At 40.0% G+C, this 144,179-nt stretch overlaps 5 protein-coding genes across 5 annotated transcripts; 3 read left to right on the plus strand and 2 right to left on the minus strand.

The window, feature by feature from the left end:
* Window positions 1-27,366: 27,366 nt before the first annotated feature.
* hscb (HscB mitochondrial iron-sulfur cluster cochaperone) lies at window positions 27,367-33,206 on the minus strand. The gene is made up of 6 exons (XM_083912671.1): window positions 32,752-33,206; window positions 32,540-32,636; window positions 28,957-29,046; window positions 28,634-28,778; window positions 27,663-27,710; window positions 27,367-27,517 (listed from the first exon to the last, which is right to left on the minus strand). Exons 1-6 carry the CDS (start codon window positions 33,126-33,128, stop codon window positions 27,423-27,425), a joined length of 852 nt encoding a protein of 283 aa, XP_083768797.1. The 5' UTR covers window positions 33,129-33,206; the 3' UTR covers window positions 27,367-27,422.
* A 107-nt stretch (window positions 33,207-33,313) lies between these two features.
* lrrc8ab (leucine rich repeat containing 8 VRAC subunit Ab) lies at window positions 33,314-40,027 on the plus strand. Its single transcript, XM_083912088.1, has 4 exons — window positions 33,314-33,416; window positions 34,474-34,599; window positions 36,547-38,665; window positions 38,846-40,027. The coding sequence occupies exons 3-4, from the start codon at window positions 36,554-36,556 to the stop codon at window positions 39,119-39,121; spliced, it is 2,388 nt and encodes a 795-aa protein (XP_083768214.1). The 5' UTR covers window positions 33,314-33,416; window positions 34,474-34,599; window positions 36,547-36,553; the 3' UTR covers window positions 39,122-40,027.
* Window positions 40,028-43,640: 3,613 nt separating this feature from the next.
* ppil3 (peptidylprolyl isomerase (cyclophilin)-like 3) lies at window positions 43,641-46,388 on the plus strand. Its single transcript, XM_083912318.1, has 6 exons — window positions 43,641-43,688; window positions 43,954-44,028; window positions 45,079-45,172; window positions 45,265-45,332; window positions 45,455-45,573; window positions 45,733-46,388. The coding sequence occupies exons 1-6, from the start codon at window positions 43,686-43,688 to the stop codon at window positions 45,857-45,859; spliced, it is 486 nt and encodes a 161-aa protein (XP_083768444.1). The 5' UTR covers window positions 43,641-43,685; the 3' UTR covers window positions 45,860-46,388.
* Window positions 46,389-47,121: 733 nt separating this feature from the next.
* LOC310945763 (3-oxoacyl-[acyl-carrier-protein] reductase FabG) lies at window positions 47,122-50,359 on the plus strand. Its single transcript, XM_083911969.1, has 8 exons — window positions 47,122-47,190; window positions 47,265-47,435; window positions 48,631-48,809; window positions 49,513-49,606; window positions 49,685-49,754; window positions 49,841-49,877; window positions 49,979-50,042; window positions 50,158-50,359. The coding sequence occupies exons 1-8, from the start codon at window positions 47,167-47,169 to the stop codon at window positions 50,314-50,316; spliced, it is 798 nt and encodes a 265-aa protein (XP_083768095.1). The 5' UTR covers window positions 47,122-47,166; the 3' UTR covers window positions 50,317-50,359.
* A 379-nt stretch (window positions 50,360-50,738) lies between these two features.
* col27a1b (collagen, type XXVII, alpha 1b) lies at window positions 50,739-119,827 on the minus strand (the record flags this gene model as incomplete). The annotated part of the gene is made up of 61 exons (XM_083911736.1): window positions 50,739-52,182; window positions 53,010-53,228; window positions 53,943-54,052; window positions 54,141-54,309; window positions 54,511-54,576; window positions 54,700-54,726; window positions 55,647-55,682; window positions 55,837-55,854; window positions 56,374-56,409; window positions 56,511-56,564; window positions 56,730-56,792; window positions 59,150-59,203; window positions 59,297-59,404; window positions 60,546-60,653; window positions 60,743-60,850; window positions 60,964-61,017; window positions 61,145-61,198; window positions 61,313-61,366; window positions 62,114-62,167; window positions 62,256-62,312; window positions 63,345-63,398; window positions 65,392-65,445; window positions 65,583-65,690; window positions 65,943-65,996; window positions 66,095-66,202; window positions 69,911-69,964; window positions 70,228-70,281; window positions 71,000-71,053; window positions 71,143-71,196; window positions 71,851-71,904; window positions 72,094-72,138; window positions 73,636-73,680; window positions 74,078-74,131; window positions 77,593-77,646; window positions 78,876-78,929; window positions 79,139-79,192; window positions 79,579-79,632; window positions 79,787-79,831; window positions 80,059-80,112; window positions 81,096-81,140; window positions 81,229-81,282; window positions 81,366-81,419; window positions 81,552-81,605; window positions 82,758-82,811; window positions 83,183-83,236; window positions 83,413-83,457; window positions 83,745-83,798; window positions 84,052-84,096; window positions 84,986-85,039; window positions 86,884-86,928; window positions 88,113-88,166; window positions 89,112-89,156; window positions 90,921-90,974; window positions 93,636-93,680; window positions 100,718-100,771; window positions 100,868-100,921; window positions 103,857-103,910; window positions 109,207-109,260; window positions 112,299-113,617; window positions 118,075-118,139; window positions 119,775-119,827. 61 exons carry the CDS (start codon window positions 119,825-119,827, stop codon window positions 52,036-52,038), a joined length of 5,112 nt encoding a protein of 1,703 aa, XP_083767862.1. The 3' UTR covers window positions 50,739-52,035.
* Window positions 119,828-144,179: the final 24,352 nt, after the last annotated feature.

The raw sequence follows: 144,179 nt of genomic DNA on the forward strand, positions 1-144,179 counted from the left end.
TAACATGATTAAACTGTATAAACTGTGTGAAAATAACAGATCTGAACGTATGAGAATCATGTCTTCACCAAAATCCTCTTTTTTTCAAACAGAGCAGCCAGCTTAAACATGCTCTATGTGTCTATGCTTTTTCCTTTCTTCTCTCTAACTCAGCCTCTTTCTCCATCCCCACAATCTCATCCCTCTGCTTTATCTCCTCTTTCCCCTAAATCTCTCTCTCTCCCAGCTTGTTTTGCTGTTCCCCACTATTCGAGCCTGCTCTCTTTCCATCCTTCTGTCTTTCTTACGTCCCTTTTCCTCCTCTGTCTCCTCCCCTTTCTCTTTACCTCTTCAGTCTCTCTCTCCCTCGATCCCTCCCTCTTTAAGTCTTAAACAAAAATCCTAGCTCCCATCTTATCTCCAGCCTCCATGTAGCGATGCCAACCATGACCAAAAAACAGTGAGGACTTACATTTCCTTGGCAGGCTGCCATCTTCTCTGCCTCTCTCCTTCCCCACGGCTTCGGCGGGGTCATGTATCCGCCTGCCAGCAAGTGGAGAATTGCAGGAGGGATTAAAAAAACTAAAAACAGGCAAAGGGTCTGCTTTACTTCGCCTTGAGTTAGCCGATTAGCACCTTCAACACCTTATCTCTTCAGAAAATATGCAGTTGGTTCTGCTATCACACGTGTGAACGTGTCTGTATACAGCATGTGAAGATTTTTTATAGAAATGGAAAACTGACCTGAGGACAGATTCCAAAAAAGTATTTCATGTTACCCTCAAGAGTTCTTCAATATAGCACTAGAACTTTATAAAAAAAAAACAGATCTTATGTGTAGCAATGCTTATAATATGCCATATGCCCAGAGTAACTGGTTAATGAACTAGTCTGTATCAGTGGATTAATCAGACAAACCCAATAGCAGAAGTATATATGTTGCCTAATAACTTCAAAAAGAGTCCGTCTCAGTCTGTATCTGAAGCAGGGGTTTTCTCAAAATGAAACTGTTTGTGCTAAATGTCATTTAACCACATCTGAAGGCAAAAGGGTTTCTACTTTTAAGACCCTGCTGTCATAGAGCAGCACACACCTTTCACAGATTCAACTTTAAGAGAAACACAACCAGCATCATGCTGTTGTGGCCAACCCTGTAACTGGTGATCAGACATTGCTCTATTGGGGCTAAAAACTATTTTGGAACAAGAAAGTTTTAATTTAGTTTAAGAAATGCGTACAAAAGCACTTACCACCGATTGTACAGTAGTTTGCTGACTGTTTCCTGCAACAAGACACATTCCCACCATCTTTTTGTCCAGCTACAATGAATTGAAGCTGCCTTCGAGTGCGGTTGAACAAAGACATTACAAAAACAGAATTATTGAGAAAAATTGAGTCTACTTGTACTACATTGGGGAGTTAAAAGTTCACAACAGGATGTCACACTAATGGACCATTTAGGTGACACCTGACCTGACCCTGTAATGATTTGCTGCAGGGCCTGATCTCAGTTTCAGATGATGTTTGACCATTCAACAAGCACTTTGGTATAGTGACACCTTTGACAGTGCCTGGAGCTAAATGCTAACCTTAGCATGCTAAGATCTGAAAAGCTGTTCTAGCTAGCACAGCTGAGGTTGATGAGAATGCCATCAGTTTTGTTTTTGAGTTCATCCAATATTTTGCTCAACACCAAAAATGTTAACCTTATGGTTGTTCTAGAGGAAAAGTCAGAGAATCACAGTAGTCAGGAGGAATTATCATCTGGGACAATTATGCACAAATATCAGCACAATCCAGTATTTCTTTAGTTCAGTCTGGACCAATCAACCAACATCCCCATCCCTAGAGCAAGGTCGCTAACCTGGCCAAAATGAAAAGCTAATTGAAAAAATCTAATTTAAAAGAAAAAAGAATAGCCAAAAATGAGAACATTTGCATGTCTTTATTTAACTGTTATAGATATATGTTATAGATAGATATATAGAGATAGATATATGTTATAGATAATAAAATATATATTATATTTTACATAATATAAAATGGTAACTAGTTGGTAGACGTTTGCAACACTTTCCCGGCAGTAGCCATATTAGTTCCCCTGACTTTTCATAAATTAAGAAACTCCTGGGTACTCCCAAATCCTACCAAAAAGTAGGATTCTGGATTCTAATCATCTTCTAAATCCGCCAGTTAGAAGCTCCTATTTTTCTAAAAAAAACTAAAAGCTAACACAAAGCCTCTTAGTTCTGACGATGGCTCATAAAGTGAAAAAACTTGTTAAGAGTATGGAGGAGGATTCTTATGAAGCTTTAGAGGGCATTTTTAAGCAAATGTCTACAGGAACCAGAGACGAGAGCAAAAACTTTAAACTGCAAGTTAAAGATGCCACTAGAGATGTACTTGGGTTACTTTGTCACTGTAGTAATCCTATTTTGTCATGAACATGATTTATGAGTCAGGTTCACCTGTGTGCAAGCCAGCAAATGAACAGTAATGGATACATGATGCATCCTGCTGTTATGATGTGGGAGGTCACTGATGGGACACATTTGCATCACCACTAGCCTGCTTTCATTTAACAACCTTGTTTATGTATTTAATTTACTATGTTTGAGAAGGATGTTCACTACTTTCCAAATATTTAATCATACTAAATATTTGATGAAGAAGGATTTTCATTTGTGGTGGAATCACCAATTCAATATAGACTTGTGTTCTAGTGGATTCATGAATGACTGGTGGAGGTGTGAAAAGACTTCTTGATCAACAGAGACTGAAAAAGAACAAAATACCTTCTCGCTTAGATTAAGACACTTGAGTCACTGTGAAAACATTCCCAATTCACTCTTACACACCTTGCTCTGATTTTCTTTTTTTCAAAGTAATGTTGTGAGCTCCTTGCAAGTTTCTCATAATGTTCACAAAATTACCCCCAGAAACCCTAGCCATATTCACAACAGTGAGGACCATTTTTCATGTTATGTTTGGAAAGCCTCAAAATTTGCTGCATGTGCCCTCAAGCTCCATGGTTGGCTGATGTGATCGATGTGTATCGTGACTCATGATAGATATATGAAGTTAGTCCCTGTCTAAAGTCGATATTTTATTATGAATAATTCTTTGCATGGGAAATCGTCCTCAAACAAAACAAAAAAAAGTTATGAATGGAGAAAGCAAAATGAATCGTTACCACGGTGGACTGTGGGAAAACGTTGGATGATATAGTGACAGATATTCATTCCAAGCCACAGACAGATACACTGCAGTATTTGAAAACCATGTTTTTTGGTGGTGGCGAAATAATGCAGTGTGCCGATGTGAGCTATCAGTGCCACGACTCAAGGCAATCAAATGTCTCTTCCTCAGCAGCACTGCAACACACGGCCAGTACCTTTTCCTGTCCGTTTGTAGCAGAACATAATTATGACACCCACGCGTTCACATTATTGCTACCCAGCTTTCTATTCTACCCAAACATTGTGAGCCTCAGCATAATAAATAATAAACAAAACTGGGAGAAAAAGAAGAAGCATTCAAAAAACAAACCATATTTGCAATGGAAATGATGAATAATTGAATCTGGGAGGCATACGCACAGATGCAGACACAGACGTGCTTGCTTGCACACACATTCACATGAACACATGCTCCACAAACACACACACACTGGGAAATAGTCATCTGGGTCTCCAGTGCCATCTAGAGTTGGCTTGCAGAAATGTGCATTAAAAAAATGCTAATATTTGGATTATGATTTATGAGGTTCTGCAGTCATGGTGGCTCAAGGCAAGAAAGGAGTTAGCACGCTTTCACCAAGTTCATATGTTTGTCTTCCCTAAGCTCAAAGACATGCATTTGCCATTAAGCGACAGTCACTCACATTATGAATATGAGTGATTGTTGGTTGAAATATCACACTGATTTCATCCTGAAAAGAAAGAGGCACATACAGAAAAGTAAATTAATATCTATTTTGGGCTGGATAACATCAAAGCTTATTATTGGGGAAATTAAGATTTTATTTTTGCACTTACAGTGAGTGCTTGTGTTATTTGCTCAGCCTCAGCTGTGGCCCAGCAAACAGGAGAGGGCTCGCTGAACGCCACCATGCACCGGTTGCTGTGTCTGGCAGCTGTGTGGTCTCCCTCATATGTTCTCCGCAATAATGAGTAGATATGTCATTCTTCCGGCTGGGAGCTCCTGACAAAGTGAGGAAGCCATGCGTGAAGTTTTATCAGCTTGTCGACACCAGCGGAGTGATTATCCCTTTGTGCATCACTGTTGTTACATGGATTGACTTTTTCTGCATTTTTTGAGGATGTTAACAGCTTCCAACACCATCAGTTTACACTGTATGGGTCTCACTTCTCTGTGCAAAAAAACTCTCTCTCTCTCCTGAATGTGTGTGTCTAATCAAAAGCTGTTTTGTCTGGTAGTGACCTATTTTATATCAGACTGTACTTCAAATGGTATTTCATTGTTACAATACAATACAGATCAAATTTTTATTTTTGTATTCCCTGTAACAGTTAAATATAAAACTGTCATAGTTCAAGTATGCAAGTACAAATAATTGAGTATTTGCATTTTATCTACTAAGTCCATTACCATTAGGCTACTTGCGTAACATTTTAAATACAAAACATATGATCACCAAATATGCATTTATATTGTAAAAAAAAAAACAGTAATATACTGTATGCATTACATAATCAGCTCCACTTTGACATGGAACCTCTGCATTGCTTCTAATATAATATAAAACTTTTAAAAGCACGGTTCAGCATAATGACCACTTTTACTTGATACTTGACTATTTGCTGTACTTTTAATGCATTCAAGTACATATTGAATGCAGCACTTAACTTGTGGAGTATCTTTACAATGCACTGTGGTACCTATCTACCACAGTTATTTTCTGCAACCAAGAGTCAATAGGTGCATGTAGGGGCACACACAAACTTTAAGAAACAGCCATCATACTGTATTTGACAACCTTTTTCTTTATGGGTGCTGGCGCAGGAACACACAACATAAGCAGCTGTTCTTTCCACCGCTATAGACGTTAATGTTGAGTTTTCCATTGGCAGCACTTCAGATGCCATTGGCAGAAGCTGTGCTCTACATGGCACCACTCCAGAGGCTTTCCATCCCTTGCCATTTAGTGTCTCTGCCTGCACTCGCAGGTCGGGGTCATTTTTCCCCTCACAAGAGATCGACTACGCTTGGTAAGAGTAGAAGGTACAGCAGCGCAATTTTAGTTAGTTATAAAAAAAATCACTGATGCTGTGCTTTGGATGCTCTCTAGTATTTTTTGATCCTTTTCCTTGCACAGTAGAGTTGAAACTGAAAAAGAGCAGCCAATACTGAGAGGTTGAATAGAAACTTTTAATTGGCTACACAGAGCACAGCTTTGTTTTGTTGTTCCCCCCTCAAATTCCATTTGTCAGAAGTGCAGAGCACTGTAATAGGGAGGCAGCACCTGAAACTAATACTTACTGTAAACACTGATGACAGGATTTACAGAGGGGTGGTCACCTTCCAGGACCATCCATCTGATTTCAGGGTGTAAGCTCACTACCATACAATACTAGAGCTATCATTCATTCAAATTGTGAACCGGCACATATGTGAAAATGACAGGGGATATGTAACGGCTAAATGTTTTCAGGAAGCTGACCCAAAATATCTGCACAGGCAGTGTTCCAGCGTAACGTTCACTTTGATATGTTTTATTCATTCGCCTTGACTCCAGAGAGGAGAGGCGATGTTGGGAATCACACCATGTTTCCAATCAAGGACAGCCTTGCCTCATTTACTTATCATTATTCAAATGAGATTGATTTGCTTCCCCACCCCTGCTCCTAGTTTTAGTGTAAAACAGTTGACAGCAGAGGGATTTGTATCGTACCCCACTCTACAGGATCGCAGCTGAATGGTCCCCAAGATCCTAACAGTAAGCTCATGAATACTGAATTAGTGTTTTATTTTCTCTGCCTCTCTTGATTCTATTCACTGTCATGAAAGAAACAAAATCCACTTGAAAAGGAGACGTTTTGGATCATTTGCATGCAAGCTCGGCCCAGTAATGGAATGAAATATGACACACCAATTTAATTACTGAAGAATTGTCTCGCCTCACAGTATATAAATATTGATTCAGGCCTCTCACTCTCTCCTCGGATTCCCTTTCACTTTTCCTTCTGCTGCCTCTATATTTCTCATAAAGTATTCCCCATCTCTTCTTTCTAAAACACACTCTCTCTCTCTCTCTCTCTCTCTCATCTCTCTCTCTCTCTCTCTTCTCTCTCTCTCTCTCTCTCTCTCTCTCTCTCTCTCTCTCTCTCTCTCTCTCTCTCTCTCTCTCTCTCTCTCTCTCTCTCTCTCTCTCTCTCTCTCTCTCTCTCTCCCTGTGACACACACTCGGAGCTGCTGATTCCTCCTCAATGTCCATCCACCTCTGATCTCCCTTCCCTAGCTGCCCACTCCCCAGTCTGCACATTCCTTATTCTGCTAGCATCAGGTGATGCATGTCATGTTGTAGGGACAAAGACTGGCAAAGGAGCAACGAATATGAGATTCTGCCCTGGGTGCTTTTTTGCTCCAGTGTGATGATAGTAGTGCTCTCTATGCATGCCTGCACTCTCACCGTTAACAGCCCCTGAAATTACACACTATTTCCATAGCAATAGGCTTTATAGAAGGAAAATGGTTCCCCGAGGGGGCCCCGGCCACGCCTTTACATTGCGGGAGTGAGCAGGGAGAGGGAAGATATGCAGCATGTACGGAAGCACAGAGGAGTAGTAGGAGGGGTAATTTTCCCCCAGGCATCTACCATGTGGACTTCTATAAACTCTTTGGCCACACTGCTTCTCCTCAAGTGTTTGATGGGTCAGCCTCACAGCGAACCTCAGCTCTCCATGGGAGAGGTACCAGCCCTGAGATGCAGCTGATTGTGAATTCATTGGCTATGTTGTGGCAGCGTGCTCGGCCAGACACTTTCATGAGCAGGCAGAAGAAGGAGGTAGAAAATGTTGGTTAAAGTCAAACAAAAAGAAAGGACACAAGGAATTAAACACATTGAGCTTAAGATGCCCTTTTAAGCATTTAAATGGAGAAGATCAGAGAGTGGTGCTCTTAGCTCCTTGGAAAAAAAGATGCAGCATCCGTAAAAGCCCAGGCGTTTTGTAAACAACAGATCCTTCCTCTCAAGGACTAAGTGTTTCTCGTGTTTTCACAGAGCTCTTAACAGGCTGAATGCCTAACAGGGGTGTCCAAACAAGAAATGGATAATAGAATCCTGGTTGGAGGGTTTTTATCCATGAAAAGTGAAGCATCAACATCCTCACAACAGCTTTTGTATTATTTATGTTTAAGTCACACACGAGACAGACATGCACATTTTGATATGTTTTAATGAAGCCTAAAAACAATTAAGAAGATGGATCTGTAAGTGTTTGTGCACCCCGTCTGCCTCAGACACACAGAGATGGTATATGGGCCATTAGGGCGCCTGCCTTTCAGAAAGCCTGCACTTTCAACCCACTCGCTTTCTTCCTCACAGGGTCATGAAAACATCCATTTCCTAATGGCTCACTCATGTGAATCCTTGCAATGTAGCCGAAAGACATGGTGACAGAGCTGCTCGGGCTGACGCATCATTAACACTGTGTAGCTGGAGCAAAAGGGAAGGCAGAGACATGACCTGCCGGCAGATTAATCCACCACACAATGAAGTTAAGGTCAATGCTGCCACCACGGACACCAGCAAAATACAGCAGTAATCACCAATGCCGAGAGGCAGCCAGAAAAAAAATGGGACTAAACTTTTTGGTTGTGAAATAAAACTGTGTTTGGAATGCAAGAGGTGTGAAAACAGAGAAGAACGTTAAGGGAAAGCAAATTTTTTTCTGTGATTAAACATCTCAGTCTGCAGGGATCTCACACCAGCAATGATTATGTGGCAACTGCAGCCTCTGATTTTTGTCTCTGTGCAGCTTACAAGGTCATGTGTTGAAATGTCGTGTTTGTTCTTTCAATTAGCTTTTTGTAAATCTGTGAGTGTCATTTTTACATGAAAAATGAATTTAAGGGAGAGATCAGAACTTTAGGAGGCAAATCGGATCAATCACAGAAGTACTTGCAGTCCAATTAAAAAAGCACTTGTTTCAGTTTATGCCTATTAAAGTCCTGGTAGTAGTAATATTTGTTTGCAGTGCTACAACTCAATTAAACAAAAGAGAGTTTTACTCAGCCAGTGACAATGTCACAGAAAAGACTTTCAGCTCACAGCAAAACAGAGCAACTCATTAGAGACTACCAACTATCCCTTAAAGGGGGCAATAACTATGGTTTTTACTGCCCCATAGCACAAAACGACCATAATATATCTGCAGCAGGTTGATAGGGTTATGCTTTAAAAACTCATTTTCTGTCTCATACTATATTTTAAAGCAAAGCTTTAAAGTCCACTGGCATTGAACACATTATATCGAGGTTTATTCTTTATTGCAGCTGTCAATGACAAACTACTCTTTATATTAGTTATTGTACAATTTTCAATGGTTGACTTCTTCATGTGAAGTTTCTTTGGTATCTCTGCTTTAATTACCTTACACCTTATGTCTTTTGGGAAAATATGATTTAATAATTGTTGGTCTATTCTAGTCAACAGTCCCTACAGAGTTTGAGATGGGTTTAGGGTGTGGTGTGCTGCAGAAATTTGTCAGTGATGCCGTAACTCCTACTGCTCAACTCATCTCCAGGGGTGGATTTAAGTCATCAAGTAATAAATGCACCATTTAAGTTCTTAAGCAGCTTTTGGGGGTTGAAGAAAATTCATGTTTGAGATACAGAAGGAAATCAATCAAAGTTCTATCAACCCACAACTGTGCTAGTAACTCTTTTTTTGCATGTGCAAGCACAGATCGAAATAGTTTTTTTTTTTTTACAGATGTTGCCCTTGACCAGAAATCTAATCCATTTGTTTTTGTAAGGAAATGTTCAAACAGATTGGGCACAAAAGCTTTTGTGGCTTCACTCTTAAAAACAACCACATGAACTCTTTGCTGGCCAGCGATTAGTCAGACCATTAGAAATGTTTGGGTCCCTGTGCATCTACTGCACTCTATTGTGTTAGCTGTTGCAGAATGTAAAACCCAAATAAAGGCAATTACGTGAAAATTGAGCGTGTGTAATTGTGCAATAAAATTGAGGGTCTCTGCCCATTAGCAGTGAGAGGATGCTAATTTATGTGCTTTCCATACATGTGAAGGTCCACTAGGATGAAATTAATAAAGATATACTTGAGCAATTCAATTTTAATAGAGCGAAGGTGGGTGCTTGCATCATTTTGTTTACAGTCCCAGAAGAGCTGGGAGAGCAGAGAGCAAACATTTTGAGTCCATAAACTGAAACAAATTCAATTCTCTTGCATCTCACATTGAGACATAGGGGACTCCTAACCTTGATGAATATTTATTTTTTTTCTATTCAGATGTTTTGGCGAACTTGGTGCACTACAACTTGCCCTGGACACAAAATTCAGAAAATGAGTAGACCTGATAAAGAGAGAAACAAACAGTATTTTAATATGCATTCTGATTATGCAAAACTGGACAACTTGCAGGTGGAATGACCAACCTTTATAGTAATTTTGTACACATAGGAAATAAATGTATTCATTCCCAAACTTTGACATGGCATCCCGACCTTCACCTTTGGGGGAAAGTTTTCTTCAGAGTCAAAGTAACCAAAGCTTCAATTTATTGGAATCCTTGTTAAATGCTGTGAAGTTGACAGCTAGTTTTCCCGAGGTCAACCCAAATAGTCAAATTTTGCAGGTCTAGCAGGTTTTCACACCTGGACAAACCAACTTACTATCTCCATCCCTTAAAATACACGTGGGCAGTAGGCAGAAAATATGTTTTGGCTAGCAAGCCATGAAAGCTTGTCTGGGACATAATGAAGCAGGCAACATCCTTAAGCTTCCAGTTACCAGTGCAGAGCATTTCTCTCTATCTGAGCAGCATGTTGTCCCACGCAGGCCAATGTCAACTCAGCTGTTACATCTGCCCAGGCTCTCCAAATCTCCTCCTTAATTCCTCCAGCAGGCCGCTGGAATCAGCCAAGGGCACATGTCAAAGAGGGAAAAGCAGGTGGCAGCCTTGCAGCTAACTCTTCATACATTTTAAAAAAAGTTACCAGGCTGAAAATAAAACCTTTTCTGTAATTCCTTTATTATAAAGTGTTCTGTAGTGTATAGCAGGTCGCCATCATTGATTTTAATGGTTACTGCCTATCTGTGCAAGAATGATATGCTTGTATTTGCTCTGTCAGGGGAATAACCAGTGTAAGAAAGTACATCTATGAGTGGAGCATGGAAGAGATTTCAGGGAGAGCTGTGAAGATAAGTATAATGGCTGTAATATTATACTAATCCAATTACAGCTATTCCATTACATTAAATTACAAAATTTCACTTTAATAAGGTATTACCATGGGAGGGGTCACGGTGCAGCTGGGTTTCCATGGCTACAGTAAAAAAAATCTACAGTTAAATGAAATATAGAGTGGAATAAAAACACCCACGCACACTACACAGCTTCAAGACTTCAAAATATTTCCCCCGTCAACTGGCAAGTATTTGTCAGGCAGAGAAAACAGATCAGACAAACAGACCCAAAGTATGAGTTCATATAATTGATGGAAATATGAAGGAGGATATTTGTCTAAACAGACACATAGGAAATATCATATCAATATGTGCTAATATTTCAGGTAAGATGAGAAAAATTAGCACATATTTTTTTTCTTTTAGATGATCTGGTGGAGGGAGGGCTGCAGAGAAAAGATAGATGGGGAAAGATCCATACTGAGGTGGGAAACATACGCAGAATGAGTCCATCTGCTGGGGAAAATCATGTTTCCTATGACCTGTACAGGCAAAAAACATCTCTGCTCACATAAGAACCAATGGAAACACACAGACAAACGAGTCAGATACCTGGACCGTAAACACAAGGATCAGCTTTATTTTCTTTATTCCAGTTCCAAAACAACACTACCACATTGCTCTTTGAGACCAATTATATTAGACAGTGTAAGGTTATTACATTATTAATTTTGACAAGTTGCCCCAAGAGGGTTTATTTTTTTATTCTTATTTGTTGTTTCTGTATATTTTTTGGTATTTTGGACTGTAATTGTGGTCAAAAACATTTTTTAATTCCGGATACCAATTAAATGAAGTAATGTTTGCAATTTTTCATCTCGACATATGGCTGAATTAAAATAATAACACCAGTTATCCTCAAATTAAGATTCCAGTGTTTCCCACTCATAGATTCAGTTGTGTGGAAGATAACGGTCATTAATTTCCATTTTGCTTGGTGAAAGGGGGGGTTGTGTGGAAATCTGTGGAAAAGACAATACCAAGCGACGCAGGACTGCATTCTGAGCTGTCAAATGAAAAAGAATAAGATACCCTGAGAGGGTTGTTTACCTCTCAGGCAAACCATTCGAGAAGTCTTGAAGTAAACATCAAGTTTGTCCAAAAAACAAATCAAGTGTGTGTTGAGGGTTGGCAATATGGGAAAGGACACCTGCTGAATGAACTTTTTTTTTTCTACTGCAGATTTGACAAAATATTATGATGTCTTCTCTTTCCGGCTGAATCGTTTTTGGATGCATGCTGGAATGAACTTTGTAAGTTTGAGATGTGTCAACAGTTTTGCTTAAGCAGCATGAAGCTGATCTAAAGACACAGTGAGCCAGCACTGGCAAACAAGTACTGATAGTACTGTTCCATAACGAGCCTGAAATCAGCTGCAACTTCCTGACAACACACAGCAAACATCACACGCTAATGCTGACACCTCAGCATACCCATCCTCACTTAAACAATGATTTTAAAAATATCATCAGATTTAGGAGTATGCCATTACATGCATTGTCTTTTTTTTTTTTTTACACAAGCCTAATCACTGTTAAGATTGAGGGCCACGGAATTACAGGATACAAGCATCATCAATCTGTCACTGTGTCTGAACTCATGCTCTCCTGGCAGAGATTCGGGCAGTGAATTAATCAAAGGAACCGTTATTGCCAAATTACTGACATGGGTTCAAAGATAAATGTCTCCTGGCTGACGCCAACTGACAGCCCCAAGAGTGATTAATTTCTCTCCACTCTGGTGATTGGCAAGAGACTCAAGCTGAGGATGGTGCATCATAATCGTGCTGTGCATCATCTCATGTCGAGTCTGGATTACAGCACCAATCCCTATTACTTGGCTGGGGCAGTGGTGAGGTGGACAGCATATTCTAGCTGCGTGAAGCCTAAGGGTCAATGCCAGCACTTTCTCAAAGGCCTCAATTTGAGCTTGTGACAGAACTGAGGTATGGGATTCCTGTCTTGTCAAATGCAATAAGAAAAGCAATGCTGAGGAAAAAAAGCCCAAGGTTTTCTTATTTGCAGCTGGAGCTTCATATAACACACAAAGTCAACAGCCGCTGTGGGCAATAATGCAGTCGTGTTTTCATAGCATGGAAAGACAGCACTGCATGAGATCCACCTGGATATTAGCATGTGGTTGAATGTGACTCCCCTGCATAACGTCCACTTTGTAATGCACATTCAATACAATATGATATCTTAAGAAATCCAGACATAATTTTAAACACACTGTTCAGAAATATTCAACTGCTGAGAAATAAAAAACAAATATATTCTCACGTTTTCATCTGTGCCTGTTAGCCTAAACACCCCTATCAGTCTTGATATCACTCCTGTGGAGAGAAGCAAGATCAATCAAATCCATTCTCTGGGTTTTGTGTTTATCACGCTTTAAAGTTGCAGCAGGGGATTGCGTTGTCATAGAAACAGCTGTAGTAGAAAAAGGTTAGCTTGTTGTTGAACTTGGTAGGATGCATGGAGTAACGAGAGTCATCATTATGTGAGATATCAGCAGCACAAGCGAAGAACGGACTGCTTCTTTTGTTTGCTTAAAAAGCAAGGCCTCACAAATTAATGTGCACCTGCCTGCAAATCATCTTCCTCCTGTGGGAAAATCGGCATTGAGTCGAAGCAATATACTGCCACAGGTGCAGGGATTCAGCTGAAATCCTGCATAGTAATAAATCTCAATGATAGAATTTTGTTTTCAGAGCTCAGAATTGGTTTGTACTTGCACCACAATGCAATCATCTTGTCTGGCCTTCCTTCAGAAATGAATTCTGTCTGGCCCACCCGCAGTAAAGCTGAGGCATGGTGTGATATCTCTTTACTTGAAGATTACACATTAGCATTCACACCAACTGGTGAGCTTATTGAGCATCCCCATACTGCTTACAATCTCTAAGGCGTTAGGCAGTTTGTAACCAATGTTTGCACTTCGATTCAATCTTACAAAGATGTTACAGAGATCTGTGATCTGTGTAGAGTCATTTTCACACATGGCAATCGCATTATTGTCTGGTGCATTTATCCAGGTAGGGGAGGACATTTTGTACTTTTGTACAAAACCATCTCTGGGTCTTGTTTGTGTATGAGCTCCATGTAGTGAATTTAGAGTTTGGATTTTTGGGGAGTTAAAGCTGCTGTAATCATCATTTTGATAACAACTGATCAAAAAATTCTGTGAAAGGGGTTGCTCATAGTGACGAACCCACGAAGAATTATCACTCAAATCAGGTTTCCTTACAGAGCGTTTAAGTCTTCCAGTACATTGTTTTGTTTTACAGCCTGCACTTTGAATTGTCATTAATGTCATTTTCCAACATGCTCTCATCCCAACTACTCACATATGGACGCTTGTTCAGGACCCCTCGGCGTCACTCCACTATGGTCTCTGTTTTTAAACATGTGGAACTTGTGGTTAATGTGAATTCAAGCAAAACTACTTATTCATGTTTAGGCAACCGAATCACTTGGTTAGGTTTAGGAAAAGATTGTGGTTTGTGTTAAAATAAGTAAGTTTGTTACGTACCTTGCGTGTACTGTAGGCAAAACAAGGCAAACAAACACATAGAACATATAAAAGATTCCTGTGAATATTCTCATTCGTCCAGGTCATCGTTATCCCCAAAGCAATTTCAGTCAAAAGCAACCGGACTTGGTTATTTGTCCAGATAGTTGGACCAGTCCCAGCCTGGTCAGTTGCATACATGAACTGAGGAAGCCTCCTGGATGGGAGGTGAACGTCTTCCTAGACCAGGGGTAGGCAATTCCGGTCCTGGAGAGCCACTGTCCTGCATGTTTTAGGTTTCTCCCTACCCTAACACACCTGAGTCTAACAATAATCAAACTGTGACAAGCTTCAGCTGCTTGATAATGAGCAAATCATTAGAATCAGGTGTGTTAGAGCAGAGAGAAACCTAAAACATGCAGGACAGTGGTACTCCAGGACCGGAATTGCCTACCCCTGTCCTAGACAAATAACCAAGTCCATTTGCTTTTGACTGAAATTGCATTGGGGATATAAAATATGTAAAACAAAAAAAGGTAATTTAAAACGTATATAAGATCATTTCAGTTACAGAAGTTACAGTGCAGTTTACTGAAAAGCAGCAGCAAACAGAAAATGCTTCAGTCTTGATTTAAATGAACTAAGAGTAGCAGCTGTTTGTTCTAGATATATGGCCCATAGAAGCTGAACACTGCCTCTCCATGTTTAGTTCTGACTCTGGGGGCAAAGGCAGACCTGTTCCAGACGATCTGAGAGGTCAGGACGGTTTGTAGCTGAGCAGATGATCTGAAATGTATTTTGGTCCTAAACCATTCAGTGCTTTGTAAACCAACAGAAGTATTATGAAATCAATACTTTGACAGTCAGGAAGCCAGTGTAAAAATCTGAGGACTGGAGTGATATGATCTACTTTTGTGGTCTTAGTGAGGACTCAAGCAGCAGCGTTCTGAATTAACTGCAGCTGTCTGATGGACTTTTTAGGAAGACCTGTGAAGCCACTGTTACAGTAGTCGAGCCTGCGGAAGATAAATGCATGGACAAGTTTGTCTGCTGACACATCAGTCCTTCAATCCTTGATATATTATTTAGATGATAGTAGGCTGACTATGTAATTGTTGTAATGTGTCTGTTGAAGTTCAGGTCTGAGTCCATGACTACACCTAAGTTTCGGGCTTGGTTCGTGGTTTTTAGCGTTGTAGTTTGAAGCTGGGTGCTAACTATGGATCGTTCTTCCTTGGCTCTAAAAACAATCATTTCAGTTTTTTCTTTGTTTAATTCGAGAAAATTCATCCAATCATTGATCTGCTCAGGCAGATGCACTGAAATATAGTTGCCTGGTGATATAGTTATGTAAATTTGTGTGTTGTCTGTATAGCTATGGTAACATATTGTAGGAGCCCTTTTTGAGCTCTTCCTCCCTTTGCCCCCGCCTGGCAATTGGCTCAGACACCCCGAGTTATAATGGGAGGATCCGCTAAAGTGCATTTCAGAACACTACTCTTTAATAAGGAAATCCCTCAGGTTTGGAAATCAACAACTCTGCAGAGGCTACAAGTGACCCCTGAATGAACTGAAAGGACTGTATAGACTGTTTCTTCCAAGGATACAGGGCGACCCACAGTTGAAGGACTGGATAGTGACAATGTATTCCCCCAACTATATGTTTCCAAAGCAATGGCCCATAAGTGTATTCAACTGTTAGTTAAATCTTTGAAGAACTAACTAATTTCTCAAAGACATTCTCATAAGTATTTTATCGTATCTGAGTTAGTTTAGTATTTGTGTTCATGATTATATCTTTGTCTCAAAAAGTTCTTCGTATGTCTTTGATTCTGTGTTTTTAAGTAAATGCTACTTTTTCCCTCGGTAAGGCTGTCTGTCACCCTTTCTAGTGAATGGGGTTGAAATTATGTTATTGTTAAAACGCTGGATATAGGCGGGGCCCCCACAATTTGCACGGATTAAGTTCGTTCCGCCCCTTTGACACACCTCTGGGGACATCTTTAATAAAAACAACGACCCTAATAAAATTGCCTCGTCCTCTTCTCTTCTCTCTCTTCGCTGCCATTGCTCTTACGTTAACTCGCTCTTGTTTTGTTTCTTTGTTTGCTACTAAAGTGTTTTTACCTTTTTATTAATCGACACTTTATCATGCTATTTATAGTCTTTTATGTCAATTTTTCTCTTCTTTTTGTAACCATTTTTGTAACACTGCCAATAGATACTGCATTGTCCGGCCAGCAAACAGTATTAAATTTGCACAAGACAAAAACAACCAGAACCGCGAGCCAGAACCTTTTTGACCACCCAAAAGACCAGACTTGAGACAAAAGCCACCTGAAGGGGCCCTGAGTCACTGTGAGCCGGGGAGCTACAGAAGGTCCAGAGCTTCAACGTTGACCCAGTCCACACCCGAACTGCTGAGCCCGACACAACACCTAACCTTCGGTGATCCAAGGACCCCCCCGGCTGCTCCATCCACTGTGAGACACCTAGGCAACTGTAAACGAACTCATCGGCAGAAGTAAGGATTACCTTTTTAATACTGCTTCTGGTTAAATGTTGGTGGTTAATTAAGTCTGACCCAAATTCTGTTTGAGAAGTAGAGCCAGTTTGGGCCATCAGTAATGTATAAACCAGCCCGTTAGGTTAGCATTTCAGGCCGTCTTAAGCTTTGCTGTATTATCCTTATCATTTAGTCAAATACATGTGTATACTCTTATGTCCTTGTGTGAGTTTTCCCTTCTGTGCAGAGTTTGATGGTCACTGTTACGGTACAAACTAACGAAGTCCTATCTAATAAAGGCTTGAAAAACTGCCAAGAAAAAAAAAAAAACTTCAACAGGTATTAAATCTCACCAGTTTAATAAACATCCTGAAATTCGGCGTGGTGCCCTTTTCTACTGAGGTAAGTAAATCCTTAAATTTGATTAGTCAAGTTAATTCATAATTGATTCAGTGATTAATCTATTTAAGTCATAATACATGCAGTATCCAGTGCCAGTGGCAGCAGGTAGATTAAATAGAAGAGGTACCAGAATGGAGCCTTGGGGAACTCTGCATGTAATTTTTTGCCCGCTCAGATTATAGACACTAAGTAGTCCCTGTCCTTCAAGTAGGATTCAAACCGTTTTAATGCTGTGCCAGAAAGTCCCACCCAGTTTTCCAGACGGTCCAGTTATGTGTCCTTATCGACTGTGTTGAATGCAGCACTAAGTAATACTAATAATACCAAGACTGGAATTTTGACATTGAAGACCTTAAAAAGAGCTGTTTCAGTGTTGTTGTGTGGTCTGAATCCCGACTGGAAAACATCAAAACCGCTATTCAGTAACATAAAGTTGTTCAGCTGCTTAAAATCGTTTTTTTCAATGATTTTAATGAGAAATGGGAGGTTTGATATAGATCTATAATTGTTGAAAAGGTCTTTTTGTAAATATCGAAGCAGCAGGAGGAGGATTTCAAATGTTGTATAATGTCCTCCAAGGTCTTATGGTTAATCACATGAAATTGTGCTTACTCCAGGTAGGGAATGAGTCCTTACCCCAAGTGAAGGAGTTCAAGTACCTTGGGATCATGTTCACGAGTGAGGGTACGATGGAGCGTGAGTTTGGCCAGAAAATCGGAGCAGCGGGGCGGTGTTGCAGTCGCTTTACCGCACCGAAAAGAGAGCTGAGCCGGAAGGCAAAGCTCTCAATCTACCGGTCAATCTTCGTTCCTACCCTCACCTGTGGTCATGAAAGCTGGGTCATGACCGAAAGAACGAGGTCGCGGGTACAAGTGGCCAAAATGGGTTTTCTCAGGAGGGTGGCTGGAGTCTCCCTTAGAGATAAGGGGAGAAGTTCAGCCATCCGTGAGGAACTCGGAGTAGAGCCGCTGCTCCTTTGTGTTGAAAGGAGCCAGTTGAGGTGGTTTGGGCATCTAGTAAGGATGCCCCCTGGGCCCCTCCCTAGGGAGGTGTTCCAGGCACGTCCAGCTGGGAGGAGGCCTCGGGGAAGACCCAGGACTAGGTGGAGAGATTATATCTCCACACTGGCCTGGGAACGCCTTGGGATCCCCCAGTTAGAGCTGGTTAATGTGGCCCGGGAAAGGGACGTTTGGGGTCCCCTGCTAAAGCTGCTGCCCCCGCGACCCGACCCCGAATAAGCGGTTGAAGATGAGATGAGAGATGAGATGAGTATTTGAGTTAGTTATATGTGGACACATGGACAGCACATGTCCTGCACCTGATGTGGAGGCACTGACTGTTTTTTTAATTTTGTCATTGAAGAAGGAGGCAAATTCATTGCAGGCTCTGGTAGGAAGCAGTTCAGGGGCTATTGACACAGGAGGGTTTGTTAGCCTGTTGACAGTAGAAAACAAGGCATGTGCATCATTATTGTTTTTTGCAATTATGTCTGAGAAGAAGGGTTGTCTTGCATTTCTCAGTTTCAAGTTGTACATTTTCAGTCTTTCTTTATAGATGTCATAGTGAACTTGGAGATTTGTTTCAGCCACCTGCTTTCAGCTGTCTCTTTTTTCTGTTCTTACCAGTGTGGCATTTCTCCATGGAGGCTTTCCAGGGACCAATTTCACCTTAGCGGGTGCAATGGTATCAATAGTATTTGAAATTTCCACACTGAAATTATCAAGAAGCTCATTTACTGAGACCCAGGGGAGGGTTGGTGTGGAGGAGAAATCCTGGATAAATGTTCCACAGGGGTTTTCTGTGCTATTACGTTTTGTGATTACTTTTCTTTGAACATCACTCTGCACAAAGATAGCACTCTCAAAGAAAACACAGGCATGATCAGATAGAGCAATATCAATCACAACAACCTGAGAAATGCTAACACCCTTGGACATGACTAAGTCTAGAGTGTGACCTTTGTTGTGTGTGGGTCCGTCACATGCTGAGTCAGTCCATACTTATCAATGACACAATACAATTCTTTAGACACCTTTATCATGAAGTTTGTCAACATGGATGTTAAAATCACCAACAATAACTACACAGTCAAAGTCAATAAAGATTATAGACAGTGGTTCGTAAAAAGGTTGCACAGTATCTGTAGACATTTAGAAATATAACTCTGGAAGGAGAATTCAACTTAAAAGCAACATATTCAATGAAAGCAAAGTTTCCATAAGATATCTGCTTGCATTGTAGGGAATCATTCAATAAGAACAACAGCACTGTTATCTTGTTTAACCAGGTTTCAGCTAAAAATAAACAATCAAGACTGTGCCTGATAATAAAATCATTGATTAAAAATGTTTTCCTGCCAAAGACCTGATATTTAATGAAGCTAGATTTAGTGTGTTAATTTCATTGTCTGCCCCATGTTTTGGGACTGGCTGGGGCTGACAAGGAATGGATGCTAAATTTGATAAATTTGCAAGTTTGTCAGTGAGGCGGGTGTTGGGGACTCTTTCTCTCCTTTCTTTCTCTCCTCGCTGATGTCTGTCATGGTCGAGGTTCTCTTTAGGCATGGGCTGAGGCATTCTTTTGGCGTCCTTATGTTTTGATTCCTCCTTTCCTATGTCCTTGGCAGAGGGAACAGATGTTTCCCACAGGAGATAAAATCGATTTGACATGAAAAGCCTTATTCCTATCCTGTTTGGGTATAATCAATTTGCTTTAAAAAGGTGTCTGCGATCCCCTAAAAAAATGTAATTTCTCAATAAAAAGAACTGAGTGGACATGTGTTGTTCAGACATCTGACTGTGTTTAGTAGATCAATAAAGTCATGCTTCAGCATTTGACCCTATGTGCAATATAATGCGTTTCACCGTTTCTCATATCTTTCACGGCAGAGTCACCCACAATCAGAGTTTTAGGCCCAGTCATTCGTTTTCTCTGTGGCCTTCTGCTTTCTGAGCTTCTTTTAGCTCCTACCTTGTTGTGAGCAGATGAAAAATGATTCAGGTCATTAGATGGGGATCCAGGATCCTGCAGCAGGGAAAGAAATCTGCTCTCCAGTTGTACACAGTTTTGTCGGGGACTTTTGTTGGCAGCTGTCCGTGGCTCTGTCCTGCTAGGAGCAGGGGTTGATGAGGCGCTATGCCGGGATGGTAGCAGCCGGTCGCATCACAAATCTCAATACGCCGGGCTCTGCCTGTTAATCTCCCTCGCATTCCCCAGGGAGATAATTTACTCTTAGGCTTAGCACCAGGAGAGTTCCAGCGATGACTTACTGTGTATTTATTACCTTGTACACAGTCCTCCTGTTTCTTTGCAGTGCTAACTAGCCGTGTGTTAGCATTATCTTGTCCGCTGTTTTGAGTCCATGGTAAAGTTATATCATTCCCACATTGTCGATTCACTTCCACATTTACTTCTAACCTGTGGATTTTGGTTTCCAGTACTGAAATCGTCTGTAGAAGTTTATGGTAGTCCTCTGCAGAGAAGGGAGGTATCTTGCTGCTAATTAACTTTGGCTCCGTCTCACTGCAGGCATGTGCTTTTGGTAGGCCAAGGTTGAGCAGTACTAAGGTTGCAAAAATATTTAATTATGGCAGTAGTCTGCAATCTACAAAAAGTGTGTAGTCCCAGTGATTTATAAGTATTCACGAGCCGCTGCTCGTAATTTATCATAGAAGAAAAGCAAGAATATCAGCAGAGAATTGCAAGCAGAGGCGAGAGCAGAGAGAAAAGCATCTTCAGGAGGACCACAGTCTCCTGGGTAAAGGTCCTGCATGGATTTGACCCATCCACCACCCCGAGCTCTACCCTAAACAGACTTTGTTCACACACACTTCTGGAGCACTTGCTCTGAGCATCTAATATTTGTTGCAGATGGGTTTGAAAGCCCAGTGCGTCTCATAAAGACGCTAAAGGCCGCCTTGTGTGTCGGTATCAGACGCCGAGGGGTGTGACAAAGCGTAATATGAAAAGGAATGACAACAGTCTGAATTTTCAGCCATAGAAGGCAGCTGATTTTATGTTAAAAAAATCTCTTAAAATCTTTAAGACAAAAACCTATAGTTTCGTCCGTCGGAATGAAAGTTTGTGCTTGGTGCGGGGTTTAGATTACCATTCTCACAGAGACAAAAAGATGCAGTGCAGAGTGCAGAGAGTACTTATGTCAGTTTTCAGAGCTTTGTAAAAGTTTTAGCCTTAAGCCATTTGAGAGCCCCGATGTCCTAGTGAAATCAGAGTGAAATCTAGTGATTCAATGCTGTGCATGATATTCACATGGGATGAGAAACAAACGGACCAGATCTGAACCGTGGACAATGTGATTGCTGTGAGATAGGCAGCAGGGTTTGTCTGCAGCACAGAAGAGGAGATAAGGTGAGGAGAGCAATCCCACCAGAGGCTAGTGGTTTCAGCTGAAAGTGAATGGCTGATCTGTGTTTCCACATGCACACCCCTTGTTTTAAAGTCCTGGTTCTTCGCCTTCAAAGGCTTCCCAAATTCAAGAACCACAAAGGAGCCTTTTGAAGCAATATCTCCTGGTGTTTGAATGGGACAGCTGAGCACCCACAATTCCCTCTTAACTGGCAGATTCACTCACAGCCTGCTGCTTCACAGAAGCTCAAGTAAAACTGGACCCCTCTTTTTCCATGGGGATTATACTCCTCAGAACTGGGAAGATGTTGTAAACATTTGACAGTTGTCTTTTCTTGGTCATTTGACTTTGTAGATGCACATTTGCATTCAACAGGTCTCCTATTTTTGCATAGACATACCTCAAAGGAAAAAATTGTCAGGTGTCAAATATGGAATATCAAAACTTAGCTCAGTTTGTTTGTAGTTTCCTGTACAATCACTGGAATACAATGATTGGTTTCAAGGGGGGGAAAGGACCGGAGCACACTGATATTTCAGCCTCTAATAGTGCAAATTGACTAAGGTTTTGGCACTACTGCATCTTCAACAGAGTTAAACAGAGCAAAAGCAAGGCACACACTTATGTAGTGAACCTACAACAGGTGAGCAATCCTCATAGGATAATTGGTTGAACAGCATTTCAAATCTATTGGATGGTGAATTCACAAGTGGGAGTTACCATTGCCAGTGGCCAAAATGTTGCACCCCCATGCACCACAATCATATCAGGAAAAAATAAAACACGAATATCTCTCTGAGTTACAAATATAAAAAGTACACAATAAAAAAAGTACTGCATCCATCATGTGCAAAAGATTACAAAAAACTAATTTGGTTCTTCATTTAAGCTAAAGGGCTCAACTGTTTTAAAAGTATGCATTTTGGTAGTGAGTTGATCATACTGTAAGGATTCTTCTATTCCAACTTCAATGACCCTGCAGAGCCATAATTAGCCTCCATGTTTTCTGTTCAGATATGCACATTTTTAAAGTTGTTTGAGTTTGTCCAACATGAACCTGACAACAAGGACACCACAAAGTCAGAATGTAGTGCTGCTGCAGTTTATGAAGGAATTTAAGGTGTATTTTCTACCAGTACATGAATGTGTTAAAGTATGCCTATTTGGTGTCTGATGAGATAGAACATTGTGCACAGGGACCAAAGCAAAAAAAAGCTTTTGGTTGATTGAGCAGCCAGTACAGTGTTAAATGGTTTTCTAGTGTCAGAATGAAGCTGTCTTTCTCTCAGATTGCAGACGTTTAAATGTGATCAAGGGAGGCACTGAGCTGATGCCATTCATAGATGCATCCCTTTTGAGGAGATTCAAGTGATGAAGGATTATGTTTTTGACTATGTGGGCAGAGAAGAATATTCTGTGGAAAAGGTGACCCATGAGTGCGCTCCTTTTACTTTAGGCTGCTCATAGCTGTAGTTTGTTGGTTTTTTTCTCCACCAAAAGAAATTCCTTGTCATTATCTAGGACCCTCTGATATATAGTGTGGGATCTGGGGAATAAAAATGTTTTAACCTTTTCCTAAAGGTGTTGACATTATCAACTCACTGCTCTGCAAAGAAGCGTATTGAATCCATACTCTTAACAGTTTGGCTTAAATTAATTAATTGAATTTGTCCGGTTTCCTTGAATCTGTACTTTTACTTATTGTGTTGTGTATCTTTTTTCATTTGTAACTTGAAGAATCTGTTCCTGGTATAATTGTGCTGCATGGGCGTGGTATATTGACGCTGTCAATAGCAAATCCCACTTGTGAATTCACCATCCAATAGATTTGAAACCAATTATCCGATGATAATTGCTCACCTGCTGTTGGTTGACTATATATGTGTTTGCCTTGTTTTAGTTCTGTTTGACTCTGATGAAAACACAGAAGTGTTGAGCGTTAGCCTGTTTGCACTATTACAAGCTGAAAATGAATCGTGTGCTCTGGTGCTTTCTTTTCCCTTGGAAGTTCTCTGTCCTTGAGCCGAAAGGCTTGTGATTCAGCCGCATGCTTCTGGAAGATGTGTTGGGAACCCTGTTTAAGAAAGTTAGTTTGAAAACCTTGCCATCATTAAAAAGTCAGTAAAGAAAGTTTGAGTTATATTAGTGGCCCAATTATTAGGAATGTATGCCAGAGAATAATATATTGATAAGCAACACAGGCTTTTGCACAGTTGTAATTATTTGCTGGATCTAGTATGAACCAGTGGCACACTGGGCAATTCTGACTCATCTGAAATATGAAAAGAGATTACTAAAAAAAAACTGCCACTTTTCTGTAAATCCTGGAATATACACTAACATGATGTGGGCTACTAGACACGATTGCTACACAACAACAAATTTATTTGATTGGTGCAGTGTACCAGATCAAATCCTATATAATTTGGAGGAATACATGTGACAAGAGGTTCAGGGATAAGGCAATTGATAAGGGGATTACTTGACAACTGCTTTTGGGTGGGCAGCTTTTTATGAGAAGTCAAAGGGATTTGAAGATACGGCAGCTCTCGATTCCTGCACAAACATGTGTGCACAAACACACAAACATGCCATATCAAATGCACTGGCTTTCACCTCATATTGCTGAGGAGAGCAGAGTTTCCCCCAGAAAATCTCTCAGCAGGGTTGATATCGAAAGCTTAGAGCAACGGTTCGCCTGCTGTAGTGAGGATCACCTCTGGGAATTCTCCCCACAAACATGTAGCTGAGAAGAAAGGCGGTTATTGTCAAAATGTGTTCTGATTTGACTAATAATTACATTAAATCAGCAAAAAAAATAAAACAATTTGGCGTGCTTGAGATATCACAATGATTGTTTTAATGAACTGATCCCCCATTAAAGTTGGAGATAAGATGTTAACATTAAGCATAAAATGGAGACGATATTCAGAGAAAATGGATGAATGCTTACGTACGTGTTTAGAAAATGTAAATATAGTTGTTGTTTTATGCTGCCAGCTTCTATTTTCCAATCCTCTCACTGTTTAACGTCACATTAGCAGACATATGCAGACATGCCAGGTGTTGTGTTGTTGTCACTAATACTGTAGCAGATTTTACTGCGCTCTTGATCTTTGAGAAGATTGTCACATTCTTTTGTCTGCACAAATCAGTGTCACCATGCAATGTGTGGTTTCAGACAGCAAAAGAAAAGCAAAAGACGCACACTCAAAACTAAGCAAATAAATGGCATGAGTCAAAAAATCGGAGAGCACTTTTCAGGTTGCAAAGTAGGCTGTAGTTCAGGAGCTTTGTGGGGAGGCAAAGTAACAGCTTGGGGGAAAAAAATGACAGCATACAAACACGGATTAAGGGCGGGAAGAAAACCTAATAGTGGTAGATTATAATGGCATTACTACCCGGTGAGATACAAGTACACACAGCATGCTTGAGGTATCTGTGGGATGATGGGACTGACACTCAACGGCTGAGTCACACAGCAGCCAAGCAGAGGGGTGAGGATCATAAAGACTGCTGCTCGACTGTGAGGTAAAAAGAGCTCAGCTTCATTGACTCATCCTCCACCGGTTTAGACTTTTGTAAATCAGGCCTTTCATTGGCTACTGTTGGTATCAATAGTTGACATTTCTATATAGTTCAGTGGTGTTAATACTATATCATCATAAGGATTTTTTCCATTAGGTTTCTGTCAAGAGTATTGCAATCGTACTTTAGTGGCCCACCAACATTTCAGCCTTAATGTGATTAAGGAAACATTATGATTAAGACATGGGTCACAAGAACACGTTAATCTTATTATGATATTTACGGTAAAGCTATATGGAAATGATTAATACTGCAATTATGACATGCACTATTAGTCACGTTGTTGGAGGCTTATTTAGACACTTTAATCCAGGTAAGGTTCCTCTCCAGTGATTTTCATAGTTGCAACATTTGCACAATATGCCTAGAATGATTAGATTTTTCACAGGCATGGTGATATGCAGTCATGAATTTAGTCTCAATTTGGATTGCAAAAAACAACATCCCTAATATAAAGGAAGGATTTGTGATGGTATAAAAATTGAAATGCAAAATCTGTCTCACTAATTACATAATTTCAAATCAGGAAGGAATAGTTTGAAATCCAGGGAAACACGCTTATTCACTTTTATTGCAGAGTTATATGAGAAGTACTACTCTCCTAGCTCTCAATTAAAGGGACTATACTCAACATTCAGAGCATTAAAGCAATTCTTACCTTTCTTGTATGCCTCACAGCAATTCCCTCCAAAGTCCCACTTCCTAGCAAATTCGGGGGAGATTGACCTGCAGCCTGAGCGGCGCAAGTGAAACGGACCGACGGACGATAGGCAGGAAGTTCAGCAAATAATTTTATTCAGTCGGAATAAAATGATTGGTCAGACTTTTATCAGAATGTATGAAAATTGAATATTGATGAATTTCAACACCTGGTGGATTTCTTTTACATTTTAGTGTGCCATACCCTTATTAGGAGCATTTTAAGATTACAAAAGAAAAGTGTAAAAATGCTAGCAGTTACTGCAAAGAAAGAGTATCAGCACATAATAACCCTATGTGAAACTGAGCTAATCTTGTTAGCTTGGGATAGAACGATGCTAGCTTTTCCATCCGTTTCTAGTCTTTATGCTAAGCTGAGTGGTATCAAACTTCTCATATAACTCTCAATAAGAAACTGAAAAAGCTAGTTACACAAAATATCTCACTAGTGCAATAATTGACATTATCTATTAGGAATTCTATTAACTGGGTCATACAGACAGAATGTTTGAAGAAAACCAGTGAACCATGACCAGTGCATGGTGGTCGCATGTAGCTAGTTCATTTTCCCATCCAAGTCAATTTCACAGCCCAGCTAGGGGGAGTTTTTTCCCTTTTGTCTCTTTCAAACTCAATTTGAAAGAGTTCTGGGAGACAGCAGTGGCCTCAGAGTTGGTTGATCACATTTTCTCATTAATTCAAAGGTGCCATAGATGCCTTCCGATTACAACATGAATAATAAATAGGCCTGTTAGTCTCCTTGTGGTGGGAGAAGCCTTGTTTAATTCGATGTCTATCCATGTGTATTAAGGAAACTGCTTATCAACAGTAAAACAGAGAAACACCCTCAGACACATGACATTGTTGTTCCAGACTTAATAAACAACCAGTCAGGATGTGTTACAGCAGGGTGTTTCATCAGGGTGTGGGGCACAGAAAGAAAACGTGTCCGTGTAAAACCACTATTACAAATCAAATGGTTTAGTTGGAGACGCTAGTGTCTCAAATTACATTTTTATATGAAATGTTATCTGATGGTTCCCTTTCTGCCATCAGATTCAGTGACACACACCCTTATTCAGTGTGATTGCTCCTGTATCAGTTTCTCGGATCAAAAGCCTTCATGTGACTGGAGCTCCAATTTGCAAAGTAATTACTGAGTATGGCTCTACTATGTAGAAAAAACAACATAAATCAGGGAGAAAATGGAGGAATTTACATTCTAATGCACCTATATCAGTGTGCTGCAGGCATAGGTGTACTGGGTCAATGTACATCAATTTATGAGCTAGAGCTATACACAGATCATAGAACTTTGACTCATCCAGTAATCGCCATTCATTGGGGTATTCCTGATTATCATCGCATTAATGCTACATGTGAGGCCACCATAAATAATTCAATAGCTTGTCTACCCAAATAACGTATATCCTTCTGGTCTCATATCCAGTTTGTACAACATGTACTGCTGCTCTGCATGATTGTCAAGGTGTTATGTCTCCACCTAAAGGTACCCTGAGGAACTGAATGAGAGTCCCAGTTGTGTGTGTGAGTCCCACATGACAAAAATGCTGAACTGATAGGCAGGATAATCATATAAACACTCTGAGCAGCACATTTAATCAGAGTCAATTAAAGATCTCTGTCATATTTAATGATACATTAGGTACAAGTGGATATGATTAGGCTTGTGAAATTAGTGGAATATGGTATGCACCCAGTTACAACTTCACATACGTAGTTTTTTTAATTAAAAAAAGAAGCAGATTAAGTACAAATTAGCATTAATCCAGTTTGTATTATGCATAACAAGTGGTTTTATTATTCAGTTTGAACAATAGATGTACACTTTGTGTGCTTCTGTACAATACTTAATAAAGTAGCTAAAATTATTGAAAAAATAAAGGGGAAAATTACATGAATTCCGAAAGCTTTTCCTTCACTTTGTCTTCAATGTTTGCATGGTATTTCATTTGGGCAAGAAGGGCTTTGGCGGCTTGGAGCTCTCCTGATGATAAAAAAAATGCAAAAAGAAGTTCAATGACTGAGTCACTCAGCAACTTAAATGAAAGCTTCAGCATAGATTACAAAACAAGCAAAGGAATGAGTCGGAGGGACAGAAAATAGTTCAGGGCACCAGCTGAAGATAATACCTTTCAGAAGGGCAGCGTCTATAGCCTCTGTCAATGCTGCCAGTTTCCCTGCAAGTGAGGAGGAGAAAAGTCCCGGTTCTGCATGTGTTAACAAGACATCATGGCACATATGGTGCTTTTTTATAGAGGTGCAAAAGCACACTCGAGTTGAATAAACCACATTTGAAAAAAATCAAAGACATAATGCGCAACATCTGGCCTATGGATACAATAAAACGTTTAAGATTTTTAGTTTATAAAACGGGGAAACAAATTGAGCAACCTTAACCTTGTTGTATACTGCATATCGACGGTAGGCATTTACGTCCATTCTGTAAAGTCATATTATAAGATTTTCATGAAGTCATATCCCATTTTTTTTACTATTCATGGTTTCCATTTTTTATGCATTAGCCACTGAGTGATTGTAAAATGTTTACATATGCATACCAACAATTTGAGTCTGTTTGGTTGAACTGTAAACAGATTCCCCTGTCGCTCTAGGAGTGCTGGAGGTAATACTAAACCGCACTTGCTGTTACCATGGTAATCACAGGTACCGACAGTGTGTCATAATGGCAAAATGTGGTCCTGGAGACATCTATCCGTGACCAGACTACGATGGCATCACAACCATGCAAGATACAGCCATAAAACGTTACAAGTGTAGTTGAGGTGTTCAAAAATAAAAGCTTGAAAAGTTTGAAAATGGGTTTGATCTGAGCAAGGGGGCCAGTATTAGGGGAGCAGATAGTAGGGAAGGCGTCATGGCTGGTCTGATATCATTAGAACATAGTCTCTATTTTATTATATTCATTCATTACAGTAACTTTTTTAAGCCTTGAGAGGTAAAACTAGTCAAAATTTTTAAATGGCTGCATAGCTAATGTGTCAGCACCAAATGTCCACCTGTGCTAATTCATGATCAACACTCAGCTTGAATCACTCAACCGGGCTTTCACTCAATAAATTGATTAAGCATACTTATTTACCTTTAGTGTCTTGGCCGATCTTATTGGCTTCCTCTGGAGTCTGGGCTTCATCGAGGGCCTCATTGATCTCCATCAGCTCCATTAGAAACTCAGAATCAGCCTCAGAGTCAGTGCCCTCTTCTATATGCATCCCCTTCAGCTCCAGCTGAAACATAGGATGGAAGTTCATCAAACTCAACTGCTTTGAATCCATACTTTGAATCCATACTTTTGACTGGCAGATGGTGAAGATGTTTCTCTAGAACAAGCGATCAGACAGACAGGGCTTGCAGTTATGAAAATAAACTATTCATTAGAAGTTAAGTCAGGGATTTCAAACTCACCATATAAAGACCACGACTCAAAGGCTTAAGCAGAGTCTGATATGCTTTGTTCACAAGAGCCGAGTGACTTTCTGAATACTGCTGTTCTTTCTGTAAAAGAGGGTTCTGTTAAGTTTGCTTTCAGTGAGGTTCAATCCATATTTGTTCACTAAAGACAGGAAGGAAAGTCTGTATTATTGCTTTTTAACGGACAAACTGCATTCAGAACAACACATATTCACACAATCCAGAGTTACACACCAAATTGGCACAAAAATGAATTAAATCTATTAGCTATTTTAAACCTTGTTTCCCCAATCTATACCAATGTCATTTTTCAAACACCAACTCCTTGGTGATATTGACAATTAGGTGCATGACATACAGCTCCTCTTTAGTAGTTGAGCAGTTTGGGACCCTTCAAGGGATCCAGATGCAAGTTTGACACGACAGGTGTGGAAACAAGTCAGGGAGAAAAAAAAACTGGAAATGGTTAGCAGATCCAAGTACACTTTGCAGCTATCAGGTCTGTCAGCTCCTGTGAAAATCAATAGTCTCAAGCTCTGGCCCATGGGCCTATCGTTTGGAGCTGTTTTTGTAACCAGTGCAGTAGATGGCTGCCTTGTAGTCTTGTATAAATAATGAGTTTTCTATATATGATGAAGACTCCTGAGGCTAGAAGATGTCTAATTAAGAAAAAATGGCCAGAGGTGCTGATAAATAAAACAGAGTCAGTACAATATTAGACAGGTTGTGTGTGGAGAAACCATTTAGGCTTCCTCTCCTCAGACATTCTGCTGAATATGAGTAAAGCTTTTATATTGCATCATGACAACATTCTGCATTGTGCTTTTGCACCTGCGTGTACAGAATAAATTACGTGCTAAGCAACACACCACCTCTCCTCCTTGTACTCATAATGCTTATTCTTCTAAACTGCCAGGCAATTTTTTAATGATCTACGAGGGGGAAACTGGATAATGTGAAAATGTAGTCAACCGTTTATCACTGCAGAGTAACCTATAAACACATTTAACTTGAGACCACTCAGATGCATTTGGAAAAGTAATTTCTTTCAATGACAATTTTAAAGCTGCATTTGTCAAGGTTTTTATGTAAAATATAGGCCCACCTGTCTGATCGTCAGCTTAATTGTGCTTTGGGCTGGATTTGATTAACAAGGTCAACCCTATTTTCCTCACAAGACTCTGGTGTTAGAAAGGTATACTTTGTAAGAAGTGACAAATCAAGAGTGAAGAGGAGTCCTACAGTGAATGCTCCGACAAACGACAAGTGGAAAAATCACAATAAGACCTTGTCTTTTCCCTTTAGTGTCTTTCAGAACGTCACCGTGAGTTTTCTGTGTGCTTTTTTATTGATAGCATTTTATGTCTTAAAGTGATACTTGAAGCAGTAGCGGCTGAGATATGCTGACTTTTAAGGTGTTTTCACATCTACAGTTGGTTTGCTCTGGTCCGAATCAGTTGATCAGTTTTTAAACTTTTTTTTACCCTTGGTTCGGTTTCTTTTCACGCAGAAAAAAAAATCCAAGTGAATCAAATTGCATTACCACAAACAGGAACGCAAATGACACAAGAAGGTCCTGTGTTCTGGGGTAGTGCATATTTCTGTATTATTTCTGTAGTTATTTCATATTTCTATGCAATTCTCTGGTTAGCTGCTACTGCTACTACACAAGTTGCTACAGTTTGGCATGCTCTGCTGCTTCACAGATTGCAAAGCACACCTGGCTACAGGTGGCTACAAACTTGCAGAGTACACCTGATCGTACCATAGTGCGTTTAATCAAAACCGCCTTGTTGTTTATGTCTGCAGCATAGATTATACATAAATATGGACGGCTTGAAGACTCCTCAAAAGTGAAGCTAAAGCATCTTGATTGCCCCCTGGTGGCTCGCTGATGTATAGGTCATAAGTCCCGCCCCCTTGTTGTTAGCGGATGGGACATGGACCAAATTAAAAAGTCACGTCAAATACATTTTTCCCAAACATGGATTGTGTCAAAAGGTAATTTTATCACGCTGATGTTTGTTCAAGTGTTCCTGTATGTTTGGTTTGAGTTAGTTATTTGGTGCTATAAAAACAGGGGGGAACGTCATGATTGACAGCCGTGATCAACTCATGATTGGACGCGTGGTTATATACAGTCGGTGGTACGCACACAAAAGCAATTGCTGTGTTCACACCTGCCCAAACAAACCGCACCATGAGAGAAAACGCTCCAAGCAGGTGTGAAAACACCCTTAGTCCCTAGTTTGTGTCAAGCTCTGAAAACACTGCATCCTCTATTTCCGTTGATGAAACTTATTAGTCATTAAACCCTCACGGTAAATGCCCATGACTTAAAACTTCACTCCCCAGTTTGTAACACAGGCTTTCTGTTAGAAATGGGTGGTCTCGTAGCCCATGCGGAAACAACCCTGATGACATCAGTTAGATAAGCATATTTTTTTCTCATACATTATACAACATTTTTCACAAATGATTTTTGATTATAAATTGGATATCTTTGGGTAGTTGACTGTCGAACATTTAAAACCTACAGTGCTGGGAAATTATAATGGGCATTTTATTATTTCTGGCTTTTTATAAATAAAATGATAAATCTCCTAAGGAAATATTAAAGGGGATTAATCACCAATCAAAAGTAATTTGTTCTGCCCTGTATTCGACTATGCTTTGAAGTTATTTGTTGAGCTTTTTATAGATCCACTCTAGCAGAAGTTATGAAATACATGAAGAATAGAAAGGTATCCACATGATAAACAGTGACCTTTCTTTTGACTAACTTGTCCTTACTCATTTAACCTCGAATGACTTTACCATACTAAAAAACTTACTATAAATTTGTTTCGCAAACTTTATTTGTCCTACATCTTCAGACTTTCATGCTTGTGCTTTTTTAGTGTTTTTTTTTTAGTACACTCGTATGGATCTTTAGTCCTAATTCATTCTTTATTATTGAACTGCATTTCATTTACCCTTATTTTTTTCTTAGATTTTTAAAGTTACAATGTACATTATTTTGTAATAGACCTTTTTAACAGTATGCTTCATGGCATGTCATAGCAGTGCAAGCGCATGTGTAATAAGGAGTTAGGTAAACCACTTCCAGGATCCTGTTAATGTGCATGTTGGATTACTGAATGGCCACCTAGGAGCCATCATTAATGTCATTAGATACACCTGTACTTTTCCTGATACAAGTCAAAATAGCATTGATCATACCATCAATCTTAAAATAAAAAAAATGTTTGTTCTCCACTCATTCATTTCTACAATATATATCTTTCTTTTTTACAAGTTTTCCACTCAGTTTTGACTTCTTGAACTCGCTTGTCCTGCCTTGACCTTGTTCGCCTGGAAGCTAAATATAGGGAAAGCTGCCTTATAACGGCCTCAATGGCAACATCTTAACAAACCCATCTTTCTACTTTGGGCAGAATTATCCCCTTGACCATATCACAATGAATCATTCTAACGGAACAAAAATGCAGTCAAGTGTCTAATAGATAGGACAGCCTCAGCAGACTCATGAACCATGTTAAACTGATCTCTATTCCCCTTACACCCCCCTGCCTACCACAGATTTCTGGCTGAAGTTGTCTGGATGTAGAGACCGCTGGAGCTGCAAGTATCTTTTCTGCAGCTTTTGTGTGTCCAGTGTGAATGTGTAGTCACTGAAAAGAGGCAACACATGGTGATATGAAATGTCACCAGCCTGAAACAGGCTGGCTTGATGAAAAAAAAAAAGTCCAGGAGAAAGATTATGACAAATGAGACAAAGATACTCACCAATCCATAATGTTAAAGTAGGATGTCCCTTCTTCAGGAGGCTGGATTACTTTGCATGACATGCAGAAGAATGCAGGTGTTTTGTCAAGAGGCTGTTTGCACTTCCAGCAGTTCAGTTTCACTTGACCTGTACAGTAATTCCTGTGTGAACTGACTTGATTACTGTGGTAAATTAGCTTTATTTTTTGCTTTCCCAGTGCTTTGAGGTTCATGTTGCTCTTCTCCCCTGTGTCCTTCTTGGAGAAGCTGGGACGCGTGCAGTGTGCTGATGAACATGTAACAATGTCATAAACAGACTGCCGGTTCGTCTTCAGGCTGTTTGGGAGCAGTAAAGCCCGGGATGAGCACACAACCCGCAGCGAGTTCAATGACAACATTTCCTAAGTACACTATTTAGAGCTGTAGCGAGATTGGGCAAAACATAAAAATCTTCTCCTGACTGTCAAAACATAAACACCTCCTTTCCAGAAAGAGGGAGGAAGAGAGTTCTTCTTTTATGTTTGTAGAACAAAAAAAAAGCACCACACTGCCATCAGTCGTCTCGGCGGTGTAAAGCAGAGAACAGTCTCGGAGGAGATGCTGGAAGAAAACAACAGCTAACGCAATTTGATAGCAACTCTTGATATTAAAGTAACGTTGGATTTGACCGCAGCGCAGGAAACGTAGTAAGTCGAACATCATGGCATAGTTTTAATAACATGTTAGCATTGTAGCACTGTGCTATTAACTTACAAGATATAAACTTCGGATGAACCGGTGGGTTAGCTCTCTAGCTAACACTAGCCTAGCTCAGTTCGCTAACGTTTTTAAACCGCACCAAATGTTCTCGTTTTGTGGTCGGCTGTCTATAAATGAGCGTGTTGTTATGACATTGTTTGTGTCGCTGTGACATTATGTAGTGGTCCGTAGAAAAATAAATCACCCTGCTTTAGTCAACTTTCTGTTGAGAAGTACTGTGCTCAGCTAACCTACCTAGCCACATGACAAAGACATGCTAACGTTATGAGCTTTGTGGGTGATGGATAAGTAGGTGCATCCATCTAAACTTACATGTTTCTGACAACACAAATAATATGTGTCACGGTATTACGTCCTAACAGTTTAATAAGGGGATTATTAGGCCTGGATTCACACATAGTTTATAAAGTATTGCTGTTTGAACATAACTTGGATCAGTACTTTACGCATGCAGGTAACTTTCTTTACGCATGTCACTCCCAATTCAATTGTATTTATAGTGCCAAATCATAACAAAAGTTATCTCAAGACACTTTACATAAAGAGTAGGTCTCGACCACACTCAATTACTTATTTAGGATTTACAGAGACTCAACAATTCCCCCATGAGCAGCAGCAAGTCGCACTATATATACTACTACTGTTAATAATACAAATATCTATGTACAGTATTTATCAGGCATCTTGTTCACACAGTGGCAACAAAAACCTTCCTTTTAAAAGGCAGGTATGTCAAACAGACCCAGCTCTGTGGTGGACAGCCATCTGTCTTGAGAGAGATAGACACACAGACCCAGAGATGCAATCGACCACATAATTAACTAACTGTAATAATATATATAGTAATGTGAATATGACTAACAAGTTATGGACGTTTATATACTAGAATTATACGAATAGTAGTAATACTGTGAGTAAAGGTGAACTCCCAACTATGTTAGAAAACAGCTGGAACCACATGTCTTTTCCCGTTTTTCTTTTCAGGTCTTCATTTTAACCCCATAGCAATGAGAGAGACAATGGTCCATGAAGAGTTTTGGATACACAGAGAGTGGCTTGTCCACCCGGGTCATCATCAGGCACTGGAGCACAGATAACACCTCCAAACTGGTGAATATCTTTACTTAATGACTTGGCTTGTTGTTGTTGTTGCTGCTGCTGCTACATCATTTACCAAATACGAGGTTACAGTACTGGAATGGTTATATGTGTGCAAAAATGTCTCTGAACTGGGGCCAGTGTAAATATGCTTATTTGGCCATGGATCAGGCTTGGGCGTCTTGACTCCTCGCCTTTATTTTTCCTAACAAAGTACAAGCTCTGATGAATGCCAACTCCAGACTCTTGTTGTGTATGTGTAGGTGGGGTTTTTTGGGAAGGTGGGGGTGCAAAAGGTGACAGTGGAGTATTCCAGAGAGACACTGGTTGGAGACAGCAGCTTTTATAAGGTAAACAGGATCTTCTCCTGAAGGTCGAGGGAGGTGCTTCTCAAGGCCCCCACAGACAATACTCTGGGTATTATTAAAGGAAATGGCTAAGAATAGCGAGCAGGGGAGCGAGGTGGCTCCTCTGGCCGCTGTGTTGTTTGGGTTGAACAAGCCAAAACGGAACATCATCTTTAGAAGAGTGACTTCTCAAGCTTACACGCTGGGTGTGTCACATTCACACAAGGCTAGAGGTTGATATGGAGGGCGTTATCTGGCTCTGATGTTCAGCAGCGGCAGAGGAGTAGTTGTGGATCGCTCTTGGCTGTTTACGGATGGAGTTATTGGTTTTATTGCTTTACAGTTCAGACCTGTAAGTACAACAGATTTTCAAGTTTATTAAGAACACTTTTTGTCTGTCCTTACAGACATTATGTTGTAAATATAAGTGTTTTTTTTCTTTTTAAGTCTGGTTATATTCCATACCAGCATCTTGGAGTACTATCTTAAATAATATCTAGTTTGACATGTGAAGATGGGATACTGCATGATATAAGATGTATTCCTAATAAGGATTGGGCAATATGGGGGGGAGAAATCCCCTAACATGGTTTTATGTAATTGTATTTCACAATATCTTGATGCATACATACATTTTTGGAACATATTTCTAATTGCTAATTGATCAAATAACCACATAGAAATATTATATTGGTAGTGATGCATCTATACAGTAGCCTGGATCAGCACTGTTACTGACACGTATGATATTGGCCAGTAGTCTGACCTCCTTTACTAACTACAATTAGCAATTAGCACAACAACCACTGTTGTTGTGTAATAATGCAATTTGAAATACATTTTTGAAGGTTTTCTCATATAATAAACACCCTCCTTAGTATCATAATACTTTAAATCAGTTTGAAGCACTTACTTTTGATTTCACAATGAGCAACCGAAAATAAAAAGTTCACTCAATGCATCCTTGCTAATTAGAGTGCCCCCTCCCAATGAATATAAAGTGAACAGATTTTTCTTGATTAAGCCAATATGAACTGATTGTTCTGTTAATGTAATCATTCAGTATATGTATTGCCTTCATACACGGTCAGTGCAGCTGCCTGTGTGATATTTGATAATTTTTTTTATCTTCAAGGGGTCAAGCCATTAGATTTGTAGGAACAAAATTAAAATGCAGACAAATAGACTTTAGGCTGTATTTTATTGATGGATGGTTTGCCATTTGGCCGCAACATTTGAAATACCATGTCCAGTATGATTCCCCTTTGAAAGCAAGATAAATTGTGTCTGTTTAACAGTAGTTAACTCAATAATATGGTAGCCCACTCAGTAAAGTCAATCAGATAATTCTTGTCAACAAACATGAATCTCAATTTCCTTACTATTGGCAGCCTTCAAAGTAGCTGTCTGGAATGTTCTGATGCATGACCTTGTTAGTTAGCATTGTGATATTGATTTTTAGGCTTGGCATTGTGTCGAAGCTGTTCAGGCATTACAGAGAAGGAGCTTTTTCTTTGTAATTTTGAAAAATGTATGTTTGACAAGGCTGTATAGTTCTCTATATCACTGTACTCTGTTATAAACATGTCCTCCACTCTTTTATTTGCCACAGATAAACCATGATCCCCATCACTGAGCTGCGGTACTTTGTGGACACACAGCCGGCATACCGCATCCTGAAGCCATGGTGGGATGTGTTCACCGACTACATCTCCATTGTTATGCTTATGATTTCTGTGTTTGGGGGGACACTGCAGGTCACCCAGGACAAGATGATCTGCCTGCCCTGCAAATGGGTGGTCAATCAGACCTGCAAGAAGAACTTCAACTCTACCCTCGCTGCATCATTGTTCTTGGAGCCCAAAGGGATCCAGTATGATCTGGACCGCCACCAGTACAACTATGTGGATGCTGTGTGCTATGAGAATAGATTGCACTGGTTTGCCAAGTATTTTCCTTATCTAGTATTACTTCACACCCTTATTTTCCTAGCTTGCAGCAACTTTTGGTTTAAGTTCCCACGGACTAGTTCCAAACTAGAGCACTTTGTATCCATCTTGCTGAAATGCTTTGACTCCCCATGGACAACTAGGGCACTGTCCGAGACGGTGGTTGAAGAGAGTGACCCAAAACCAATGAAAATGAACGGCTCAATGGACCACAAGGAGTCTGTTATCAGTGAGGATGTTGAAGCAAGTGTTCCTATGCTCCAAAAGGCTAAGACACGCTTTGAGCAGGGCATTGTAGATAGAACAGAAACAGGGGTTTTGGACAAGAAAGAGGGCGAACAGGCAAAAGCCCTGTTTGAAAAAGTCAAGAAGTTCCGTATACACGTTGAAGAAGGAGATATTGTGTATAGACTGTACATCCGTCAGACTATCATCAAAGTAGTCAAGTTTATTTTGATAATCTGCTACACAGGGTATTATGTGCACGATATTAAATTCAGTGTTGACTGTTCGGTGAATATTGAGAGCCTGACAGGTTACAGCGTGTACCGTTGTGCTCACCCATTGGCTACACTTTTTAAAATCTTAGCCTGTTTTTACATTAGCTTAGTAGTGGTGTATGGTTTGATCTGCATGTACACACTTTGCTGGATGCTTCGGCGCTCTCTAAAGAAGTACTCCTTTGAGTCGATACGGGAAGAGAGCAGCTACAGTGACATACCCGATGTAAAGAATGACTTTGCATTTATGATGCACATGATAGATCAGTATGACCCTCTGTACTCTAAACGCTTCGCTGTGTTCCTGTCAGAAGTAAGCGAAAATAAGCTGAGGCAGCTTAACCTCAACAATGAGTGGACACTGGACAAACTCAGGCAAAGGATTACCAAGAACTCTCAGGAGAAGTTGGAGTTGCACCTTTTCATGCTGAGTGGCATTCCAGACACAGTGTTTGACTTGATGGAACTGGAGGTTCTTAAATTGGAGCTTATCCCCGATGTCACCATCCCGCCGATCATCGCCCAGCTGGTCAACTTGCGAGAGATGTGGCTTTACCACACACCAGCCAAAATCGAAGCTCCTGCATTGGCTTTTTTGCGTGAGAACTTGAAGTCTCTGCACATCAAGTTCACTGACATCAAAGAGATTCCCTTATGGATCTACAGTTTAAAGAATCTCAGTGAGCTTCATCTGACAGGGAATCTCAGTGCGGAGAACAACCGTTACATTGTCATTGATGGGCTCCGGGAGCTCAAGAGGCTCAAAGTTCTTCGACTGAAGAGCAATCTCACCAAGCTACCTCAGGTGGTGACTGATGTGGGCATGCACCTCCAGAAGCTTTCGGTCAATAATGAAGGCACCAAGCTGATGGTGCTCAACAGCCTAAAGAAGATGGTGAACCTGACTGAGCTGGAGCTCATTCGCTGTGATCTGGAACGCATACCGCACTCTATCTTCAGCTTGCACAACTTGCAGGAGATTGATTTGAAAGACAACAACCTAAAGACCATTGAAGAGATTATCAGCTTCCAGCACCTTCATCGGCTGGTCTGCCTTAAGCTCTGGTACAACCAGATTGCCTACATTCCCATCCAGATTGGCACACTGACCAACCTTGAGAAATTGTACCTGAACAGAAACAAGATTGAGAAGATCCCCAGCCAGTTGTTTTATTGTCGCAAGCTGCGCTTCCTGGACCTGAGCCATAACAACTTAACCTATATCCCTACAGACATTGGCTTCCTCCAGAACCTTCAGTACCTGGCAGTTACAGCCAACAGGGTAAATACTTGAATAATCTGTTTTGAAAAAAAAAAAAAGTCATCTTTGTTGATTGTAAGTTGGAATGTTTTGTCCTTTGTTTTTGTTTTTTTAACTATTTGTTTGCCGCTGAAAAATGTTACAACTTCTAATATCTCTTTCTTTTTCCCATCACAACACCCTGCCCACCCTCAAATAAAGATTGAGAGCCTGCCTAATGAGCTGTTCCAGTGCAAGAAGCTTCGTACTTTGAACTTGGGGAACAATTGCCTGCAGTCTCTGCCATCGCGGTTTGGAGAGCTGACCGGGCTGACACAGCTAGAGCTGAGAGGAAACCGTCTGGAGTGTCTGCCTGTGGAGCTGGGCGAGTGCCGACAGCTAAAGAGAACCGGTCTCGTGGTGGAAGAGGACCTCTTCAACACCCTGCCCACGGAGGTCAAGGAACAGTTATGGAAAGTTGACAAAGAACAGGCTTGAACAGGTCTGTGGCTGTGATTGAAAATGGATACCGACCAACTGTCCCTGACACCGGATGAATTTCTGTACTGTCCCAGGGCTTGTCAAAGCAGGCAGTTAGTCCTGCTGCAGTGTACTGCCAGTAAGGTTGGGTATCAAGAACCAGGGCCAGGTTGGCGGAATCAAAATACAGAGGGGCTTCTGGTTATTCTCTTAATTCTGATCAGTGCAGTTGGTTTTCCCTCCTTCACAAACAACTTCTCAGGCCTTTCCATTAAACCCATGTAATGATGCATTTTTTATTAATAGTGTAGCAGTGCTACAGTTGTGCTTCTCAGTCAAGGTGGAGAAGTATGCAAAACGGTGGGCCAACTGTGCTAAAGACAGAAAAAAAAACTTTTAAAGTCTCCACTGTGCACAATTTCCACAACATCAGATTATTGTCAAATCAAGATATAATACACTATGAAAAGAATATTTCATGTATTGTTAGCTTTAAAAATGAGAGGGAGGTTATCTGCCTTTAAACATGCAGCCATTCATTATAAAATCATGACAGACTAGAGGCTGCAACTTTTTTATTTGATGTGATGAGGAAAGATTTTGCAGATGTTCACTTGGAATATTTGACAAATCAACAAATATATATGGAATTATGACACCAATCACAAGCTAGCAACCCTGTAAGTTTGAGTGAGAATAGGGACTACTTCATGGTTTTTAACTCTCCATCTGTTGTCTAGCACAGACCAGACCTCAATTGTAAGTCATGTGGTCATGTTTTTTTTTCCACTGTAGATGGATTACTATGGCCCTCAAATACCTTCATCATGTGCGCTTGGTTTGAAATTGATTGGAATATCATACACATAAAATCTCACAATCGAATAACAGAGTTCTGTCAAGATAGTTTATGGATTCTAAGATCCTTGGGTCTAAAAAGGTGTAGGAGGAAGGGAGGGGAGAGGTCATTGAGGAGACTGTTAGTAGTGCAAGTGCTGTGGAGACGGATGAGTTGTTTGGTTGCCTTGAGTCTTGGTAGCAGTACACCACATGGTATTAGACCAGAGAGAGCGATCCTTATATGGAGCCAGTTTGGCAGAGTGGAGGAGTTGATGGCCTCTTTCTTGGGAAATATGCCGGTTTGACCTAGTGCTTGAGGAAAAGCAATTATTCTACTGAATGCTACTTAGTGGACACATTAAGGAAGCATCTTATCCGCAAGCAGATACCCAACTCTTACTGCCAGTACATTATTCAGTGGGAATCGAGCAATATCTGTTTAATGGTCATGCTGCATCCACATAATGAATTGCACAAAACAAAATGAACAAATTAAGGAAAATTCTGAAAAGGTTTTGAATGAGAGTCATGTATACGTCAAAAATAATTCAAATTAAGTTCAAACATGATATTGACATATAAATGAACCCTTCAAGTCATATATTTGGAACAAGTCCAAATGCTTACAGTACCTTGGCCTTGTGTTGATTTCAGTTTATTCTAACATTTTAGGATTAATATGAAGTGTCTACCTTGATAGGGTAGTTATTCTGCACTATACTGCATTAGTCAAAATATGGTGCAATGTTCAGTGTAGATGTCCACTTGTGCGTGAGATTACAGCCATATTTAATTTAAACTATTTAAATTGCTATATTGGATTCATTAAGGCAAAGTGAATATGTCATTTATGGAGTGTTTTATGTGAAAGAGCAATGCAATAAGGTCCAAAATGGCCATTTTTGAAAGTGAAATTTGAAATTTGAGCTTTGGCTTTAAAAAGCGTTAACCTTTTAAAAAACAAACTACATTTGTAATGTATGTTTGTCATTGGCAAGAAAGGTTTAGAGGACATTTTTTTAATGAGTCATAGCTTTCAGGACGGATGCCTTAAGTTTAATTAACCCCTCTGTTATGTACCATTTCAGTTATTTTTACTGTGGCATCTGTGGAGGTGAAAACAAATTATTGTTTTCTTGACCGGTAATCAATTTGGGCAAATAAAATATGTATATGGTGTCTCAAATGTGATAAATGAGACATTTTTTCCTGTTGTAACCTCACCTTGTCACATTGGCTATGCTAATTTTATTTCTACTCGGGTCAACTGCTCTAGAGTATAAATTAATATTTAAGGTTTAGATTTTTATTTTATGAATTATTAAAGTGACAGGCCCGATTTCTTTGTTTGTGTTTTTGTTTTTTGTGTGACAGACACACCTTATGGAAACCACCTCGGTGACATCTTGTACTTTTTTTCTACTAAATTGGGCTATGGGAAAGTTATAATTTTGACTTGTCACCTCACAGCAAGCAGGTCCTAGGTTTACAATCACCGGGCAGCAAAATGTTGTCTTATTTTTTGTGTGTCGTGTCATTTTATTGTTTTATTCATAGCTGTGGTTTCCTGTCATTAATGGGCCTCCATACTTTTAATGACAGGTCATCTTATTGCTGTCATTTTTTTCTCTGGTGTGTTGTTAAATACTTTCTGCCTCAAAGGGACTTTTCCACACTTGTGTTTTGCCACAGTAGCACCATGCTAAATAGGTGGAGTCCAAAATCAGTTCACAGCCCTGACACAGCGCAACACACAATAGGGTCTCTTTTGTTTACCATGACAAAAAAAAACAGTTTGTATTCTGATAAACCAAACTGCAAAGAAACAGTAGCAATAAACAGTACAGTAACTGGGTTGAAAGGCAAAGGAATAGTTTAAGCTATGTACATTGATTTCAGTAACATGTTTAACTATGCTATATTGTGCAATATTGCCTTCATTTAAACTATGTAAAGGTTACTAGCTGTGTAGTTTTCTAATGTGCATGGGCATTGTTTTTGTCACGTTTATAAGGTGATGGTGTGAATTCCAAGTTAGTAGAGAAAGGTTTTTGGTCCCAGAGAATGCTTTTGCACTGTAGCACCTCTCTCACAAGTTACATTTAGGTAAATGCAAATAATACACAATATACAAGTCTTGTGTACGACACATGTTTTGTATGTATTCAGTATGGGAAGGTTCAACTGAATGCCTGCCAGCCAAGAGATTAAAATGGTATTAGATATGTTTTTTTTTTTTAGAGCTACTAAATAAATCATTTACGAAGTCCCAACTGGAGCATTGTAAATGGCTTGCAGAACACCTCAGCATTGCACCACAGATTAAGACAATCAACAATTCTCATTAAGACTGATGGCAAATGTAGACTGTTTCAGTGAGCACTGTAAATTGCCAGTACATTAAAACGGCACTGTGGGTGTTGCTAGTAAAGTGGTGTCAGTGAGTAGATGAGTTTTTTTAATCTCATAGTTGTAGTTTCTTTTTGTTCAGTGTTCTCCCCCTTTTTTATAATTTTTACTAATTTTATTTGTTTCATTTTTAAAGCTATTAGTATTATTACAATACAACTAAATTTCTCAGGAAACCAGCTAGTACTCACTTCTTTTTGAGTTGCCTATTTTTTTATTGCACCTGGTATTTTTTTTAAATTAATTTAAACAATTGTTTTATACAGTTGCAGTTTTATATGCATTTCTATACATTCTTTTCTAGTATGGTGTATTTAATATTGGCTGCTGGTTTAAAACAAACTTTGTTTTTGAAAGAAACCACTTGTTTAACATTGATTTTGTGTTTTCCTTAATGACCATGTTAAAATTGAGCTGTATTGTTTTGAAATGATTGTGTTTTCGTTGTGATAAGCGCAGATGAAGTGTATGTGAGAGTGTTAATCTGTGTATGTGTGTCCGCATGATGTTCATCTTTGTTCTTTCTCTTAAAAATCATTATTTTTGGGTACAAAATAATTTTTTTCAAATCAAACCATAGGTAATGTCCAAAAATCATGTTTTCTTGCAGTTATTGGTTGCCAAACGTTTTTATTTAATAAGGAAATAATCAACGCATCAGTATTGACATGAATGGCGTCAAGTGAGTGAGTATTCTGTTTGAAATGTGGCCCTTCCCCTGCACACCATCCACTACAGATAAAATAAAATAAACTTGGTTGACCTAATTTGTCTTTGTTGGGTACGTTTTTGAATGTTGTGAATGCCTCAGTTGTATTTTGATGTTGGGTACAGAATATCTTAATTGCCCAGCCCTGTGTTGGGGATCATGCACTAAAGCACAAAATCAACTGACATGTTGAGGGCTTTAAGGCACATCCTGCTGTACCACTTGATGTTGAGATCCCTGTATCAAAATGTAGTTTTATCTCAGGTCTGTGCCTCTATGTTGCATGTTCTAAGAATAACATGTTAAATGAAATAACCCAATAACAGATCTGGTAAAAAGGAAAACGGTGCATTTCACAGAGGGCCCAGATGTTTTTGTCCAGGGGGCCCCGAAATGTAAGTTGTCTGCACACTGCATGGTTCTTGTCGGTTCCGTTTAACAAGTCTAAAGTTAAACCTTAATTTAAATATGTAAATTACCATGTAAGTAAGTCAATAAAATTTGCCATGTGTGCGCCCTTTTTAAGTGATCGTAAATTCCTTGCGGAACCATTCATTGCCTGGGCTATTGCACGGACACGGACATGTTTCTCCCACACACTAGTTCAAAGACGCGACGTTTGAAATGGTAAGTCTCCTGGTGAAGATTTCCACTAGATATTCTGCCAACCTGAAAATATCAAAACAAGTAAAGAAAGTGTGAAATAATGAGGTGTTTTAACACGTAAACGGCTGCCAGGAGTTAGTCCGGAAATGTCCTTTTTATAATGAGAACGTGCTTATTTAAATACAGTCGGGCTAACAGGCTAAACTACGTAGCAAACAAATGAAATGCTACTCCTGTGTCTCTTAAATGTTAATGGTTGTGTGTTTGTCTTGTGTAAATGTTACAGGCTGTTACCCTTCAAACAGATCTTGGAGAAATCAAAATTGAATTGTTTTGTGAGCGGGCACCGAAAACATGTGAGGTGAGTCAACTCACTCATGAACACAATAACTTGAGACCTGCCAAAGATACGTTCATGTGTTCAGGTTTAGTCTTGTATTAGAAATGCCACAGTCGGCGGAAGTGTAAGCACAACCCCTATCATACGGCACACCGTGCACAAAACGGCACAACCCTTTGTTGTTTTAACTGGTAAATTGTATATACTTTGTTATATCTGTTACAGTATCTTTTTACTTGTTATATGGTAACTTTACTGTTTATGTTTTGGACTACAGTTCTTTACGTGTTGTTTATTGAACACCAAGGCAAATTCCTTGTGGTAAAAACGTACTCGGCAATAAACACCTTTCTGATTCTGAAGTTGTACTCAGATATTTTACTCAAGTAAAAGTAGCAATACCACAGTGTAGATATACTCATCAAAACTAATACAAAGTGCAAACCTATTGGCTTCAAAATATAGTTAAAGTAACAAAAAAACAACTAATTATGCAGACCTGCCCATTTTAGAATAATGTACATTATTTTATTGGATTGTAATTATAGATGTGCAAGTGTTACTAATTTTGCAACTGGCAAAGGTGGGGCTAATTGTAATAGTTGTGTATACAGGCAGATGGTGTATTCATTGCAAATGCATCATCGTTTATTTGTTGATTATATTCTGTGTTAATAATCCGACTGTAAAGTAGGAAGTAACTAAAGCTGTCAAAATGTCAAAAAAAATCTAAATGTAGCAGAGTGAAGAGTACAATATTTGCTTTCAAAATGTAGTAGAGTAGATGTATAAAGTAACATAAAATGGAAATTCTCAACTACAAGCACCACAAAGTTGTATTTAAGTACAATAGGTGAGTAAATGTACTTCTCTGTTCCATCACTGCAGTCTCTTTGATATTCATTGTTCTTATTTTATTACAGATATTATAACAATGTTCATGTTTTAATAGAAAATACAGTATAATGCAGACACCCTTTGGGATAATAATGCTACATAACTGTTCTCCAACAAAGTCAAGGAACATATCTAAACTTTTTTTTAATTTATTTTTATTTTTACTGTTTATAGAACTTTCTTGCTTTGTGTGCCAGTGGGTTCTACAACGGCTGTGTCTTCCACCGCAACATTAAAGGTTTCATGGTTCAAACTGGAGATCCTACAGGTATTGGATTGCTGTTGTTCATCTGCGGCATTTCAAGGCTGAGATGTCAGAATTCACATCCTCACTTCCTGTATTTTTATGAATCCATTCAGGCACAGGCAAAGGAGGAACAAGTATTTGGGGTCGCAAATTTGAAGATGAGTACAGTGAGCACCTAAAAGTGAGTGGGACCTACTAACTCCAGCTTGTTTACCTTTGTCAGGGAGTAGTGTTACCTTACATTTCATCAGGGGTCAGTCTTTAACTTTGTAACTTGTTCTTCTGCTTTTGATTTTATTTCAGCATAATGTAAGAGGAGTGGTCTCAATGGCAAACAATGGCCCCAACACAAATGGCTCCCAGTTTTTCTTCACATATGCTAAACAGCCCCATCTGGACATGAAGTACACAGTGTTTGGAAAGTACGTATCTTTTTTACAGATAAAGTGGTGGTATTTGAGATGGATGTCATGGTTGTTGAAAATTGTTTGGACAGCCGGTTAGAGTGTGTTTGACAGTTACTGATTGACTCACATGTAATCTATAATTGCTGCTGACCTCTTACTCTCTCTAACATGTAGGATTATCGATGGCCTGGAGACACTGGATGAACTGGAGAAACTGCCTGTCAATGAAAAGACGTTCAGACCACTGACGGAAACACGGATAAAAGATGTGACCATTCATGCCAACCCTTTCGCTGGATAAATGGCGTTCTCTTCAAAAATGCAAACAGGCCTTTTAACAATCAAACTTGGATTCTGATATTTCTAAGAAGCCCATCAACACAGTGTATAGTAGCTTGCCAAAGTTAAAATGGATAACTTTTCAGAGGCAATAATTTAGAGAGAAAGCCTAAAGATATCAATCATTAACAGGACACTGACTCTGAAACTTTAAAAGGCTGAGTCTTCTTAACATGATTACATGTTTATGCCAGAATTTTCAGATAAACATGATCCAGAATGTAAAAGTAAATTGGGTGAAAAAATACCTTAAATGCCAGATTTTTGCATCCTAAAGCAACATTCAGTGGTTATGCTTTCTCTAATTTCTAGCTAGGTATAATTTTTAAGAAAATGTTTGCATCCCCCTCTAGACCCACCATGATGTGACAAACCGTTTATAATGAAGAATTTTAGATTATTCTTCAGTTAATCTTCATACAGTCACAAGTCAGTCCAAAAAGAAAACATGTTCATGTTTAGAACTGCCAAACATTCAGATCCTTTTTTTTCCCTCGATGGCTATGTAAATACATTTTCGATGTTTTGTACTAAATAAAACTTTTATAATGAATATATTATTTTTGATCATTATTGAATTCTCTTCAAATGTCAACGCATCAGAAGACAAGATGCTGAAGGCTTTTTCTCACATTTTCTTTATTGCACATACGTTTATATGCAAGACCACAATACATTTTAGATTGTCCATTTGTGTTATATGCATCATATTATAATTGTCTAAATGGATTTTTTTTGTTTTGTTTTTTCACATTTGTTTTTTTGGATAAGATGGAGCAACATTGTTTGAATGAATAAAGCAACGTTGGCTTGGTTCCTGACCATTTCTATCTTGTGCATATGGGAGTTTACCAAAAATTACAAATGGATGCACAGCAAGCTATTTTCAATCTTGAAATCGGTGCAGACAGATGTCTTTCCTCCACAGAGATGGGTCTGTCTGAAGTTCCTGCCTGTTATAGTGAAGGTTTTCGTTGCCACCGTACTCTACGGGGGAATTGTTGGGTCTATGTAAATCATAAATTAGTCATAGAGTGTGGTCTTTACCTAGTTTGTCCTGCGGTAACTTTTGTTATGATTTGGCACAGTAAATAAAATCGAATTGAGTTGAATTGAATCTTATCCACTTGAATTAATACGCTGGAGGCCAAGTTGGTGGAAGAGTGTCCAGTATGTCATATATGAACTACAAATAGGGGAGCACCTTCTACGTCATCACTAGTGGACAAAGTCTCGCTGTTGCACTATACATGTGAACACCACACAGCCATGGCCTCAGACGATGTGTTTAAGGTAAGTTTGCTTCCGTGTATGTGGTGTAGCGCAGTGTCCGTGCATGTTATTGTATCACTGTGTGTGTGTTCCAGGTGTCGTCCCTGAAGGGGAAAGTGGCCCTGATAACGGGGGCCAGCTCGGGCATCGGGGCGGGCACGAGCGTCCTGTTCGCCAAACTCGGAGCTCTGCTTGCTCTCAACGGCCGTGACGTGGAAAACCTCAAAAAAGTAGCGAGGCAGTGCACCGACAGTGGAGCTGCCGAGGTATTTTTTTTATATATATATATCAGCAGAAATAGATATTCATACAAATAAGACCAGTGTGCAAATTATCCAGAAAGAAAGAGAGAGATAACACATTTAAACATAAATAAACAATGACAATAGTCACAAAAGGTCAACCAGAAAACCGTTCATCAAAATATGTCAGTGTGCACTCACCTTTCCTGTTCGTTATTGGGGCCACATGACTCCATGTACACATTGAATTCACGGATTTAGAGAAGTTTGCCTTGTCAATATGTCATTTACCAAATGCAATATTTGTCATGTGACTTAAAGTTGTGTTGCTACATCCAAATCCCGTGACCATATCTTTACACTCACGTTATGTGCGTTGCATAAAGTGTTGACAGAAACTACTGTTTCAAAGTTTCGTTGAATTGAGCTCAATGTGGAACAGGACAAGTCTGAATATGAAGAGATTAAGATTCTACACTTTTAATTTCTAATTTTTTTTAATAGACTTAAGTGGCATCTGCTAAATTGCTTGGGGATACAGGTCAAAATTGAGCCCCAGTGCATTGTGGGATGAGCTTATTTTGAGCATGTTCTTTTAATGTAGGCATATTTAGATACATTATACATTAGGGTAAAATTAAATTAATTTATTTTAATGTCAAATGGGCATATGCAGCATGGTTGTAAATATATGTAAATTATATAAAGTGGATATTTTTGACCCTGACATGCAAATGATCTAACTTTATCATCCAAACATAACTGCCTTTAACAAAATGATTTCTTCAGTATTGCATGAATAAGATTTTAAAATCTGTGCAAAAATGCCTTTAAAGTAGGGCTGGATGATATGGCCGAAACCTTCTGTCTCCATAATGATATGTAGCACAGTAAAGCATGTTTACTGGTAATTTAGTAAATAAATCATCCATACGAAATAACCACATGGTAAAGCCTGATCCTGTGTGAATTTAAAACATAACAAATGAAAATTACTGTGTGCAAACATATAAACTCAAAATATTTCACATCAGATTTTCTGAGAAGTTTAATTTAGTATGTGCTTGTTATTATTTAAATGACATCATTTTGTATCTGAATATATTATTTCCTGACGATACGATTCCTTTGAAAGAAGGTAAACGATCATAATGAATCCTCGCTCAGCCCTGCTATAAAGTCAGACCATGATAAAACATTGAGTGTCTGTGTGTATTAGCCTTTGCTTGTTCCTGGAGACCTGACTGATGAGGAAACGGTGAAGAAGACAGTGGAGCAAACTATCGCTCACTTCGGCCGGCTGGATGTCCTTGTTAACAGTGCTGGTATCCTGGCCATGGGCAGCATAGAGACAACAGACCTGCCTCAGTATGACAGGATCATGAACATCAATGTCAGGTAGACTTTCAAACACCTGACATCATAGATACATATTAGTGCTGGCTGCTGACTCTACAGTAGTACAGAGTGTGTAGTTGTCTGCATTTGTCAAATGAGATGGGTGTAAAATGTAGCGTTCAGTTAGAAGTTGGCTAAAGCGATGGCTTTAGAAATGGGATAGATAAATATGGTTTAAGGTTTTTTTTTATTTTCAGCACCTGAACAAAATTGAAAAGGATATTATTTAAATATTAGAGGTCATTTGATGGAAATGATGCACCACAACAGCTGAATTGTATTAATTTTCTTAGTAAGGCAGGTGTCAGATATTTTTGCTGGCTCTTTATTTCACTTAATTTTTATTTTTTAAAGAAAGAAAGCTGAGGTTGGCCAGACCATCATTGCGACTTGTTTATACTAAGAAAGTGAAATGTAAGCATGAAGGAGATGATTTCATAGGTATGTTATAGCCACAGACTGCACCTCACTTAAATCAAATGTCCACATATTTCACTATAGAGGTCACAATGTCATAAATTGAGCAGGAACACTGACACTGAGCAGCTAATCTAAATGTGTGGATATAAGCGTGATACAGCTGTTCTCAGGCTGCTGAATCCCATCACAGATGTTGGGATGCAATTGTCCTTTACAGCCTCGAGAACACAAGACTAAAAGTTACTCCCACTAGCTTGCTCCACTAACCTTGGTCCCATTCCAGATCTGTATACCACCTCACTCAGCTCTGTGTGCCCCACCTGATCGAGACCAAAGGCTCCATCGTCAATGTTTCAAGTGTCAATGGTCAGAGATCAGTGAGTATTAAGCAGCCTACATGTCTCTGTTATTTTTACTGTCTTTCAGAGCTGTAACAAACTGTTTTCTCACTGTAGTTCCCCGGTGTGCTGGCCTACTGCATGTCAAAGTCTGCCATTGACCAGTTCACACGTTGTATAGCACTAGGTGAGTGAGACTTTTTATCTCCTTATGCTGTATGTTCATCTTTATCTATAGTTATATATGAAAACACATTTTACATTTTCTTTCAGAGCTGGCATCAAAGCAAGTCAGAGTGAACTCTGTTTGGTAAGTGTTTTACTGTGTGCATTGTCATGGTGTTTTAGTAGCAAGGAATGAAATTTGCGATGCAGCATATCTTGTATCCTTGCTCTGTTGGATCTCTTCAGCCCTGGTGTGATCGTCACAGAAGTCCACAAGAGAGCAGGGCTGAATGAGGATCAGTATGCCCAGGTAAAACATTATTTCAACACTGTATGAAACAGATGTATTCCTTCATGGTGGCATCGGATCCCACAGTCAGCAGTGTCTCAAAGGAACTGTGTCCGTCAATCTTTTTCACCACCAGTTTCTTGCCAAGTGTAAGCAGACCCATGCCCTCGGCCGACCAGGGGAGGTGGAGGAAGTAGCCCAGAGCATCGCCTTCCTGGCATCTGATGCTGCCAGCTTCATTACAGGAGTCAACCTACCTATTGATGGGGGCCGTCATGCCATGTGCCCAAGATAAGATCCTGTATGTTATTATACACACGTTTGCTAATGTAGTGCTTTCAACTTCCAAGTCTCACTGTGTTTTTGTATCTAAAATCCTCCCGTGGTTGCCATTTAAACTCATCAGGTGGTGGGGTTGATAGGAAATAAAAACAAGGCAATACTTCAAGGACGCAATTTTTCTCCAAGTTTACATGGTGAGAGCTGTCAGAGCTTGACAGTTCCAGGTGTGAAAGAAAAAGAAGGAAGCTTAAACGCACTAGCACAAGCAGGCAGTTTAAATGCATTTTATTTTCTCACTTTGTTTTCTTTGATGAAAAAAGAATGAAAGCTGCTTATCATTAAGGTTTCAGACTTTTATTGAATTACCTTTTGAGTCATTAGACTTCATTCACGCAGCATAAAATGCCTGTACAAACCAAACACTGTAAGCTTCTGTACCGGGGTAGTGTTGTGTTGTATACTCCTCTGAGTTTAGAGATTGGTGGGACCAACCATCATTGCTGCACCTTTGAGTGACATTGCATAAAAAGTAAATAATAAGGATGGTAAAGTCCTAAAACACAGTTGATTGTCTAGAACAGTTTGCTTAGAAAAACACGTACAGACTGTAGAATCTTTAAAGCTCCAAGTGTGACATATAATGTGAAGTTGATGCCTGGTTTTGAACTGGAAAGCTAATCAGAATTTAAATAAAATTTAAATAGAAATCCACTGTAGATAATAAAGGTTACATAATTAGACATTTACATTTTGACAGATAAAAAAAACGTAACTTATAGTGTCAGACTCAGTGTCAGACAGTACAAAGAATAATGAAAATGTAAAAATTCTACCTTGAAAATATAATTTAATGAATTTGGCCTGCATGTATATTTTACAATCTTCCCTTTCTTGTAAAGTACAGATATAACTTTGCTGAGAGCTGAAAAGAGTTTATTATACGGGTGTCATCTGTTGCAGCACCGAGTGTCACCTCTATCATCCCAGATTAGGTCTGGTAACATCTTGTTTGCTGCGAGATGAGGTGCAGTACGAGGTAGCATCTTGACACACTTTTCTCGGTTCACACTGTGGAAAGCTTATATCCATTTTAGCATGGACAGTACCACACAGCAGTTGTTTGTGTAAGGATATATATGTAAATGCGGGGTCGCTCAGCACTAGACAGTTTTAGAGGCTCAAAAAGACTTACCTGGAGACAGTGCGCCTGTGTGTCTGAGGCACACGGTATACCTGAATGAGTGATATGAAGTTGATACTGTATATGCCTAAAGGCTGTGAAACAATAACTCTTGCACTTTATATTACAATATACAGTACATATACATGTATAAATAATACTTAAACATTAAAATAGGAAGTATTGCATTTGCAGATGTAACTGTTCCATATTTCTGTACATATCTCTTGTGAATGTTTTTTTGCTAAATCAGACCGTGAAGAAAATATGATACAACATGGTCTGAGAGATGACAGAATGAGACGTTCATATTAATTCCTTCCAAACGGGGCTTTCAGGTCTTGTATAACACAAACAAGTCTCTGAAAAAGAAGCCTATCATTGTTTTCCATAGGCTGATTAGTGCTCAAAGTCTTTCCTCTGGATTTACACTAGGCCTTCTTTCTCTGGCGCCCCCTCCTGTTTATGCAGTCCAAGCATATTTTGCGGAAAGAAAATGGAGGTCTGTTGTTCTGGAAACCACAGAAGCATTAGTATCCCCCCCTCAGGGCCCTATAAGAAGCACACGGGTCCAACCTCGAGGTGATAGCGTGCACCAGGTTCTGTGGTCGGCAGGTTGAACACATCCACGATGGGGAGTAAGTTCGGGTCCTGGGTCTGGAAGATGAAGTGGGTCTCATGCCAGCGGCCATCTTTGATCTGAAGGTGAAGGCTGTATTACTTCAATTATGTGATGATAGGCAGGTTTTGAGATCTTTCGCTGAGATGTCTGCCTCTACCCCAAATACAGTAGAGGTGAATATGGAATTTGCTCTGCGCTGCTAAAACTAAGATTTACATTTTGTTACATTATCTTTCTGCATTGTCCCAGTTACTCTGAACCAAGCAGACATCACTGTTTTGTGAAACTACTTTGTACCAAAAACCCAGAGATTGAGGTCTGTGGATTAGTCAAAGTAACAGGGACACCGCTGTGTGCACGTCAAACTAAATTCTATTCGCCTATACTGTATTGGGTTGGAGGCAGTAATATTAGAAACAGATGCTTTAAAACCAGGACAAATAAAACCAAAGCTATCTGCATGGTTAGATACCAGAACCACAAGAGATAAATGAGAAAAACATGTTTTGTAGTATGAAGCTAGCACAAGAAGGTGATTAGCTAAGCTTAGCATAAAGTCTAGAAGAAACGGTTACAGCACTTAACTCCCTGGAAAAAACACAAGTTATTCTTACATTTGACATTTTTGTTGTGTACAAATCAAACAAATAAGCTGCTAAATGTGAATAAGTGGTGGTAGGCAGTTTTTTTTTAGACATCTAACAGAGCCAGGTTATTTATTTCTCCTTGCTTCCAGTCTATGTACTAAGCTAAAGCTAAAACTTAAAGGTTCCCTTTGGAGTTTTTGGCCTCTAGTAGCATTATAGAGTGGCATTTCTATGTGTGGGTCCTTTAAGGATGTGTATATTTTTGATCAAGACACATGCATAGAAGTTCTACTTGTCCATGCCAGAAAAGAGCGTACCCAGCAGTCGTCCCTGGGTATGAGCGGCTCCAGGAGGTCGCCTGCCTGAATCTTCTCCCCAGTCCAGGCCTTGAAGCTCACAGCCTTGGATGAAGGTTGCAGGGAGGGTCCTGCTGCCCACACGGGTGTGTTGAGGCAGTGAACTGTGATGTGCTGCACAGCCTCATTGCTCAAAAGGTGGATGAAGTTCATTTGGATACGACCCACTCCTATCTCCATCTATGAATTAAGAATTTGTTTCTCAAATGGTCATTATTTAGAAAATTGTTATATGGTAACAGACTCCAGTTGTGTAATTCAATCCCAGCATGCGCCTTCAAGAATTATTTTCTTTCCCCATTATTTCATTTACAGTTTATGCAGATATTGAGTCTGTCTGCAGTCTCTTGTGCATGAATTATAACTCCAAAAGAATAAAAGGAGAGATTAGGATGCTAGTGGTTTACTTGCCAACTGAGCATGCCTTTGATTTACTTAAAAGAAACACACATCCCTGTGCGCAATCCGATGGGTGCTGGATCAAAAAAAATATGACTGAAACAAATAAATCTGCACAACAAATAGCTCCTGTTAAAAAGGATTTTACATTACACAGAATAAAGAAAATATTTGTTGTGAGGAGCCAACAGAACTGAATGTGAAGCCTTAAGATTAAAAATAAAAATAAGATTCATTGCAAGAATTAACCATCAAAAAAAGAGCTGCAGTTTATAATGCAGAGCCAAAAACATGAACTGTGGACCTTAATTTATAACATGAACATCATTAAATTCCAAGCTTCTCTACTTGAGAGATTCTTTGGAACATTGTCCACATACACACAAGCCATCATGGATTTGATATTCAGCCACTATCTGCAAAACAAGCTCCACAACTGACCGTGTGTTAATCTAAAGAATATGACTGATGGCTAAATATAGAAATGATTCAAACCTTGGATACTGTCACAGGTTTCAGGCAAGTCTGTCCCCCACCAGTGAAGTTGCACATCACCTCAATAGTGTCTGCAGCACAGCCGAGGTTTGGGTCGATCCAGTAAGTGCCTTTCAAAGAGGATGAAACTACTCTTGATGAACAAGGATAAAATGGATATGTGTGCAGCAATGACTTAGCGGTTTAACGTCTCCTCACCGTCGTTCATCCTCTGTTCACAGTTGTAGAGGTCTCTGCAGATTCGTGCAGGGTTGTCACGGGTTCCCAGCGGGTTCTTGAGACTCTGGATCAGAGTGCTGAGATGCTGCAAGGTCTTGAAGATCTCTGTGCCCTGGTCTAACATGGGCAGGTCCATGCTCTGGTAGCTCTGCTTTTTGACATAAATATTGGCATGATTGAAATGTTCTATTGCATTTAATATCTTTTATTAGATCAGATAAGTTTTTGGCAGACTTTAGTTGGATCTCTAACTTGTTCAGACTCATAATCCAGATTTATAATACCCATTAGGACCCCAACAATCAACAGTGATTCCTTCACAATAAGCGTGGTTTCCCTTAAAACTAACCTCTGGCCTCAGTGCAGCATGAGAATCGATGATGATTTGAAAAGCGGCACCAAGAGCCTCATTTCTCTACAAAAGAAGACAGCAAGGCTATACGGTAAACACAACCAGTCATTTTTACTTTTCAGTTTGCACTAGAACATTTCATCATTTCCAAAACCCTGACTAGACAACAAACACAAACATACTTACAAGTGAGAGGGTTGCACTGGGAAGACCCTGAAAACCAAACAGAAGCCTGTGTTTTATGCACCATGGATACTGAAAAGCTTTTGTTGTTTTTCTCGTTGGCACTTTTGTAACATCTGCCACTCAGCTTGTTTTTATTCAGAAAAAAGTTTGGTAAAACCTCATCTCCACTGTTGGTGGTGGGTAACATCCTTATCCAATATGCAGATATGCAGAGATACAATTATGAATGCACAGTAAATGTGGCCTGTCAAATGCGGAGAAGAGCCGCTGGCTAACATCTATTTCAATCAGATCACAGTGGAAAACAAGTAGAACCTCAAATGAAAGGATTCCCTGTATGTCTGTCTTGATTTTATCATCATTCGATGACTTCACGCTTGGTGGCTGTGTCGCTGAGGACCCAAGGAAGTGCAGTGTTGATTGCGAGATCTTGAGATTTGCTTGAATGGGCACTGCACTAGTTCTCTAATAAACAGATTTGATATGCTCACAGTTTAAATAGGCTGAACATACACAAATTAGTTTTTCTACTTCAAATGATTTTCCATCAGACTAGTTGCTGCATTCACAGCTGAGTAAAGCTGCTTTCATTTTCAATATTACTTTGGCATATGAGTTACGAAAACACTTTTTTTGGCATAAGTACATTTTAACTTATGTATGTACACAGTAGAGTTAAAACTAAAAGACTGAAAATCAATCAGTGTGCTCCACTCTTTATTTCCCCAATGAAATTTGTTCTCCTTGATCTTGATTTCTGGAAATGCTTGAAGAACCCCTTTTAACTGAGCATAATTCTCATTGGTGCATCTTTACATGTGTTTGGACACTCAAATCTAGACTTATCTTGCAATGGGATCACACCAGCCGTGATGCCAAATTAGGCCAGGGGCGTAACGTGGTGGGACAAAGCCTCCCAAATTGAAATTCAAAAATGAAAAACTTACTGGTGGTCCAGGTGGTCCACGAGGTCCACGGAATCCCTGAAAAATTGCATCACAACATTAGCCTTGAAACTCTTTAGAGCTTGGCCTTTATAGAAGATGATAAAGTAGTGCATTCATTTCTTGGAGTACTGGGCAGACAAGGACCGTGCAAAGAATAATGATTAAGCTACAGAGGTGAATAATTACTCACCTTTGGTCCTTGCAACCCCTGTTAGAGATCAAAGAAAAAGTGAGTGGACAATCCCACAATAATAGAATTAGTTTGAGAGCAGACTGTATAATATCCTAACAGTGTAACGTCCTCTTTGTGCTACCAATTGCATAGGCACGCTTTATCTGCTGTGTGCTGAATTGCCCTCATGCTTTGTTGCAGTCCTACACTCTGAAATCGTATTCCTATGCAGCAAATCCTGTTTTCACACAGCAAACTCATACAGGGATGTTGGCGTTCTGGGAGTGAGCTTGTGAAATATATGCCTGTGTATGAGTGCTCAACAAACCTCTTAAAAAGCTTGAGATGAGCATGCATCCAACATTTATCACCCTGACAGGAATTCCACAGCAGCTAAGTGTCACTGTGAATGTAACAACAAACAGTGGAGCACAATAGGAAATGAAAATTGCTGAGGGCAAAGGAGGCTGAGTGGTGTGCCGCCTCCATACTAAGTATCCTATTCTGTGCTCACAGTACAGACAGAAAAGGATTCATCAAAACAGCGCCACGCACCGTCTCCCCCCGACTTCCTTTGTCACCCTGGGGTCCCTGATGAAGAGAAAGGAGACAGAGGATCACTCCATCAGTGCCAAATAGCAGAGAGAAGTCACATAAAGCTTGGCAGAGGGGATAAAATATTAGGTACATACAGGATGACCGCTGGGGCCGATGATGCCAATGGGGCCCAAAGCTCCCTCCATCCCCTGGAAAGCAGAGGCATGTTAGTCACTGACGACACATATGATGGAGCATCCGATAGACCATTGCTTATTTTTCATGGAAAGTGTGCAGTATGTGAGAGTTATGTGCACTGGTATTGGCTGAAATACCGCACCAAGTTACCAAACTCCCATTAATCTTCATCTTACCAATAAACCACGTGGTCCTTTTGGTCCCTGTATCCCTGCTGGGCCCATGTCTCCCAGAGGTCCCTAGAAAGACAAATATTTGTCATTTTTAACGGTGCAGATGCGGTGAGTTTAAAGGTTAAACCAGTGTTGAATAATCAATGACCTTTGTTGGCCTCTATTGGGAACAAGCAGGATTTGTGACAATGACAAATTTCTCTGCAGTAAGCTAGTGGCAACCACCATGTTGCATGCTAAAACAGCTGAGATGTCCTCTAATGGCCAGTCCAAGAAAATCTACTCCAAGACTAGGTGCCAAAGACGAACAGTCTGTACTCTATACTGATAATAATTATCAGACTATACTATTTTTGGGGTTGGTATACCGAATCTAAGAGTCCTTTCCCATTTTGTACTTAAAGTATATAGAATAATTTGATTGATGTAAGTTAAAATCCAACTTTGCCAAATAAACTTCCTAAGGAAAAGCGATTTAAATACATTATTTATATTCAGAGGTGTTTCTGAAGTGATCCTACTTTGCAGCATTTGCAATTTATTTTTATTGATTGCAGCTGTGAACTGGTTCTCTATTTCCTGTTTGCATTACAGTGTTGATTAAAAGCACACTTTTATAAATAAAGTGGATTTAGTACAGTATGCATACAGACTGTTACCATGTGCGTTTTTTTGACTGTCATTAATTTTGTCAAAAGTATACACATAGTGCAGACTCAAAACTTGCTTAATAGCACATGCAGTATGGAATTGGGGCACAGTTTCAGATTGTATATATAATTACTTTGTTCCAAGGCTTCAGGTGTCCTGCAACTGACCGTGATCATTATTGATTCAAAATGTATTCTTTTTTTTCATTTTATTATATATTAAAGTGTGCTTTACTGAGAGCAGTCTCCAGCTGTCACTCTCAGGGAGATGATCCCCACTTACTCATTCCTCCACACCTCCAAGATTCCCCCTGGGGCCTGTTCCATAAAGCATGCTAAGAATTGTGGGGCTTAAAGTCAAAAAACTGGTGTGATCAAATCAGTCATTTGAAGCTCATGCAGTCAGACTAGTCAGACTAATTTGAGACAGGCTAAGTAGTCAAGATAATTGCGGGTGCTGTTCAGCTGTTGTCACCCACTACACGCCTACATACATCTACTTTTTTGACAGTTGTTTTGCATGTAGGTTATTAACTAATACATTTATAAATATGGTTTCTTATCAGGAAAATAGAAGACAGAGGAATAGGCCTCTGGATTTAGATACTAGCTACATTTCTTATCTATACAATTTTTATTTTTTTTAGCTATTATAATTCTATTGGTGTAATTCAAACACTTGGTATCACAAACCATATAATTTAACACGTATGCAAGTCTATATCTTGTGAAGGAATTTATTTATTTAGATATATAACGCTTATTTAACCGAAAGGATGCAAGTTAAAGCCAAAGCTTATATACCCCTACTCCTTTTAACTTAAAAACATATACTCATTAATACAAAAGGATCAGATCAAAGACAGTTGAATCTAATCAGTAATCTTAAATTTCTGATCACAACAATATACAGGATGGTGCACAGCGCATAACCCAAAATAGTACAAAATCATTAAACTTAATTTTCCATACTCTAACAAGAAATTATGAAAGTCTTTTAAAGCCGACCAGAGTACAGCATAATGTAATATTTTCAGGACAATTATTCCAGATGTTAACCCTTCTAACGGAATGACAGTGACTTTTTACAGTAGTTCAAGTTATAATTTATCATGGTATAATTTACTTAATTATTTATTTAAGTTGAGAGAAACTAGTGTACATTACTTAATTTCGCCTCTTATTTAGAATAAGGTCAACATTGTTCAGTATCACTCCAGGACTTAACATGTTTGAACTCTTGTGTCTGATTACTTTAATTACCCTTACTCACTGCTTCTGAGTGAGAACAAGTAAACTCCACTGAACACTAACACATAGCTCATCTGCTTCACACTCCTGTTCCCACTCCCACAGTAGGAAGATATCCAAGGATCACCTTTGGGGTTTTTAAATTAAAGAGTGAGACTCCAGGAAAGCCTGCTCTGTTTCCTCAGCTGGCAATAATCTATAGTGCAGCAATGTTGTTAAGTAAGGCAGACTTATGGGGTAGCAGATGTCATCCTGGGGCATGTTACAGTAATATATAACAGCTTTCGTATCAATTATCAATATGATGTAATTTACCTCCAGACGATATTCAAACTTCACAAAAGGACTTTTACAAAAGGTGAGTTAAGCCCAGAAATTACTTTTAGGGAGCACTACATCATCATCTGTCTGGCCTAAGAGATGAGAGCTTTGCTCCGACTGGAAGAGTGAAACTTCATCGTCTCATTGACCTGAAGACACTCATCATTTTGATTGTGAATGGAGCTTGATGGGTGCACATACCTGTGGTCCAAACAGACCGTACACCCCTGGCAATCCTTGTTCACCAGTATCCCCCTGATAAACAGAGAAAAGTATGTAATCTCCATCACAGAGAAAGCAAAAAAAGTTGTTATGTAAAGTAAATATATTTGACCAATCCATGCTCACTGGTTGCCCTTTAGATCCCTGGTCTCCTTGTTTTCCTGGCAATCCCATCACGCCAATAGAGCCTTTTTTTCCCGATGCGCCAGTTGGTCCTGGAAGACCCCTCTCCCCCTTGAGAATACACATTAACACATGCACATCCTCCTCATATACCACCCAGTAACCTCTGAATAGACACCCAGACAAACAGTATAAGCCACCAGTGCAGCGAAAAACTTGTAGTCGTGGACACTTACATTACAATTACATTAAGTGGGGCACCTAACCACTGCCAATAACTGAACGTGGATTTGAACTGTGCTGGGCTGGTGCCCTTTCCCCTCCATCACTACGGTGCCGTTTAAAAATCAGTTCCGATGGTTAATTATCCCAAGATGTAGTAGAACCAAACTACAGTTTACCTCATAACAAACTGTCCAAATCCCAAAAACGTTTGCACTTAGATCCTGTTTGGATTTGTTTTGGCACCTCGCCCCCCCAAAGAGGTTTAAGCCAGAGCCAAAGGAAAAGGACCAGCATCAAAATTATTGAGATTTGAGAATAAAAACATCAACTCAAATAGTCTCCACGTGTTTAACAGCAATTTATCAAACAACTCTTGAAAAAGCAGAACATAAAGTTAAATACAACGTCTTTGACTTCCAGCACTCAACTCCCCTCTCATCCACAGCCGCTATATTTTGCACTGTCGTGCGCCCCCCCCCAGGGCCTAATCTGTGCCAGGAAAAATCCTGAGTTCACATACATATGACCAAATAACAATGAAACTTAATTCCCTAACCATGTGCAGTGAGGTGAAAATTGCCTTATGTCAACCCATGAAGCCACTCTGTGTTTCTCACAGTCAGTATGTAAATTTAATGTCATATTGGCAAGGCCATGCAAATGAAGACTGCGCCAACTCATTAATATTTGCGAGACTAACTTCCTAAAATGATTGCAGGGAAAATCAGGTCTTTAGAGATACGGTGTAAAGACTTTGTGCAGGGTTTGGCATTTGAGATCAGAAAACACTCACACAACATAAAGGCAGCGCGTTGGCACCAAGGGAGGCAACCCTGGCAGATTAAAGCTAAGTTGGCAACTTTTATACTGGCAATAAAATTAGCCGCATTGTGATGTATAAACAAAAGCTGGTTTGATAGCTTAACATTAACTTCTTTGTGAATAAGGTCAAAACTTTGCAATCTAAGCTCAAGCTAGTAAAATGAAGGGGAAAAAAGTGATACAAATTGTCACCCATTATTCTCACCTTCGGTCCGAAGAAGCCTTGACTTCCAGGAAGCCCTGTCACACCAGTTGTACCCTGCTGACCAGGTTTGCCAGGTGAGCCCACTTCTCCATCTTCTCCTTGCTCCCCCTAAACCCAGAAGATGGTTGGGGAACAATAATCGGAACTGCTTTTCTTTTCTTTCATTTAAAAAGGTACACCTCTGATGGCGTCCTCACCTTGACTCCTTTGGCTCCATTTTTACCAGGCAGTCCATCAATGCCAGGCAGGCCCTCAAGTCCCTCCCTCCCCACAACTCCTAGTGGACCAAGATGACCCTCTGGACCCTTCCAAACAACAATTGGAAATGTTTATGTCAAAGCTTGCATTGGTTTTAAATAGTTACATGTGGCTCGACTCTGAATGTCTGGTTGTAAGAGAATAAATGACTCCAACTCACCGGTAGTCCTCTTGTCCCAGATGCGCCTCTCGCCCCTGATTTTCCTTTCTGTCCCTGGAGCATAAATAGTTCTACAGTTCTGACAGGGTTGCATGGCAGAAAATACAGTCCAATAATAATGCGTGAAGCGTGAGGTTTCTCATATAAAGTATAATCATGGCACTATTATTTACATCCTTACTTGGTCACCTTTGGATCCTTTCAGCCCTGGTTGTCCCTTTGGCCCATGATGTCCCTAAAATCAACATTTCTGTTTGATTTGAAGTACACTGATTGTGTTTGGACAGCTTGACACAGTGTCTATATATAAGAGTTAATATAGTCTAGTAGACATAAATAAGATACTTACAGGAAGCCCTGGGGCACCAGCTTCGCCTCTCTTTCCATCAAGACCAATTTGACCCTGGAAAACATAATTTTCTGTATTTTAATGTTCAGAACATCACTTAAACTAATTGACATTATGAACTGTTTCCCTCTGAGGGGTTACAGGTCGACCCAGACACACACATCCAGCTTTTTTACACAAGCAATTTGCAAATTAAATCAGAAAAACTTGAAGCACTGTCATTAATAATCTACTCTTACATACCTGGACACTTATCTTCTTCTTTTTTGTGCCATAACTTTATCCACCACTTAGGTGCAATAATTTAATCTTACTGCTCATTTCTGTCATTTACAGTCATACATATTTTCTCTTATACATTTCCTCTACTTGTAACTTACCTTATTTAACTTTCTGTGAATTTTATTTGACCTGTATTCTTAATTCTACCCCATATGTATTTAGCTAAGAGTTTATTGTTTGTCCTATACTGTATTTTTTTATACCTTCCTTGTGTTTTTATAAGATGCTGGAAATTCAATTTCCTTGCAGGAGTCATCCCAAAGGATCAATATAGAGAAATCTAAGTCTAAGTCTGTCCACCCGTGCTGCAACGCACCTGTACTTTACCTAAACCATGTACAATGTATTTTACTATTTATTCTAGTTTGAACTATCTATAGTCAATTTGTGTCTTTTTGTCTTTGCACCATAGATTTTTAATTTTGTTGTATGCACTTACAATGACAAAGTCAATTCTGATTCTGACCTAAAGATAAATGCAAACAATGTGTTATTTTTTTTTTTTTTTACTTCACTTACAATGTGTCCGGAGTCCCCTGGCTCTCCTCTCTCTCCTCTGTTTCCAGGAGGACCCTGGGTTCACACAAAAACAAATTCATTAAACAATCCAGGCATCCAGAACAAACGACACAGGAAAAAGGGGTACATGTAAGAAACTCACTCTGTCACCTTGGGGACCTGACGGACCTTCTACCTTGCTGTCGTCTCCCTGTTCACCCTAGAGGAGCAATATAGACAGAGACAAACAACCGCAATCAATGGATTTTCCCTCAAATCTAATGGTCTGTGTGAAATCAATGCATGTTTTGTTTGAAAGAGTACAACAATGGAAACTAACTGGCTGCTCTCTTTTATGAATGGCAAATCATTACATGCGCTATTACCCACAATGATTCAATTTCACGTAAATGGAGCCAATGTCTGTTCCAGGGTCTTTATGGGATTCATTAAACAATAGCCACGGTTGTGTGTATGATTTTAATGGTCATGTGTGGTGCACGTGTCTAATGAAATTAAAGAAAGAAAAAAAAAAAAGAAAAGCCCAACAGGCATCTAAAAGTATGAGAATAATTAGTGATGGCCCAGGGCTGAGCAGAACTGACACTTTATTGGATGAAAGGAGTCTATTGTAGCATCAGTGCTTTTGATATAACTGTGATACAGATCTGCAGTTATCGGCAGCATGTTTTAGTGCCAGGGTTACTGTATCTGGCTCTCTCAACTAACAATCCTCCGTTTTGCAACGGCCCGTGTGATAGCATGATACTGATTTAATTTGAAAACAAGCTCAGCCATTATTTCGTGGATATTGGCTAAGAGAAAATAACAACCATCAACATCCAGATGGCTCCTGCCCAGGGACTAAAAAAAATACAAATTAGCATTTCACTAAACTCTAGTGCAGTGCGTTCTATTGTGTGTTGCTCCTGTCAAATAAACACAAATTATGTTGCTAATATCTCCAAAATTAAGAGCAGACCAGGTGCTTGGCTAATTTTATACGTTTGACAGCACTGAGTTAATTGGATGTGTCCTAGTTCATATAATTGGTATAATTAGGTATGACTTTAGAAATATTGCAAGGACAACAAGACAGACGGAGGAAGCACTAATTAGGGACACAACTGAAGTACCAATGTAGCACAACCATTACAGGCCTCCAGGGCTCATTAGACACAATCAAAGTTCAGACGGTTATTAGGGACAGCAGATAAAATAAATGTTATGTGTTAATGTTAATGTTATGTACCTTTTCACCTTTTGGCCCAGGAGGTCCCAGGGGGCCCTGTGGTCCCATGTGACCCTGTGACAAGAAAAAGAGATTCTGACTTTAACCTCCAAAAGTTCATTCCCAGTTTGCTGTATGATTAACTGTGTTGTAATGCAAAATTATGTCATGTAACATGAAGTCGAGGTAGAGACTCAAAGCATACTGAGAACGCAACAATGACAAACATCACTTGACGTCAATGCATTTTTGTCATTCATCACTCAAGCTAAATAAATTAAATAATAAATCATTTAAATCATTTCTCCCTGGGGTTATTAAAGTATTTTCGATTCTGAAGCTGTGGTTATGTGCGTCAACAATTTTTCATTCGTTTTTCGTTTCATTTTTTCATTACACTGCAGTCTTCAATATGCGATTTCTGACCCCTAGTGTTATCCTGAATCTGTTATGTGCATACACAGGTGATGACCAGTGATATTGTTATTTTTAACGCTTTGCAAATTCGAAAAACACAGGTGCAAAAGCCACACAATCACAACCGAGGTGAGGATCAGCAGATGCTGACAAAAAAACTGTCAGGGGAGAAAATGTGGAAAATGTATTGAATGAAGCTTTAAATAAATTTAAAGTTGCTATATCTTTTTTTCGAATTTGCAAAGCATTTGTTCATGCAGTTCATTAACACTTCTCAGCCAGAAGAGAGGTACATTTAGCTAGCTGCACAATGTCTCCGTGTATGGCCTCCATATAACAGAACAAGTTTTTTTCGTGTCTAATTTCTGCCCTCTAGTGGTTATCTGTAAGACATTTTTTTAATATTATTGTATAACAATGCAATAATGCACACAATGCCATTAATCAAGATAATATGTAATATTTCACCCTGGTTTATACCCTTTAAATAGCAAAGAATCATGAGACGTAAAAGTTAGGTCAGTGATTTGACCTGCGCTACATAGAAAAAATAATTAACCATGACTACACATCAGATAAGAGGATTCCCTTTGCTGTGGAGTGAAGTGGAAGAACAAAACACCAGCAAATGAGATTCAGCCTGTGATCCATCAAGACCCAAACAATACAAGCACAGTATCTACTTTCAAGTCAACAGCATCATTCAATAATGTTCGTTATGAAATACACACCGAGATGAAACACCTTTCAAAAATCAATACAGGCGTTTGGGTTGTGGGAGGAAAAAGTGCTCAGCATTTCTTGGTGAAAAATGTAGAACACACACACTAGACAGATTTACTGAATACAGCTGCTACTTTTCCACATTATGTTATCAGGTAATGTGCCTTATCAACAAGGCAACCTACTTGTCTTTAGGCTACGTTCACACTGCAGTTACAAGTGACCTGAATCAAATGTTTCCGCTCATATGTGACCCATATCTGATTTGCTTCTGACAGTGTGAATAGCACAAGTCGCATTGAACTTGACATTTTCGAATCAGAATCAGGCCACTTTTAAATGTGCTACTGAATCGGACACATATCTGTTTTTTTTTTTATGTGACCGCAATCTGAATAGCCAGATTGCATTTAATGCAAGTTTGACGTCGTTCTGACCTGCGAGGAACTGTTTTCTAAATGAATGGCAAATGGAGTTGATTGAAAGAAAAAAAGTGTACTACAGGCGGGAGCCAGGAACAGAATAAAATAAAACATGGAGGACAGCAGTGGAGGGATAGTGAAGTGATATCACCCGCTCACAAATTTGCCGCCACACGTTTTTAGTATTAAGCCATTAAGTCCTACAATACTGGTTGCCGTTGCCATGTGCACTTCTGTGAACACACCGTTGTGGTGTGATGTCATCAATGAGGCTACATTTAAAGACGTAATGTGACCAGCCAAACAAAAAATGGGATTTAGGCGATAAATTGTGCATTAAGATCTGCAGTGTGAACATAGCCAAAGTCACACACCCCATATCCTATTGTGTATACACTACTACGTGGCATGAAACTCTTTTTATACACTGTTTGTTACATTTTTGAATAGACAGTGGATTAAAGACTTTCATAACATTACATGCATTATTCCATCACTGTGTTTACCTCATATCCTGCTGTGCCTGGATCTCCTTGTTGGCCCATTCTTCCTGGAGCACCCTGGGAAAATATATATTAATATACACACATATATATATATATATATATATATATATATATATATATATATATATATACTGTATATTGGGCCTACATCCACTAACACAAGTCCTCCAAACTATCTGTGGATGTCTTACCACTGGTCCGATGGTGCCTCTTGCTCCCTTCTGTCCGACAAACCCCATCTCTCCCTTCTCACCGGTTGGCCCAGTCTCACCCAGGTGACCTTGGTGACCCTTGCTCCCCTGGAGAGAGTCCATCAATAAGCAACTATGCAGTGAGAGTACAAACTCCCCCAAACAGTACCAGAGTAGTTTGACAACTCAAACATTTAATACTGAAAGTCTATTTGACAAGCACTTCCAACGTCATGCTTCTGGAGGTTACTGACCTCTTACGGTTTGTTTACCACTACAGTAAAGAACCAGAGAGGGAAAATCGAAAGACATCCCCGAACGGAAGATGTATTTAGACCCCAAGCAAGTAACCTCACAAACCTTTTGTCCTGGTTTTCCTCTTTCACCAATTTTGCCAGGTTTACCCTCCTGACCCTGACAGAAGAAAATCAAACAGGGTTGTAAGTGGGCAAAAAGAGCTGCCTTTTTAAAGGAGATGAATTATATTTGGAGTTTGCTAAGGAGACACTAACCCTTACACCGACCAATCCGTGAGGTCCAGGAGGTCCTTCCTTTCCTTTGAGACCGATTTCCCCCCTGTCTCCTTTAGCGCCTTCTTGACCAGCATCTCCCTTGTCACCCTGTAAAGAGATGTACAAGACAAGTGAAAAAGATGATCACACAACTGCCTTACCAGAGACAGGATTTTAGCCTGTTGTAGTTTGAAAACATGTGAATAAACTCGAGACGATCTTGCAATTTGGATCACACCAGCCACATGACAGTTATCGTGTCAGGGTCGTAAAGTGGCTGGGCAATGGCCGCTTCCCTACTTCCTACCCCGATACTTCCGGCACTCCTGATTAGACCATACCCATCCTTAAGCTCAGCCTTCATTTTGATTGAAATTTCATGACTGTATCTTGTAGTTATCTGGGCCAGGGCCGCAAAGTGGAGGGCCCCTTCCCTACTTCCGGCCTACATGCTTGTATCACATCCATTTTCAAACATGACCTTTATTTGGATTTTAGCTACACACCTGTAAAGTTTCATGTATCTTGCAGTGATAAAATTTGTCTACAGACAGGCAGACAGACATATTAATACCTAGAGAAATACTCAAAACTGCCTCCGTGTTAGTCACAGTCTCCAGGACCACATTTTGCCATGCTGACACATTCACACAAGGACTCACACAATGAAAACAATACCAGCATTGCTGTTACGGGTGGTTACACACCTGTTAAGTTTCATGGCTGTACCTTGCACAGTTGCAACACTAACATGGTAACAAAAACTGGCTGCAGAAGGCCAGAGAGACATATAAACACCTGGTAAAATACTTCAAACCACCCCTGCGGTCCTTCCTGCTACAGAAGTTGTCTCCAGGACCAGGTCATTGCAACATCTGGAGGGCCACCACGACAAAGCAGCAAAGCTCGGTCACCCCTATTCTTGGATTTTGACATCAGAAATGTCAGTAAGGCTTGAGCTTATGATTGCAAAGTCCTGCCTGAAGTGTATTAAGAGTCTAGCAATCTGAGCAGCAGCAGGTTATAAATGGAATCTATTTATTACAGTATTCACACCACAAAGAAATTTAACCAGGGCAGAGGAGATTTGAGCTCAGTGGCAGCTTAGGCATGTAAACAGAGTTACAGTAGTAGCAGACAGAATGCCACAAAAGCATGACTACCAGTAATTTATTAGTGATACACAACAGGCTGTAATTTGTAAATATTTCTAAGATGGAAAAAAAAACATGTCACAGTGACTTGACATGTTGTTGACGGTGCATCACTTGTGGCCTGAAAGTGGGCCAAGGCTCAGCTGTACATTCGATGCTACATTATCAGAACCTATCATGAGGCAGTTGGCAACCAACCTTTCATAACAGACAAGCAGTTTTGTAGACAGCTAACATGCCCAACTGACTTTAGTTTGAGGAAACAGAAGGAGCAAAGCCTGTCTGTGTAACAAGAGCAGGAAACAACAAGGCTAATGGTCTGTCCAAGTGGAAATATGTGAATAAAAAAACAAGACAGGATGAAAACCAGCGCAGCGTGGTCCCACCTACTGAATATTCTAGTGAACAGCGTGAAGTCTACAGCACACAGACGAACCCAAAGTTCGGTCTTCTGTTAAGATATGGTTTTAGTTTTGACTTCACATTAAAATTTATTCTGCTGTATTTCAAGTTCTGTATCCAAAAACTGTTTCCACCTTGTTTCATTTATTCTCCTCCTGTCTTCCCATTTCATAGCCAACCCAAATATGGCATCTCTCTGAAGCAACTGGTATTGCAGGTATACAGTAGAGGCTTTTGCTATTTGGTAAGACTCACTTGATGCTGATGAGACTTAGGTATTGAATTTGCTAGAATGAGGCAGTCAAAATGATGTTAGAATCATCTGATTATGAGCTGAATTTCTTAACAGCACAAGCTGCAAATCCTCTTTGAGCCGTTTTCCATCCAGGAGCTTCACTCCAAGTAGTTTACTCTCTGGACTAACAGAACACTGCAGTGTTTCCCATACATAGACCAATGTGTGGTGCTCCGCCACAGAATCAACACCTAGCACCACAAATTGATTCCAGGGTTGTTGTTTTTTCAACGCGATATTGAAATGTAAATATTGTTCCATTTATTCATCTTCGCATAGCACTCTTTCTCCCTGTCATTCTTATTCACAGAGAGAGAGAGAGAGAGAGAGAGAGAGAGAGAGAGAGAGAGAGAGAGAGAGAGACAGAGACAGAGAGAGCGAGACATGCACCTCACTGCAGCCTGCGTGTGTGCTTGCTTATAGTCTGCGGTGTGTGCGCAGAGTCTCAATCTAACTTCTGGTTGGTTCTGAAATCTGAGCTAAGGATGTAACGATGCATTTTGAGACAAGATGAAAAAAAAGAAAAAAGAAAAATGAATGAATGAAAATGAATAGATGCTGCTATCTACTTGGTCTTTTTTTCAGAGGTTCTAACTCAGTTTTGTCTATAGGAAGTGAAAGAAGTTGTGGATCTTCATCCACTGATTTCCTGTCCTATGCGCTGTTAGTGACACAGGCTGGCAGCGGTGCGGAGCAAGTTATTACGCAGCTCATATCAGGAATAGCTCAGTGAGCTACAGAGGCTCGTCTGTGTTAGTGAAGGTGAAGAGAGACGGCAGATGAACTTAGAGAAGACAGCTGTGAACAGAATGGTATTCATCATGTGTACAAAGAATATAAATAACCTGTTCTCTGTGCTCATGTAAACACCATCTCCTGAATATGATCATAAGCCTGATAAACTGGATATTCCTGTCCATGTTAATGCACTCATTTGTGAATGTGCAGAGATCTCAGCTTCTGAAAATATAGATATGCTGACATTCCTTAAAAAACATAGCATAACGCAGAAGATGGTGTTATACTGTGCAAAGTGTGCAGTACATGTTGGTTTTATGTTGTAAGGATGTGACTAGTAAGGAGCGTTTGCATGAAAGAGACATCGCTTGCTTAAAAGGTGTAATTAAAATACACTCATTATTGTTTAACAGGCTTTTGATTTTATTCTGGCAAGTGAACATGACATTAGGGTAATTAGAATATGACCTGTACTTGCCCTATGGGTATGGCTTCTGAAACCTTAGTGTCAACCCCTGCTTTAAAGAATTAAGATTGAGCTGAATAATTATAAAACGTCAGTCTCCCTTCCCTGCAGAACTGTGAATTTCAGAGAGTGTCATTGTTCTATCAGAGTCTGTAAAGGGGAGAAAAGGTCTCCTTACAGCTCTGCACCACACATTGCTACCTGGTCTGTGAGAAACACTGAACAGGTCGTGTACATCACACTGCTGAACAGACTCTCATGTTGATTCTATTCATATCCTCGGTGTTCTCTGCACTTACATTTTACCACCTTCTCTAAGCCATTGTTTGTGGGTCTGTCAGCTATACTTCCAACAGTGTGGCTCTGCTGAATAGGCAAGATTTATGTGCTTTCCATCTTTTTTTTCTGTCACAGTACTTGCCAGAGCTCTTAAAATAGCCCTGCTATCTGTTTTCACTAAGCATCCACACAATGAAGCTCCAACTGTACAAAATCTCACTTACAATAGTCGCCCTAATTACAAAAAGATGCTACGGTAAACCGGAGAGCTCACTGGGTTCACAGACATATAGGAATCAAGAGAGAATGAAATCTGTGTGTAAGTTATTGACAGCAATTTGATTACCCGCAAAGTCTTGAAGCAATGTTTTTCCATTTACTGTGGGCCGTTACATTAAAGAACACTCTGCTTTTTTGAAGTGATGAATAAATCAAATTTGATGTCACAGTATGTCTTTAATTTTTGGTGTTTTTTAACTTGCCTTGGCCCCATCAGGTCCACTTTGTCCAGCCTCCCCATCAATGCCTGGCTGGCCCTGATACACAAATCATAAAAGAATTAATGGTTGCAATATGTTTTAGTGTTACAAGGACGGATAAAAAATATATTCAAAAACAGATGTGTAGCAAGACATTTATCGGCAAAACTGTTTGAGGTCATTATGAAAACAGATTTTCCATTTGATTTACTCTGTGCTGCAAATTACTACTACTACTACTACTACTTTTAAATACAATATTAAAATATGTGCACTTTAACTCATTAACACTTTACAAAAAGAAAACATGGGATACTTACTCTCTGGCCAATCAAACCCAGCTCCCCAGTGTTGCCAGGTAGACCAATGGCACCCTGTCAGGAAAACACACATAACGCCTATGTCACTTGTTTTTTCGGACATTTTGAGAAGGGAAACCAATATTTGCAAACACATTCATTATACTCACATTCCTAGTTTTATGATTCTTCATATGATTTCACTTAGAAATGAAGGTATCTTGATAGGCAGGTAGCTGCTTACTTATCACTCTCCCAGTGCTCTCCCACTAGTGACAGGAATTACGTCTCTTTGATGGGAGCTAGATCTCATGGCTTCATTCTGTGCTTAGGGTCGTTCAAAAGAGTGACTTGTGGTTCTTTTTTTTAATACCTTTTAAAGGGTCTGGGACTACTATTTCATATTATACAGCCATAGAAGGAGGCGGAAGTGCAGCAGCGGATGTAACGCAGGCAGTAGAATTTTAGCACAATAATACGAAGAATGGTTCACAAGCACAACTCGGTTTCCTCCGTTCCAACTAAAGAGCCGTTCAAAAATACAGTTGCGTTCCCAAACGTCACATACCATTCCCTGCTGCCCAAGTAACAAATAATCATGATAATAATTGCTGTACAATGTCAACTGTGATAAGCGGTAACAGATAATGGATGTATGGAATGGATATGGTGATGTTGGCATAGCACACACACACACACACACACACACACACACACACACACACACACACACACACACACACACACACACACACACACACACACACACAAACAAAAGTGTCATCAACTCCACCTTCTCTCCAGGTTCACCAGGCAGTCCTAACTCCCCAGCCTTTCCCGGCGGCCCCTGTCAAAAAACAGCAGCAGCCATTAAGTATTCTATGCTAACGTAAAAGTCAGTGGGAGTTCTTACACCAGGCTTGTGATCAAACTCACCCTCAGCCCCATCTCTCCCAGTGGCCCAATCGTTCCTGGTGGCCCCGTTGGTCCCTGCAGCAACATAACAGAGGCACCAATAAAAAGGTTAAGAGTACTTTCTAATCTTGGATGAATGCTGCTGAAAGTGACAGTAAAGGAGGAAAAATGTGAAAAGAAATAAGAACCAGGCAGAACGTGTGGATTTGTGGAGATAAGTTAATCTGCAGGGCTAAGAGCCTCCCAAACACTGAGCCAAGGCTTGAATAAGCGATGGGAACAGGCCTGCTGTTATAAAGACACTGAGGCGACAATAAAGCTCCCTCTCCAAGAGGGGGATGGTGTAAATCAAATTGTCTCAGACAGTAAGTCTCTGCTTGTGTCTGTAGGACCTGGGCACAGTGAGAGAAAGAGGAATAGGTTTTTCAGGGCTTTTTTTGACCAGAATATGGAGTTTCTAGGTAGCACTGAATAAAAAGGTGTCAAAGTGGAAATTCAGAGTTTATATGCAAATGGGAAAAGAAGAAGAGTTCACAGTAGGTGCTGGAGAACCACGGGCCATTAAAGATAATGAGATACTATGGTTTCTGCAACTTCAAAATTTTTACATAATTGTACCACATGGAGTTAAAAAATATATAGAAAAAAACATTACTCTACCGTAAGCCTTTGATACTGTGATTAATTCTCAACTATTGGACCAAAATTGATGAAAACAAATACACTCACTGGCTCTCCAGCAATTCCTTTGGCCCCTGGAGGTCCCGAGGGTCCTTGAACACCCTGAAAATAATATAGGTGTTTATAACACACACTATTGGTATTCATGCACATGTTGAAATGCTACAACACCCACTAGAGTAACAGTGTGCCACACAAGCCTCACTTATCCACCACTGTTCCCCCAAAATGATTCCACCCCAAAAATCAAGACTGACCTAAAAGAGACCTCTGTTAGCCCCAATCACTTACTGGAAATCCCTTAGGCCCAGCTTCACCTGGCTCGCCAAGCTTTCCCTGCAGCACAATGACACAAATGGAAAAATAAGTTTGACTCTGGTAGGAGAACAGTGAGTTAGACTTTTGAAGGTGCTTGTTACTACAACATGTCAAAAGCATGAAGGCACAGTCATGCAAGTATCCAAGATCAGAGCATGTACTATATAACTGGAACTTTGAAATTAAGATATCTCTTGATAGGTAGTTAGCTAACTTCTATGCTAACCAGCTTAGTTTAGAGTAGTTACTTATCACCTAGTCACCACTAGTGACAGGAATTACGTCTCTTTGATGGGAGCTGGATCTAATGGCTCCATTCTGTGCTTAGAGACGTTCAAAAGAGTGGCTTGCTGTTCTTTTTTTTATACTTTTTTAAGGGGCTGGGGCTATCATATTATACAACCAGATCAGAGCATGTACTATATAACAGGAACTAATGCACAGAGAGAAGAGACGTTAAGCAAACTTGGTAGTTTGCATCTGCAGAATAAGCCTGAAGAAAAAAAACCTGGTTGTTATCACTGACCGAGCTGAATTTTAAATCACATACCAACAAAGATCGCGTTTATGGAAACAGTTAGACCTACTTCTCTTTGGAAGATGCCATAAAACGACTCATGCCTTTGTATTTTCTTGCATGAGTAATAAGTTTGAATTACAAGTTGTTTAATGTTTATATTCATATTTTGAAATAACTTAAATGTGCTTATTTGAAATGAAAAAAATGTTAACATTTCACATTTGTTTTGTTGGTGTCAGATTATTTATATCATAATGGTGATAAATGCTGTTTCAAGGGGCCCCCTTTGAATTTTTGCCTAGGGCCCCAACAAAACTCTAGAATCGCTTCTGGCAATGATTACTGTGATGTACTCAATACTAGAAAAAAGTAGTCGTCGCCAACTTGTTCTAAATGCAGCAGTAAGAATTTTAACAAACACTGGTTCTCCGTCACGTTGAGGATTTAGAAAATATTTAAAAAAATTTTATGGTTTAGCACCTTCATACCTCTCTGATTCCAAACCGTCTCCTTAGGTCATGTGGTGCAACTTGGTGCAAACAAGATTTTGCTTTTAACTGATTCCCACAAGTCCTACATTCATTATTTGATGCTTGATTACTTTGTATTTCTTTAAATTGGTTTTATCAACATCAACTTGTTTTTGTTAATAGTATAATCCTATTTTTTTTAATCTCTTTAGGATTTATGATTATATTGTTGTCACTCCATATGTCTTCTGTTTTTATTACCTGTATTATTGATTTGTTTGTCTTGTAAAGCACCTTGAGCTGTATTTTATGCTGTCATTAAATAACATCAAGAACACAGCTTATACCAGACTGCATGGATGCTTCTCCGTGCATGCTTTAATGAGACGGTTGTTGTACTCTTCACTAAAATCACACTATTTATCCTACACACAAAATCTTCTTCAAATGGACAAAATGCTAATGCTGCTAATAATGTCATTATTGTATACGAGAGGCAAAGAGAAGAATCCAAATTTTTCTTACCATCTCCCCGGGGAGGCCCAATCTTCCTGGTGGACCATCAGCACCCTTCAAAGAAAACATCCAACTCAGTAAACCGAGTTCTGAAATCCCCCAGAGTTAAAATGTTCAGGACATCTGAGCACTACGAGAACCATCAATATTTAAGTACTCTTTGATTTAAAGTTTTCTTCTTATATTTGCATAGAACAAAGAGTGTCCTCTAAAGATTCTTCAGATGTTAAAAATAGTTAATAATTACAGCTTGTTGAACAAAGCTGTTGTTTATCCTAGCTTTCCGCAGGACTGATTTGATGTGTGCAATTAGGATGTTGAAGGAAAGACATTCCTCTCAGGTAGTTTTGGCATGTAAACACTATTAATGAAGAGCCACAAAGGGGAACTAAATGTGAATCTCTGAAAATGTTTTATTAACGGTTGTCAACTTTGACTTTCTGACCATTACCTTTACTCCAGTGAATCCTTTCTCCCCGAGTGGGCCATCAGGACCCCTCAGACCCTAATTGGAGAGAAATAAAAGTTGTCATTGATGAACAGCTTGGAAAAATGTGGCCTTTAACAGACCTGGGGCACACGTTGTTTAACATATTAAGTCCATGAATTAGGGCACTTAATCTCCATTTTTGTCACCCCTTGTTAGTGGAGCCTGGGAGGCAGCTCTCTTGGTTTCAGTGCGGACTGTGGTTTAGCCCACATAGTGGAGACACCATCAAAGATTGTGGCTATTTTGTAAAAACTTGTGTGGCATGTGTGAATTAGCTCCAAAGCATGCCCTCTCCACACTGTGTAGACTCTGTCCTCATTTTTCCACAATCACACACACACACACACTGCGGTTATTGTAAAGACGCCTTGGGAAAAGGTCACAAATCCTGAGTCATCCCTACCTGTAGAACTGAACCAAACTATCTGCTGTCAGGAAGCATTAAAGGACTGACTGTAAGAATCTTATATGAAAGTGATCAAACAAAGCCAGAGAAGAATACAACTACCAATATAGGGCATTGTCCATTACTGCTGGGTAATAACATACAAGACTGTTGTTGAGATACTGAGACGCAGTGGTGTTTAGTTATGAGGGAAACTATTGTGTTTCTTATATGGGCTGTGTACAATTGAAGACAATCGTTATCAGAATTGGGGTAACTGTGGCTCAGTTGGTAGAGCGAGTTGGCCAATGTCCAAAGGGACGGCGGTTCGATCCCTGCCCTACTTGTGTCATGGTCGTTGTGTCCTTGGGCAAGACACTTCACCCACCTTGCCTCGAGTGAATGTGTATGACTGCTGTATGTTTGATGAGGTGGTCAGAGGGGCCGTAGGCAGCTGATTGGCTGCCAAGCTTCTGTCAGTCTGCTCCACTGTGACCACCACCATGTATGTCTGTGTGAATGAATGAATGAATGGAACCTGAACTCTGTAAAGCGCCTTGAGCACAGAGAAAGGCGCTATATAAATCAAAGCCATAATAAAAAAAGAATTGTGCAATGTGTATGTTCATACATGGAGTAAAAATATTATATTTAATAAGCCAAATCGTATTTTGAATTACATTAATAAAGCTACCTTTCCATGTCCTTTTCTTCCTGTTTCTCAATAACTTTTCTGTTATATAGAGACATCAAAATTAAATTGAGATTGATAACTTTATCAAATGATGTTTTGTCTAGAATTGAGTTATATTTGCCAATAAGAGGCAATTTAAATCTTGAATCAAATCTTGCCTAGGGGAGTAATCTGTTTTATCTCAAGTTAGTGTCATTGTCATTGTTATTGTGTTAAAATTGTCTTTATTTTTTTGAGGAGTAAACACATAACTTATTAAGATGGATGTTAATAGAGCAGACGTACCATCCATCCCTCCCTCCATAATCACTTTTTCAGATTAATTCAACCCCAACAGGCACATTAGCTTTAGTTTATGTGCAAGAAGGCACAGTGAGAATTAATAAATACTAATGGTCAAAAAAAAGAAGAAGCCAGAATTAACCGAGAGGCTATTAGTCATCTGTAGTCCCTTGAAGCTGCCGCTGGAAACTCGCCCACTTTCTCCAATTCTTTTTTTGCACCAATTTTAGGGCTCTTTACTGAAGAGTACAGTGAAAACTACTGCGATAAAATAATGATAAAAAACGTATTTACATATCAGAGGAATGCATCAAGTGAAGATTGAAACTTTGCTTCAATTTTAGTGGAGTCAGTTTGGACGGGGACACAGGAGATTCAGCTTTTAAACAAATTTGAATGATGGGGTGACACGATGCTCAAGTGTGACTAACGTATGACTGAACCCTCTTGAGGTAAAATTTTAAAATGTAACAAGACGTGACAGCGAACAAGAAGTAAAGTAAGAAGATTGGATACATCCTCCAAATAGCTGTCTCTACTTTTCTTGAAATCCTTGATTCCTTTATTGTGCAGCACCAACTGCTTTCACTCCTTTCAGTAATACACACAGACCACATATTCTTTTTGAAGGCAGTATCAGAATTGTATTCACAAAGCTTTAGGCACGGGAAAAGATTGCTACTGGATTTTTCCCATTCTTGTTAACTGGGAATTACTTCAGACAGTGTAATAAGAAGACTGGAGTTTTATCACGCTGGTCTTAATTCTTTTTTTTCCAAAGCTTGATGTAATTTTTAGCTATTAAAGTTATTAAATATTACATTTGTGACTGCTTGTGATATCAGGGGAGCCTTGTAAAACCAATCAGGATGAAAACCCTTAATTATACCACTTATTCATGTTAGATCAATTATTCATTCGGTCCAATGATACTGCTGTGCAACCAAGGGCTATTTTCCCAAAGTAGAAGACTCAATTATGGAAAAGCCAGCAAACACTGGAATCCTCCTGAGCTCATGCAGAGACAGCGACGCACACATATTTCCATGTACAGAAACCCCAGGGTGTTTTCTGAGACAAGCTTCTTAGCATGTTCAAATTGTTTGCTTTACTCATATGTTCAATTTGTTGTTACTATGTGAAGATATATACAGATGTACTTGATGTTTATTTTATGTTTTGGGTTTTTTTTTCTTTGGAGAGGGTTGCTAAGCAATCTTTGCTCTGGTGTTTTTGCGCTGCACTTCTAAGAGATTTAATTATGTGTGGATGGTTGGATTTTATCTGTGAAGTGTAGAGTTGCTCCTATTCGTGCCCTTTCATGGGCTGTTCATTGAACGTAACCATCACTGCTCATGTTACCTACTGTAAAGTAACTATTCTGTTATTCTTACATTTATTCTAAATACACTATAGTTGCTGCTGCTGGGGATGAAATACACATGATTTTCTACACAGCAAAATTAAGTTTTTCTCATGTAAAACCTACCCGCAAATATAAGAGGAGACTTAAAACAGCCAGGCAAGACTCACATGTACAACATTTACAAACACAAAGTGAGCTAAGGTTGTGTCTATATCAACATAGTTATATAACGCAGGTGGAAACGATTCATTTTACATACACTGCTACATGTAGCTACATTTAGCTACGTGCTAACACCAGGGAAACCTGTAATCTTGGTAGCTGATGTTTCTCTCCAATTTCAGATCACATTCCTGCTGGAACGTGTCTGGTTAGTTTTTGGTTTAGAATCCTTTATTGGGGATTTTTCATGGTGTAACTTGCATCTATACTCTGTTGCAATCAGTCTCCAGCTGCAGTGACGGATGGTATCAGTGTCAAGTTGTAGCAGGGTTCAAATAACCATCTTTTAATAGTGTTTAAAGCCCAAGCGTTGACATCTGTCCAATGTTGACATAGACACGTCTGTTGGATACGATCTAGATTCTACCTTGAGGCTGGAGACAATGTCTTCACAACATGTCATGACAATCCATGAGATAGCTGTTGACATATTTTAGTCACAAAATTGCCATCCCTAGAACCATGATGATAATTCCAGTAGTTACGTGTCACCTAATGGTTATATAACACAGATTCTGGTTACTTACCCTCCTGCCTTTGGGTCCTCTGATGCCGATGGATCCCAGTGAACCAAGAGGCCCCTGTATGTGGGTGAAAATAGTCTTTGAGTTTGATTGTAACAAAACTATGGAAAGTAAGATACAAGGAACAGTTGTCTAGGTTTCATTCTTATCTTTATTAATATGTCTGTTAATATGGCTGTCTGTTTTGAGGGATTTATCTGGACGCTGCTCAAGGCAGTCGCCCTTTGATTACAAATCTGCCCGTAGAGTCTAAGCACCAAAAAAATTTTTTCATATGAATTATCTCATATAATCTGCATTTAGTAATAAAGATGATTTCATTTTTCTTCATTCTCTCCTGATCGAACTGATAGTTGTTGTGGTCAGAAGTGTAACAAATGTGTGACCTGGGGCTGTATTCATCAAGCTTCTTAGAATTACTCCTAAGAACTCTGCTAAGAGTTGACTCATGAGTAAAAAATTCTTCGTTGAAAGCTGCACGTAAAAGTTAGTTATCAAGCGTCTTACTCACACTTTCAGTGAAGTGTAGGACTGAATCTTAAGTGTCACTCTCAGAGCTGAATTACGACATTACTATTTGCCGTAAACGGAATTTTAGTTGACATCATTTTTGTGTCGATAGAAATGACCAATCACGGATCCCTAGAATAAAGAAATATCTTATATAAATATTTAAGTGGACAATGGGAGTGTATATTTTGACAATAATCTACAAAATAATACAAAACAAACAAACAATATTTGCAATGAATCAAAAATAAATGTTTCCTTTTCTTTTCAATTCATTAATTAGGCAACTAATTTGAAACTGGTGTGGGTGGCTCTATATATACTAGTTCTGCTGTGAAAGCTCTGCTGCGTGATGTTGTTGATGAGATGATGCCCCTTATTAAATCTGTGACAAAAATAATACCCGCTCTGTCTAAACGATACCGTTCATGATCATCAAACAAAGCCAGGACATCCTTCCGCTCCCTGAATTTCGTGCACGTCTCTCTCGCCTCAGTGCCATCCCCTGCTGGCAACTCCTAACCACTTAGGACACCTCTGGAGGTCTCTTAAATATCTTTGGGAGTAGGAGTGATTCTTAGACTTAAGAAAGTTGATAAATAGCTTTTATTCTTAAGTTTGAGAGTAGGACTAAATTTCGCAAATTCTCAGAACTCTAAGACGCTTGATAAATACGGCCCCTGGTATTGAGTATATGTAGTCCAGACAACAGGCCAGTGTAGTTTGGTTTACATTAAGAGCACATAAAACTTTGACAATAATAACAGCAAACTTACTGGCATCCCTTGCAATCCAGGTGGCCCCGTCTCTCCAGGTATACCGGTGTGACCCTGATGGATACAACATTACTCATCTATATGATTTATCAGATAAATCAGAAATTAGCCCTCATATTTCTTACTAAACTGGATGACCTTATATTATCTGCCTATGAAATGATTAGATTAGTCTCTCCAAACATATCACACCCCCAATCCCTTACATATGTAGAATTGAATGCCCTCTTGTACGAGAGACAGGGTCCAGACTTACTCCTTACCATCGGCCCCATTTCACCTGGCGGCCCTGGGGCGCCTGTTTTGCCTCGATCCCCCTGGAGAGCCAACAGTCACAATTAGGGAAATATTAATTCATTATTGATGGATTAAATGATTAAGCGTTCAGTCTACAAGATATCAAGAAAATGTAAAATAACTGTCCTAAATGCCAATCACAATTTGACAGAGCCTAAAGTGAAGAATCCAAATTCTGACAATCAAAACTCAACGATATTTAATTTACAATTACATAACACAGAGAAAATCTGCACATTTGAGTGGCTGGTACCAGCAAATGTTTGGTATTCTACAACATCAGCTGTAATTGACTTCTTGTTTCTGCACTAATCACACACTACATCAACAGAGAGCAATCTAAAAGGCATTTTGGAAAGCAACAATTTGTGATACTAGTTGTGTGACGAACTGAGACCATGCTAACCTTTTCTCCTGCGATGCCAGTCTCTCCAACAGGCCCGATAAAACCAGGCAGACCCTGAACGAAAGAAAATGTGTGGTCTTATTTTTCTTTGCTCTATTGAAGTTATATTTCTCATAATAGGCTGCACACAGCTTTGGGACTCCAACAAAACAGACACGCAGTGAGCATCAAACTGAAATCAGCAGAAAGAGGAGCGAAAAGCCTTTACCCTCTCGCCAAGCTTTCCGACCTCGCCAGTTATCCCGGTCTCGCCCTACAGCAGAGCATCCAATTAGAATATCACAAACTTATTCATGCCTTTCGTTTTTAGTTTAAATCAGTTGAAATGTGCTCGGAGGCCCGTTCCCCTGTGGTAACGGAGAATTAACATCTAATTTACACATATTCAGATGACACATTATCATAAAAGAAAGCCGAGAGAGAATGTTCACTTAAGGATGACAGTGGTTCGGAGGTTGATGTGCGACTATTAAGTCTGACCTTGAGTCCATCTGGGCCAGTCAGTCCAGGGAATCCCTGCCTCCCAGGCCTGCCCTGAACAGAAAGCAAAAATGACACAGAGAAGTGTACTGCAGCTCCACACAACAAACACTCTATGTATCCCCTGTGAAAGGTGCACTCTGTGAGTCAGCTGTCCCACCAGAGAGGTTGTGGCACAAAAAAAACCAACAATAGATGCCAAAACAAAAACATCCCTTTAAGAAACTTAATGATCCATAAAACAGAGAGCCGTTTGCAGCATCAAAGGCTTCTTATTACTCACAGAAGTCATTGGGTCATTTGTGTTTGTTTTCAGAAATCACTTGTGGGTTCAACTTTTGGGAGAAGGCAGACTGGAATCAACCCGTGCAAAAATGGACTTTCATTGAAAAGTCTCCTCTATTGTTTAGCCTGGGATGACTCCAAACAAACCAACTTTTTTGGACCAAGAAAGTCCCTTTAGATTTTATTCAGAGAACATTTCAAACCTATTGGTCTCATATAAAGCTCAAAGTTTGTCATTCATGGCATATTTATCCTCTGTGTTCTATGTTGAGATGCTAATTATTAAGAATATAAACCTATATATGGCTATATAGGTATATAGACTATTTGAGCTTTTTGATTCATAGACTTTAATAGAACATTTGACCTCCCGATTAAATACCAACAGAAGGAATTATTGTCAGTGTATATATTAAAATGTTCCTGTTCCTATGTATTTATCTTACAACGAATCCATCATCTGACACAATTATATTTGACATTCAAACTATGCATTTTGGTTTGACATTTAAAGAAAAAGTAAAGTTGTTTTTGTTTGTAATTGTGCATCATTTTCTTTTTACGATAGAAAAGAACATAGCAATTAGCTGACCAATCTGACACAGTTCCCAATAAGAAGTCATTCAAAACAGCTTTAGAACAATGGAGACATGGTGCACTTGTTGCGGTGTTGTGTGTGGATCCTAAAAGAAAACTGTTACTGTATTTTCTAACCCGTCTTGAGTCGCAGGGCTTATCTAATCAGCACTCACCTCGAGCCCAGCAGGTCCAGCGGGCCCAATTGGTCCCTCATCACCCTGACAAAAGAATTGTCACTAAAGGTCAGGGAATGACAAGATATTTAACCTTTTATTCATTTTCAAAATATATAAAGTCAACCCCCACCTGAAGTCCTGGTGTTCCTCTTGGACCTGGCAAACCTCTGGTCCCTTGCTTTCCCTGTGGATGAAACCCTGAGAGTGAAATTTCACCTTATTTCTACTCACCGACAATTTGAATTTAAAGAATGAATTAGCTCTGACCTTGGGTCCTTCGTGGCCATTTTGTCCTGGGGAGCCAATGTCGCCTGGAAAACCCTGTCAAGATGAAACACAGCTTCATCACCACACAGTGGCACTGTGCATTGTATTGAGATATGCAATGATGGAATAACATTAATTGAATTCATCTAGTCAAAATATAATATTAAGTAAACACATCTCTCCTACCTCTGGGCCGGGAGGGCCAGGTAAACCATCAGGGCCCTTTTCACCAAGTGCGCCCTAAGAAACACAGTCACAAATAAACTTACTTTTATCTTACAGATCAGAAACCTCAAAATACTTTTACCCAAAAACTATAGCCCAAATTCACGAAGATAAAAATAAGATAATCCTTTATTAGTCCCACAGAGTGGAAATTTGCAGTGTAAAGGTAGCTAGTAGGTATTATAAATAAGTAGTCACTATGATCTTCTGTTCTGGGGATATGTAAAACACAAACTCTTGAATGTCAGTCTATTGCAGCTATGTACGTATATGTACGTATATATATATGTATATGTAGTGCTTGTACCACTGACATCATGTGCCATGTTACCAAACAATCTACACCGAAAAGTAAAATAAATCAGCCATAAGAGCACCTGGAAAAATGCCACCTACGTTGTGCATTTGTAGGTCATTTGCTGTATATGTCTTATAGAAAGAGTTTCATAGAAATCTCATTTTCTTAAAGCGATAGTATTCACAATACCAAATTAATCATTGTGGTTGAGGTAACGATTCTGAAAGGCAGAGAGAGTATGGCCGTCCACAGAGATGTTTTTCTCCTGCTGGAATCTCAAATCTGATCGGGACACTTCAGAGTGCACAAGTGCCAACGTTGGTGGGGTTGTCTTCCTGCTAAAACAGCATTTTTCCTGTGAATTTGCCATGCTGCTCTTAGCTGGGTTGTTTGTGCCACAACTTGATTAGCATACATTTCTAAGACCAGACTTCTCTTCCACGCATGAGTGCCTCTTGTATACTTTTGAAGATTTCCACCCATTATTCTTCAAGTGCTTCCTAAGACTTGTTTTGCCCTCTGAGCACTCCATCATGCTCTCAGGACAACATTGTTATTTGAAGCAGCTAAGGAAAAAAGAAGAATTAGCCTCTTCACAATAAAATTCTAAAGAAGCTATATTTTTTCACAGCCTACGGTGTGATCCATTAGATGGACTACTCTATTTATTTATGAACCACCTGCTGAGAACACACTAGCAAAAAAAAGAGTAATACTGTGAAATGTAGAGATAAACTTTGCTATCACCAATCACAGATTATTTGTGCAATCTAATCAAAAATATCCCAACTCTGCACTGGTACATGGCCTGAAACTACTTTTTTAAACTTTTTTGATACTCAAGTGTTTGAATATGGGATAGAAAATACCTGTGGGCCAGGATTTCCACAAGGACCCCGCAACCCAGGTGAGCCACGCATACCCTGTAAAATAAAAGACAGCTCTGTGTTAACAAGTCTACAAGACAACAAGTAGGCTAACTGTATGACTAAACATTCCCACACATGAACACGCCTAGATACAGAAACACACCAGTTATATCATTATTGGGTTAAAAGAATATATAAATTGGACTGCACTTCTATGGACCTTTTAGAGAGCAGAACTTGGTGCTTTCACCCATGCACGATGGTGGTAGAGATGCCATGCACAGCACCGGTTTAATCATCTGAAGCAATCCGGAGTTCAGTGTCCCACTAGAGGACACTCTGACATGCAGATAGATGAAGCCAGGCACTGAATTATTTATGGATGACCCGCTGTACCACCTGAGCACATACAAACACTCATTTACCTTGTCCCCTTGGAATCCACACTCCCCTGGCTCTCCTGGTAAACCAACATCGCCCTGAGAGAACACAGAGGAACATGAAAATAATAATAAAAATCTAAAAAAAAATTCAATCAACGTGCATCATGCACAGATCTTTCATTATAGCGTTATGTTATCAATTAGCTCTCTCAGCTCTCTCTAGCATTCTTTTATAGGGTAGGTTAGTAGTGAGAAAGATGAATGCAGATCACCTTATCACCTTTCAGTCCTGGTTGCCCTGGGTTTCCAGGTACTCCCTTGAAGCAAAATTAAAAATTAAATAAAAAATTTAAAAAACATGATTAATGATTCAACATGATTAATGAGCAGCCCTGGTGTTTCCCCCCGTTCTCTAGGGTTTACATACTCCGCCTGTGGAATAATATAATCACCAACCACTTGTCACATTGTTTCGTCAAAGTAAGCTTAACCACTACTTGGAGACATTCTGGTTAACCAATCAAATTGTCAAAATGTACCCTATTTATATTGTATTCATACCAAAACCAGACACTGACATTAACTAGGAAAACACATCATTTACCTTGAGTCCTGGCGGTCCTGGTAAGCCCATAATGCCAAAAGGGCCCATGTCTCCCTGCACACATCAACAGGCACAAAACACATACTTAGAACGCTGAATGTCCAGATGAAGTAAGTCTTAATGTACTTTCTTAGCTGAATATCTCAATAGAAAGATGTGACAGAGATATAAAAAATAGTGAGTTAATAAAACTTTTTGGAGCACTTTTCAAAAGGCTGCTTTCTAGAAGTAGAAGAGAGAAAAGAGGGAGTTGCAAATAAAAATCACAAAACATAGAAATCAGTGCGAAGGATACTACACAACTCACAATAAGACCTAGAACTCCACATGGGCCAGGAGATCCTAGTTCACCCTAAGAGGACAAAAAAAGAGATAAAGGAGAGCTGCAACACAAGCCGAGGAGGCAGAGGTGTACAGCTGCAGGGGGGTGATACACATGAAAGCAAACTGTATGCTTTTATATTTTGTTTGTTTACTGGTGATTTCATCCACTGATACAGTTTCTCCTCTCATTCTAGCATAGTGAGTGAGCACTTGGCACTTGACACACAGAGAGGCTTGTTCCAAATGATCTACCCCACAGCCACATGCCATGCCCACATCCTCTCCAAGCTGCGCATCCAGTGGAGAGACTTATGACACACAGCCCAGTGTGGCCTTCCTGTCACCTCCTCTATTCCTCTATGAATAAAAGGAGATGAATTTAGCCAAATGGAACGCCCCCCTCTCTTCCCTCTGGAGGAAAAAAGGAAATGAGGCCCGGAGGAGGCTCTCAGAGGTCAGCCAATCATAATCTAACACTGACCCTGTCAATCACGAGCAGTGAGGGTCAAATGCAAGGGAGAGGAAAGGCTAGTAAAACTGCTAAGGCTGCCTTCAGATATCAGAATGGATTTTGATGGGTGAGTGAGTGATTGCACAGATTTGCCTAACAGTCAGTGTCTGGCACAGTAATAAAATGTTCTTGCTGGAAAAAAGAAATATGCAAGTCACATCCATCTCTGGATCTCTCTAATGTGTGTGTCTAATGTGTCTGACTTTTTGCATCTCCCTTCATGAGTGGATGTTTGATTTCTTATAAAGAACAATGTAGTACATTTTTATATGAAATGTGCTACATTACGTCTGAAATCTGGTGAAATTTCAGTCAGGTGTAATTATGTGGCCTTTAGGGTCGGACATGAAGATTTGCTCTGTGCCAAGTGAGTAAATGGTGCATTCATCTACATAATTTCACTTACTGGGTTCCCATCTGGGCCAGGAGGTCCCCTCTCTCCAAAGTCACCAGGAAACCCCTGAGCACACAAACAAACAGGCGGTCATGTAACCAGAGTGGCTTTATCATGTTCATACTGTCTTTACTTTAGATAGGACATGGTTTGTCAGTTAAGTTATCCCACCATGCAAAGAGGATCAACAAAGTGTTTCCCAAAACAGAAGTTTGCAAAGTAAAGCCAAGCAAATCCCCTTAAATGTGCTCCCAGCGCTTCATTCCTGGGAGACAAGCAGGAAATTCCACGGCTGAGTGTTTCCGCGCAACTGAGTGTCTGTGTGTGTACGCGCTGGCAGGGAGCGCTCGGCAGCCCGCGAACCAAACCCCCATGACTTGCCTAAATGGCTGAATAAAGCTGCCTGGCCCAGAAACTGATGACTATGTCCTTTTTTTTGCTTGGTGCTCGTAATTCCATTATAGAGGCAGAACAAGAGGCGTGATGCAGGCGCGGGGCCGCATGCACGACGTGTGCTTGTCAGTGTGCCAAGGTCAACATGCAACCATCCGCACATCACAACTCAGCACTCAGGCTATGGTTAGATTAATGAGAATAGCAAAAAGCAGCGAGATCTCTTGTCATATGTGTGCAGACAGACAAGAAAGGGATCAAAGTATGAAGATCTCAAAAGATGGCAGAGGTAGGGTTGTTTGTGTGGCAGACTACTTATTTGGAACATTAGTCAAATGTGGATAAAGTAATGAGTGGTAATTGGAGCAACATGAAGCCAAGAGGAAATGTGGAAAAATGCTCCTCTTTCCAAAAATGTCAAAAGCTGACTTGGTTTGATCAGAAACACATGCAAGTCTTTGTTCTCATATTGACAACTTTCAGCAAGGCTGGTGAGATGAGACCCTTTTCATTATGTGAACGGTCCGATAGAAATCATACCATTCTGCTATGTACAAACCCATAGCACTGATAAAACACCATAAAATGCACACAGTGTCAGTTTGCTTTTTTGGGGCTCACGTTGTTTTAGGCTTTGGTACGCGTGGATCAAAGATTCCAACTCCCTCTCTTGTGTCTTTCCAGATTGTGTTACACAGCATTAATGCTGAATCAGGACAGACAAAAACTTCTTGCATAACTTCACTGACCTCACTTTTCACCGCAGAGTAAGGGAAATGGCTTGTTTGTGACTTGGCTATTGAGCATATTTTTTGTCCCTCAGTTTATGTCACTGACCACTACTGCATAATAATATCAAATAGGCACAACCAGACACTCACACACTCTGGGAAAACAGCAGATTTACACAAGTGGTTATGTGCAGTATTTAAATTTTCCATGTAAGCCTGGAAAGATGGGAATTTACTTCCAAGTGCCAATGACGATAGACTTCCCTGATCTCTGGGTAGAGAAACTCTGGAGAGCCAAACCCACAACTGACACATTCCATTATCATATCAGTGTCATGCAAAACAAGTACAGTAATAAGCACACTTCAAAAGAAACAATTTTTCTTAATCAACTTCAGTCAGAGAAAATTAATCATAAAAGATTTATAGTCATTGACTTTAATATGGTGCCAGGATTCTCTGATTTTAAAAAGGGATCTGACTGAGAATTTCAATGTAATCTGCTGATACATGGACAATTGTGTTTACAATTTCAAGGATACACATTTCTCTTCTATAATAATCCCAAGTATCATCATGCCAGTGTGGAAGTTACCACATCTTTTTTTTAAAGATTTACGACTAAGGCCAGAAGGGGCTTCACTTAACTAGAGTCTCTGTCAGAATAATGCACTTTAAAGTAGGTCTGCACTACAGTAAGAGTCCAAAGATCAAGACAAACACCCTCGCTTTCATTAGACTGCATTAAAAATGTTCTCTGAGAAGTATGTTGAGAGAAAACTTTACCGGCCTACCCATCTTGCCCTTCTTCCCATGAACGCCAGGAATTCCCTGGAAACAAGAAAGAAAACAGAGTTGAGAGACAGAAAGAGAATATTGGATAGGGAGCTAAAAGAGAGATAAAAGTGCATAATGTAAAAAATAGCAGAAGATGATAAGACTGTCGTTAGCCACACTAGCAGTCCTGTGAGGCTATGACGCTCCTTACATAACAATAAACAAAAGTGTTGGATGAAGTAAAAGTTTGGGATACAACTGTTTTATTCATTTCTTTTAGAGCTTTAAAGTTCAATATTTAGCCCGGCAACAGCACGCTATTTTAAAGCTTGAAATAATATCACATCACAATCTTCATCACAATATAAGTTTTTATGCTAAAATGGATGAAAAGTCCTCAGTAAAAGGACTGTTCAAATAGGTTTGTTTTTAAAAAAAATTCAGAAACACATTGGGACCCGGCCACCATTTTTTTTCTGCTTCAAAATGGACCAAGCACCGCCCCAACCTGCATTTGTCACTCAGCGCTGCGTCGTTCTGATTGGTTGTAGGCCTGTTCAACTGCGCCCAGAGGCGTTTTGTTCTTCATTGCTGATAAGGACTCCCAGAAATCTAAAAATATGCACTTGCGAATAGTCTGGTGATGCCAGGCTAATTTTAGCATGTTAGCTTAGTAGCATGCAATATCAGCATATTTTCAAAGCACGGTTGAGACTGACAAAAGCCCGTCACTAGTTTTAGGACTATCTTATCATAGTGGAAAGCAATTGGTATTCACCCTCTCTCACCCATGAAACATTTCATGGAAATCCATCCGAATGTTTTTGACATGTTTGACTCTAAGGCTCATCAACTGACCTGACTGTCCGACTGACACACTGAAGTGCCAACAGTACCATAGTGCTGTTAGGTTAGTTTGGCAAAAAAAAAAAAAAAAAGGAACTTGGTCTAAAATTGCTTAGAGATTTGGTGCCACTGTTTTGATCCACTTCCCTGGATGCTCATGGCAATTTGAGTCCTGGAAGGGTTAATTGCATTTACATCTGACTCCTACATTTACAAGACGGTAAAGAGGTCGGGGTGTAAGTCGATCGGATACAGTATAAGGGAGCATGCGATACTTTGGGCTTAAAATAGTGATTTGGTAAGTAATCTATTTCTGTTTCATCATTTTGGCCCATGGAAAGTCATAAAATGCAACCCAGTAGGCATTTACTTTCACAGCATCTAATACTCACTCTTTCGCCATCAGGACCAAGAAGGCCAAAAAGCCCAGGGATGCCAATGTGACCCTAGAGAGATGAATAAAAGATGGAGTGGAGAAACAGATAAGGCAAAGATGGATGGGAAAGCAAAAGAAGATGGAGAATGAGACAGAGCAGATATGATGGACACTGTGAAGCTTTCAACAACACTAAAATCTAAAAGAAATCTCTACAAAGACTTCAGCTGTGATGCTTTGATCTGTAACAGCACCACGGGCGTTTTGCTACGATGGAGTGGTCTAGTAGAGCCAAGCCTTGAGGCAAGTGTATATGCCCATGGACTGCATGGTGCTGGCTTCCACGATGTAGTCCAAGGGCACATACCCTCACATCAGGGATCTCTGAAGAAACTCTCTGCCAAACCTGCTCAGTGGAAGAATAGGAGAAAGTGGTGGAAAGGGCAGCAACACAAATTACAATGACATTTAATAAGAAGCTAACATCTGAATGCATTACGGTTATGCTCGGCTGCAGAGCAATAGAGTTTTATGATATTGGCTAACATTAACAAGAACAGCAAGCACAGAAAGGATTTAAAGAAAGCCAGAGTTAATTGCTCCTACAGTACTTTATATATACTAACAAAACCATCTGTCGTTATCATCATGGAGTTAACAAGGGCGAAAGAGTGGCGTTTATGACACTGGCCTTTTTATGTACCCACACTGGTGAGGTAAGTCATTTAGCAGAAATTTCACAGTTTGTTTAAGAAAGTAAAAGTTCAGAATCTTTACTACAGAGAGGAAAGTCCTGCCTCTCTTCCCAGCGGCCTTCAGTGGAAGCTGAGGGAGGGTGCATGACTAGAACATGAAATACATGTTAACAAAATCATTCTGAGGGTGCATTGGCCCTTACAGCCTGAGATGTACAGTATTTACTTTTTAAAGCACCTTTTTATGACCAAACATACTGCCTTAAAGAGTTTAACAACACAAATCAATGCCAAAGCTGTAATTTTCAACAACTACTCACCCTGACTCCTTTTGGCCCCATTTTCCCCACAGGCCCGGGTAAACCCTAAATGTAATACATGACAAAACATATTTCTGTGGTTACAAACAGTGGCAAAACGTCACTTGTGTCACTGTGAAAGTACTTACTAAGACTAATAGATATCACCATGAAACTTCTCAAGTTGATTACTTACATTAAGGCAATATTTTTTAATGTATGACAAGTTTTCTGAATGTAACTTTTGGTGAATTTAGCCAATAGACAGATTGGCAACACAAATAGACAAAGTGTATTCAAATAAATGCCTAAATGTGTTTTTCACTAGTGTGAGACATGTAATGGTCTAGTATATCAACTGCCACAATTATCATTAGTCATCTTTTTTTATTATTATCATGGTTGTTAATATTATTATTGTGCTGCTTTCTGTTTATCCCTTTTCCCCAACTGGTCAAGACAGTCGGCCGTCCACCATGAGTCTAGTTCTTGCCTGTTAAAAGGAAGGATTCCACTGCTGCTGTTACTGAATTTTTGGGTCTTTATAAATCATAAATAATCCTATATTATGGAAAATGTCTTGGGATAACTTTTGTACTGAACTGAAAACTGAATTGTTATGGCAGCAAAATGGCCCCAAAAAACTGACCAGTGCATGAAAAGTTTTGGCCTGTAAGTGACTCGCCTTCTCACTGCTTGATAAGCATCAACTCTATCCTGATTTTTGCATATTTTCTGAAATTATATTAGGCCTCTTGGCTGGCATTTGCAGTGTTAATACTTTGGCAGCATTCACATTCATTTCTCGGAGACACTGTCAGCAAATCCACCAGTGCAGAAAATCTCCCCCTGCAACTTTACAGATCAAGTCTCAGCTCAGGAGAACTCCCCATAGCAAAGTACAACGCCTTGACATCAACTTAGAGCGCTGGTGATTCACAGCCCACAGATGGTAGGGGGTGCTAAAACCTAATCCATCACACACAACTAAATGTCTATAGGGATCAGAGTTCTGACAGAGTAAGTGCGCTGAAGCACAGAGGCAAACACAGAGACCTGTGCCTGAACTCTACGTTATCGTAAACATTCAGTAGGAGTGGACAAGTGAGCAAGCATTTGTCCAGCTGTTTATGGAGTTTAAAATAGCTTAAAGCTGAGAGGAAACCCACTTTTAATTGCAGAGAAACCCTAATGCTACCTGGCTTTGACTTCTTAATTTAAACACTATTCCTTGAAGTGGAGCAAGGAATGATGCTCACAGTTTGGAAGGACAGAGGAAGCTTATTTGTACCCTAAGTGCTGCGGCATTTGTCACACTTTTATTACCTTTTCTTTCTTCAGAGCAGTGATGACTACAGAAACCTTTCTGACGTGTTATTTCCTCGCTGGACCGGGGGGGGGTGCTTCTTCTTTTTACTATCATTCAGCCGCAACAAACTTTTTATTTGGGTTTTCCTAAATATGATTATTTGAGGCTGACACTGAAATGCCGATGGCTGAGATTATTTGCCGGCATCCAATATCTTTAAACTAGATTATTTTCTAGCTTCAGAAAACACACAGGGAGTTGGCGTTTCCCCAATGAATCCTGTTTTATTCATCATTCTGACGGAGAGCAAAACTGAAATTTGATTTATTAAAAGGCCAAAATATTTTCAATAAGATGAATTCACACTAAAGATGATATCCTATTTATTATTTTATCTTTCTTTATGTGTGAGTGTGTGTCACTGTGTCTCCTCACACTGTGTGTGTGTGTGTGTGTGTGTGTGTGTGTGTGTGTGTGTGTGGCCCTGCTCAACCAGCACCGCAACACTAGATTTACTGCACCTGCCTGCCAGGATAGCCTTTGGCCCCAGGGCTTCCATCATCTCCCCGTTCACCCTGTGGAGAGAGAGAGACGGAAGAGAAATCAGCACTAGAGGAGGACAGGAGACGAAAAGAAGAAACAAGAAGGAAAAAAGCTTTGAAGGATGGAAGGAGGAAAAACAACGTTTATGCACATATGGTTTCGGTCGGAGCCTTGCTGATTGCAATAAGAAGAAGCTAAGAAAGACAGTATAAAAAATGGAAAACAAGCACTTTATTTATAAAGTAATAAACAACAGTCCTATAGAGGATTTTACATCTCTCAGCTTTTCAAAAAAAGACGCTTTGTTTATTCAAGTCAGCGTTGCCTGAGGAAAGAGGCGCCACTAGAGACATTACCACTCGAGCCATTCAATTAATGCAACAGTAAGTGCAATTATAATGTGGTCGAGCCGCATGCTGTCAAGGCTGCTGTGAGCACAATTTTTCCTTAATATGTTTATCCTCATCAACGTAAAGTATGTGAAGTATAATGAGTCATTCCTTCCTTGTGGTGAGACCAAACCAAAAGCATCCATCTGACAGGAATGTTTAATTCTACATGTATGCGAGGCGGTTCATACAGTATACTGAAGGCTCACCACTGGCGACAGTTAGGTTTCTGCCTAAAACCAGATAATTAATGCATTAAGAGAGATGAAAATATGAATGTCTTGTTAAAAAATATATGAGAACTCTTATAAATAGCTGCACAAAAACAGTAGTCTTAGTAGCATTAGTAATGGAAGCACTGGTGCAATAAAAGGAATATTGTACAGCAGGAAGGTTATTATTGTTAAAGCCCAGAGAGGGTAATTCCAAATAAACACACATTATCTGGTTTATTAAAAGGCTGCTAACCAAGTACATTAAATCAGTAAGCATAAAAATGGGGACATGTTTGTACAGGTTTTTTCTATTAGTATCAAACTGTATGTGCATGAGCACACAGGTGGTGCTATACATAAACATGTGTGACTACAGAGGATGATAATGCAAATGTTTTGTGCATGCACGCCACGCTGTTCCACTGATCGACAATTGGTGGCAGTAGCATGCAAAGAAACATAGAAATGTACTCGTCAAAGGCAGGGAAGAAGAACAATGTCAACATGTCCTCAAATCACTCCCTCATTTGCACATTCACTTTTACGTTTAAAACAGGCACTCAATAGTTTACTTTATAGGCAGCAGTAAATCGAGATTTGGACACTTCATCATCTCCGACAGGTGTAGACACGCACAAGACTTATATTCTCATCTATAAAACGCAACACATTGTATTGTGGGATTGTTAGCAAAAGGTAGTGCACATGCCATGGGAGTTTTGAAGGCACCAATTTAAACAGTCAAATAAAATGGCAGAGGGTAAATATAGTGCCCTGTACAGTGAATAGGGAGTGATATCAGATCATTTTAGATAATTTAGATTCTAGATTTTAGAATAATTTAAAAATGCGTATTTTCAAACAATTTATGAAGAAGAAAATGCATTCAACTCCTTTGTTGCACACAATCAATCCAGGTGAGAAACAATGAAAATCAACAACATGTTTGATAATGAGAATATCCCACAGGGTACCTTCCAGTAATATACAAGTTCCACCAAATTAATAGTCAATCAGGAATGTCTTCAGTTACCAAGAAGTAATGTTGATCGTTTGTGGCACAAGGTGTCTCCAGTTATCTTTGTCGGATAAGAAAACAATCAAATCGACTTCACTAACAAATATAACATGGCTCAGATTGCATTACAGCACCAAACACTGGCATGTTTAATCATGTGCCATTTTATTTTCCCCAGTAAGGAGTGCATCGCCTCAAGAGAGCACTGGAGGAGACGGGAAAAGATTTCTTTTTTTTTTGTTGTGAGACAGCACATTCTTCTCAAAGATAGCACGCACAATCTGGACTCAGGAAGGAGGGAGGGAAGGAGGAGGAATGACCTAGGGGTGTCCAAACTATTTAGCCTACTTGTACCTCTGCCAAGAATCTCTCCTTCTCCTTTCCCGCCAAGATTCCCAAACTAATGTCTGATGTCTCTTCTCCCTTACTATAATAACCCACCACCCCACACTTCTCTTTCAACGTCCCGATGTGTCTGTGTTAATATTTTCTCCTGTTTTGTAACTATAAATGGAAAGAGAGACGAGGTCTCAGGGGAACCGTCTCTGGAGACTCTTGGCTCTCCTATTTGATGAGTAAACATACATTGACATACAGTTAACACAGTGCAGCCAGTAGACAGACCAACAGCATGCAGTGGGTTTACTCAGCATGATAACACTTCAGAGGGATGGAGGAGGGATTGTGTCTGAGGAACCACAGAAACCACATTTTAGTTGCTTTCAGAAACTAGTAGTTCAGAAGATCCCTTTTGGTTACCTCATGATTGTTCTTTAACGACCCTCTTACCACAAAACACAGTTTTAAAAAAGGGCAATGATGCACCTTCGAGTTTGCTGTATCTTTTTCAAATTTTGTATACATTGAATTGTAGCACTTTCCGGTTATACTTGTGACCTGAAGGGGCGCTACAAATATTTGTGTTTATTACTGAGTTGCCCAAAGGTGAACAACTTTACAAATTGATGTTGTGTTGAAAGAGAAATTCTACATGGATTATGTTATACACAAGAGAAAATGTAGGATAAAAATCAAACTGTAGCCATGATTAAAAATAATTGAAGCACTCACAGGTTCACCTGGAAGACCAGAAGGGCCAGGATGGCCTTTTTGTCCCTGTTGGCAGAGAAACAATAAGTTAGTTGCACATCTAACATTGTGTCTGAGCGAAAAGATACCATGGCATCGTATCTTATTTAAATTCTGATCACGAAGCCACAGAGAAGTGCAATGCTTCATGATGCAAACTGTGAAGAGAGAGATTATGTTGGTCCTGGTTAGAAAATGTTAAGTCAATGGTCAAATTGAATCTAATTTGTTGAACAGCTCAGGGGCTGAAATGATGTTGTATTTTCTAATTGCTTTGGAGAGGACTTGACTTTGTTACCCTATAAAACAACTTAAAGACGTGCAAGGTTAAGTTTAAAAGGGTGCACAGGAAAGTCAAACTTAATAGCTGTGAATCTAATAGACTAATTATTAGCAGCATTGGCTAACCCTGAATAAAGCACTTCTTTACGATTTCTACACAATACCAGTGCTGTTTTTTATTGACCGCTGCAACACAGCTTCTTGGCTATGAGCTTGTTACCAATGCACTGTGACAAAACAATTATTAACAATCTTGCATTAATTAACCAATGAGACAGGAACAAGTGAAACCTACCAGGGTAATTAATAGTCACCTTCATGCCCTGTGGTCTTAAATGAGCATGCCAGCTGGTTTACAAAAATGTATTAATCTTTTCACAATCAAGTAGAGTAGATAAACTCATGTGCAGTCATCTCTGAGGAAAGAACACATCTATGCCCTCAAGTGTGAAGTAATTAGCCACCAGCTGTGTTGGTTTGTCAGTAGCATCACAAGTAAACCAGAGGCGGTCAGAGTGAAAATATTTGTATCAGTGTAAACAAACAAGTAACCAGCAAGAGAGCCGTACCGAGCGTTCTCAAGTCTTTAGCCAGAATGTATGCACAAGGATTAAAATCTCCCTCTGCAAACGTCCTGAGAGACATTTGGTAGTATTGATGTAAAGCAGAGCTCAGCTACTTTAAAGGCTACTTCAGTGAGTTTATACAGGCCTTGTTGACAGTGATGAGGAAGGGGAATGTTTCCTTAAACATGTAAGGTACAGGATTGAGATAATTTCAATACTGTGATTGGCCTCTTTTTGTGCTAATATTCAGTTTTTTAAAATTAGATTATACTTAATTGAAAAATAAGCGGGCTCAATTTTTCTTTATACATGGCAGGATGCTAGAATTACTGAAACCTCATTCAGAACTATTAAAAGTGGGCCACCACATGGGAAACCTCAATTTCAGCTTTAAATGTCCCTTCAAGGAATAATTTGACATTTTGGGATATAAGTTTATGTGCTTTCTTGTTGAGAGCTAGCTGAGAAGATTGATACCACTCCCATGCCTGTCCGTTAAACATGAAGCTACAACCAGGTAGCGGTTAGCTTAGCTTAGTACGAAGACTGGAAACAGGGAAGCTACATCCATCTTTTATACAGCCAATGCTGTAGCTTCATATTTATGTACCGACATAAGAGTGGTATCAATATAGCGCTGGGCAAGAAAGTGAATATTTCCCAAAGGTTTAACTAATCCTTTAAAGATGGGCCTTAAACTGTTAATGTCTTAATTTATTCATTCAACAAACATTTTGCAGTAATGGGGCCTAACATATTTGTTGGCTTTGGAAGCTTTGGACTCCTGATTAGAATTTAAAATGAGATTTGAAAATAATTTGGCTGCATAACATGAGTTCAAAGGGAAGGGAAAGGGAAGTTTTGGGTCCTCTGCTAGAGCTGCTGCCCCCACGACCCGACCCCGGATAAGCGGTTGAAGATGAGATGATGAGATGAGATGAGATGAACATGAGTTCATCACGGTGGACCCTCCAGTGGGTCAGGGAGGGTTTAAAGGCTGAGGCAGAGTGACACTTGATCATCGTGATGTGATCCTTAAACCATCAGCAGGAAGCTAAGCATGTGCATTCACAGAAGTGTGTAACAGAGATGAGAAATACTCATGAGTTAATAATTCACAAATGATTAGGAATTGTTTTTGAGTCCAGTTAAAAGTCCTGACAAAGAAAGAACAAAATAAACCCATTTTGCAGGCAACTCTTTTTTTAAGATTCAAATTTTCTGTCACATCTACTGAAGCTTTTGGACGCAGAGTAAAGCCAGATGTTGGTCCATCAGACACAGTAAATCGACCAGACGCTTTTATACTTCAGTTCTGTCAAAGTCCTTAATGATGCTTATTTGTCTCTTGATCTACTGACAGACAATCACAGAACTGTGCTTCAAGCTGGAATATTTTTTTTTGGATGTAGGGAGTAGATGAGTCTCCTGCAGAAGCCAAAGCACTGCAGCCACGAAAAGACAAAAGAATGTCTGAGCCTTCCAGCGAGGCCAATACAGCTGAGTACAGTAAAGTAAGAGATAGGAAGTAATTTGGTGTGTATGTGTGTGTGTGTGTGTGTGTGTGTGTGTGTGTGTGTGTGTGTGTGTGTGTGTGTGTGTGTGTGTGTGTGTGTGTGTGTGTGTGTGTGTGTGTGTGTGTGTGTGTGTGTGTGTGTGTGTTTGTGTGTGTGTGTACGTGTGTGTAAGTGTGTGTGTGTGTGTGTGTGTGTACGTGTGTGTGTGTGTGTGTGTGTTGCAGATATGGAATCAAAAAAACTTGGAAAGCTTTCACAGTTCTGTAAATCCATTGTATGAAACAAAGATGGCACAGGATCACATTCTCCATTAGTTCCCCCTCTATATAAAGAGCAAACTGTTTTAATTAGTGTATCAGATCAACCCTGCAGCCAACCGGCAAACTGCAGCAGCAGTATCTACCCAGTTTGCAGAACAAGTGACAGACTTTCCTTGGCAGACACAAAATATGTTGTTCTTTCCATAGATTTTGATTTTTTTTTTATTATAACACAAAATGTATTCCCACTTGACACACTCCTTTCTTGAACAAATCATGCTCAGCAAATAAAGGTACAGTACAAGAATGTTATTATACAAAAGCTGAGGAGCAGCAAGGAAAAATCTTGAGGGCTGCACAGCTAATAAAAAGTTGAGCACTTTTCCAGCGTGCCATGATCCGAACTGGCTGAGTAAAAGCCACACTGGTCCAGGGCTTGTAATACTCTACAGTGTTTCGGTTTGACACACACACAAACGCGAGTCTCTTCTTACTGTACCGCTTACTGACTCCCAGGCAACCTCACCATTACATCTCTACACGTTTCCCACAGTGAGAAAGACTTTCTCTGGCTGCGGGCCAAGAACGGAGTACAAACTCAACGAAAAGGGTCCATAAAGCAGCGGCAGGTCATGGTTTTACTGGTTGGTTGGACAAGAGAACGGACCTCGAGCTTCATCTGTGGCAGATGATGGAATTTCAGTGTAATTTGAATACAAAAGTACACTGTAAGGAGTTTTGGCTTCCAGTGCCAGAGTATGATTAAAAAAAAACCCTATGTGAGTTAAGAACAGCTGCAAGCAATGAGGTGTCTGGTGGCTTTCGGAGAGCCAAGTGATTGCCTTGCTTTTATGAGCTGGATACAAACTGGATTTTTATACTTTGTATAGCTGTCAGCAGTTACTTTTGGAGATTCGTATGTCTTTAAGGTAACACAGACATGATCAGAGGGAACCCAATTCCACCTGAACTGACCATCAGAACAGGAAGAGGGGATCTGTTTCAACCACTTAACCTCAGCCAGGATGTCGGTCCACGCCCAGAAAAGATCCTTAACAACCATAAATCAGCAGGAAGATCAGCTTTTTCCCATGACTCCACGTTCCATGACTCACAAGGCAAGAAGAGGTCTTCCTCTTTCGAGCTGGAGTCCTCCCCATTACTACACAGAATGGAGGATCCTTGAGCATACCAGATGGTTTTTCACAGTCAGTGCTGCTCAATTGCATAACAGATTGTTGGAGCTCCCGCCAAGGCATTATTACACTCAAATGAGGACATGAGTTTGTGCATGAGTCTAAGCAAGAGAGAAAGTTGCTTACAAAAGGTTTCTCATATTGTGTGACGGTCGGTTTCTAATTCGCATTCTTCTGGCTTTTGAAACCTGACCTTTACTTTAACCCTTCACTGTACCTATTGTTTGTTTCTATCTCTAGATCATTATTCTGACAGCAGACAGCAAAAGGATTACTGTGATGATAAACCGCAGTATAATTTTTTTTAAAAACCCTGTCTGACGATTTTTTTCCACAAGCTTTTGTTTTTCTAATTAGATGTTGCTGCACTCCCAGATGGTCAGGTAACTCAGCAGTGATCCCCCTGCTTGCAAAGTTGATAATTCTTAATGAATTTCATACATGTGGGTTTTAGTGGAGAGTTTTTGTTTCTCACAATGGTTTAAGTGCCGTTTACAAGGCTTCCCCCCTAAATGAATCTGGTAAATGCTGAGTTTATGAAATTCTTGAAATTAACTGTGCAACACTGTCACCCTTCTCCAGTATTACGAACTTTCTGTGGAAGATTTTATGAAGTCTAATCATCTGTTGCTACAGACATCTAGCAAACATTCTACTAGACTTGCTGTTTATTACAGGAGCGAGAGTGCAAACAACTCTTCCAGTCCTTTGGCTCTGTTTTGAACAAAATGCAACAAAAATGCATCTGAATCGACCTGACAAGTTAATCAACATTTCTCGGTAGCACAGTAAAGATCAGTTTATGAGAGTTAAAAGTAGAGCAGTAAAAGGCACATTATCTGGTTTAAGGTGGGACAAGTTGTGTTTCAGCTCAAGCACCTGTCAAGTCAAGTCAAGCAGCAAGCGTGAACTAGCATAAGGCCCGATGGCCCGATGGCCCAAGCATGTAAGCAAATGCAAATGACATCGCCTGGCCCAGCCGGCACAAACATGTCCACGATGAACACACTGATCCTGCCCTCTTTCGCACTGGTGGAGGTCACAAAAGTCCGTCATCAAGGGGGTGATATAGAGCTAACCAGATCATTTTTTCATGAACACAGGAATAAACAAACATGTCGAACTGGTCATCCATGGTGATTTTAAGCTGAAGTGAACACAACATAAAGGGTCAGCTTCTCCTTTTGTGTTATAGTTTGCCTAGCAGCAATGCTCAGACTACAGCCTGCGTTTTCAGGTGACGCACTCCAGAATGCAACGACGCGTGAAATCAATCTTGCAAAGCTCCAAGGGTCTGCGTTCACGTACTTGCATGGACCATGTTTCTGCAGACACCAGTTCAGGGAGAGGAATATAAGAGCTAGAAATAACATGGATAGCCTCAATGAGCCACAGATTACACTAATCCTTCGTTACGATGAACATGGGCACATGGGAACATGGGTTCCTTTTGAGTCAATCCCACCGCCGTCCTGCTGCTGTGAATACTCACTAAAACATCAAATCTAGTTGAAAAAAGTCCCCAACAACACTATTTACTAAGATAAAAAATACAGTGTCTACCGGTATTTAAGAAATGATTGAGACCTTTTAAAAATGATAAAGTTGCTTTAGCTGCTTTAATGGTTTCCATTTTCAGTATGGTGGAAAAATATTTATTAACTAAATAATTAATGCAAAAACAAACTTAGTGTGTCAGTTACAGTGTGCTGTGTTATTTGCACATTCTGCATAGTAGGAAATCCAACAGGCTCTGGCCCACTTGAGATGTGTAATTACTGTTGGGGGGTAACAGGCTCTGGGAAAAGGCCAAGGATAAAATGCACAAGGCCACAGAGAAAACACTCTGCTGCTAACCATCACTGTCTGTTAGGATAACCCAGCTCATGTAAATAAGTCTGATGATGTAGACCAACAATCCAGAGCAGCACCAGATCACAGAACTAAATCACAACCTACCGTAATTTCCGGACTATAAGCCGCTACTTTTTTCCCTCGTTCTGGCCCCTGCGGCTTATTCAACGGTGCGGCTTTTCTACGGCTTACGGTAACCAGGGGCGCGCACTACCGAGGATGCGCAAGACCGAGGCAGACATCTGGCGCCAGGTAACGAGAGCAAAACAAAGAGTAGGAGAGCTTCAGCGACAGTTTGCGCGAAGGAAGTGTTCATGCAAACACCCTCAACATGGAAAACAAACGGAGAAGTGCATATGATGCTGCTTTTAAGTTAAAGGCAATCGATCTGGCTGTCAAAGAAGGAAATAGAGCTGCTGCACGTACCCTTGACATCAATGAATCAATGGTGAGACGTTGGAGAAGGCAGCATGAAGAACTGACTTTTCATATACCGGTAGTAGGCTGGTTATTTTGATAACGTAAACGGCCGCGGGACTGCACTTTTACTGCCGTGTTACAGGCGAGCACTTTGTATTACTTTGCACCGTTGTATTATTTGTACTCTGCACGAATGCTGTTCGCCATGTCAAAGATGTGAAAGTTTGACTGAATGATTGAAAGATTTATTGTTAATAAATGGGACGCTTTGCGTTCCCAAACAGTCATCTCTGTCCCGACAATCCCCTCCGTGGTAGCAGGAACCCCTATATACTACGGTAATTACACATCAAAACGCCTGCGGTTTATAGTCGGGTGCGGCTTTTATATGGAGCAATCTGTATTTTACCCTAAATTTAGCTGGTTCGGCTTATAGTCAGGTATGCTTTATAGTCCGGAAATTACGGTACTTTTAGAAAAACTGGTCTCCAGAGAGTGAATGACATACCGTGCATTTTGGGGATGCATGTGACACCTTACTCAATAACATTCAGCTCTCCTCAACTGTCTTCATCTGTAATACCGATGATGCAACAGTCCAGATATTTAAACCTTTTGTATTTCCAACCACAGGGGAGTCCAAACACAGGTGTTCTCCTTGACGCCTGTTCGGCTGCTTTCCAAACAAGAGCTCAAACATCCATGTTTGGCTGGGGTCTCCAAACACGGCAATTTCACATAGTTCCCCCTCAAAGGCAGTTCAGGGTGTGTCAGGACTGAGAGGGTTTGTGCTTGATTTAGTTATCCTCCATATACAGAACTAGCTCATTCATACAAAGAACTGTATGTGTACTTTTACACATATGGGCATCGAAGCCAGTGATATCTGACGGATATCAGTTACTTCCCTGTAGATTTACACAAAAAACAACACAGTTTGAGCTTGTGAGACAAATCAGATTTCTCTACCTTTCGTCCATCTTGGCCGTGCAGTCCAGGGGGGCCAATGGCACCAGGCTCTCCCTAAAAGGACAAATAAGATCACAGTCAAAATAATTTGCATGACTGTCTGCTATTAATCGAGTAGTACTGTGAAAGAAAAAATTACACTATGCATACTTTTAGTCCTTTTGGGGCTTGACCAGGTGACAGTCCAAAATCTCCTTTTTGTCCCTATAACATAAACAAACAGAGAACATTTTCTTTTTCATACTTTTAGAAACTCCCAAGTGTTAGAATTCCTCAGTAGGTAAGAGTTGATCCAAGTCTGCACCAATGTTCACTGCATAGTTTCTGCATTGCCACAGCATTCCACTTCACAAAGCACAGAGGACTTGGCCGTTTGCATTTACACTATCAAAGAGTAATGAGTTCATCCGACTCATTAGTGAGTCTAGCGGTTGTATTTATACAAATGTAAAGTCCATTTATGCCCTCCGGTGACTCGGTGTACACCAAGCCAACGAGAAGTGGTGGGGAGTGATCGTGTACATTCTTCTCCCTTTTTGGGCAGTGGGAATCCTGTCAGTGCTTTCTGGGTCAGCATTCAACGACCGAAAGCACTAGTGAAAGAGCGGCCCAGAAATCTAAGCAATTATTATTTAAGAGGTCCATGGAGGAATAGATAATTTCCTGTGTTTAGTGCTTATCAAATAAAGAAGCAAGTAGAGAAAAATGCACTGAGTTGGTTGGACTCTAATCAAACAACAGTTGTTATCCTCTCATTGGAAGTTTTCTGACATATTTGATTAAATTAAAGTTTGAGCATGGAGAGAAATCAACTGTCGTGACTCACTTTGGTGCAATCCTAAAGCTATAACATCATTTTTAAGGAGTACTAGGGCAATTTTTTCCAGACCTCTTAGTGTAAAAGGCAATAGTTCATTCATAGCGAAGAGGCATGCACTGCTTCAAAGGAGTATGATTTATTTAACTGGGTAACTGGTGAAAGTAAGACAAGAGTTCCCATCTACAGTATATCGGCCCATTTAAACCTACACGTTCATGACAGCTACAACTTGGCATTAAAAAGTCTTTGTGGGAATTTTCTCCAGGCTGGTTTCTTAACAGAGCCAGGAATGCAACTCCAGCCAAGAGCTACATACATACTCTGAACACTGTGTCTTTTAACTGTCTGAAAGGTTTGCACCTCAACCACGTCATCTGAAGAGTTTAAATTCAAAGAGAAGCTAAATGAGGTAATTTCTTCTGAAAGCTTAAGAGCCTAATGAGCACTTGTACCTTCCACTGATTACACTTATTTTAGGCCTTTATTTAAGTCTTACTGATAGGCTACTTACAGTAAGTGATCATCATCTTGTCTTAATTTATCATCATTACATCCAAATAAAATGTTCGAAACAAAATTCAGCTAACACACAGTATGTTTTCATCAGGCTTGCTTGTTTTTCGGAGCGGAGAAGTGTGCCAGACCAGGCTGTCTGCTGTTTGAGGTTTGTGTGCAAATGGGTCAAACCGAGCTGATCCAGGTTTGGTTGGGCTCCAGTAACACATACTGTATGTACATTAAAGGAGTAATGGTTTCCCCTAGTTAAAAGGAGGCCAAAGCATGGAATCAATTGTGTTGTTTTTAACATTTAAAGACAGTGGGGACAATTCACTGCAATAGAATGGTTAAGGTGCAGAATAGAAATACGAGTGATTTTCTGTTTTATTCCATCATAGTTTAACATTCAGACTCCTTTGTGATATCAGATTGACATGTCATGGAGCGAAACAACCCCGTGTGGACATTTCAAATCAGCTGGAACAGAGACTTGATGATGTCAAGTACTTGCAAATTAGCGAGTCAGGAAGTCTAAAAACTGCTGTTCTCTCCTGAAAGAAAACAAATGGCTTGTTAAGAGGCTAGAAGAGATGTACTGTGAAGCCAAGAGGTTCTGAACTCAGACATGCAAACTAAGTGAAATCACAAACAAACATTGGATGGATGGATGGATGGATGGATGAACAAGAAAAAACAGAGAATTACTTTAAAAGCATTCTGGTTTCCATTTGTAGATCGTTTGTAGCATGAGGGGTATTACACCAATCATGTTTGAGTTGGATTCGGTGGCATGCAGGTAAACGGTCTGTGTCGAGAGGCAAAGAGGCGGAATACATTGGCCTAAATTCAATCACGGAACCCATTGGCTATTGACGTCTCAACTCCAACCTCATTTTCACATCTCAAGTTTCTAATCTGATTGTAAATAAAGACCACCCCATGGAAGTGAAAGTCTTGACACAGATATCCGCTGGCTAAACCTGAACTCACAAAATATTGAGGTTTTTCCCCCAGAGCTTAGTCATCAGACCGATGGTCGATGGTTTCCGATCATCTTTTTTATCCTCTCTTGTTTCACGATGAGGTTGTCCCATATCCAGTCAAGTCAAGACAGACAGTTAAAGGTGAGGGCGATACATCCACCACTTATCAGATAGTGACTGACTTAAAAAGGCCCACTCAATGTCAATTTCAGGAACACATAAATTACGGGAATATGCATTGATATACATTTCTTTTGTTTTATATAAATATGAAAAAGCATTTTTTTATTGTCAGTTTATCATAACTGAAAATACAGATCAGTTTCCGGGTCACTACTGACATCAGGAAAAGCTGCAGAATAGCATTCTGCACTTTTCTTATTCAACAAAGCTTGTGAAAAGACCAAAACAAGCAGCGTGTCAATACTTCCCTACCCCTTCTGTCAAGCTCTCAGCCTCAAGCCCATTAATTCCTACTGAAGATTTAAAGCATTAAACACCAGTCCCAAATACATAGTTGCTATTTTAAAGGGACTTTTTTCAAATGGATTAATATCTCATTGTTCATGGTGATAAAGGAGTGTGTCACTCAGTGCAGCAGTGGAGCTCATTAAATAGTTTTTGTATTTTCTTTTTTTTTGCATGGCGTTTGGTGACAGAAACAATATATAGAAATGTAGTTGTTTCTAGTCTTCTAGTTGATGTATTAAAATACCTGTAAATCAGTCTGGAAACATGATTAGAGTCTGTGTCTGCTGTACATACTACAAGATGAGCCGTTGTTTCTCTCTTTCTAAATAAAGATAGTTAGCATTAGGCAAAATTATTTTAGCCGTACCTTCACTCCAGGAGTTCCGGGACGACCAGGGTTTCCATGTGGGCCAGGAGGACCCTGAAAACAGAGACACACATGATTGAGGAAGACACTGAGCAAAGGTGATCATCAGGGTCATTGAACAGGCCTCCCATTTCACCGGCAAAGAGGGATGAGTTAGTACTATATGTGAGGTTTTCACAGATGTATATGCATATTGTTCCCTTTCCACTGCCTGTCTGTGTTATGGGACAGGTCAGCTGTGCCCCGAGTTCCCTCTCTGTTTGTGTATAGGTGCTCTGTGAGACGTACTGCGTCTCCTGCTTGCTTCGCCTGTCTGAGTTATGACATATGGATGTGATTTTCCTCATCGCCACACTTTTCCACTGGTTTCTGGGGTTCCACAAAGCGAAGGCCACTCATCCATCACATTATATCCCCCAATTGGCTTTGTGCCTCAAACTGTATCTGTAATATAAAACGTTCTTAGGTATAATTCATTGAGCCATCTGTGCCAAAAAGCTTTATCAAAACTGGCTTTATCAAAACGGACTATCTCCTTCAAGTCAGGCCAGGTGGGTGGACGTAAAGGGGCAGAGAGTGAGAAGACAAAATGGAAGGGACCATAAATTCAAGCAAGCTGCAAAGAGAGATTGTTTGGAAAAAATAAAGCCACAACTTCCTGAGGCATCCAAATGAGGAGCCTTCGCTTCAACTGCTCACTTGTGTGGAGCGAGGTCGAAATGCTGAGCATGGAAAATCTTCCACAGCAAAATTGAAAGCATTGAAACATGTTCAGATGGCCTGAACAGGAAGCTACTGTATCTTCAGCCCGTTCTCTCAGTTGTTCAGACTTTCCATGGGTTGTGAAGAGAAACCCAAGAGAGGGATAGGATTACTCTGAGTCAAACAGACGGAGGAGGCCAAGAGGTGTAAGTGTACTGTTGGGTGATCCAGCCCGTCTCTGTTATTTATCTGCGCTAAATTATCAGACTGTGAAGAGGAGTCAAACAGCCCGGGCAGCTCCCCTCCCCATCAAACTGGCCAGACCTCTCCCCTCGTAGAGGCTCGCTGCTGGACATATGGAGACACTTAACAGAAGCTCATCTACAGATTTCCTCCTCCTCTTCTATCCAGAGCATTCCCCTTTTCACTCGCTCGATATTAAAACGTATGGAAGTCGTTATCTCCAGATAGGAAGCAAAAGGGAGGAGGAGAGGTAAAGAAAAAGGGGAGGTCTGGACGGAATATTTCAAATTGCATTCTCACAGTACACAAGGTGAGGAGGCACTGATGACAAGGTGGGTGGGCGTTATCCCGATGGAGACGAGCATAATGGGGAGAATGAGTCACTTTGTCCATCAATCTTTGTGTGGGTGAACAGAGGAAGAAGAAGATCCTCTTTGCTTTCTGAAAAGAGCTCCTGACAAGAAAAGCATTTAGAGACCAAATAAAACACACACATGAGTGCTAGTGTAAACCCAGATCAGCACATAAACAAACACACACACATACATGAGGCCTGCAGATGAAGGGCACCTGTATGCCGAAGGTTTACGATGTGGGTGAATGACTTTTACACAAGTGACACATGGAGTGCTACTGTTTTTATAGGCTATTAGTTGCTGAACAGATCTGCTAACACCTGAACTTGACTGCACGGAAGGAAATACTACGTCTTTAGCCTGATGTTTATTCACTATAGTGCATATTAAAGGATCTTAACTCGTATTAACTCAAAGAGGTTATGTGCCTGCCAATGAGGTTATGTTTTCGGCTTGGTTGGTTTGTTTGTTTGCTTGTTTTATAGCCGGAAGGGTGTAGCATGGGCCAAGGAAGAACCCATTCAAGTTTGATACGGATCGGAATTACGGGGCAGATTAACAAATTATTATTCACTTTTGTTAACATTGGGAAATAGGGCATTTGTCCTGCATTCATGTGGTGTAGGATTAATCAGGAAAATAAGATTTTTACTTCACACTGCATTAACATTGTGAGATAGGGCATGCCTCTGTGGAGGTTCCCTGAGCTCTCTGAGTGCCCTTTTAGTTTAGTTTATTTTGGCAAGATACTTGGTGCTAACTAAGTGCTAATTGATTCCCAGAAACTCTCTTCTCAAAGACGCTGTGTGGTCAGTAGTGCGGTTGGGGCTGCAACTAGCCAGTGTTTTCTTTAATCTGCCTTTTTTCTTGTTTTTTTCAATTATCTATTAACTGTCAGATCTATAAAATGTCACAAAATTGTCCAAAAACATAAAAGTATTCAGGGCACTGATTAACAAAATGTTCTGTAGATCGGTTCATTGACTAAACGTTTCGGTACAAAGTGCATCTGTCTTTTCTTTGGGTTTTCTGTTGATCAATCATATTTATGTAGGTGGTGCTCTATTATTACATGCACATATTTCAAACAACTGTTGCTGCAGCTGGGCATCATGTGCTTTACGTCAGAGAGTGAGAGCACCAAATGTAAAATGTTTTCCCTGACTGATTGGTTACAGTGTATTAACATTTAAGTACTCCATTGAAATCTGTTCCCGATAAAGGTCTACCAACCTAGAGATTTACATGCTTATAGTTTTATTTTATGCTCAGTAACATTTTGAAAGATTTAGATGAAAATAAACGACTGAATGTGAACCTAACTTTAACTCTCTAAATGTGCTCCCTATTAGCTTCAGCACAAGAAATAGTGGAAACTGTCAGTGTAACCAAAAATGACTGAGAATAACTTAATAAAGCCTCTCACAGACTGCTCATTTGTACACATGTAACCCATTCCAGAAGAATCTAAATTGTACAATATACATAAATCACTTTTCTGCACAAATCAACCACTAGCAAAGAACAGAGCTTCCATTGCAGTCTCCAAAGAAGACTCCTCCTTCATGTCATTATAGTGTCAAACATTCTTTAAGCAATTATGCACATGTTTTCACAGAAACCCAGCGTCACAAACGGACTGAACACTGGCAGGTCCGTTTCTTTACACAAAGCCCTCTTTGATCCCCTCTCAAGCCTGCCCTTCAGGCCGGGTGAACTTATGGCTGTGTCGAGGAACGTGGAAGCTCTCACGTGTAAAAGATGCTGCTCGGTGTAGACATAACATCTTACTGTCAGAAAGGTAAAGCCCTAATGGTGCTGTGTCACCCCCTACTGCTTTAAAGCTTTTGAGAAGAGTAAGAATGCCCCACAGACGTTGCATTGTTCACACATTTTCTGCAATGGAAAGTTATCTATTTCAGATCATATCTTGGTCCAACTTTCTCTGTATCTGATGTGAAAGTGAAATGACATAAGGACATCCCACAGATTAGAGTTGCTCACTGCAATACACTGTCATATTGGTTGAGGCTTTTCTACTTCACAAAACAAAGGCAGCCGAATCTTGTTGCACTGTCCTCAGCACTCTTTCCTGTCAATTGCTTTCAACTAAAACATTATTCTTCTGCATCTACAAAGAAATGGACACAAATTGGGGCAAAAACAGTACAGCACATCTGTAAGTTTAGCCTTCAAAACAATTGGGACTACATGTTGTTTTAAACTCACACAGAATACATTTGATTTGATGTCTTTCAGTCCCATTCAATCTTTTTTTCCCCCAGTAAATCTATTTTCTAAACTTGATAAAGCTGTTGTACTACCCTTCAGCAGTCTTCCCAGTAGATCTTACTGAATCAACTAAATGATCCATCTCCGTCCACACAAGTTTCTACTTAATTTCCCTTAACAAATTGACACAAATTGGAGCAAATATGGCACAAATATGCTGTAGGTTTATGCTTTATAACCTCACAGAAAAACATGATGATGATGTAGTACTTTTCAGTATAAGAACATCTATTAACCATTAGCAGTACCAAGGAGTGGGTGTCGTTCAGCCTTCTTTCCAGTAATTATCTTTCAAAGACACATTGATTCATCTCTCAATACTTAAAGTGTAATGGAGTGTGTGGGAGTTACTGTTCATTCACCTTCTGCATATGGACGTATGGACAATGGATTTAACATATAAATCCTCTACTTTAGTGAATGTTGCTTTTATTCCTACTGTTTATACAAGCAAAGCCCAGACCACAGTCCACTTTAGAGCTTTCTGTGGATCATGTGTGTAGCCGTGAGGTATTTCTTGCTAATCACGTGAACTATCGAGGAAAAATTCTGATGGTTCAAGAAAACAATCAGTAAAAACCTGAACTGCCTCCTCAGGTTCTTTTTTTTTCTGCTCTGAAGCGGTGCAGCCTGTAGTTCGGTCTAAAGAGCTTGAGGATGAATGGGCTCTATAGAGGCTGCCGTACTACTGCATAAAGCTGCTGAGCTCCAGACAGGGTCTTAAATGCCTTTAATAAGATGGGGACAAAGCCTTCTTTCTTCTTGTTTAAAGAGATTGGGTTCCCACAGCCAACCCCTCTGAGGCCTGACAGCAGGGCAGAGTCTCACGGGCTGCGGCAGGTATCTCATACGCATAGTCCTCTCTAGCACAAGTACTCTGCAGGACTACTTCAGCCGGAGCTCTAAAAATGAGCAACCAATATGTTGATAGCTCCATTTTTTTCCACTGACGTGAGTTCTAGCGTATAAAATTCGACTTAGGACTCACTGTGATGCCGAATTGAACTATAATTTGTTTGTCTTCATATAAGGGAGGTGAAGAGGTAGTTTAAAGGTCTTAGAAATACAAATAAAAATAACAAACCGTCCCTTGGGACAAATCATCTCCCGGTGTTTTCTCTCCTCTTATATTTCTTCTGAAAACATGAGCTTAAAATAACATCTTTACTCTCTCTGTTTGGTTCCATCAGAGGCTCAAAGTTGTATACTGTCATTGAGTCCCAAAATGAGAGATATGGCACTGAAGACTTCAGTCTAATACAGTAGAAGCATTCACCAATGTTAGCGTAGGAGCAATGCCTAATCTAAGTGCCAGTACTGTTTATGTATGGGAATTCTGGAAATATATATATATATAGAAAGACTCACAAAAGTTACCTTATTTTTTCATGTCCATCTAATAGCTACCATATGTGTTCAATTAATTTTACATTGGCAACCAACAGATTTTGTAGCGTATGGTTGTTTGCTCTCCAGCTTTACAAATGGACCTTGGCAGCAGAGGAGCACAGCTTGATCAAACCCAGAGCCAAAGCAAACTAACGTCTGGCTGAATAACGCTTCGTAATCCAAAGATGTCACCGTGCGCTTGATCAAAATGCACAAAGGTCTTCCATATCAGTGCACTGGGTGTAATCTCACTATAATGCAGACCAGACAAGAATGAGGCACAGATTTTGGAGAGCAAATGAAAAGTGGTAATGGAGGAAAAAGGGAATTGTATATGGGAAACTTGTCACTGGTTGAGAGAAACTCACCCTTGGGCCCCTCTTCCCTGGCTTTCCTGGCAGCCCTGGAAGTCCTTCAAGACCCTGAAAAGAAAAATATTAAATATGTAAAGGATGGAGTAATGCAAGTATTTAAATACAAAAGAAGCAAATAAGAGTTGCTGCCTTTTGTCGTGTCATTTCAAGGGAGTATTGGACATCCTAAAATTATAAAATTTCAGAGTATTAAAATAAAGAATTCAAGCTTTGTATTGAATGACTAAATATACTTTGAGCTTTTTCTGGGATTATATATTAAGTAAAGTTATCTGAGAGTTGCAAAACCTCATGAACTAAGATGCTGGCAGGCATGGGGGTGTCTTGTTAGAGGCCAGAACAGTCCTGTCCCTTTGCAGCCAATATTATTTGAGCCCAAAACCAATACAGTGCTCAGCCTGTAAGACGAACTGCACTGGCAGGGAGGGCAGCACTGGTTCCAGCCACAGCCAATCAGAATAATTATGGGCATCAGCTCGCTTTAAAACCATTTCATACATGGATTAGCAAAGCTCAGAAAGGTCAACTCTAATGAGGGATCAATCTGAAGAGTCTGAGTTTGCTTGAGATTGCAACTTATTTTCCCATGGATCCAGAAGGTTAAGGAAAGAGGAAAAGGAAATGGGCCTAAAACAGCTTGAGGCAGTCCAGATGAAATTGGACTGCTGTAATAATGTCAGATGTATAGAGCACCTTTGTTTGACTCGGACGGGACCAAAAGCTATAATTACTCCTCAGTCAGAATACGCTGTGGAAAGCCAAAAGGCTTTCAGCAACCTTTAGATTCTTCAGCCTGCAACCATCAGGCTGTCCACACATGATAAGCTGTTTGAGCTGTGGTCCCTTCTGGTGTGGGCGGAAAGGCAATGCTGGCGCTCACTTCTTTATGAAATTTATTTTAAAACTATGTGATTTGAAACTGTAGGTTTGAGTCCTAACTTGAGATCATTTTGTCACAAATAACTATTAAACACAAGATTAAAGATGTAAGAACTAAGAGTAAAATCCTGGTGGTTTCAGGGTAACTCCCTTTTCTACTCACAGTATCAATTGCAATACATCAGCTCAGGGTATATGCAGATACAGAGCACCAAACCATACAGGGGCTATTTTAGCCAAATGAAAAGCATGTATGCCTCACTGCTTGAAGTTGAAATCATCTTATGGTAAGGTACCATGAGGCCTGGGATTGCTCTGGCAGTAAAAAGCCTAGTGAGTAGCTATGCATTACTGAATAAATGTAACCGAAGCACTGAATTTTATGACTGACAAAAGAAAATGTCTTTACTTGTGGATTGGTCACATCTGGCCCATAAACAAGATCTGATAATTAGGTCAATGTTGGCGAAGATAACGCTCCAACGTATATGAGATCTGTTCATCCATTTCATGCTGATCATGTGTTGTCAGCCTCCGGGAACCTCAGAAGGTTCTCTTTGAAGAACTCCTCCATTAGACTGAAGACCTTACTCCAATTATTATTTTGATCCTCCCCTCTTCAGATCTTAGGCCTGTTAAGGTATTCATCAGCACTTTTGTTTTTATCAGATCAGACACGCTATCTTTTAAAAAAAGTAGCAGCAGACTCTGTCGCATTTACTTTCAAAGACATCACTGCTCGCTGTTTGAAACTTATGCCTTCTTAAACAGACCATGGCAGAGTAATGTCAGTCCCAATCCCAGTAGTTGGGGATTAAATACTCAACAAAAATGGTTAAGAGACAATTTTATGAAATTGCCTAAAAATAATTCAAAATCTATACATCACTGAACAATCTGTTCAGACGTTATACTAAAACATTAACAAGCAATATAGCGGTGAAAGCCGTCAAGAAGATCTTTACCAAACACCAGGGACTGATGGGTAACTTCTCTCTCATATAAAAATGGGCTTCAGAGCACGCTGAGCTGTGTTGTCACTCGCTGCCAAAGCAGCAAAGCTTTACTTAAAACATTCTTTTGGGTCAAACATGACCCAGTACAAGACAGAGAGGTCCTTTTAACAATGGAAAATCTGGGTAACCATTTTGTGTTTAACAGACGAGTGCCTGAAGACCACATGGACAATATTAATGTATACAATGCACTGGCTGATGAATGAGGAGATGAAATACCTCTACTGGCTTTGTTTGCTCTGAACTTAGAAATATTTATATATAAGTAATATTTACAGCTCTCAACAATGTGAATAAAGCACTGCCATATTGTAGTGCATTTTATATTCATACCTTAAATGCGTGTGTGTTTTACCTTTGACCCTACTTTAAAAGTATCCACTCTCTAAGCAGACACACTCCCTCTCAGAGGAATCTAACACCTTACTGCCAGCCCGTCCACTCAGACAAACACTAACTGGCAAAGGCCAGCTACGAACCTGAGTATTTCTACCACTGCTGCTAAAAAGGAAATCAAACACTAACAAAAACAATTGAACGGAAAAAGAGTCTTTAACACTACATGCACGTAAAAAAAAATTAAAGAAAATCTTCAAATAGGTAAACATTTCAGAGATGCAATGCTTGGTGTCTGCTACCAAGAGGCACGTCAGCATCCGCTTCTTCTGCAGCTCCGGACATCAAAGAGAGGCAAACCCACATTTAAATAACAACCTGTCAGGTTTGTATATCATTGAGGTCTAATGACGTAGTAGGAAATTGGCCCAAATAGGGTTGCAAAATTCCAGGAACATTCAAGGTGGAAACTTTCCATGGGAATAAACGGGAGTGTATGGAAATATAGGGGTCAGGATGGATTTACCGTATCTTAAACAAATATAATCCATTAATTTGCCAAATACCTTCAGTGTGAAATGAGCCATGCCGTACATTTCCTTTTAAGTTTCAAATATTCAAAATATGGCAGCCAAGAGTTAAAACATGCATCTATTTCAATTCAAATGCCCTATTTTAAAGGTAATCAATTCATTAAATAATCAACTAAACACTGTACTGTAGACAGGTCATAAGATGACCAGTGCATGCACAAAGAAGCACTTATTGTGGCTTAAAGGTGTGATAACATGCACATTCTCATGCAGGGGCTTCAGAGGCAGGTGTGTGTTGTGGTTTTTTAGCTTGCACACTCACCGGCGGTCCTGGTTCTCCCTTTAGTCCAGGTGGTCCAGCCAGCAGTGAGAACTGGGTCGGATCCAGGTCAAATGTTTGGAAGCCATCTGTTGCAGCTGGAGTGACTAGAATAAGAGAGGTGGGTTTGACATCCTGCACACTGGTCAATTTTGGCTCAGGTTTCTTTGGAGTTACTGTGGTCAACAGATTTTTCTGGTGAAGGTAGGCGTTTGAAGGAGACCTCTGCGTGAAAGCAGCTGTGGTGTGGAGGTTTGGCTTCATCTCAGATGGTCGGGTGGAAGCAGGTAAATCCATTCCTTCACCAAGGGGTTTCTGAGAGTTAGTATACCAATGCTTTGTGTTCTTTCCGGCACTGCCATGTGAAGTTGGCTCGGGGTTTGGTTGTGTCTCGCTGATCCTAAGAGATGCAGTAGCAGTTTGAGTGGGAAAATTAAACGGACTTTCCAACCCTGGATGAACCGGTGGAGAAACAGACACAGCACCAGGTTTAAGAGTGCTCACAGTCTGATACACAGATGTTTTGTTCAGCATCAGCAGGCGGTCAGTTGGAACAAGAATCGTAGTCCTGGTGCTTTCTTCAGTCAAGGCCAAAGCAGGTCTCTGCGTCTTTTTGGATATCTCCGTCAATGAAATTGGAGTTATAGGAGTGACAGTGATGTTTGCATCTGTGGAAAATAGAGGTAGAAGGGGTGGAAACACGGGCCGATACGTGTCGGCTGCTCTGCAATGTTTCTTAATGTAATCACAATAGTTATGAGCTGCCTTAGCAGAGGGATAGATGTCAAACTGACAGATGGCACCTTCAAACGGCGCCGAGTTGTGGTTCATTTTGCCCAGCAGGAAAGAGCCCTCTGAATCCAGAGCCTCCTCTTTTTTTGAATGCAAATCTGCGTGTACACTTTTCTTTCCACAAGAAGTGTGCAAGAACACCTGCTGGCCTTGGATATCCAAAGCCAGACTATGCCAGCGGCCATCATGGACATCATAGTCAAAGCTCACAGAACTCCTCTGCCCATGTACCAGGACCTTCCCCGGTGCGAACTGCACTCCGAGCTGCACTTTCCTTTTCTTAGACAGAACTGAGAAAAGAAAAGCGCTGTTGATGCGATGAACAGACAGGCTGAGGATCAGGGAGAGATTGGTGGAGCTGAAGGACGCGGGGATAACAGTGCGCAGAGGTACCTGGACACGTGCCCTCGGGGTGAGGATAACTCCAGACTTGAAGGGGATGATGCCATTAGGGATGGATCGAGCACCTGAAGATAGCGAACCGCCTGATCTTCGCTCGGAAAGCCCAAGCTGCTGCAGAACATCCACATCTTCAGAGAAACAAGAGAGAGATGTCAGTGGCTCTTTGCTTTGTATAACGATTACAAGGCTAAGTTTATATAACAGAACTGAACACACATTTTTCTTTCGCATGTAACATATTTTAGGCTTTTATTCACCCCAAAAATATAATAATTAAACCCTTTGGTAAAGGCCTAGAGCATATAGGGCTTTACAGAAGGGTGTAGTAGGAAAATGATTAATACTTTCAAAATTAAAAGAAAAAAGCTAATTGCATAACAAATGTCACCTTATAAGTGCACTTAACAAGCTATTTAAAAGAAGATACCATATTAATTTGCACACCTATTAACAACCCCCTACCCAAGTTCACTGATCTGCATCAAAGTATAACTTGAAAAAAAAGGGCAGTTATATACAGTTAGTGATAATTATGCTGAAATGCCAAGCTGGGAGTTCACAAGTTTAAAGTAGGAAATGGAAATCCTGCGGCAACGGCAATTTAAAAGGCTACGTAGAATTTCCGATATACAGCCACATATCATCATCCAGTTTTGGAGATTGCTGCAAATTACGTAACCGTTACATCAGTCTAATTGGAACAATCTTGGGAACCCTGGAGGGGAGAGTGTTGGGGTATATTAATGCAGAGACAGAAAAGACATCTCACTTTATCTGGTCATGTCTGTTGATTAAGATGATCTCTCTGACAGGAGCCCATGCTCATGAAAACCTTCTGCAGTGTTTTCTGCAGGATTACCTTGCTACTTGCATCTCATGGGAGGAAAATGTAGGTCAATTTTACACATTACAGTCTTATGTGCTCTGAATGTTGCTCCTAATTGAATCCACAGCTTTGTGTAAGAGTTAAATCCACATTTCACTGTAGCAAGAACCATCCTTTATTTCATCTCATCTCATCGTCAACTGGTGATCACCCATTACAGTATGCATAAAGTAAAGCTAAAATTTGAGAAAATATTCATGTTATTAACCTCTAAATTATCTCTCAGTTCCAAAAACAAATAAGTCCTTTGCACCCCCTAAACCCAAAGTGGTGGTCCAAAAATCCCAAACCATGAAACACTCAAACAACACTGGTTATGCAAAATCTAATTACTTTTTCAAGCAAAACATTCAGCGGTCTTAGAAAGTCAAATCTGTTTTTGGTTCAAACATCAAAACAAACTGGAAATTATGCCATTATCATACTATTATCTATTGTTCAGCGCTGGTGCTAGTCTAGAAAGAATAATTGATCATCCCCAACCAATCAGCCTACCCTGAGTGCACTACATAATTCCTCATGGTACATCGAAACAAAAAACTTACATATAGATTGCAAATATCCATCCTCTTGTGTACAATTACAAAATGAATGTGTGCAAGACTGAAATAAACTGCTAAATGATGCATTACGACCCAGCAGAGCGGAAACAAGTATAGACACTAGACATGTTAGGGAGGGAAGACCTGCTCAGTGGGTGCAGCCAGTGAGATGTCAGCTCGATTGAAAAACCCACACATGGAAGAGAAACATCCAAGAGAAACTTTAAAAAAAGATTTTCTTCAGCCGAATTTACCATCTAGCACTCATTTGAATTGTTAATATGGTATGAGGAAAGCACCAATTGTTCTTTGACTGTGTGATTTGTTATCTTCTTTCAGGGCTTTCAGGCAGCATTATTTATTATATCTTATTTTCTTTTATCATGTGCCCTACAAGTCTATGTTTACTTAGGAGTACGTCTAATATCCAACTTTGTGTAATATGCAACCCACCTACCTTGTGACATAGTGTAGAATTATGTGAGCTCTATTGTGTTCATTGTTGCATTGTTAGTCCTGTCACTGTGTATGCTTTTTATGTGCAGCTGTGTGCAGCTGTACTCTGCACTTTAAGCCAATGAAAAATTTCCTTCGGGACAATAAGGCTGATCTTATCTTATCTTCTAATAAAAACTGAGAAGACCTGAGTATAAGACATTCTGGAGACAAAGCCAGTCTATAAAACACGTGTAGCAGAAAACACAATTTTTCCATTATTAGTAAGCTGTCAATGCAGACTCCACATTCCTGAAGCTTTATCTTCAACTTTATTCATTCAGGAATAAATAAATGCTGGCACTAAGCAACACAACTGGTTCTTAACATTTATACAACTAGATAACCTGGCATCACCAGACTAATTCTCAAATGTGTATGTCTTGGTTCATTTTCAATTTTCAAGAGATATTTTCAACGGTGCAGACCAAAATGCCTATGGACGCAGTTGGAAAGATCTACAACCAATCAGAGAGACAAAATAACTTAGCTCTGAACCACACATGCAAGCTGGGGCAGTGCTTGTTCCGTTTTGAAGCAGTAGAAAATGGCAGCCATATCACAAATGTTCTCAAATACATGGTACACAAAATGGTGTTTCTGAAAACATTTCAGGCGAGAAATACAAAAATCAATACAGTAATCAAGAATCAGATTTGTCTGGTTCTGTGGATTGGTCTGGTAACAACTATCCCGACACAACGTCTTCCGAGAACTGAGTATCCAAAGATTTCTTGGGGTTACACTGTTTCACTGTGTAAACTTTCTGAATTCTGAAACTCACTACACTTTTCCCATGCCACATTAAAATGGATGATTTTTTTTCTTCAAAAGGCTCTGAGCAATGGGACATAAAAAATCCTCATATCAGTGAGTGCATTCCTGGGGTGTATGTCTTCATCTTATTACATATGAATTATTAACTATCATCAATATGGTTTGCTTTTTGTCTAGATCGCTTCAAGATAGAGGTAGAGGTGGGGGGCTGTGAACCAGTAACCCAAAAGGTTGCTGGTTTGATTCCCAGCACTGACATGTGTGCCATCCTCTGGAATGAGGCTGGTATTACATCTACAGCGACATACTGAACCCTCAAGTCTGCTCCAGGGATGCTGCACTGTGGCTGACCTTGATGAACCTTCTGAGGAGATTTGTAGCTATGGTAACTGTGCAAAAAGATGAAATTGAAAGGCTTCTGCTTCTGTTAAGTTTCCTTCTCAAAATGTCAAAATGTAGAAGTAGCAGCCCATTTGGTAGACTGACTGCAGAGGAAAGGGTGCAGTACAACAATACTGGACTATCACCAGCTGCATTTTAAACAAAAAGAAATAACATCTCTACATGCATGACTTTCACTGCTTTTTATGAAACAAGTAGACAACAAGAAGTATTAATGATGTAGTGCAGTGTGCAGGTTTTTGCATTTTTACAGTTCACCCTGCTTTATGAAAAGCATTAGCATTAGAGTTTGCGAATGAACACATCCTTACATATTTAAAAAAAAGTATGCGTCTCTAGACACTCAGCAGTCATAATTAAAGAAAAATAAACTAATAAAGGTAGAATTACAGAGAAATCTCCAGAAACCGTTATCATTGAGCTCATATTATCAAAAGGCATCTAAAAACTGGGAAGAGCTCTGATTGAAGATGTGGCAGATTTTGTTTTACAGCAAGATCCGACACGTGCATGCTAATAAGTGTCTTTAAATTGTGTAACAAAAGGTTAACTGCATTAGACATTAAGGCGCAGATGAATGTGTCAACATAAGAAAGAGTGCACATGTAACACCTTAGAAACCTTTATTATAACATATAGACTTCAGGGGGGGTTATGAGGCTAAGATACTTTAACTGGGCCATTTCTAAATAAAATCTTACCAAATAAATGTCCAAAACAATTCAGAAATTAAAAAACTACATCTACTTCACATTGTGTGGTACGTACAAAGAGCGCCCTACTTGAAGCTGTTTTAATGTTTCTAGCGAGAGTATGGGATGTAGTGAGAGCAGGGTGTGATGTACCTCATGCTCAATTTGCACAGAAAACAACTCCATGAAAGATAAGCTTTATTCTGAAGGGCGTCTGCAGTTTCAAACTAATCCAGTTCAAGTGTTCAGTACACAGCATCCACTTCATGGTACAAGGGAGGAAAAGAATGGCTGAACTCCAACAGAGAGTTAAAATCTTTTCCAGGGAAAAGTAAACATACTGAATCAGATTTTTTTTTGGCCTTGATAGATCAAACAGCGATGCTGACAGAATAACTGTAAAGCTGACCTAGTTGTAAATGGAAAATGTAGACGAATAATAATCTCTGGATACCTTGGATAAACTTGGGCACAACAAGGGGTCTGTGTTGGGGTAATGTAATTACTTGATTATTTCCACTTTCTTTATTCATTGTGTGCTCATTTTTGTAAAGCAATCCAACTTCATATAGTGATAATATTACCTAGTTTATCTGGACATTATTATCTGAAAATGATTTATCTGTCTTTTTGAGGTGTAGTGCACAGGACCAACCTGGAAGTGTCACTAACCTCCCTTAAATCAATCTCTCACTGTCTCTGAGGCACATGTGTGACACTACCTACTCAATAATGTGTTTGCATGGAAAGAGAAACAGACATTAATGCATCTGTTTCCTAAAGCTGCTTACCTTGTGCTTGTGCTAGCTTTAGAGAGCAGGTCCAACAGAGTATAGTCCAAAGAATCAGAACTCTCCTAAAGAGAAAGACAGAAAGGTTAGAAATTGATAAATCCCCATCAATGCTAACCAGAGACGTCTTCATAATGATACGAAACAAAAAAAAGAAAGATCATCTTTGCATTTTTGAAGCTGTTACTGTAGATGAGACTGATCATCTTATTACACTCCTAATGAATCCCTGGGTCGCAATATTGAATCAAATGTTGCAGGACATAGAACAAGTTATAATATTTAAAGATGAAAAGCAACATGCTAAAACTCTTAACACTCACACTTCCACCTCCCACAGTGATCAGATCTGCAGGAGCAGCAGCAGTATCTCTATTTCGTTCAAACAGTGAGTCTAACATCTGTTTCAAGACAACAAGCTTTGTCTTATCTTGCAGCCTGACCAGATAAGCTACTGCTCAGCAGGGCTAGGTGAGTGCTCCACAGGACCACCTCTGTCAAACCGTAAAAACAGCTCAAAACCTACAAGTCAGAGATAGAAACTAACAGGACATATTTATCTCTTACAAATGAACCTTTCAATAACTAAGACACATCGGCTTTATTAAAGCCTGTAAAATGCCCTTTTTGAATGCACTCAATCCACAGAAGACCATGCAATCCTTCAAATCGAATTAGAAGGGTGACATTTGTCATCTTGTCGACCAATAAACAGCTTATTTTACACCATTGATTTTTTTCTGTGACATTTATTTCCCAAGACAGGTGATAATAGGAGTGTTGATTGGTCGCACATAGGGATGATATGCCTCTGAATGAGTTAGCTTTGATCGGATAAGTGTGAACTCATTATCACCAGGATAATGTTAGGTTTCGAACACAATGTTTTAGTTGTATGGAGTACGTGAAACCAGACGCCTGTTGAGCAAGTGATGTTTGAAGTGAACCGGGCATCGTGACAAGTGCCATAATGACCACACTTACGGGAAATCTATTACATTTGTGGTTTCCCAGAGAGTTGCAGGAAGCGTACTGGTCAACCACTGACACACTGACCGCTGGTTGGGGCTTTTAAAAGTTTTCCTCCTGACTCTTAAAGACCCATTCACTGCTCTCACGCTGACATTAGCGGAAAAAAAGGGGTAACCAAGTCTCTCATGTATGCCCAGCAGTGGATACATGATGCAACAGTTTGACTTTTATTCCCCCTCCCATTGGGACAGCCGGCCAACCAGCTGAGTGAGATGCACAGCTGGGAGGAGAGAATAGGGGGAGGAGAGGACCTGTCTCCTCCTCTCATCTCCCTCAAATCAGTCCCAGATCATTTGGCAGCTCATTCTGGTACAAGCTGCAAAGACATAACTTCAAGAACAGTACAGAAGGTTACACTGGCTTCCACTGAACTGTCTGAAGAGCAGAGAAAGATTGTTTCCATAAGCTCTCCTGCTACCTATTACCACCTGTTTAAGTGTATAACTGCTTAATCCTTTCAAATATGAACATTAAATGGGTTATTTATCAGGATATGTCTTAAACAGCTCTGCAATAGAGCACTTGTGTAAAATATCACAACTTATACCCATGCTTCTATCAACTTAGCACGACTAGAACTAGACGCATGTGATGTTCACGTGCACGTATCCCATGAGAAACCGAGATAAAACACCAATTTATGCACGATTGTAAAATGTGTGACTCACCCCCCGACTCCAGTGCTTTTGAGTTTGGAGTACGGGACATTGTCCGGCTCCATTGCGGTTACTTCATTCTTTCTTGGGAGTTTTTACTACAGTCCAGATGAAGCAGATACGTTTTTCCATTCCAGGTGTTCCGTGAGGGGTCGCGCGAGAAATGAGCGTGCCAGGAAGTTTTTGGGGAAAAAAACAAGACAACACAATCAAACTGCGGGATTTACCAGCAGTGAAATGCTGCTTTCTGACATTGTCCTGTATCCGCTTGTCCTTGTAGTCTCCTGTTTCTAGAAGATGCCACCAGATTTAAAAAAAAAAAAAAAAAAAAAACTACAGCTCCGGTGAGCTCCACCTGTGCGCTTCCTAGGTTTGGTCCTTCTTCCTTTCGCGCGTTTTGCAAAATACAAAATAAAAGTCTTGTTCAGCTTTTCCGGGGAACCGTTGTAGGACAAGATGAAGACGGCCGTTGTGTGTATGTGTGTTTTTGTGTACGTGTGTGTGTGTGCGTGTGTCGACTTCTCAACATGAAAGTTTATTGTGGACTGAGTCAAATCTTGAGAACCGGGGAAGGGAGAACACCTCCCTCTGTCGCCCTCAGCTGACATCGAGGGCAAACAGATCTGGAGCAGAGACGGCGCAGCTCCCTCTGAGGAAGGTGTGTCTTTTGGGGAAGCAGGAACCCTCCCAGGCTGCACATGTGTGTGTTGATGTTGGTCAGTCAACTGACAAACATGCTGAAGGTTATCACTTGTGGTAATAAATGAATGAATGTGCAGCTAGTTTTGCATTGGGGGTTTTTCAGGGCTGCAGCAAGAATTTAAGAAATACTGAGCCTATGAGCCCCCCCTCCCCCCTACGCTAAACTGCAGGAGACTTTCACCACACACCAAAAACCTTTGTAAACATTAGGGCAGAGAAGGGTCGATTGAAACACTTTTCAGCTTAATGAAGATGACGTTACCTATTTAACAATTTTATCATGTGATTAACGACTCATGTGTAATCTCTTAGTTACAAGTGTAATTTAATACATAACTTGGATGATCACGCTGTATTTCTCATAATATAAGTAGGTTGAAAAAATATTTTTGTCCTGTGCGTCATTGTCAAGATGCACATTTTGATTAAACTCACATTCCTTCTTTTATACCAGCTGGATGACTACATTTTCATTTAATTGACTTATTTCCCTCTCCCAAGTCCCATATTTAGTGATACAAAGTTGTACATGCTGTTATTTGTTGGAATTTTTTTCTCTCTTTTGGTGATAAATCTTTTGATGCATGTTATAAACATGTTTTGTTCTTCAAAAATGTTATTCAAAGCAGTTGTCATTCATTGCAAAACATGAATTATTTGTTTATTAATTTGGTGATTTATGCAGGTTTTGATGACGCAATGCGACCGCAATCACACATGGTGGCGCTGTGGACAGCGACCACTGACCACTTTCTTGCCTTTAAACTTCAAAACTCTGACACTGCACACTTTAGGACATGTTTAAGTACTAATTCATCTGTTGGTTAGTCATATTATTTAAGCCTGAAACGAAAAACACAACTGTTTATTACAAAACAAAACACCGCACGAAAGATTTTACTTACCTCATTCAAAAACAGGTTCGCAGGGATCATTTTTGAACGGTATCACGCCATTACATGATAATTTGTGGGGTTGGTCAGTCTTACGTGCTGAACATAGTGACGAAATTTAACGTGTCAGACTTGCTTTGTTTTCCAGGAAACCGCTTTGTTTCATTCGTCCTGTGTATCAATCATGGAAGGTTTCAATCATACCAGATCTCCCTGGCGTAGAACAGAGGTAGCCTATTGTTTATGCTATTAGTTAGCCTACACTTGTTGTGACTTTATTGTGATGAAACTGATGGGTTTTTTTTGGGGGGGGGGGGGGGGGGGTTGTTAATAAGGTAATAATTCACATTTATGATGAAAATATTGGGTTGAAGAAAGACTGCACTTTTCATTTGAAAAAAAATGTACAGTGGATAATTTACACTTTATGGCATTGTAGTTAAGGGACTGCGCTTCCCATAATGCTATAGGAGGGTAATAAAAGGGATGCTATGTTTTGGAGATGTAAGTTAGCTAATGTTGTTAGCAGCGAAGGTGTAGTCCTCGTTATCATGAGCTCAAGTGAAACCCTTTTATTCTCTAGTCTTGTCTCGTCATTTTTAAAGTTGTTTGACTCCAATACAACAACATCAATTACGTTTATAAAAATACTATTTTTTGTTGATTTTCCTTATAACATACCATTACAATCAAAATACACAACAATACAATAAAAAGCATTTTTGATACAAATTACTGTAAAATATACACTACTTAATCATTTTTTTTACAGAAATGCATAACAAACTTGTTTTCTAAAAGAAAATAACTTTTGTCAAAGTACCTAGGATGTGATCTGCGTACTTGGTCACACTTCTGTGTATTATCTGTCCAGGGAGCAGGCTACAGATGAAAAATAGCCTTAATTTGGCTAACTGTCGCATTCACAGCAGTTTATTTATTTTAACTGTCCCTCTTAAATAAACCAATATAGTACAAAATAGATCAACTTTATGGTTCATTCATGACCTTGGAAACAGCAACTGACGAAGCTCACATGTTCTGGAGATTTTGATTACAGGAAATTTGTGTGTAAGTGGACCTTGAGTTGAGATTGTTTTGTCAAAGTTTTTAGCGCCCTCCTGTGGACACACTATGTAATAGCACACTGTTTAAAAATTTGATTTATACAGCAATTTCCTGTTACTTATCTGTCAACATATGGTGATAGCTTACCTACCTTACCTATAGACTTATACAGTATGTGTCTGGGATAAAGCTAATGGCTGGTCAGTTTATTGGTCAGGCTCAAATAAAATCTTCAGGTCACAAAAACTTGAAATTGTCGAAGCCTGCAAACTACTGGAACCAAAAATACAGGACATGACCTTGATATCCAGAACATTGTTCTTCCTTGTATGATCAGCATGGGTAAGGTCTAGCCTGGCATCATCCGACTAACTAGCAAATGCGTATTAGTCTGGATCCTCTCGGTTCATTTTCAGTTTCAAAGGGGCCTTATCAACGGTGCAGACCACATGCCTCTGGATTTTGGAATTGGAAAGACTTACAACCAATCAGAGCACTCGAACATGACCCCCTACCAATCACAGCAAACGAAACGATGTAGCACTGATTGACACATGTAAGTTACGTGGTGGTTTTGTCCTCATCGTAGCAGGAAAATAATGGTGGCCGGATGACAAATGTTCTTAAATTACAGCTAAACAGACATTATAGATGAGAAATAGGCACTAAAGTAACAAAATCTTGATTCATATCTGATCAGCACTGCCTTGTTTGACAATTTGATCTGAGTTTTGTGAGCTTGGTAAGTTGCCGCAGTTATGTTAGTAACTATGATGCTTGTCCATCGTCATTTTATGTGAGATAAACAATTGTGATTAGCTTCCCCAATCTGGGAATGGGGGGGGAATCTGTCTGAATGGGAGAGGGGCCAGACGTACCTGCCAGAGCAAATGAAACACGAGGTGGGCAGATTCTTCTGGTTTCCAGGCCAGGTGAAGCCCAATCATAATAAAGAACCTTCATTTAAAGAACTGGTTTGTTTGTCATATATTTAATTTCTTGTGAGAGGGATGGCATTCCTTAACAATATAATCTGTTTGACAAATTAAGATTTGTGAATGCACCTACTGTTTTAACTAAGTTCCACCAAACTCTAACTATAACAGGATGGACATAGTTCAGCTATAACAAATGACCAGTTCATTTCATCAAGTGATAAGTTAAACCAATAGACCAGCTTTTTGTGACAGCCTTCCTTCCCCTCCTTCTTCACCAACATCCACTCCCATTCTCACCCGTATAGCAGGGATCTGGGCTGCAGTGTGTGTGTGTGTGTGTGTGTGTGTGTTTGTGTATGTGTGTGTGTGTGTGTGTGTGTGCTGTGGTGTGCTGTGAAATTCCTCTGCCAAAGAAAGTCCTCATTGACCCACCCTCAGCAAACACGCTATGACAGTGTCCAGGGGAGACCCAACAGAGCACCGATTCAGATGCCTGCAACTGGATCTCTCCTCGTCACACAGAGCCCCCTCACAGTTCGTCCTCTCAGGGCCAGGAAGGAAGGCAGCTCACCACCTTGAAAGAGCACTTCCTCTTTGTACCTGTCTGAGCTACGTCGGATGTGAGCTTTTGTTACCACACGCTTTAGTTCACAGACAAGAAGGGCAATGTCCTTACAGCCTGTGGAGGAGCGCAGAGGAAGATCTCCAATCTGGGGTGTAAAGTTTCATGGGGTTTGTAATGATTATTGCAGCAGTCTGTGGAAGGTTGTTAGGGTTAGGGGGTTCTCAAACTGTAGCCCAGGGACTGCCAAGTGTTCTTGAAAGCATACCAGGCAGAGTAAGAAGAGGGATAGTTTAAAGAAAAGGTTAGTCATTTTGGAAAATGTATTCACTCTCTTGCCAAGAGTTGAATGATAGGTACGACTCTCATATCTGTACAGTAAATGTGAAGCTACAGGCAGCCCTTGGTCAACTTAGCTTAGCATAAACACTGGAAACAGCTTGCCTGGCTCTGGAGAAAAAGGAAAACAAATCTGCCTACCAGCACCTCAGGCCTAAAAGCAGCTAAAGCTCACTAATTAACACATTTGTTTAATCCATACAAAAGTGTAAAAACATGTTGTGACTTTAAAGGAAGTTAGGTCACTGCTTCCAGCCAGGAAAAAAGTCCATCATATACTATACATCAAAATCACAACATTGTTTTTACACTGGTAGTGTGGTGCTGGTAGGCAGATTTGTTACCCTTAGAAAGAGCCAGGTCAACTGCCTCCAGTCTGTATGCTAAGCTAACCAGCTGCTGTTTGTAGCCTTAACAAGCGGCAACCTCCGGTACTGAAAAATGAAGCCAAAGCGGAATCGCCTGGCTACACGGACAGGCACAAAAACAACCAACCAAACTCTTAATGAACAATGATTTGAATAAGGTGGTCAATATTAGCTTTCAGCCTCCATCCCTTCCCGTCCAACGTAAGCCTTCATTAACCTATGTAAATGTTATGCAAAGTCTTCCTAGTTATGGTTCCCCAGGACGGATAGGGGTTTGTCGATGATCCTTTGCATCAAAAACTTGAGAACGTGAGCTCTTTTTATGTTGGCCTATGGGATGCTGCACCTGAGGGTAAGAGTGCTGCAATTTCATGACCGATTTCCTACCTGACAGCATTTTAACAAGGGTCTCCTTCTCATAAGAGCAAAGACTTTCCTTCATTCTATAAAGCCAACAGTCTGGTGGAAAGAGAAATTAAATAGATTTTTATCCGGAGGCAAGTTTTTCTATTAGTGTTTTATGAGTTGATTTTCTTCCACTCATCACATATGACTGCCATCCTGGACCGTGTCTTTAACCATTGACAGGTGTGGATAGGTGCTGTGACTGTTTTTCCTCCAGACCAGTGGTGGGTAATGGAAGTCAGCTGGCCTGTATATTGCCACATTACGATGGATATTAGAAGTTCAGGAAAATCCTCCAATTTCCTGAAGACACAGTGTCAATGTAACTAGCGTCTCTATACCATATGAATCATCTTTAGTTAATAGAGCAGTCACATCATTTATGAGCCACATTTGGTTGTGCACATTCCAAGTATTGAGGTGATTTACTCCTTTGACTATGGGTATCAAAAAACACAAAAGACCTGAGAGGATTGTGATCATTTTAGATTATCCCTCTCACTATTCTATTTTTACAACAGACCTCAAAATATGAACTGGGAAAATAGCACATGTATCCTTTCATGTCATGCTCTACTGATGAGAAGTCTTGTCTGATAAACACAGAGTCTTTTGTTTTACTCCCATGTCTCAGGGAATTGGGGCCAGCTGAATGCAGAAACCTCTGTCCAGGACAGCTGGATCCAATAAGAACATGCCCCGGTGCTGTGTTTACTTGTTCCATACATTGCAGCAGGAAATTTAAAGAAAAGTTCTATTCATTCTTCTTAGGTAAGTCCAAATTAGAGTTATAGAATAGTATCTCTACATCTACATAATTTCTAATGAAGGGGATTGTTTTGAAATTGATTAATGGTTATGGATCTCAATTGACAAACCCAGTTCAAACCAAAAATTGATTGAGAGCTTAAAAAACAATAGTTGATTATGGCAATGGCAACAATTTTGATTAATTAAGATAGTTTAAGTGATCCCTTAAAACATAAATGGTTCTCAAATGTGTGTCTTTTCTTTGTTTTCTATGATTTAAGAGTAAATGTATTTGACATTTGGACTGTTGCTCTTTGAGGCATTTTGAATATATCAACGTTGGAACTGCAGTCTGGTTAAGGTAATTCCTCACTGTTTTAGTAAAGTGAGCAAACAATTCATCATTTATTTAAGAAAATAATGAAATAATAAAGATGATCATCAGATGTCGCCTTAACATAAATAGAGAGAGTAATTGTTTCTTGAATGTTTTATATGCTATTTAAAGTAATATTTAAAACTGCTTATAATGTATTCACAACAATAAATCATTGACAAAATGATGTTTGTGAAGATCACGTAGGACTTGGAGTCAGCATTAGTCTTAAAAATGCATGAAGGAAATTTGCAGCACATTTCATCTTTTAATCTGCTTAAATTAATACTTTATATTATCAAATGATCAGATATCTATATGTGTGATGTGACAGTGGTTGCTATTAATGACACAATGACATGAATATTCTCCCCTCAGCTCTATGAAACGTTTTTAGCATCTTTTTGGACCCACAACAATTTTGGTTTAGTCTCTGACCTTGATTGCCAAAGCAGCAGGCAGCGGATTTTAGTGAAAAAGCTCTGATGAACCCGCCGTCAGCAAGCATGCCCAGCACTAAACAACAGAGTGTCAAAGTTGGCAACTTCCTATTAACATGGTGGAGGATTTAAAGAGAGACATTTCCCTCTGGAGTTAAAAAAAACTCAGTGAGTATTGCACTCACATTCATTGAGTGGCCCAAAACACGACTCCAAATAAGTTATTAAGTCACTCTGCGTTTGTTTGGTGTGACATATTTATTATATCGATTTTATAGGCATATTGTGCTACCCCAAGTGGCCAAAAACGATCAAAGAATGCAGGTTTAAAGACATAAAGACAAAGTCTTTATTACATAATCTGCCACCAGGTCAGCTCTTTGTGCACAAAACAAAAACTAGGGTGCTGTTTTTGGTGCAAATGAAAAGATGTCAAAGAACACTTAACACTGAACACTTAGCTCTACAGCTCAAATCAAATGAGTGATGACATATTTGGGACTCGTTTTAGGGTCAAGTTGCATGTTAAGTAAACGCTTTTGGTATTTTCTTTGTGGCCACAGGTCTATTCCATCAGTCGGTCATCTGTGGCACTGTGTTATGCTGCAGCAGTTCACAAATTTTTACTGCATTAGGCATCTGTTCAACTTATTTACAACACATCATAAGTCAGAGTTATAGAGCACAAGATTGCAGTGAAGTGGTAAACCAAGATTCTCATTTCTTTCCTTACTTCTCAATAAAATGGGAATAATGACCATTTGAGAAGCAAAATTGCTTGAACACAAAGTCTAAATCTTTCTGAAGGCCACTTTAGATGTGGTAATTATTGCCAATTCCTTACCCCGCAGAGCTGCAGAAAGACAGACGCCAGTGCCAAGTCAGAGGCATTGTTGTAGTGACATTTGAATGGAGGATCAAACCGCTGATGAATAATCCATATTGAAAAGCTGCTCTTTCTGCCAAATGTCAAACAGCAGCAGGAGCCAGTGTTCAAAAAGAGGACTCAACAACTTTTCATTCGTCCTGAATGTGTCAATGCAGGGCGCACTGAACATACAGTTGTTTATAATCTGAATAGCTTAGCATTACACTCACGTAATGTTAGTCACGTAATTATTACCAGCCCTGATAGTGACGCTGATGTTGTTTTCACCTTGTGTGTATGTGTGTGTCATGGCAAAATGTGCCCCTGGAGAGATGTAGCGGGAACTACCACAGAGGAGGTTTTGAGTTCTTTACCAGGTGTCTATAGTTCTGTCTGCCTGTCTGTGGTCAGATTTTGTCACTGAGATAGCATCAAAACCGTGCAAGATGCCGTCACAAAGGTGTGTAGTTGAGATCAAAATAAAGGCTCAGGTCCAAGATGGGTGTGGTCTGAGCAAGGACGCTGGAAGTAGAGGGGTAGGAAGTAGGGAAGCTGGGTCCATTGACCTAGTCTCACTCTCACCTTGATTTTCATTGCAGCTGATTTTAGCAAAAATGCTCTGGTGAACCACACGGTAAGTAAGCCCCATGTGCACTTCAAATGAAGCAACTCTTAACCCTATATCGGTGGTTTAATTATGTAACCTTCACTCTCATCCTCAGCCAGGCCTTTCTGCATTCATACTCTGCTGCACAGCATGCACCAAGTAGGAGCCAACATCAACTTCCTGCTCCCTTCTCACTGTTTACTGCAGCAGTTGGGAATATAAGGACATTAGAAGAGCTTAATACTACTGTCAAGACCACATCATAGTCTTCTGTGAGTTACCTGATTAGCTGTCAACTGACATAAACTGAGTGATTCTATTTACCACAAAGCCAGGGCGCCGTGTGTCTCCATATGAAAATATTTTTGAAGTTAACAATAAAGCGGCTCAAAGACATCTGATTTAGACTGACTAGACAAAACAAATTAGCATGTGTCTACAGTCGGTACAGAGCAGACTTAAATGGTCCCAACAGAGGGTTTGTTGTTCCGACAGAGGTCCACCGCCCCCGGGCTTCCGTAAACACATAAACACCACCTGGCTTTCGAAATGTGGGCTGAAAACACATTGTACACAAACATATACCCGTGCCCAACCATTACCTCATGTCATACACTGACTCAGACTGTTCTCATGACAAGTGGATACAGACAGTCCCCTGCACACTTTGGTGTTAATTTTGGTGTTGATGACGCATATGGAAGTTTCAATGTACGAGTGTTTCCTGTTTGGATTAAAACTCAACCTTGTCTACACTGTCTCACTAAAGGCTGCTTTGTCCAGGATACCATTAGTAGTTTTTATTATACATTTTATGCACATATACAGATGTAATACCTATTAAGAATATGCATATGAATGCAGAATCTGCAACAGGAAGAGGTTTTAGTAGCAGGGACATTCTGGTTTCCATTTGTTGTAGTGTATTTAAATAGTTTTGACCAATCACTACTAAGCGGGCTGTGTGGAGAGCAAAAGAGATGGAACACATTAGCTGAAATGCAGTCTTGGAGCCCATCGGCTATTGTCTGATGATGATTTAGCTTTTGTATTAGCTTTTTTATTATTATCTATATTCATATGTTGTTTATAGAGACATCTTCGACTGGCACACAGAAAACTGGATTCCCAGAAATATTGCCCATTGCCCCGAGAGAATAGATCGTCATCAGGCCGGTAGCCAATGGGTTCCAAGATTGATATAGACGTAACAAGACTAAAGCCACAAGACTAGTACTTCTTTAAAACAAGTGCTTGTTGGATGGTTAAATCCATCCAATACTAATCTAATATACATGTCTGGATAAACTACAAATATCAACCTCACAAGGGGCCAGGGGATCACTGAATGTCTGAACAAAACATCAATGTCATCATTAAATAGTTGCTGAGATATTATAGTCTGGAGCAAAATGGTGGATCAACTGACAGACAGACTTAAATTCAGTCTAAAGTTGAAAAAGTTTTACCAGCAGCACTTGTGTGTATCCAGAGCAACATGATCACAAAGACCCCTTAACTTCCCCACAAACAGATACGGACCCTTCATATGCTGTAAGTGGAAAAAAATTGCATCACCTTGCCAGGGAAACTTAAGGGATGTCGGACTCACTGAACTTCCCATGAGGGTAAGTAACCATTGTTCACTCCATTTGTTTTGTTTTTGCCCCTGAGTCACAGTCATGAAACTAAATTCCCAAGACTTTCCTCTCCTGAGTTTCCCCAGAGCACAGCATCGTTTGTCTGAAACTTAACCCCTGTGTAACAGTGCTTTAGATGTATCTGAGTTACTTTTAAGCTGTTAAAAACATAATAAATCCTTGTTTTACAAAGATTAGGATAAGTAAAAGTTCACCTATTTGTCCTATAGTTCTTATCAACAAAACATTGATGATTGAACCTGGTTATTTCTGGGCTGCACAACAAAAGATACTGTACTGAGGCCCCACTGTACAGCTAAAGCACCAGTAGATACGATACAGTAACCTACAAAAGCTTGAAAGGGGAAACTGTTTCTCAAGCAACCTTTAAATTCCTAACAGAGTGAGCTGTGATTGAAGGCCGTGTTTTTGGAAGAGCAGTTGAAAGAAGCTGGTCACACAGCGGGATTTGTTTCAGGCCAAATGCAGATAACATTAGCAGACGGACAATGGGGTCACTGATCAGAGTTTTACTTGTAACGGAGAAGCACGGAGGCCTTATCGAAGGAGTCAGTGAATTACAGTGCAGCTCTTGTTTGCCAGCTTCTGCTCAGCCAGGCAGGGTGGTTTAGCACTTTGTTCTGTGTTCAACCTACTATAAATGTAGCTGTTGAGATCTTAGAGGATCAACAAGAAAAAGGAACTCTTTTTAGCATTGATGAAAAAAATATGACTCATCTGCAAAACTTTAAAGAATTGACCTTACAAAATACAAGTAAGATGCCCTAAACAGGACATATTGAATGTGCGCCACCACAACAGAAGCTTATTCAGTCTGATACGTCGGAGCAGGATAACTTCTAAAGATGCAATCTTCAGGTGCGCCACGTCTCATTTATCTGTCATCCTCCCAGGGGCTTCGGGGAACGTCTTTATCGGGGCTCCACGGAAAGGAATTTGCAAAGACTGCAGATGAAATGTGGAGGGATTGGTTTCAGCGTAGTCACTACTGGCAGCCCTGAGAGGAGGAGATAATTACCACTTTGACAAGCTTTGATCACAGGTACAGTTATTCTCAGAATGTCTGTGTTGATAGAACAATGAGATGACGGCCTGGAAATTCTGATTGATTTGCCCTAGTTTCTCTCTATCATCCCCCCCCCATGCTTAGGTTCTGAATAGAAGCTCTGTTTGGGACAAGAATGACAAAATAAGGGTAATTGACGTGGCATGGCCATAACTGACATTTGATTTGTAGAAAGGAGATTCGACGATGGCTCCTGAAATGTTCTGGCGGGGGTGAAAAAGCCGTGGGTAAGTCATCCATGACCTGTAAAAGACTGTGGGTGGAATGAATCACTGTGGGTTCTTTTTTGTCAAGATGCAGTAAATTATTTGATAAAATGGGAGAAAAGGTTCAGTGAGCCGTGTGCTGGAATCACTTTTAGAAAAGTAGGAGGTTAGGAGTCAGGAGTGGTAACGCTGGTCCGGAAAAAAACTCAAGGTGAGGATGAAACCTCACCGCAAAGAAGAAAGGTTCAGTTCATTGAGATCTCTTTGAAAGTGCATCCAGACCACAGTGCAGCCCTAAAGCAAACATGCCTCCTACACTACCTGCCTGGGCTAAACTGAGATGCAGCATTTGTTAGCGGGGTCACCCACTTATAGGAAGGAAAAGATCTCTGTGTGTGTGTGTGTGTTTGAAGGTCAAACAAAGAAAAAAATGAGTCAGTTTTTTCCTCTCTGACCTCAAAATGTAAACAAAGAATCTTATGGGTTCTCAAGTTGATTATACATGTAACAGAGTTTCTCATGGTTAGCTCAATTCTTCAACTCCTGCAAGATTCATTTATATTTTACCTCCTCCTGTACCCTACTCATTAGTCCTGCGCTGATGTTGTTCTCCTGAAGGCTCAGATGCCTCAGCGGGAACTGTGTCCTGCAAAGCAACGCCCCCATGATATCATTTCCTCCCACATCGCTGATGCCGTTCCTGTCCAGATCCACCTGCCGCAGACTCATGTTTTCTTTCAGCATGTCAGCCAGCAGCCTCACCCCTGGGTCGCCCAAGTTGTTCTCGTCTAAAATGATCTGAGTCAGTGAGCTGTTTCCTCTGAGGCTATCGAAAAGTTCTTTCCATGCTGCCAGATCGGCGGTGTTGGTCTGCGCCATCCCTAAGTACTGAAGGTATGAGTGGTGCCTCATATATGATGCTAACACCTTTATCCCATCGCTGCTCAAGGCATTTCCCCCGATATCCAGTTCTAGAAGCACAAAAACCCTGAAAGAGCTCCACCCAGTGGGGAGCTGCAGCATGTTCTGCTCCGATGGGAACAGCATGGCCTGTTGGATGACAGCAGCAGCTCGCGCTGTTTCTTCTTGCAGTGTAGCAATACCATTCAACAAGGTCAGAACGCCATGGTCACGCAGTTTGTTTCCAAACAAGCTGTAGATAGAGAAAAAATAGTAACCATGGATATTTATGTTGATTGCCCCATTAACTTCTCCCTTGTCCTTGCACCTTATAGTCCTTTTCAAAGATGTAAACATAAACATTCTAAATGTTTCCTAGTTTATTTCCTGTTGCAGCCAATGTGAATGATATAAACTAACAGGTAGTTAACCAGGGCCAAGGCTGTTTCCTAGCAATGTAATTCCATTGAAAAGGTCTATATGAAGTATTCCCTTATGCAACATGTAAATTATAAGCTGCAAAATCATTTTTTTCACGCTGTACGGTAACTTCACATAAATGATTAATATTATTATTATTATTATTATTATTACTATTAATGTTTAAGAGGAACGGAAAATAACTCAGAAAGGAAGGCACTGGATGCATTTCTTATTTGCATTAAAAAGATGGATTGTGTAATTCAACAATGAAAGGCAAATATTTTATCCTGCAATGATGAGGCTGTTCTTGGATTAGCTGCATCTGTAACCCTCTCTTCAGTTTTATTATATTCTTTTCTTCTTGTAAAAGGCTGGTGTTCCTGGATCTGCGTGTTATTTTCCAAATTCGAGACTTACTGTAAGCCTCTGACCTGAGGCTTCGCTCTAAGAACGTCCAGCAGGATGTGAGCACCATATGGGCCAATGAGGTTAAGGTTGAGGTTGAGCAGCGTGACTTCAGACAGGCTGCTTTTCAGGGCCCCAGCCAGGCTAAGCAGAAGGTCATCTGTCAGGTCAGTGTTCCTCAGAACCAGCTGCTCCACCTCGTCGGATGTGCTCAGCACCGTCATCATGGCGTCGAGCTACAGTTACAAACCAAGCGAAAGAATGAAATAGAGGTTTGATGAAGTACAATATGTGCTTTACGTCGGATGGGGTTTGACTTGGTGCAAGATGTCTGAGAATCTTTCCTCTCCGAAACCATCTCCAAAAAGTTATGTTATCACAAAATGTTGTAATTCAATTAAAAAGATGATGGGTATGCAGTACCCACTGGGCTTCAGAAAGATTTCACAAGACCAAGGGTTGAAGGGCTATAAAAATTATTTTTTCTGTTCTATAATCCTGGCGGGAAATGTTCTCCCACATGAGGATGCAAGACTATACAAAGAAATGATCTAACTTCTAGTTCACCTCAGTTGGCAGAGCAAGTTTCATCAAAAAACAAAAATCACGTTTTGTAGCACAGACGGCCTCTTCTTCACCCTCACACAGAAATACATTTGGCATCATAGCCCCGAGGATAGAGTAGTGCAAGCGTTAAGTATTTCCCATTTTTGCGTGCGAGAGCAGCACAGCTCCATAATGTGGCTGGGAATGAGATGTGAGCGGGACAGGTGCTGGAGGTTTTCTAAACACAGAGACGTGGTGAGAGTCCAGAAAGACATATGGTCTGGCTGTCAGCCACATCCACTGTGCCACTTTGCTGGACCTTGAGGAATTTTTCTGTTGGAAGCTTTTTCATCATGATGGGTGCGACTGAGCCAAAAAGCCTGCATGTCCTAGATAAAACTCAGTGACCATTTGTTACAGTCATGTGTGTATTAACCTCCCAATAATGGCCCTTTGTGTTCAAATGGATTTTTTTGTGAAGTGAACTGAACTTTTTATCAGTAGAATAAACAATGCATACCAATGAGATAATGCCATTCCCTTGTGATTTTTTCTGTTTTATATAATATAATTTATATAATATATATAAATATATAAATATAATTATTTTTTTAAATTCATATATGTGCACGGGCAACATTTGTGATACTGCCATTTCTGAAAAGTTTGTATTATAATTTTACTTTTAAGGCTGAAACCTAAATAATGGTTATCTTGCAAAAGGGACAAATTCTTCATGCAACTATTTAACATAAACAAAAAATGTACCACTTTAAAGGATAAATCGTTTTTATATTTACACTTTATTATTGGCAATTAAATGACCACTTCTAACACAAATGAACGCACACTGCTGCATAATGCATGCATATGGTTATTTTATGAGCTTTAGTGCCAGTGATTTAATGCCAAGAGCGTTTCTGGCAAAAACATGGATTCGTCACAGTCATTTTGTGTTGTACACACACCTGTGCCTGCAGGTCTTGTTCTTTAACAGGCTCTTCTTTGCCAGCGCATCGACTGGCAGTGTCTTCTTCTTCCTCTGGCTCTCCATCAGGCTGCGGGACCGTGTCACTTTCTGCACTACGCTCCACATCTGAGCCTGGAGCTCTGGGGCACGATGACAGCCTCTTCTGGAGCCGGCACCTCTCCAGGACTTGGCATAGAAAGTGGGGGGAAAAAAACAACCCAGGCGAAATAAAACTGTCTCTCCTAAAACCAAGTGCACATGCTGATATTGATACCCCATTGTTGATGTAAGAATGTAAAAATAAAATTTAAAATCCAGTTTGAACATTCATTTTCAAAACACATCTGGCACAGTGAGATTTATGCATGCAGGCGTGTGTGTTTGTGTGTGTGTGTGTGTGTGTGTGTGTGTGTGTGTGTGTGTGTGTGTGCGCGCGTGTGAATAATTTCTGCATAACTTGTCCCACACATCATCCATATTCCTTTAAGAAGACATTGCTCAATGCATAACTTTTTAAGCAAGTTTAAGCTTTTCTGCTAAAGTGTATTATGTAAATCAGTTACGGCACTCCAGGGGGATTCCAGTACGTTCCTACTGTGCTGCAGTTTCTTTACTCACTGTTTGCCTTGAACCAGTTGTGTTTGTTTGGGCCCTGCTCCAGCGCGGCGCTCATTTCCACACATTCTTCATAGAAGTCCTTCAGTCTTTCCCCATCTCTGTTTTTCCCATTTGATCCCAGCTCTGTCTGTTTCTCTCCATTCTGCTTAGTCAGTGCTTCCTCATCCTGCAATGAATCTTTAGAAAGAACAACTCATGTTCTTTCCCATTTTTTTTACCCCACAAAGAACATTAAATGGAAACACCATATGCAGATGGATTGAAGGTCATCTACTTGAAAGTCTGGAAGGTTTTTGTTCTCCTCCATTTTTCCATCCGCTCTTACAGTAATGTAAACAGTGCTTACCGAGAACTTTGCTTGTCTTGTTTGATTGCGGCTGCAGCGCTGTCACATCGCTAGTTGCTTTCTGCTGCTTCTGTTCTTGTCTGGCAGATGATCCTTGTCCTTCACATTTTTCTGCCACTATTGACCCCTGTGAGACCTCTGAATCCTCGCTGTCTGGCGCCTCTTCCCTCTTATTTCGGTCTGCCTTGCATTTGCTCTCTTTCTGATTACTTTGACCCTTGTGTCGTTTCTTCTTGGAGGTCTCTTTAATCCCTACAGAGGGGTCTTCGCTGTCTGTAGCTCCTCCGCCGCCTTCCTTGATATGTGTTCTTGTCCGCCTCACTGATTTATGTTCTCGTTTGGCTGGAATAAACAGAGGGGATGATGGACACGACTCGATGGTGCCTGCATTAAGACAATAGACACAAAATGAAAGACAAAATGCTTTATGGGACATTTTGTCTTCAAACTAGTCCCATTGAAATCAAGGACTGGGCCTAATGTCAAAAAATGTTGATGAATAAGCTTTAGGAAGTAATGGAAAATGGAGACACTCATTTCCAGGCTTTGTACCATTGCCAGGGCTCTGGTCTGGAGGGAGAATTAAGTTCTCCTTTGTGCCGTTGTTCAGCTGCTGGCAAGAGCTGTATTTGTTTCGGAGACTTGTACATCTGAAAAAGATGAAAAATGTGCTTTCATTATGACTCACATTTCCTCACTGTACCACCACCAACATCATTCCCTGTTGTCATGCAGTATGTTTCCCCCCCTTTGTCGACCCATATTACATCGTATCTGCAGAGCGATTGGTATTCATTTCTAATTTTCTGCTGATGCCATGTCGTCTCCTCCCAAAGGAGGAAATCTGACCTGTAGCAGGGTATCCCACCAGCCAGCCAAGCCAATCTGAAGCAGCTCTTCCTGCCCTGCTGGAAGCCGGGAGCATAACGGTACTCGCAGCAAGAACTTATTCTGGCCACCATGATGCCGTTAATGTACAAGGTGGCACTGAAGGGGAAACCTCTGTGTCTCTGCGAGACAAACTGGAACTGCTCTGAAAAGATACAAGGAGAAAATATCACAAAACGCTCAAAGGGGGAAGAACAGACTTGCCTTGAGTAAGTCCAGTGCGTTGCTGTTTCAAGTTATATCAAAAGAGAAAATGCAAAGTTTAAAGGACTCATTCACCCCAATTACAAAAAACATATTGTGTCACTAATTGTACTGTTTTATTTGTCCAGTTTTTGAGATATCTATCTATCTAAGACTGTTCCACCTCAAAGATTTTGTTTAACCTACTCACAGCATTGGAAAATTACTCTACGGAGCAAACGCTCAAAAATATCTCCTAACAAATATTTCTTCTTTAAAAAAAAAATAAAAAAATTCTGTTCTCAACAACCATCCTTCACACCAAAGTCACACAATACTGGAGCAATTGTACAGTACAGTTAACCTTGCACAGCAGCTGAATTCTCGCTATAACACAAGATCACGCGAGAATCGTGAATTCACGTGACACATGAATCATTGACAAGTCAGGTTACAGTATAGTACATTTAGTGTAAAATAAATGCAATGAAGGTCAATAAAAAGTCAGTGTAAACTCATAAATGTAACTTGACTTATAAACTGTTTGGAATATGCTTATATGTCCTCACTAAACTCACACATACAGAAGACTTTGTAAACAGATCACACACACAGTTCTAACCAGAAATCCATAACCTCTTTCTCGTACATCTGCCTGTCATTGTGGTTCACTCCCCCGAGTGACGGCTGTGATACAGAGTGTGTCATCATGTACCGGCTGCAAAGATGAAATAATGGGCCTTGTCTACAGACAATGTGAGGGTAGTTTATTATGTCGGCTTTCTATTCTTCTTTCAACCCAAATACTGCCTCAAGGCCAACATCCTCTTCGTCCTTTTTACAATGTTGCTTTGAGGGCATATGAGTAATTAAATGTGTGAAAAGAGGGGAAACATTTAACACCTCTAATTACACTCACCTATTATGCTGGGCTTGTTTTCTGTAATGTGGAAAAACACCTTAATGTTTCCGATATGTAGGCTAAGTGGTCTTTTGTGCCCATTCATGGCCATTTTTGCAAAACAGCTTTAACGTTCACGGTTCCTACCTCCTGGAGTCACCACGCCTTTGAAGACGCAGATATTCTCCCCTCCGTTGACTTGCTGGAGTATTTTCAGCTCATCCTGAGTGGACCCCAGCCCTGACCCCCGACGACCTTGTCCTAGGTAGGTCATTGTCACGCTGACATTGGATTTCTTTGCCTCCTTTTGGGCCTTCAGGTTACTCTGATATGAAGTAAAAGGTTGTTGGTCGTTGGTCGTAAGAGCAAACATTTAAAAAGAAGTTTCAATGCATTTACTGTACAATGGAAGTTAAACAGGTGTGGGGTTACCTGTTTTTCAGAGTGACCTCCAGTTCTCTGAGAGGCGACTGAGGAGAAAGACCCTCTTCTTTTATCATACAGGTAAGGGCAGGACTGACTCAGAGACCGTCTTATTGAGTTTAGACTTGACGCCTTTGTTGCAATGGCTGGGAGGTAAACATCATCTTTACCAGGTCTGCTCGGACGGGCCGTTGTTTCCTCCAGCTATATTGGGTACAGGTATTAATTACAGGGGTAAATCCATCCTACATCACATTTAACCCTAATGTAAACCCGAATAAACTTCTTTTATTGGCACGTTACTATCTTTAAGTGATGAAATGTTTTAGAAGTATGCTTCATAACATTACAAATTATCTCTGACACATAACTACAATGGCATAAAAAAATGCAGTGGAGTAAAAAGTAACTACAATATTTGCTCCTGAGATGTAGTGGAGTACAACTATAAAGCTGCATGTAATGGGAATACTCAAGAACATCAAACCACTATGTCAGATATATATATATATATATATATATATATATATATATATATATATATATATATATATATATATATATAAATATATATATATATATATATATATATATATATATACATATACACTAATTTGTTTGTGAGTTACCTTATTTCATTTTGCTTTTTGTCTGGAAACTTTAATATACAACCTTCATGTTTTATCACTCGTGTAAGTTTATGTTTTTCTATCTTCTCAGGTCAGTCAGGTGCCTGGGGTTGGGATAACAGGAAAACATATAATTCCTGTTATATGTTTATTTGTTCTGTTCTTTATTGATGTTCAAATTTTATTTTATTTTTTAAACTTTAAACTGTCAAAAGCTTCAAATGACTTCATGCAAGATTTCTCTTAGACTGGTCATAAATATTTACTTATAAATAAAAAAAGGAAGTGAACAACAATATGTTTTAAGTTTGATTAAAGGTTTGTTTGTTGACTTCCTGGTTGATCCAACACTGAAGTGCAAAAAAAACTGCATTTCTCCGAGTGTCCAGTAAGAGTTATTTGCACAATAGAGCAGTTTCTCATTGACCCCCATGTTAAACAGGCCATATTCACAGCATCATTAGACCTAATTAAGGCCTGTTACAAAAAAAACTTTCTAGTCTGTATGTTTAGGTCATATCTCCATGACAACCCTGGGGGGTTGAATTTTTTTGTTCCCGGCTAGTTTTTATTTTATTGGAGGTTAAAGTTTATGAGTAATTAGGGGCGCGCCCTCTTGAGTGACAGCTAGCCTCTGGCCCTCACTTCGCCTCGGAGGCTAGTTGTCAGGATTAGCATGCTCCGTCATCTTGACCTGGACTACGGTCTTTCGTGTGGTGGTGTTAGCAATATAAGTTAGCCTACTATCAATGGCAAATACACTAGATGCTAATCTGGAGCACCGGAAGGATTCAGGCTCAACATTGACTCCCACTCCCGTTTATCTAGTAGCATGTGCTGTTAGCCTAGCTCCCAGGCGGTGGAGCTAATGTGGCTGATTCAGTATACGTCAGCCAGACGGACAAATCTCCCTCTCCCGAACGTCACATCAATGCCCTTTTCTGGTAATGAGGTTGAGTCAAATTCTGACAAGATGGCGGCTCCCCAGGCGAGTACAATTGGGAGAGAACGGACCCCGACAGAGAGGCTACGTCCATTTTTTATACAGTCTATGGTACAAACATGTAGAAGAAACACAAAACCTGCCTCCTCAGAAATTCTGAAGTGTTTTAGAGTAATGAACTCTCAGCCTGTAACAAAGTTACATCATCACTCCTTACATAGTCGTAATAATAATGATAACAATCACAGTCATAATCATCATGATACACTGTTCAAAAAGCTGAATGCCGACCTTGTAGATCTCCACAGTGTCAGGGTTCTCCAGGAGGAGGAGTTTGCTCTTCGCCCTGATCAGACTAGCGATGGAGTGGATCATTTTAGCATCTCTGCCAGGCTGAGCTGGGATCTGTTAGTTCAATGAAAGTCTTAAACGAAGCGTCGGAGCTGACAGTCACACATGGCTCAGAAACACGTTTATAAACACTTACAGGAGTATCTCTGTCTCCCCCGTGGACCCCCCTATCAAAGAGATCCTGGAGGAGAGTCTGGCTGTTTCTCCTGATCCTTCTCATGGATGGAGGGATGGATGGATGAGCTAATATCTTGGGGACATAGAGGTAATGTTGGAGTTACATTGTGGTAATTACAGAGGCAATAACCACATATGATAGCACATGGAGGTTGACATGGACTGGGAGAAAGAGAGGAGGCGACATGCAGCAAAGGCCTGCAGGTCGGAGTCAATCCTGGGGCTGCCGCATCAATCTTTTAGCCTGATATTAAAGGGAATCAGAGTCCATATAATATGATTCATTCAATGAAAAGATTATTCCTGCTGTAAAGAGAGAAATTACTATTACTTTAAAGAATAGACATTGCACCTATTTCGCTCTCTTGCCAAAAGTTATATGAGAGTATTGATCAGCATTCACCACTTTTACGCGAGAGTGAGTGTGGTATTGATCTCCCCATCTTTCTCTTGGCAAGAAAGCAAAGAAGCACATTTTCCAAAATGTCAAACAATCTCTTTAAGTTGCTCACATTAAAGAGTGCCTCGGCCATAATAATAATAAAAATAATAATGATAATAGTAAAAGAGATCTTGCTTTTATTGGATCATGGGTTCAATTTTTGCATTGTATTGTTAGAAAGGAGCAAAATATGAGCGTACCAGTGGCAAAAAGCTTTTTATGATATATTGAACAGTAATTAATAGGTCACAACAGGCTATCATGCTGAAAACCACGGCTTTAAATATGCTAATACATCTATAATTAGAAAATCAATCTGAGATACGGGCTATGATTCAGAGTCTGAAACCAGGTTAATATCACCCCATAATTATCTTATGACTGAGCTGTAATGTAAAGTGCTACCCAGTGATCATAGAACAGAAGTGTGAGGGAATTATATACAAGCTGACATGGGAAAAAAAAATTTCTTTTTCAATTAAAGTGATGTGGGATATAATTCAGTCTGGCGAGGATGATATAAAGATGAAAGTGTACAGGTGAAATTGGATTGTCATAGGGTCACTGGATAAGGTACACCATCTGCTTTGGCTGGGTGTTCAATTCCCTCCTAGGCCTCACCTGTTAAATCCATCTTGAGGAAACTGAATTAAGTTGACACCGATTTCTTTTTTTCACCGTAAACAAACAAGCATCCCATGTTTGCTGCCCAGCCTGTCAGTGACTTACAGTATCTGTAACCTAATCACTTCATCCGCGGCCATGTCATCTGCTGGGCTGAGTGCTTCTGGGAGAGGAGGTAGCAGGCAGACAGCCATGTCCTGAGATTAGCAGCCTATGTATGCATGAGTGCTCCTCAGCCTCAGATGGTAAATAGACAGAAATATGGGACTAGTTCGGTAAAAGTGTTAAGAAAGAAAAACTTTTCTATCAGTAAACAGCTGCGTGTGTTTGTGATAAACCCTGAGCTGGAATCTATTCTCTCTTCAGTTTTGAGGCTATTTAATAATCTTCAAACTCTGTTTAGTAAATGTCATTCCTCACTGCCTGTGCTCAAAATATAATGTGCAGTGAATTTATTCCTCGCCTTTTTCATTTCCAGTGGTGTGAAAAGTATTAACATCCTTTAGTTACTTCACTACATGTAAAAGTCATGCAATTAAGACTTCAGTTAATTAAAAGTACAAAGTATTATCAGCAAAATGTACGTTACGAGTAAAAGCAATGATAAATGAATGTGTATGGGCGATTTTTATGCTGTAACTGGACCAGGTGGAAACAATTTGGTAGTTTCATCTTTAACAACAGATCATATGTTAAATATTTCAGTAGTACAATCTTAATCATGCAGCTACCTCAGCTGACAAATAGTGGGGTAAAAATGCAATATTTCCTTTTGAAATGTGATGTAGGAGAACAAAGTAGCAGAAATTTCAAATACTCAAGTAAAGTGCTGCGACATTGTAAGTAAAGTACCCACGATTTTTCATTATCGTCATCTTTAGCCATCATTTCAAAACATTTTTTTTATTATTAGGAGCACTGATTGCTTAAATATTCATCTACCGAATAAAAATAGATCACATCACTTCCAATGGCCATCTGTAATAAGGTGTTTTAACTCGTCTCTCTAGTTTCCCAGCTCACTTATTTTCCATCAAAGCCTCACAGGACAGAGATCTTACCTGTCGTCTTGTCCGGGTACGGAGCTGAATGTGTCTTTCCACCTGGTGATCTGATACCTCCCCAGCTGTTGATCTCCTGTTCTCTGCTCTCTCTTCACACAGCCAGCCAGTGACACCTGAGCAGCCAACACCTTTGGCACTAGGCCCCCTCGCCTCCTGACACTGGTTCCTCATCCATCTTTAATGTTCCCTGGTCTGTACGCTCTAGCCACATGTCATGTTGTTTATGAAGTTTTTTCCAACTAAGAAACCTTTCTAAGACACAACCTTTTTGTGTTAGTATCTCAATTTCAACTTGTATTTCCTGTATTTGGATTATTTAGGAAGGCTGATGGATCATTACGCTGCTAAAAGAAGACAATACATTGCGACAGTTTTATATTTGACCACTTCCATGCAAAACGTAAAAGGATTCACCAGAGGAGTGGAGCCTACTGGTCATAGATCTTTCCAAAATAAAATAACTACTCACATGGTTTTTGCACATGGACAGCTGAAACCTCAAATTATCTTCCATGTCTTTATGCACTGGACGAGCTCTGTGGATTTTGTTCCCTATCACTTCAATTGGAAACACAGAAGGGATCGTTAAACTGCCAGTTTGAACAGGAGAAATGATTGCAGCAAGCAAAACTTGTTTTTATATTCATGTGGGAAATCCCAACTCAGCGTCCACTTACAGTACTAACTTTTTCCAGAGCTTTCAGCAACATGGCATAGCGCATGCATTACTTTCAGGCCTACTACTTGAAATTCCACATCGAACCAGCTACCGCGCTTCATGTCGACAGATCCATGACCAGACTGTGTGAAGTTGATAAAAGCTCTGGAAGAAAGCTAGTAAATGGAGTTGGGATTGTTTTGACAAAATAACTATTTCCAAGGTAAAGAATGAACTTGCAGGCAGAAAAATGTTATATTGCATTTATATTGTAATTATGAAGGTCATGTTTTAAAGGTCCTATATAATGCTCATTTTCAGGTTCATTCTTGTATTTTGGGATTATACTATAATATGTTTACATGCTCTAATGTTATAAAAACATTATTTTTCTGAATATACCTGTATTCAATCTCCGTCTGAAACGCTCCATTTTAATGTCTGTCTCTTTAAGCCCCCTTCCTGAAAAAGTCCTGTCTGCTCTGATTGGTCAGCATTTACAGGTTTTTCTGCAGCTGGAGAATGACTGTAACCAGGCAACTCATTAAGAACAAATTTTGATACTTTCACAGTATTTCTATGGCACCTTGATCTGCTTAAGACATGCCTTTTTTTTACAGTATGGGACCTTTAAACAGGCTACAGTCAGACTATTGGTCAGACCCATGGAAGATCTGACTGTATGGGTCTTACTGACAGACACTGGGGAAACATACGGAGGAAACCATCTAGTTTATTTGAGGGAATTAGAAAAGTCAGCCATGTGTTCACCATCATTAGCTGGCGGAAATGCTATAAAACATAGTCACTTCTCATTCTTTTGAGGAAAAGAAGGAGGTTTTGTCCTATAAACACCGACCATCAACGTGCATCTCTCTTCAGTTACCCAGAGCCTGTGGCGTCCCTGTCATCATATGGTGTTATTGTTATATAACAGCCATTTTCCTGCTGTTGCCCCATAACGACCTGCTCATTCTCTCTTTATATCTCCTCTGTGAGCTGTCTGAATAGCTGTCTGTGCGCACGCCTCAGCTCTTTCAAAAAGCCTGATTCTGTGTGTATGCACTCACTGGCTCCATGCAGTTCTTATGTGGTGTAGCACATTCAAGGGGCCACTGGAGGCCAACGGGCTCCGTATGCCTGCTGGATCCATTACGTCCATAAACTGATAGGGGGTCTGAGTGTATTTGGCTCGACAGTGCAGCATTTGCTTCCTGCCATGTTCACTGAAGCAATGTGTCACTTTATTATGGGCTCGACACACTCCTCCGCCCTCCAGCGTCCATGATGTGACATATTACATGTGAGCGGTGCTCAGCATCTTTTGAGGGGCCTGAGATTTGTAAAAGTCAACAATGATCAATGTAGTATTGCTATAGTGGATATTTGGAAGTGAGGCTAAACGGATTGTTGATGTTGGAGTTTATAAGATGTGTTACGCCATATATCACTGAGTTTTATAGACAGGTTATGTAATATCATACTCTCAGGGGACAGTTTGGATGACTGACCATCCATCCTGCCTCTCATTGTGAGAACCAAAGAATATATTTAATTTCCTCCAATTCTTCCTTTTGTTTGATTTGTAACTAATAGAAAGCAGCCTTGGCCTATAGCAGTGACTCACAAACTTTTTTTAAAGATGGTGTTCATGGAAAATGTTCGACAGAAATTCAA

Source organism: Echiichthys vipera (genome assembly GCF_963691815.1).
Source record: "Echiichthys vipera genome assembly, chromosome: 4".
Taxonomy (NCBI): domain Eukaryota; kingdom Metazoa; phylum Chordata; class Actinopteri; order Perciformes; family Trachinidae; genus Echiichthys; species Echiichthys vipera.

Coding starts and splice junctions, on each gene's coding strand:
- hscb (XM_083912671.1), bottom strand. CDS start 33,128: ATGTTGTCATTGAACTCGCTGCGGGTTGTGTGCTCATCCCGGGCTTTA. Junction 32,637..32,751: donor TACTTTAACATTATGGATTG/GTGAGTATCTTT, acceptor GCCTCTTTTCAG/TGACTACACATTCACACTGG. Junction 28,779..28,956: donor TGAGTCGTGGTCTTTATATG/GTGAGTTTGAAA, acceptor CCTATGTTTCAG/CTGGAGCTGAAGGGGATGCA.
- lrrc8ab (XM_083912088.1), top strand. CDS start 36,554: ATGATCCCCATCACTGAGCTGCGGTACTTTGTGGACACACAGCCGGCA. Junction 38,666..38,845: donor TGGCAGTTACAGCCAACAGG/GTAAATACTTGA, acceptor CCTCAAATAAAG/ATTGAGAGCCTGCCTAATGA.
- ppil3 (XM_083912318.1), top strand. Junction 44,029..45,078: donor GGGCACCGAAAACATGTGAG/GTGAGTCAACTC, acceptor TACTGTTTATAG/AACTTTCTTGCTTTGTGTGC. Junction 45,574..45,732: donor AAGTACACAGTGTTTGGAAA/GTACGTATCTTT, acceptor TCTAACATGTAG/GATTATCGATGGCCTGGAGA.
- LOC310945763 (XM_083911969.1), top strand. CDS start 47,167: ATGGCCTCAGACGATGTGTTTAAG. Junction 47,191..47,264: donor CCTCAGACGATGTGTTTAAG/GTAAGTTTGCTT, acceptor TGTGTGTTCCAG/GTGTCGTCCCTGAAGGGGAA. Junction 48,810..49,512: donor ATCATGAACATCAATGTCAG/GTAGACTTTCAA, acceptor GTCCCATTCCAG/ATCTGTATACCACCTCACTC.